We start from the raw sequence: 141,883 nt of genomic DNA, 5'->3' as shown, positions 1-141,883 counted from the left end.
TGAGAATGATGATGGCAACAAATGTACAAATGTGCTTGACACACAATGGATGTATGTATGGATTGTGATAAGAGTTGCATGAGCCCCCAATAAAATGATTTTCAAACGAGTAAATAAATAAAATTCTAAGTGATGTAAAAGTTAAGGCATTTGGAATGCATTCTAGCTATTTAGGATTACATAAATAGATGCCTAGGAAAAGGAAAGACAAAGGAAGAGGTCCTCAAGGAGATGGACCGACACAGTGGCTGCAACAGTGGGCTCAGGCACTGGGAAAACGGAGAGGATGGCGCTGGACCGGGCAGGGTTGTGTTCTGCTTGCTTAAGGTCGTGTGGGTCAGCACCAACTCCATAGTCCCTAACAGCATGTGTTGCTCTTATTCTGACTCATGGCATCTTGACATGACAGTATGATTGCCCCACGGGCTGTCCTGTCTACGGGAACAGATTGCTAGACTTTCTCTCTGGGGAGGTGCTGGGCTGGAACCCTCGACCTTTCTGTCAGCAGTCAAGCACTTAACCGCTGGCCCCCAGGAACTCCTTGCTGACTCATAGGCACCCAAACAATGACTACCTTGTGAGGACTCCCTCCAATCACTGGCAAGAGGCGGCATGTGATGAGTGGGTGGCTGGGGTTTCTGAGCCACGCGCCTGAAAGTCTCCACCAGATGGAGGCTGCTAAAGAAGCCCTGAAAATCCCAGGCTGTGACGAGCTGGTGGGTGGAGAGAAAGGGGAAGTTGAAAAATCCGGGCTGAGGTCAAACCTTGTCGTTGGGTCACATTTTTAATCAAGTCAGGTGAAAAATTAATCAGTCCCCTGTCTGATGGATGAGGATTAGCAGTCTAGTTCACGTGCACTCCTCCCCACAGAAGCAGGACCACACCCACAGGTCGCCTGTGGCTCCAGAGGACACTCCCTGTGCACACTGGTTCCCACCTGAGGACCCCGAGCCTTCCCGTTGCTGAGGAAATTAGGCAGTGTGCCCTGCTCAGTTTCTGGAGGGAGCCCAGTGTGATTGAGGTTACCAGTTGATGAAGTTACCTTCGCTGGCCTCTTCCCCTTTCCCCTCTACTTCTGGGAATCGCCTCTCAAGTACATTCAAACTCACCAAACGAGTCTGTTCTGATTCAGCAACCCTATGGGACATGGTAGAACCACCCCTGTGGGCTTCTCAGACTGTAGCTCTTTACAGGAATAAAAAGCCTCATCTGTCTCCCAAGGAGCAGCTGGTGGGTTTCAACTGCTGACCTTGCAGTCAGCAACCCAACAAGTGGCCACTCTGCCACCAGGTCTTCTCCCAAATGCTATGTGGCTCACAGCCGCCACCACCACCGCCCCACAACTGGTCCCAGCTTCTGGGTCTGCCTTTGAGAGAGCCCAATAAAGACATTCTCGGCAAATCTAGATCACTCTAGGTTTTATCCACTACTTGTCTCTCCTGATATTTCACAGACGGACGTGTCACTTCACTCTTGGTGGGGGGTTTCCAGGGGAGCTTGCAGACCAAGACAGTCGAGGGAGAAGGTCTGAGATCTACTGCTGAAAGCCAGCCATCAAACCTGTACAGCTAGAGGTCCAAAGTCAGCCTGGTTAAGCTGAAGCCGGGGAGTTACCCGGGCTGGTTCTTCCTGGAAACTCTGAGAGGAGGACCTGCGTCCTTGTCCTTCCCGGTTTCCAGAGGCTTCCTGTGCTCCTTGTTCCTGGTCCCATCGCTCCAACCTCTGGCTTCTGTCATCACATCTCCTGAGATCATCTTTGACCTTACACCAAAAATATGCCATCAAAGCGTCTGAAAAGGGAACTTCGGTTAGACTATTTAAAAAACCTCTGCCTGAGCATTATCCTCTTTTAGGAACTATCGATACGGGGTCCAATTGGCAACAGCGACTGGACAGATCAGAGAGAACTCTTAGGGGGGCAGTTAGTGTACGTTCATGGGAGAGGAATAGACCCTCATAAATGATGTCATTAAATTGCAGAGAAAGTGTTGCCTTTCCGTGTGTTTTCTCAATAACAAAGTAAATTTACAGGGGTAATTTAAAAACTTAAAAATGTAAAGTGGACATTTCTTTAAAATTTTGTCCTTTTTTGCCTTCCTGGTGGTTTCTCACACCCTCTGGTCTGCCCGTACACAGGCGGCGGGTGGCACAGGGCTCCAGAGGGCTCTGTTTCTGGCCCCAGGAGCTAAGTGACTGTTGACTTGAGCTCCACGAAGCCCCAAGGGAACCTCCTCCCACCTCCCAGGCAGCAGCTGGATGCTGAATCCAGGGTGTCTGGCAGGCCTCTGCCACCCAGTAAACAGTTCAGCTGAGTAATTATTCCCAACCTATTCATTTTCTCATCTTCCTCCGGAGTCTTTTGGGGATGAGTCATCCTGTGAAGGGCAGCCGCTTGCTGGGTTTTTCCATTGATGTCCCTTTGGGCGTGTGATGATTGTGTTCCGGATCCTTTTGTTGTTGTTGTGTTATCACCCTGGCCTGTGACTTCCGCTGGTCCTCGTGTGTGTGTGTGTGTGTGTGTACATACACACACAGGACATTCTTTATTCTACCATATAAATTATACCACGTTGATTGGAACTGGCAAGCAGGAGATACAAATACTTCGGTTGACTTGGAAAAACAAAACAAGACATACCTGCCCTAAAACATCTCAAATTCCAGGGACCCAGCAACCTGGGGAAGTTTTAGTCATGTAAGTCATGTCAGTGTGTCCCTACTCCTAAAAATGAAATAGCAAACCATGGGCTTTACACTCGTACCACTAACTGTGACACAAGACTCTTATTGGTCTCACATGCCACAGGGAAGCAGGCTGCTTCCAGTTTTTTAGTGAGTAGCCCCAACTTCCTGTTCCCTGCCAAAGAATGGATACAGATTCATAGTGACCCTGTAGGACAGGGTAGCACCGATCCTGTGAGCTTCCAAGGCTGTAACTCTTTGCCCCTCCCCATGGTTAAATCGCTTTTAAAATGAGCTATAGATACATCATCACAATCCGTTCTAGTGCTCCCTCCCCCTCCCACATTCCTTGTTTGTTCTCCAAAGCCCCTCAACCTCTGTACCCTCTACCCTCCTGTGACAGTCACCTAATCTGGTTTCAATTTAAGGATTACGAGTGTAGGGGTGGAGTCTAGGCTGTCAGGAGCGAGCCAGTGAGACAGTCTGTGTAGCATGGCCTTCTGAGAATTCTGGGAAATCTGGTACTTCCTCCTTGGAGGTGGAAGACACCTCTCTCTCTCTCTGCTACTCCCTGGGAGACACTGCAGAAGATAAGCCAGCCACGTGGACGCAACCAGACCTCGGAAGCTGGAGAAGCCACAGAGAGACCCCTGCCAGCACTGAGATGCTTACGCCACTGGACCCAAAGACTTTCTACCCACTGGCTTGTGATTGTCCTGCATTTGGCTTCATTGTGTGTGTTTTGTGAGTCTGAAGAGGACTTTATAGATTGGTATTGGACATATGGGCTAATATCAGACTTATGCCCTTGGGCTGGACTGGGTTGGGATCTTTTCTCAATGTTCAATTGCTCTTGTATATAAACCTCTCCCTTATACACATATGCGTGCTTGTGAATTTGTTTCTCTAGTCTACCTGGGCTAACCGTCCCCCCCCTCCCAAGTTCCAGTTCCAATAAACCATTGCATCAGTTATTATCTCTATGCATTGACTCCTTCTGTGCTTCACAAACTGGGAGACCCAACAGAAACAATCAAAAGCAAAAGCAACATAAAATGGCAAGAATAACATCATAATAATATGAAGATAAAAATATAAAGATGAAGAAAGAAAAGGCCATCATCAATATTTAAAGAGCCAGGGAAGGAATTTTTGTTTGGAACAAGCAAGAAACACTTGAGCCTAGATCAAATTCAGGTTGGGTCAAGGAGGGAGGTGAACTGACCAGGTGTGAAATGATACTATGTTTGATCCACCATTGTCAAGTTTACAATAATCTCTGATAGTAAAACTGTTCAATCCCTTGCCTGTGGCTCCAAAGGATCTGCCAGAAACTTAATCTGACTAGATGTTAGGCTCCCACTGTCCTCCAGAGCCTTCTAGAGATTGGTGTTCACAATTTAAACTCTGATACTTTTCCCTTCATCATATTTGGATTTTGTTATTGTCATCTTTGGATCACTCAGGTTGGTGTGCTTCTTCCATGTGGATTTAGTTGACTCCTCACTTAGAAGGCTGCTTGTTTGAATACAAGCTTTTTTAAGACCCCACACACTATTGCAATTGATAGCCAGCCACCATCTGCTTTCTTCACCACACTTTGCTGGGGCACCCTTTTCTTCCCTCAGTGATCTCTTCATGAAGGTGAGGATCAAGCAGGGCCATGTTATGAGAACTAACTGTTCTTGGATTCGGGGTAGAGTTAATGTTTTAGGGCAGGGCCATTTGGGAGCCCAGAATCCATCTGCTTGTCCACGGGCTGTGCAGGACTCTGGTTTACTTTGGTGGTCATATTAGGACAAAAACAAAACCCTATAAGACCACCACCAACAACAGCAAGCAACCAACCACCCAACACACAAAAGGCAGAAGAACAAAAACCCAAAGAAACAAAAAAGGAAACATTGTCAATCATCCCCCTGGGGTATCAGGCGATTGCATTGATGACAGCAATTTTCCCAATGGCGCAGAGTCCAGCCTTTGCGTGTGACATGAGGAGTCCAGGCGAGCACCGTTCCACCACGAGCTGAGCCCCAGAGTTGCTGCCCTGCACAGCTCCGGCTCCCATTGGATTGAGCGCTGTTTACACTGAGCACGGGGATTGGTGCCAGGGGAACTTCCTGTATCAATTCCTGCAAGTGCAGATCTCTGCGCAACGGATCAGAGCCTGCCAGATCACTACAAGGGGAGTGCGGAGGTACTAAATAGATGGTGATGCTGGGTCCCTTTCCATTGGACTCCCACCCAGCCAGGGATTGCACCCAGAGCCCGGTGGCTGCCACTTCCACAGTCCTGGGGGCAGTCACCCTCTGCTTCCTCCCCCATCAGAGTATCGCAGTCCTCAGTCCAAGGATACAGGCAGCTTTGGGGCTCAGGACTCAGTTCATTCGTCCTTGATTCATTCAGTTGGGCCTTTATGTTGAGTCCCTCTGGTATGGCCTCTGGGGGATGCCATGCTGCCTGCCAGGCCAGCGTCCAAGGTCATCACGGTGCTTAGTCCATGGCCTGGTTCACAGAGGGCTAGGTAGAAACATTCGTAGTGTCTACCGAAGAACATAAAGTCTGGTCTATCATCCCCCTAGCCTCCCTAGAATCATTGCTCAGCATCCCTTCCCCTTGGGAGGTTGGCAGAGCTGGTTTCTCTCTCAGCCCTACTGTGAACTGCCTATGCAATGGTGTGCAAGCAGCATAAGCTCGCCTAGCCTCAATGGCTATTTTTGTTAGATGCCATTGAACCGATTCTGACTCATAGTGAACCCATGTGACACTGTACAGTTGCCCCTGTAGGATTGTCTAGGCTCCCTGGCAGCACAGAGTTACATGTTGGACGGCTAACTGCAAGGTGAGCAGTTTGAAACCGCCAGCCGCTGTGAAGGAGAAAGATGGGGTTTCCTAAGGAGTCGCAGCTGTGGAAACACACAGGGGCAGTTCTTCCTGTCCTACAGGGTCGCCGGGAGTCACAATGGACTGGATGGCACTGAGTTTGGTTTTCCAATCTTTCCAGAAGACTGAAATGAAATGTCTTTCTCCTGAAGAGCCAATAGTTCACTTTAAATCATGGCTTCAAATCGGGTCTTTACAGTTCAACCTTCTGCTGAGACTCTGCCTCTCCTCCCTCCCCCCCAGCTCTACTGAATCAGTGTGCAAGGCAGAGGAGGGTTGGGCATCCTGGTGGTTATGTGGTTTTCAGTGTTTTCGCCATGGAAGAAAGACAAGGCTTTCTACTCCTGTAAATCGTTTCAGTCTCAGAAACCCACAGGAGCCATTCTCACCCAATCCTAAAGGGTCACTGTGAGTTGGAAATGAATGGAGTGAGATAGTACATTTTAACAAGATCCCTGGGTGATTCTTAGAGATTGTCTGGATGATGATTATGTATTCCTGCAGATTCTGAGTCAGTATAGTGAGCGGTGATGCAAGTTTCAGTAGAAGTTTGAACTAGAATGAACCAGTTCAAAGCTCTGGTGTGAACCACCCACCCCCAGGGCGCCTTGGCCTCCATAGACTCAGGGGTCACACAGGGCGTGGAAAGCACCAGCTGAGGCAAGGTCTGGACGGAGCATCTCCACAGTGACTGGCATGGAGTAGAGCAGATGCTCAGTACACGTGGGGTTTCATGCCCTTTCAGCTACTTGGGTTGTCATTCTGGGGTCTGCAACCCTGGCAGGATGTCGGGCGCCCACTCAAGAACCAGGGACAATGAAATCTTTAATGACCACTCCCTGTGGACCACTCAGCTCTGTGCCTTGGTAGCTGCAGCTCCTGCCCAGCACAGGCTGTGTAAGGCCTGCGGGAGATATTCAACCATGTCTGCTGGACGGATGCCTAAACGGATGCATGGGTGACCCCAGTCCTTTCTCCGGAAGAATCAAGGATTTGAGGAGGGGAAGGGATATCGGAGAATCAAGTCATCCCAATGATGTGAAACTTCTCTCCCTACATGTCCCAGGTCCCTACACTCCTGGCACTGGGGTAGAATAAAAAGTTGGCCCTGAGAGTCGTGAGACGGGTGGGTATGGAAAGAAGGTGGCAGAGACCTTGAAGAAGTCGGACTTCCCCCGGTAGATAAGCAGGTGGGCTGAGCAATCCTTCCCTAGCAGGAGTTAATTATTAGGACCATCAGGAGTTGCAGGGGAGGATCCAGAGGAGTTCCCCCATAATCACTATAATTACTATTGTTTCAGTACACACACACACACACACACACACACACACAGTATTTTTGTTTTCCTGGCAAACAAATGCTGTTTTTCTGAGTTGAAGTGCTAGGTCCTAACTTTGGCAATGTCTTTGAGGGATCGCTTCAGATGACTGAGCACACCACAGCCTGGTGTCTCCAGCTTGTCTGCTGCGGCCCACGGTGTAGAGTCTCAGCAGTGGCCTCCCCGCTGGTGTCCTGCTTCTGCAGCTGCACCGGCAAGTCCACTCCCCTCCCAACACCCTCACCCCCCCACACACACACCTTCCCAAACCCTGAATCAGACCTTAGGACTCTCCCGCTACCTCAAACGTTCCAATTCCTATTTCCAGTAGAAGAACCCTGACGCCTGTGATCTAGCCCTTGCCTACCTCTCCAGCGCCTCTGCTCGCTGTGTTCTAGCTAGCCTGGCCGCCCTGTGAGTCTGCAAACACGCCCAACCCACTCCTGCCTCTGAGAGCTGCCGTCCTCGCCTGGAGAGCTCCTCTTGTCCTCCCTCACAAGGTCGGCGCTTCTGCTCAGGTCCCTGCTGGAGTCCCAGGCGCGAGATCTCCCCTCCTCTCTCTCTCCTCTCTGCGCTGTGACTGTGAGCTGCTTGCGTCAGTCTGTCATGGCAACCCCCGTTCACAAGGGAACAAAGCGCATCCCCTGGACTTACAGAACCGAGGGGTTGTCACCTGAGATTTATCGGAAGTCGAGGACTAGCCTTTTCTTAGTGTGGAAATGGCAGCAACGCGCAAGCTTCCCCCGGCAGACAGGTGGCGTCTGCACATGAAGTACATTGGCCAGGCACCAGACGCGGGCCTCCTGCACGGAAATTCAGGAGAATTTGATCCCGGTACCATCGCCGCCTCTGAGGTCACTGAAACCACCTGGTTCGTTTCTCTGTTTGGGGCTGTGTCTGTATGTGGGCCCTCCCCAATGGAGTATATGGGCCGTGGCATCGACCTCTGGTTCTCTGCTCCATCTCCAGCACCCAAGCCCACTGCTGTCCAAGCTGACCCCTGGTGACCCTGGAGGACAGGGAGAACGATCCCATAGTGTGCTCGGGCTGTCAGCCTTCACACAAGCAGACTGCCACGCCTGTCTGCTGTGGCATGGCAGGTGAGCCACCAAACCATGAGGGCGCCCAGGGCAGGCAGTGGGCGCTCAGTAATCATTGGTTGGGTCAATAAATAACCTCGGTTCCACCAAGAATAGCGAGCCCCCACTCTGTTAGAAGATGAGGGTGGTGGATGCTGATCCTGCTACATGAATCAGGGCTGGGATGGGGGGTCCACAGGCCCCCATGTTCTTCCCCCAGGAACATCACCACGGGAGGCACAATCTGGAGACCCTGGAGACCCCCCTGGGGGCCCCAGAGGGCTGGCAAATTCAGAAGCTGTAGATGCCCGCACAGCCTTAGCGTCCGATTGCAAGACCCAGAGACTGAACCTGTGCAGTAACTGTCCTCGGAACGGATCCGCAGGTCAGCTCGGATTCCTGGACCGGTCATCCCTCTTGGTGAAGAGTGGCTGTGTTGTGTGGGGACGGGGTAGCAGAAATAAAGATTAACTATCTATGCAAAATAGGGCTTTCCTGGCTGGTAAGAGAGTCGTCGTTCCAGCTGGACGATGGGAATCATATAGCCAAGGAAGCAAGGCAATGTGGGGCCGAGCAGGTGGCCAGTGGGGGACATGAAGGCAGGCCGAGAACATCACAGGGGAGAGAAGCGCAGGCCCTCTCCCACGCACATTAGGTAGGTCCCCTGCCTTCGGCCTCCTGTTCTTTCCAAGGGTGAGAAAGGGCAGATGTGTCTGAAGTAGGGTACCCAAGGATCCAGGAAGCTGCCGTTTCCCTGCCGACTCCGCCTGGGAAGTGAGGGATGACAACCACCAAAGTGCTGACCTGGTCTAGAACGTGGGGCCCTGGACCGATGTGATGGGCGGGCACACTGCTGGCTGGCTCTCAGCCTTCTCCATTCAGACCAGGCCTGTGGCGGTTTCAGCTTTTCACCAAGACCCCAGGGGCTGTGCATGTGTTCAGATCCCAGGGGTTTTAGGAAGCCCCTGGATCCCCACGGGGCTAGAGGAGACCCTTCGTCTAAAGCCCATAGACACGCACGCACTCGCCATAGTAGCTGCACTGGCAGGATTCCCTCTGCCACTGCGACACCCAGTCCCTGGTCGCCCTCCCACACGAAGAGCAGGATTCATGTGGATGAGTTGAACATAGACCAACTGTTGAACCGGTGGATGATGGCATTTTCTCTCACCCCCCCCCAAGCAATCTCAATAAAATGTACATAACGTTGTCCTTTTTTCCACACTGTAGAACTTCACAGGACCCAGAACAGGCTGCTCAGTGGTGTTCACAATCAGCGTGGCTTCATACGTTGTAGCCAATGTACCACCTGAGAGCAGGCCGCAGGGGGAGGGGGACACGGACACTCTGTACTGACTGCACATTTTGGTAAGCCTAAAACCTGCTTTATAAAAATAAAGTCCGTTTAAAAAAAGAGAAAGACATCCCCTTCCCCCTACACACACACAAGTCAATACCGAGCCACTGGACAGGAAGCCAGGAGCCACCTGTTTCTGCCCCAAATTTGCCGCCAGAGCTGTGGGAGGCCTTGGTTAACTCACAGCCAGCCTCGCTGCTCCCAGACAAGCACCCCGCCACGATGGAGCCCACTGCTGCCTGCCATGGCTGCAGCTCATGGCATGGGAACAGGTGGAAACCACGTCTCCACGCTGCCTTGCCATCAAACTCACACAAACGCCACCCACCAGCAGGAGCTAACTGTCCACCCCCCAGCTGAAGATGTCAGTTCCAGGTGTCTAGCTCCCTGAGCTACCGAGGAGAATGTGGACAGGTAGGGATGGGGCCAAGGTATGTCTGGGTATCGCTGAGAAGCAGAGCAGGGAAGCAAGCAGATAGCACCTAAACATCGTGTTGGCATACAGACATGTACCACCAACTAAGAGTCAGCAAACCAAAACCCAAACCAAACTCCCCACCATCCAGCCGATTCCAACTCATCATGACCATGTAAGGCAAGTTAGGACCACTCCTGGGGCTTTCTGAGACGGCAGCTCTTTATGGGAGTAGAAAGTAAACCTCTTTCTCTCTCAGAACAGCAGGTGGTTTCGAACTGCTGACCTTGAGGTTGGTCGCCCGACTGGTAACCACCAGGCAACCAAAAACCACTCCAAACTTGCTGCCACTGAGTCAATGCTGACTCACAGTGACCCCCTGTGGGTTTCTGAGCCTGTAACTGTTAATGGGAGTAAAAACCCAGTCTTTCTCCCTCGGAGCTGCTGGTGGTTTTGAACTGCCGACCCTGCGAATCACAGTTAAATGAATAGTCACTGCACCACCAAGTCTCCCTATTCTACTGGAAATTCTCCTCTCCTGGTTTCAGGAGGACAACTGAGGAGCTGAGCACCCCCAAAGGAAAAGCCTCTGGTAATGCAGGAGGAATCAATCCCCTTGGAAAGCTGAGGCCCCCAATCCACTTACGCCATTGACAGGTTAGGAGCTCAGTGGATGGCTGTACATGGTGACTCGCAATTAAACAGAGCGCTATTCAGTTGTCTGCTGAGTCACAGGCCTGCCACTAGTGAAAACTCATACTCGTTTGCTTTTCTACTTAGTTATACTAAATACATGTGTTGCGGGCCAGCTGTGTCCAAGGTCAGCACTGTGCTAAGACTGGGCACCTGGATGTTGAAATCAGGCATGGGACAGACGTGCTCACAGTGCTTGGGATACCCAGGAGAGGGGCTTCCAGCTCACACTCTTGGTAAGAGGCATTGTGTGGCAAAGATGCCAGAGAAGGCTTCCTAGAGGAGGTGATCCTGGAGCCCAGTCTCCTGAAATATAAGAATTAACCAGTTGAAGAGGGGGAGTTGTTTAATCATTAAGCCTCCAGCATAGGGTCCTGATGCACCTCAACTCCTACTGCAGAGGACTTAAAGAGTTTATGGCAACTTCTGTACTTCGAGTATGATGAATGCCGGACCAGGGACAGTGGAGTCACCTGGGAATTGCTTAGAGGGAAAATACAGGCTCTCTGAGTCCATTCCAAACTTCTCAGAATCCACATTTTAACAAGACCACCACATGATTTGTGTGAACATTACAAATGTAACTGGGGAAACCAGGAGCCAGAGAGAGGAAATGAGCCTTCCAAGATGAGACAGCATTTAAAGCAACAACAAAAAGTTTCCAATCTAAGGCTCATGCTTACAAACATCCTCTTTTTTCAGAAATTGACACATCATTTTCCAGGTCACATGATGATGCTGACCTCTTCTACCCCTGGAGGACACATTCGTAGCTCTAACTCATCAGGTGACAAGCATGGCAGCCAGCCATTGACCTCTGCGGATGCAGTGCTCCTTCCTGCTTGGACTGCTTTCGGCATCCACCCTTTCCGTATGTTCCTCGGAACCCGGCATTCTCCAGGCTCTTCCTGATACCAGGACTGCTGCAGTGTACATGTCGGGGTGTCCTGCGTCTGGAGTCCCACTTACACCCAGGTGCCCCTCTCCCATATCAAATGTGTGTGTACACATGCTCACCTTTTCTTGTTTTCTTTCCCACCAATGACCTGAATCAGAGAAGCCTAGCCCATCAAGTTCGTTTAAAGTGTTATGGTTTCTCAGTGATTCAGGCAACCGATGAAAGCACATGAAAAGATCGTCTAAAGGAAGTTACCTGCAATTTACGCCTCCAATCATTCTAAAACGTAATTTTTCAAAAACAGTGTCTAGCACACAGAGAGAACACAGAAGGATGACAATGTGCAGAATGGAAACAAACAAAAAAAAAACGTTGTGATGGGTGGGTTTATTGTGCCAACCTGGCCAATAGGAACATGTCAGATTAATCAGGTCACAGTTTGATTGGAGGGTAAAGAGATAAATGGCTCGGCAAGGCCCACCTCTCCCTCTTTTGCTGTCTTGGTGATCGGAGCAGCATGCGGCTACTTTAGCTAGTTCTCTGCCTCAACCTGTGAACTACACTACCTGCGGGGCAACCAACCTGTGGATCATGTCAATAGAGCCTGAAGTTCCTTTGAGACCGGCTTTGCCACACTGTTGGTGTGTACATCGCTTGAGCTTGAGGTTGGTAGATCCTGTTGTCCTTCATTACTGGAGTTCGATATCCCATTTGGGCCTGCTTCATGAAGCTCCTGAGCTGCTGACTGTTGGTGACCCGCCCTGCTGTTTGCTGCCTGTGGGCGGACTGCCTGCATTGTCCGAGGGAAGACTCAGCCATCTGCTTCCTTGACCTCGGACCTGGCAGCCCTGGTGAGTTGAAGGACTTCCAGTATATTAACTGTTCCACAGAAGTTGAACTGAGCCCTCTGTACTATTGTGTGGACTAATTAGCTGTCAAAGTCCTTCATGCTGTATAAATGTATCCATATGTATGTATATAAAATCATAAGTGTCCTGGTTTTATTTCTCCAGAGAACCCTGCCTAACACAAAAGTTTAAAAACCAATGGAAACGGATCTGTAAAGAGTGCCGAAAATGGAATCATCAGCTGCAGACTCTTGAAACAAGTAAGTCCTTTGTTTTTTGCTTGTTTGCAGGTAAATTTGTTGCTTCCAGGAAACAGGAAACTATCCAAAGTAATGTAATCTATTTGAAACAGCACCAAATAAAACATTGGGGGAAAGATACAGTGACCAGAATACACACATACTTGCATGCATACATTCATCGATAAGTACACACCTCGCAGCCTTAATGGGTGCCTTCTAACAGCAGGTGGAATACAATAGTCAAGGGAATTCAAGAATCAGGAGATAGGCCTAAAGAATTACTCCGTTGTCGTTCCCGGAGACAGAAAGATGAAACAGACAGCAGAGGCCTGTGAAAGGTGGGAGATTCGAATACACGTTTTGTCAGATCCCAGGAAGAGGAGTGAATGGGAAGGGCACCCGCAATACCGAAGACAGTCGTCACAGTGTTGGCCGGCTGGTGTGGGCGAGGGCCTGGCTGCAAAAAAGCAGGAGTGGTGTCCATGTTTGTGCATGTGTGTGGTCCCTCTGCCTGTGGATCACAGGAGCAGAATCAAAGGGCTGCATTCCACCCCTCTACCCACCACCACCGCCACCCCCGGCCTAGCCTAGGCTACATTTCCTTCCCTTCCAGATGTCTTTGTGCTTCTTTTTCATCTATTTCTAGTAGCTTCTTATTCAATGTGTGAAAATAAAAAATCCGGTGTTTATTTTGGATTTCACACACACACTGCAGGCATGGCTTCGAGGCAAGAAACATATAACTTTGTGAACAGGAAAGCATTGTATTTTTCTGGCCCTGCTGGGGCAGGAAACAAACCCCTGTGCGGGCTACGGGGCAGGCCCACTTCCTACAATGTGTGGTGTGCGCACTGCACACAGGGGCCTTCCAAGAAGACGGGGCCTAAAAGCCAGCCCCAGTTCTACGTGTCGGTGTGTGTGTGTGTGTGTGTGTGTGTGTGTGTGTATGCAGCCATATGTTTAGCATGGATGTGAGTATCCATGCATGTGTGTGAGACTATGTGTATATGTTTGCATGCATGTATATCTGCAAAGATGCATGGCTATGTCTGCTACAGGGTGACTTTTGAACAAAGGCGTTGCACCAAGTCCCCATGCTGCACTTGACCTGTTCTGTGTTTGCTAGTAGTCATGACCCACTTTTGGGCACCTCACAAAGGACGGTCACTACTACCGGGGGTGGGGGAGGGGTGTGTGTGTGTGTGTGTGTGTGTGTGTGTGTGTGTGTGTGTGAAGTAGTGTGGTTTGGGGAGTGACCAGCTGCCTCTGTTGTCCAGATCTGAGGAGTTTCCCGTGATGCTGGCCTTTCAGGGCTAACACCGGGACAGTCCCCAGAAAACCAAGGCCGTGGGTCACCCTCTTTTGGGAACTTCCTCAAGTTGGCCAACTTTTGACTGTCACCACGTGAAGAAGTCCAATCCCGAGTATTTCCCCTTCCTCTTCCTCCATGACTCTCGCTTCTGCCTCGTGATGACCCTTACTTCTTTTTTCTCTTTTCAACATGGCGATTGGGGTGAAAGTTTACCGAGCACATTAGTTTCATCGTTAACAAGTTATGTGCCTTTTGTTAGGGGACGTGGCAAATCTCCTTCCCGGGTTGCCCATTTCCTGCCCCTTCTGGCCACCTGGGTTTCAGCTGGTACACTCCTCGTGGGCCTCACCGCTCACTTCATAGGCCTGACCACTGTGGGGCTGAAAGGAGACCCCGGGGATGAGTTCAGTTCCAAGTTTGGAGGGGTCTACAGATGATAGTCCTGGCTCCACCCGACTCTTCCCACAGTCCCGAGAGGACGGCTCATGGACAATGATTGCACCAACTGGGGATCTCCCACTTTCAACTCCTCAGATTTTTGGGGCCTACTTGGGAGGGTCACTTCTTTCCTCCTCATTCAACGCTCTCAAAGGTGCCAGCGTATCTGCTCCTCTTTCATCCTTCTGTTCACACTATTCTCTCCTTGTTTTGCTAACTCCCCCTGCCACTGTCTGCTCCGTGTCTCTGCTCTCAGGATCCCTAGATAAGGCAGACTTCTGTCCTAATTTGACTCCCGGGTCTACCTCTGAACTTATGTTGGTTTTACTAAATCATTCCCCCCCCCTCCGATGACAATAGTACATGTTGTTTTGTTGTAAGATATTTAGAGAGTACAGGTATGAAACTATTACTATTTTATGGGAATGAATTTCTTGCCAGTTCTTTTTCTATGCATCTTCTGACATAGCTCAGAACATACCGCCTGTTAAAATGTTAAAAAAGATTTTCCGAAATGCTGATATTTCCAGCAAGGTGATCAACTGAGTAGACAGGGTACCTAACCCTTCTACAACAAAGACATGAGAGACCAACAGAAGCGGATAACTGAAGCTCAGAGGAAATGATAAAGAGGGCCGAATGCTGAGTAGAAGGAAATAAAATTAGTGAACCACCCGGTGCTCCAAGATGTGAATGCAACATACCAGCATGAAGCAGGCAACCAGTGGAGAGGTCTGAAGGGCCAGCCCCAATCCCAACTACGTGAACACCTGCCCCTCCCCCCAGAAGAATTCACTTCAGAGGACAGCACTGATGCTACAGCTCAGGGAGAGGGACATGTCTGAAGAGAGCACACAGGAGCAAATGAAAGGGGAGGAAGAGAGAGTGGAGCACATCCTGGACCACCAAGCCTCGAGGACGATAGCCTGCTCCAAACAGACAATGCACAGAGAGGACCATATGGCCGACCCCACCATGAGACACGCCCTCCCTCACTGACCCATTGCCCTACAGGGGACAACACTGGAGACACAGTGTGGGAATTGTGCCCGATCTGACCCCACCACAGGGAGTACAGCAAGGGGAGCACAACAGGGAAGTCCCTGGGGAATACCAAATATAGACTTTGGGGCCAGGACGTGGCACCCCATCAGACTCAACTGGAAAACACTCCTACAGGTCAACAAACAGACCTTGAACTATTTACAGCCTTTTCTTTTGTCATTGGGTTTTTGTTGTTGTTTGGTTTGGTTTGGTTTTATTTTGTTGCTTTGTTTTGCTCTGTCCTGTTTTTGTGCATATTATTATCTCTGCAGGTCTATCTAGATAAGATAGGCGGGATAAACAATCTGGAGGAGAAAACTACAAGACCAACAGTTGGGGAGGGTGAGGGGTACATAGGAGAGGGGGAGGTGGGGGGAAGGAAGTGGTGTTAACAAACCCAGGGACAAGGGAACAATGAGTGATCCAAAAATCCGTGGTGAGGAGGGTCTAAGAGGTCTGGTAGAGATTGGTCAAAGGCAATGTAACCACGAGAGGAATTACTGAAACCCAAATGAAGGCTGAGCATGATAGTGGAGACAAGAGGAAAGTAAAGGGGACTAGAGGAAAGAAATAGGAGGCAAAGGGCATTTATAGAGGTCTAAATACAGGCATGTACACATGTAAATATATTTATATATGACAATGAGGAAATAGATCTATGTGCATATATTTATAGGTTTAGTATTAAGGTAGCAGGTGGACATTGGGCCTCCACTCAAGTACTCCCTCAATGCAAGAACACTTTGTTCTATTAGACTGGCATTCCATGATGCTCACCTTCCCGACATGATTGCTGAAGACAAAGAGGGTGCATAAGCAAATGTGGTGAAGAAAGCTGATGGTGCCCAGCTATCAAAAGATATAGCGTCTGGGGCCTTAAAAGCTTTCAGGTAAAAAAAGGTGACCATCTAGCTGAGAAGCAACAAAGCCCACATGGAAGAAGTACACCAGCTTGTGTTATCACGAGGTGTCGATGGGATCAGGTAGCAAGCATCAAAAAACAAAAAAAAACATATTGTGAAGGAGGAGGAGTGCAGTGTAGGAACCCAAAGCCCATCTGAGGCAACTGGACATCCCTTTACAGAAGGATTACGGGGAGGAGATGAGCCAGTTAGGGTGCAATATAACACTGATGAAACATTCAACTTTTCTCTAGTTCTTTAATGCTTCCTCCCACACACTATCATGATCCCAATTCTACCTTACAAATCCAGCTAGACCGGAGGATGTACAGTGGTGCATATAGGAACTGGACACACAAGGAATCTAGGACAGATGAACCCCTCAGGGCCAGTAGTGAGAGTGGAGATACTGGGAGGGTGGAGAGAAGGTGGGGTAGAAAGGGGAACCAACTATAAGGATCTACATATAACCCCTCCCTGGGGGACAGACAACAGAAAAGTGGGTGAAGGGAGACGTCGGCCAGGGAAAGATATGACACAATAATAATAATAATAATTTATAAATTATCAAGGGTTCATGAGGGAGTGGGTGCGGGGAGAGAAGAGAAAAATGTGCTGATACCAAGGGCTCAAGTAGAAAGCAAATGTTTTCAGAATGAGGTGATGACAATAAATGTGCTTGACACAATAGATGGATGTATGGATTGTGATAAGAGTTGTATGAGTTCCCAATAAAATGATTTTTTTTAATTTAGTGAAACAAGACAGGATCCCTTCTGAAGAGTTTTCTTTTTTCCTGATGCATCTGTCAGGGAGAGGTATGGGGAAGAAGTTGATCAGATGAGACGATTCAGGTGTTGACTATCAACAGGGTTAATGGTGACTATAAAAGTTATAATTGTAAAGGTATAATTAAAAGATGGGGTAGTTAATCCCTCCAGTATGAATGGGTTAATGGGTGAAAAGACCCGGGGGTGGCCTGGTATGTAGTCATTTAATATGGCCCTTCTAGATATAATTCCTTATATGTATGATGTACTCTAATTCTGGACTCAGCATATGGCTGAAGGTGTGTGTGTGTGTGTGTGTGTGTGTGTGTGTGTGTGTGTGTGTAAGAGAGAGAGAGAGAGAAAGAGAGAGAGAGAGAGAGTAATTCCCTCTTAGGAAAGAGTCCTACAACTGAAATGACTGATAAAAAAGTATGACCATTTTTAAGGCCCTTGATAAATCACCTGAGGTACATAGATCGTAGTGGTTCTTTGAAAAGCTATCTGACATGTCAACATTAGCCTTGGAGTCTGCCCACTGACATCTCTAGACTGAGCCTTTCCTTGGTTCTAAGAACACACAACCCTGAGCTGCCTGACTCTTCCAGATCCCTCACCCCTTTTATACCTAACGCTGACAATGGTGCCGGTCTATAGCCACTCAAATCTCCATCAGTTCCACGTGTTACCTTTCCCCTCCCAACCTAGTCCATTAAAGATGACAAACTGAACAGAAACGCTTATCTCGGTTCTTCTGAAAACCTCACTCATTTTCAGTAGGAAGGCTTTTTAGGACATTCCTACACCAAGAGATGATAACATGTGGGAGACAAGAAGCAGAAGGACGGACAACAGCCAATTTAGAACATTGAGAAGCTGAGTCGTAAGCCCAGAATGATGAAATACTCAACACTTGGCTCAATGTGCACGGAGAACTCCCCAAGGTCTGGCAGCGCCCGCTCTCTCTACAAGTGTTAATAGAGATGGGACTGGTTGGGAGTCTTTAAGGAGCAGGGTGGCCCCCAGATTGCCTTCCCCAGGTCCACACAGTCAGACAAGCGTATGTTCCACGCCTCAGAAGGAGGCTGGAGATGGGAAATAGGAGGTCTCTGGGTGAGGGGACTCCAGACAACACTGAGGATGGATGGGTGGTGGTGCGAGCTGCCCTCAAGCAGCTCCTGCCACAACCTGCCTGTGACCTGCAGGGTTTTCACTGGCTAATTTCCAGAAGTAGATTGCCCCGCCTTTATCTTCGTCCAGAAGCTCTGCTGGCACTGGTTCAGCATCACAGCAACACACAAACCTCCACGGAAAGACCAGTGGCCCCTTAAGAAGCAGCTTCTGACCTCTGGTCTACAGGACTGGCAGGAAAATGACTGAGCCAACTAGGTGTGATCACTCGATACGATATTGTATAGTTATATGCTATAGTATATAGGTCATGAACGTCTTCTTTAGAAGAAAATATTTTAAACATGTTCATAGAATTGCCAGCCGTTGTGCATGAGACCAAAGCAGGAAAGAAAAAAGAGGAGGAAATAGCAACGCTGTAGGAAGATTAGAAACTCATCAACGTGCCAGCACATCCTTAGAGTAGTGGTCCTTGGCCTCTTTTCCTTTTTCCATCTTTGTGCCTCTGAGGAGGACAATTAAATTAAATGGCATTTTCTTTCTCCCTAATAATAACAATTCATGATTAGAGACTAAGGTTTTGTTTTTTGTTTTTCAGATAGGGTTGAGCTTCAAGGAGCACAAATCATTGTAATATCTAATACCCCCCCCACCTCCAAGAACTAATTCTTCCCCCTGAATGGGGTAAAGTAATTCCCCCTTGGCCAATGCATACCCGAGAGAGGTAGGAGAAGACATTTCTTCCATGAATTAAGAATAGGTTTGGGGGTTTGTTTGTTTTGTTTTTTGAAAGGAATTGAAAAACTAAGAAAAGGCTCTTGGATTTTTTTTTTGAAAGCAGACATAAAAAACTCATTCAGGCATTGTAAGTCAGATCTCACTATATTACAAAATTACAGCGTCAGATCAGGAAGCCTAACAATTGAATATAAAAAGTTCAGGAGAGAGCAGAGAAAATGTGTGTGCACGCAGTGGGTGAAGGGGATGGATGAGATCACCAAATAAATAATCTTTGAGTACATTTCTCAGTAAATCTCCCACAACCTGAAGGGTGTGTATTTCTTTTCTTTTTTTAAATAACCATTCTATTTGGGGCTCTTACAGCACTTAAAAAAATAATTTTATTGGGACTCATACAACTCTTATCACAATCCATACATCCATCCATTGTGTCAAGCACATTTGTACATTTGAGCCCTTGGTATCAGCTCATTTTTTCCTCTCCCTCTGGCACCCTCCCTGACGAACCCTTGATGACTTATAAATTATTATTTTTCCATGTTTTACACTATCCGATGTCTCCCTTCACCCACTTTTCTATTGCCCACCCCCCAGTGAGGAGGTTATCTGTAGATCCTTGTAATCACTTCCCCCTTTCTCTCCCACATTCCCATTTCCCCTCCTGGTATCTCTACTCTCATTATTGGTCCTGAGGGGTTATCTGTCCTGGATTCCCTGTTTCCAGTTCCTATCTTACCAGTGTACATGTTCTGGTCTAGCCAGATTTGTAAGGTAGAATTGGGATCATGATAGTGGTGGGGGAGGAAGCATTAAAGAACTAGAGGAAAGTTGTGTGTTTCAACACTGCACCCTGACTGGCTCGTCTCCTCCCCATGATCCTTCTGTAAAGGATGTCCAGTTGCCTAGAGATTGGCTTTGAGTCTCTACTCCACACACCTCCTCATTCACAATGATATGATTTTTTGTTCTTTGATGCCTGATATCTGATTGTGTGGACACCTCATGATCACACAGGTTGTGTGCTTCATTCATGTGGGCTTTGTTGCTTCTGAGCTAGATGGCTGTTTGTTTATCTTCAAGCCTTTAAGACTCCAGATGCTATATCTTTTGATAGCCAGGCACTATCAGCTTTCTTCAGCACATTTAGTTATGCACCTGCTTTGTCTTTGGCAATCATAGAATGCCAGTTTAATAGAACAAAGCATTCTTGTATTAAGGGAGTACTTGAGTAGAGGCCCAATGGTCATCTGCTACCTTAATACTAAACCTATAAATATATGCACACAGATCTATTTCCCCATCATATATATTTACATGTGGACTTGCCTGTATTTAGACCTCTATAAATTCCCTTTGCCTCCTAATTCTTTCCTCTATTTCCTTTTACTTTCCTCTCACTATCATGCTCAGCCTTCATTTGGGTTTCAGTAATTCCTTTCAGTTACATTGCTCTTGATAAAGCCCTATCGGGCCTCCTACACCCTCCTCACCATCGATTTTGGATCACTTGTTGTTCCCTTGTCCCTGGGGTTATTAACACCCACTTCTTTCCCCCCACTTCTCCCTCTCCCATGTCCCCTCAGAACGATCGGTCCCATTTTTTTTACTCCTCCAGATTGTTTCTCCTGCCTATCTTATCTAGCTAGACCTGCAGAGATAAAGGGACGTGTATTTCTAACTTCACAGTAGCTATGGAAGAACTAACCCAACACACGTCCATGGCCCCATCTCTGGGTGGCACACTGCCAGGCATTCCAGCACAGAGAGCACATTCTCTCGTGCCCCTGAGGGGTGCTCCTGCTCCTGCCTAGTGGGCAGGAAGGCTATAGATTGAAATGGTGTTTCTAGTTGACCTAGTCCAAGGATTTGGGGTCATTTCACGCATCAGTTTCAGCAGTGGGTAGGGAAGAGCACCTAAAATGCTACAATACTGTTGTTTTTCTTTTCAATGCTTTTCTTTAATGTAAAACACATACTTGATATAGGAAAAACAGTAATTTCAGAAAAAACAACCCCACCACTACCAAAGGAAAAAAAACCCGAACAACACAAAAACCCACTGTCATCAAGTAGATGCCAACTTAGAGCATAGCAACCCTGTAGGACGGGGTAGAAATACCCCAGAGGGTTTCCAGGGCTGTAATCTTTATAGAAAGGAATCTTCCTAGCGCTGTGGGTTGGGGCAACAGGCTGCTAACAGAAAGATCAACGGTTCAAGCCCACCAACCACCCTGCAGGAGAAAAACGAGGCGGTCTGTAGAGTTACAGCTTTGGAAGCCCAAAGGGCCCGTTCTACTCTGTTCTATAGGGAGATGCTGTGCGCTGGAATCAACCCCACGGCAGTGAGTGAGGTAAATGGGGATCGACCTAATTGCGGTGAGTCTGGGTAACGCGTTACCAGGTCACGCTGGTGGTAATGGAGCTTCCAAACTCCGGCACTTATCCCCCAGGCTGAGGGCAGGTTTCTCCCTGGGGGTCTCACCTGGGTACCGCTGACCTCTCCCTTCAGCGCCTCCTGGGCAAGCTCCCCTTCCGTCGCTTCTTTTCCACCCCTGCCTCTCCAGGGCTGGACGTAAGCTATGTCCATCCGCGAGGAAAAGGTCACGACCCAGAATTGTGATTACAGAATTCTGTGGGAGATATGGACTCGCCAGCCTTGGGGCACATCAGGGGAGGAACAGACATCATGGTGGTCAGTGGAGGCTCAGCCAAGAGGATGGAGGCCCTCCTGAGGCGGATCGGGAGGAGCTGCAACGGTGGTGGACGCAAATGTGCTGTCGGGCAGGCAGGGAGATAGATGGCAGGGGCGCAGCCCCGTCTTTGTTCGGTTGGGCCCGAGCGACTCAATGTCCCCTCACGACAAAACGTTTCAGTGGACGCCTGTGCTTTAGAGAGAGACCGTCTTCCTTCACCCCCACCATCCATTTCTCGTGTCGAGCCTTACCGTTATTTTTAAAACCCCATTTTAATCGGATGGGTGACACAAGGCGCACCTCGATTTGGTTTCGCATTATGACTTCCGATTAGAATGGGCCACTCTTCCCCTTTGCTAGCCAGGTGCGCACCCCGTGGTCCCTCGTTTCCATGGTGAGAGGGGACGGCGACGCGGCGCGTGTGGAAACGAGGCGGCGTCCTTGCCACACGATGGGGTGGTGTCAGTTGCGCCACTCGGGTTTTCCGGGGCTTCCTTCCTCTTTGGCTTCCCCGGGTGCGGGCTTGGTTTCCTAGCGACGGCGCGCCCGCGGGAGGCGGCCTTCCGGGAGACGCTGGCCGCAGTGCGCATGCGCACCCTAACATTTCCCCCCCCCCCCCCCGCCGTGGGGGCCTCCCTCCCCCTGGGACGCCGACTGCTCCACGCACGCACGCCCGCGTTGGAGAAAGGTCGACCGCAGGAAAGGTGAGGGGGGCGGGGAAATCCCTAATTCTCTTTTTAATGGAAGGTGTGGTTTCAGTTGTGGGGCTTCCTAAACGTAACCCGAACTGCGTGCTTCCCCACCCAAAACAGGGTCTCGGCGCACGTTCAAGACTGTGTTCACTTCACAGCTTTCCCTTCCTTGGCTGACAGCCGTGACCCAGAACCAAATACTGTCGAGAGATGACGAATGAAGGATGCGGCCGTGGTGCGGTCTCTTCCCGTCGTCGCTTGGCCTCAGTCCCAAGCAACAGCCGAGAAAGTGAGCCGGGGTGACGTGGACCCCGCGGGTGTCGAGCACGCGTGCAGCCTCCCTAGCGTGCCGCTGACCGTCACAAGCCACCAGACAGGCCCCGCATGACATGGAAGCAAACGGCTCAGCAGGTCGAGTAGGCGGAGGGCCAGATGCAGTCACCCCTTCCCACCCCCCCCCCCCAAGGTCAACAGACCTGTGGAAATGCCGCAGGTTCCTTCCTCTACCGCGGCTCTGCACGCGCGTCACCACCGCCATTAAGCTGCAAGGCTCCTGGGACCGGCTAGCATCGAGCGCCACCTTCTGGCGCACCCGCCACACCCTGGGCCCCTGCGCAGACCTGAGGATCACAAATGAAGAAGAGACATGGGCTTGTGAGCTGTCGCCCCCGTTTGGACTTAACAACAATCACAGGAAAGGCGATTTTCATGGAAAATGCAAATGAATAAAGAATTGGCACTCGACTGCACTTTGGAGTGAACAAAGCAGGCCAATCTGAATGCCTTTATTGAATCCTGGCGGCAGTCCTGGTGCGATAGCTACTAGCATCTCAATCTTAAAAGCTGAGGGGTTAGGGAGTCCTAGCCTTGAATCCACACGTTCCTACCCTAGATCCTGAGGTGTAGTAGTATTCATATTACTGTTGCTGGGTCTCACTGAGCCAGTTCAACTTAGCGAGCCCACGGACAACAATGGGGCACCCTCGCCATGGTCACATGGGATCCCATTGCTGCAGCCGCTGTGTGTCTTGTGTGTCCTGTTGAGGGCCTTCCCTCTGTTGTGATGACCTGCCACTTTACCACGCATGATGCCCCTTTCCAGGGATGGGCCTCTGCTGATAACACGCCCAGAGGATGTGAGACCAAATAGCCCCACCTTCACTTGAAGGTGCCCTCTGACTGTAAGTGAAATGAACTAAAATCTTGGTTACAAATCTACTAGAAATACCATTTCAATCTCTAACATTCTTTCCCGGCAGGAAGCAGCAGGAGGCTCCCTCCCAGGAGTGAGATGGTGCCCGTGCCCAGGGGTGCCACAGCAACGTGCCACCACAGATGGCACCCTGTTCCTGTCTCAAGCCAGCCCTCCCATGGCTGCTAGGGATTTAGAAAAACATGTCCTTTGGCTTGTGGGAAATGTGCTCAAATCACTTAACTGGATGATACCACCCCCCATCCCCCACATTCTCTGCTCTTCCCTGGAACTTTTTATAATAAAATGTTGAGCTTCCTGAACTGATGCTATGATTTTATTATCTATTCTCGTTTTTTGAGAGGTAGAATTTAAAAATAGAAAAAACCTCCTCTGCAGTGTTAGACATCGCACAGCGCTGAGCGGGGGAAGAGAACAATGCAGGAGCCCAGGAGCTGTCTGGGGAGCTAGCTGTGTGGCTTCATTTGGACGCTGGCCACACAGATGTGTTCACTGTGTAGTCATGAACTTACAACACAGGTCTGCAGACATGTTAGACTTTAGAGAAGTGTTATAAGTAATGAGTGATAGAAGAGAATGGTGCTGTCTCTTGAGGGTCTAGTCTGTGCCACAAATTCTATTTCTATTTACTTCCTTTTAATCCTTAAAACAAGTCAGGGGTTATTGTTGCTCTACAAATGCAGAATCGGAGGTGCAACAGATGAAGGAATGAGGTCAGCGTTCCTTCCAATGGCACCTTTCTGGCAATGAAGCCAGGCTTATGCGCTTCCTCCCCACAGCTCCCATGTCTTTTTAAATACTCCGCAGTCTTTATTCAGCTCAGCCACTCAAATCCAAGCACTATGGGTCAGACCACAGGTGGGCAGGTGGGCTTCTGTGGAGGGCATCCTGTAGTGCTCTGGGGAGGAGGTTGGAGTGGGCTTCTCTGGAGGAGGGTGGAGGAAGCATCCTTGGACTGGTCCTCGCTGGCCCCTCACATGCTGCTCTGGGGCAAGGCCTGCAGGACTGCTGCTCAGTGAGGCCTATGAGGCGTCCTCTAGACCCACCTTTTCTACAGGTGCATTTCCAATAACATCTGCCAAGGGCAAACTGCTACTCAACAGTGCTGCCCTCACCTGGCGCACACAGATGCCTGCCAGCCTCCAGAGGAAGGGGGAGAACATACAAAGGCAGCCGGAGGGCTGCTCTTGCTTGGCCTGCCCAGGATAGCACAGGCGCCTGCTCCCTGGCCCCATCCCAGGGAGTGGAGGGCAGAGAGCCGAGTGAAGACACCAGGGAAGCACCATCTGTCTCTCCAGGAGCCTGCGGCAGCCTCTTTCCCACTGGGGGACCAGGACTCCTCTCCAGCAGGGGTTGTGGTTGAAGGGCCCCAGCACTCACATCCACAGACCACACATCAACGCACTCAAGCCAACATGCTCATAAACAGGAAAGCGCAAGGGCTTAGCGTACGTGGCGCTGACTGGATTTTATAACGCCCGTCGCTGTGTAGTAGGTGGGTCAGTTCAGGAAGCAGGCCAGTGGACAAGGCCAGGGGTTTCCCCACATGCCACCAGCACACCGGGCTGGTCACTTATCCCCTAGTCACGCCATCGTTTGGACAGGCAGCTAGCTGGGACAGTCCAATCTGATGGCCCTCAGCTCTGGAATTCAAATCTGGGCATCCTGTCCTGGAGACGGGCACTGACTGGACAGATGGGGGGATAGGTGGTGACCCCACCCTCCCCACCCCCCGTTATGGAAGGTGTCAGAGTGAGGCAGCACAGTGACACTGGGAAAGCAAGAAAACCCATTCTCCTTCAGGGCACAGCTCCATCTGGATCATCTGCCTCCATCCAAGTCCATCTGCCTCAGTCCTCATGGGCTTATCTGACACACTGCCTGCAGGCACTTCCGAGTCCCGCAGGGCTGGCTTCCATTCCTTCGTGGAATCTCACAGGCCAACGGCATGGCTGCATGATGTTATACCAGGGTTTTACTCCTAGGCCTTGGAGTCTTATGTACACACACTTTTTAATGCAAAAAATTAGACACACTCAAATATAAAAATATGCAAAGTTAAAAAAAAGATTTTAAACTTTCCCCTGTGTCAGGCTGTGTGCCCAGGGGGTCAGGGTCATGGGAAGAGGGTGCTGGGCTCTTGGGAGGCTTCCGGAATTTGCTCTGGAGGAAAACTCTGGGTACACACAGGCCTTCTTTTTTATTCACAGTCTCCCGGAACACGTACTCGTTCACCACTTCTTCATAGCCGGTGTCCGCAAAGAGTCGGGCCAGGAATTCTGCAGGACACAGGTCAACAGTGTTCATGGCTTAATCATGGCCTGACATCTATGTCGAGAGGAGGGGCAGGGGCCGCACCTACTCTGCCCTCTGGCCTCCCACCTTCCCCCTTCATCCAGCGCAGGTCTCAGCAAGGCAGGGCCTGCCCCTCCCCCCCCCCCCCCCCCCCCCCGACGCCCTGACATTGTCACAAGTGGGGGCTTGTGAGCGCACCAGTGCAGGGCTCATGTCTGTTGCCCCAGAGGCTCAGCTGGAGAACTGGCTCCAGGGACTCAGGCACGGGAGCTCCAGGACAGCTGCCAACACCAGCAGTGGCAGTTTAAAGAGCTGGAGAGACAGCAGACAGAATTTTAAGGCGAGGTTCCATTCATCTTACCATCAGTGAAAAAGTATGACCTGGTTCCATCCTGTCTGACGTAAAAGTTTTCTCCAAGCTTGCTGCCGGCTTTAAACCTCAGCATAGCATGATCGTACAGCCCATAGTCACGGAACAAGACGCATTTGCCTGGTTTTAGTACCTACAAGACAAAAGCAGGCTGCTGGTTACCATGGAGAGCTTGAGTCTAATAGAGCTTATTGCATCTTTTAAAAATCTGATGAACTTAGAGATTACAGTAACCTAGAAATTGTGAGAATTATGAACGGGGCGACTGAAACGCAGGCAGTCGCTGGGTCATGAGCATCCGGTGCCACAACCTACAGTTACAAGCTACGGCATTGAGGGGAAGTGAATGGCTCGTAATGACACACGGGTCCTACTCTGTGCCGTGCCTCGGGGCAGCAGCATCACCCCGATTATTACTGTGCTGCTTTTCTCATCGTTCCTGCCACTGTGGAATGTTGGCTATGCACAGAAACGTACACGACCCACTTGAGACTCGGAGAAACATGTGAGGTTAGATGGGAACGGTGGGGAACTACCGATTCAAGTGTAAAAACAGCCTCAGGAGCAGGGTCCATCCACAGCCCGGGGGCTGTCTGTGCCCATGCCCACGTACACGGGAAGGACCTCATGGGGCATCACTCGGTTCTGTTTCACAGCAGTCAGCTCAACTTGGAGGCCAGCAGCACAAACACACGGGCAGGAACTCAGTAACCACACAGGATACCTTCTAGGCATCTTCAGAGGAGCAGTGTCACAGCTAAATGAGAACGTAGCGACCTTGCTCAAGGACATCTCAGGACCTCTATGTGGCAAAATGTTCCTCCAGCCCTTTACGACCTTCCCCTGGCCTATGATACCATACCAAACCACCTCTTTTAAAAAGCTATCAGAAAGTCTGCTTTTCGCTGATTTGGGCTGCCGTTCCTCAGTCTGAATCTCGGGTCTGGTTTCCCTGTTTGCTTAGCTCTTCACGGTGCTAGCAGCTGATGCACGCCTAGCACTCCACAGTTCACCAGACATGTGTCCCCGAATCTTCGCAAGCAGGCAGGAAGAAGCATTATTGATATCTTCCTGTGCGACAAGGAAAGGGACACGCTAAGAAGCTGCATGATTTGCTTGAGGATCATCAGGTAGCTACTGAGTTGGAGATTCAGGACTCACAACAACTATGGGCAAAACATCTCACTCTGCAGCAGGGGCGGCCCCTTCACACCACTGACGAGAGGCAGGCTCACAAGGGAGGGGGACCTGGGTATGAAGATGGCAGTGGTTTAGCAAAGGGGTCTGTGAGAGCACCAAGTGGTGCCTCCCCAGCTGAGCCTTTCCAAGTTCCCTGTCAGAAGAGACGAGTCTCCAAGGCTCCAAGGCAAGATTAGCAGTACACAGTATTTAACAGCTCTGATCTTACACAGCCAAATACACCCTGTGAGCTTTTCAAAATGAAAAGTAGTAGACAAAGTGGCACTTATTTGTGATAGGAAAATTCTTTCAAATTGTGTGACCTATCAATGACAGGGAACTTCAAAGGAGGGACTGATCTGAAATCTTCTCATTCTGACCCATCTCATCCACAAGATGATTTTTAAAATATTTACTTTCAGATGGACACATGCCAGTTATTGTCATCACCCCCTAGACAAACCAATGTGGCTCCCATTTCAGTCAAATAATGGGGAGGCTTTCACACAAGGAGGGTCTCACTTCCTCGGAATAACCAATCCTTTGAGACACTCAAAGACCAAGTTCAGGAGGCCGGCAGGGTGAGGAAAGAAGGCAGGATGGAAAGAGGAAACCCGGGCAGAAGTGTGGCACACTGTGGGGACTGCAACCAATGACATGAAATCAAGGACAAAGACATGTATGCACGGTTGAGTGGAAAACTGATTTGTTTTGTAGCCCAATTCAAAACAGAATGTTAAAAAAAGTATCTTATATACTCGAGTATAAGCCAACTCAATTATCAGCTGAGGCACCTAATTTTACCACAAAAACTGCTTTAAAATGTGCTAAAAAACTCGGCTTCGACACGAGTACACATGGCAGGTGCTGTGCTATCAGTGCTACTGCATCGTTTGCTGCACACTCCAACTTTCCAAACAGATCATGAACTCATCCACAAAACTTGCCAGCGGGCATTTTAACGGTACTCAGTGAAGAGTCTCATGAGGAAAAAAACATTTTACTTTGCTCAGAAATCTAAGTTTTAAAAACGTGACTTATGGAGAAGAGAACATTCTGAAATCTTCTTAGAAGCCTTCCTTTAGAAGAAGGGCAAGGTGGCATGGACGGGAGACAGAACACTCACTCCGGAATTTGGAAGTCTTGAGTCAACTCTGTTCTCCCACTAACGAGCTGAGCGACCAGAAGTAATGTCGTCCCTCTGAGTTAGCTTCCTGGTCTGTAAAACAGTAAGCGGGAGACTAGTGCCTCTGACCATGGTGCTGCATCATTTACCAGCATTTTCCAATGTGACGTTCCTTCATGTCTGCACCTCGAGTCGAGAGGAGATTGATTATACCTACTTTACAATAACAAAGAATCTTAAGGACTTGCCTGAGGTCTCAAGGCAGACAAGGTGCATCAGGGAAGAGTGAAGTCTAGGTCGTCCGACGGTAAATGCGGTTTATTTTCAGTTCACCATTCTATTCCAGAAGAAGCCCTGGTGGGGTAGTGGGTTACAAGTTGGGCTGCTAACCACAGACCAGCAGTTTAAAACCACCAGCTCTGGAGGCTCTGTGAGGAAGCTGTGGATTGCTAACCGCAAGGTCAGTGATTCAAACCCACCAGCCACTCCTTGGGAGAGAGCTGAAGCTATCTGCCCAGTAAGGATTTGCTGCCTTGGGAACCCTACCGGGTTGCTAAGAGACTGGATCAACTGACAGCAGCTGTGTGTGAACTTAGGTAGAAAAATAGTTACACCTTTAACTTCACAACCTTTAGCATGCCTTCATTTATAAGTATTAACAACAAAGCATTTTCTCACTAAGTCACAGATATTTCCAGACTGTGGTATAGCTCTAGATGATTAGCATTCACCACTACTTCAAAAGCATGGTATTTGTTTGACTTACCACTAGATCTTAATAGTGTATTAGTAAAGGTATACTTATTTCTCATATTATAGATCAGTCTTACAACAAATTTTCTAACTGACTCCAATAGTGTTTGCCCGTGTAATGCTAGTTTTTCTTTTGGCCTTTAAAGAAATTTGGAGAAGGGGTTCAACGGACCAGAATGGGGGTGAACAGACAGGAGTAGCTCAAAGCCCTGCCCTCGAGATGCGCCAACCTGGACTGTGCTATCAGTTCACTGTCCACTGTCTTTTGGGGAGAGCAGGGTGGGGGCGGGGTCACACTGCCTTCAGCAGTTTCTTTCAAAATGCAGCCCATGTCCTTGCACTTAGCTGAGCGCATGCTCCTTCAGCGTGGCAGCGGCTGCAGTGGGAACGCAGCGCCCTCTCAGTAGCCCCACCCTCATCTGTCAGGACTGGGCCGTCAGACAGGTTGATTTTGTTCCTCGCGGGGTCTCACTGTGGTTCCTTTTGTGTTTCCCAGACTACCGAGGCTGTCGCCTCCGATGTTACTGCACCACACCTGGGCTTCGGCTGTGACTAGTCACATCAGCCCATTCCTAATGATACACAGGAATGCTTTATATATTCAGGGTATCAATCATCTTTTGTTAGTGCTGTATGGACTGTAAATTCTTTCCCATCTTGCCTTTTCAGTTTCTTTAGAAGATTTGAAACTCAATTAATCACTTTTATGTTTAGAACGCTTTGAGTCTTTGAGAGAATGTTTTCCCATAAAATGAGCTCACAGAGTTTCTCCTACATTTTCTTCTAAAAGTTTTAAGTTTTTTGCCTTTAATTTGCCTGAAAAGAAACTTTCTACTCAAACCACCTGCCATGGAGGCGAAGCTGACTCACAGCCGCCGCCGAGGGCAGGCAAGAACTGTCCCTGTGGGTTTCCGAGACTGTCACTCTTCACGGGAGTAGAAAGATTAATCAGACGCCCACAGAGGGGCTGGTGGTTTCAAACTGCCGACCTTGCGGTTAGCAGCTCAAATTGTAACCCGCTACGTCACCATGGATCCTTTATTTTTCTACAGCATTTGCACTTTGAATCAAACTTATTTCCCCACATGGATAACCAGTGGCTCCAGCTCTTCCTTTCCCAGCTGTCCTCAGTGCCATCTCCACAGTACAAGTTGCAGTGTGTGTGTGTGTGTGTGTGTGTATGGAGTAGGAAAACTCCCCTTGTACTCCACTGGTCACTTGGTACCCTCTGCCAGCTCATTCTTTTACAGGAGTGTTTTGGCTATTCTTGGGCCTGTGTTCTTTTCTGACTTTAGAAGCCACTTGCCATGCGTCTCAACACCTATCGGAATACGCATTGCAATTGTACTGCTCAAATAAAAGAGCATCGATGTCGGGCTATAGGTGGCATTTCTGTCCAGATACATTTTGTTTACTGTCCTTCAACCAAACCACACAGTCTAGTACAGGTCTGGCACAACAGATTCTTTTAGAGGTCCGCTACCACTGAGTCGATTTTGACGCATATTGACTCTTTATAAGGTTTCATGATTTCAGCTACAACCTGTCTGGTAATGTGTGTATTTCCACAGGAAAAAATTAATTATCTAATGGGTTTCTGGTGCCTTAAAACTTCTACCACACTATTTACTTTACAATAACTAAGGCCAGGGTTGTATTTTGAATATATAGCTCTGAGTACAATAAAGCACTTTGAACCAGCACCTCACCTTTTCGACCTTGTGGAATGTTCTGCTCTCCCCCCGAAAGGCAGAGGCCTCAAGCCCAGGAACTCACTGAACCTTCAAGGTCCTGTCTTTCTAGATCATGCACCTGCACACAGCAGGACCACCTCCCCACTCCTGAGGACTGCACCCTCACCAGGCATCACTTGGGTTTGGTCCCAAGCTTGTTTGTGCCAGGTGTGCGTGGCTTTATAATCACATACATCATAAAGTTTGGAATGTGACTAGAAAGCACTTTATTTTCTACAAAAAGGAAGCTGAGTTATCGCCCTGATAACACAGTACTGAACAACGCGCTGTTTCATGAGGGGCATGGGAACCCACCTGGGAGAAAACACAAAAGACATTTCCCAGCTGTCTGCAAACGTTTGCTCCGCATTGCGCGTGTGGCGCTGCACGAAAGGGAGCCGCTGCTCGGCCACACAAAGAAAGGCCTTGGCCTTCAGTCAGCGTGATGAAGCAACAGCGGTGTACATCAGGGTTCCTGGATGCTTACTTTTGACATACAGTGACAGTTGCCGACTGTTAATGTACACGAGAACACTTATTTCTGTGGCTGTTCAAACACCCTTACACACGTATCACCTCACCTGCATCGCACCGTGACTTTGTGGGAGGAGCTCCCACGTGACAGACAAGGACACTGAGTCTCAGAGACGGAGCTGAGGGGGCGGCTCCCTAGACTATGTGCGAAGCTTGATTTCGGGCCTGCTACAGCAGCCACCTGGTGGCCACCAGTTTCTCCCTCCTCCAAGAGCAACGCGGTGGGAGTGACAACAGCCACACAAGCATGACTGACTTTTCAAGGCACGCACCATGTTCTTGGTGTTGGGCCCGCACTTTATACGCGTCTCAGAAATCTCTGATGTGGGCACTATCCTCTCAATAATGAACTGGCCATGCTTGTCAGAGCAGCACGGCCACTGCACAAGGCAGATGTTGGGGGGGGGCGCGTTTCATGCTCTTTCCGGGCACTGATGGCACAGCCTACCTGGTGAGAATGGCGGGAAGCCGTGGCTCTAACGGGGCAGGAAGACCGATACAGCCGGTGATCACGTGCACCCCCCAGCTGGCTCACCTGGTACACGTTGTGTAAGACGCGGTGCATCTTGTCAGGGTGAATAGCTGAGAGGACAAAGATCAACAGGACAGCGTCCACAGACTCGGCGGGCACGTGCTCCAGAAGGTCATCGGCAGTCAGATCACACTGGAACACCTTGCATCGTTCTGAGTCATAGGAAGGGTTTTTCTAGAGAGGGAACAGGACACGCCGTTTTAACCCGGCAGCCACGTCCATGTAGAAAAAGGCAGCATCAAAAGGAGGGGCCATCCTCCCCCGTGTGCCGCTGCACGGGCCTGCGCACTCACTCTGTTCCTGGGAGCGCCGAGGACCACACCACTCTTCTAGACCAAACGGGCCATATTTACCAGGGGCCTCAAAAGGGTGGAAAATTCCATCATCTTATAATGCCATCTTACCAAAAACGTTTTCAACCCCCCCCCCCCCATATGACAAGAGGTAAGGGTTCCGTTCAGTAAATCACTTCACCCATCTATCAAACCTGAACCATTTAGAAGCATATCATTTTGGAGGCGATGACCCACAAGTGGTCGCGTCCTTACTCCTCTTTTGAACCACTGCCCAGCATGAGCCCCAATCTTCTGAGAAGTGCTTCTGACTTTCTCTCACTGAGATGTGCCCGTAACAAGGATATGTCAAAAAGTATTGCTATGGAACCACAGACAGCTTTACTAAAACACACTCAAACATGAGGCTACTGTTTCTCGACCTACCCTTCATCTCCGTCGTTACACTTCTGACGGGTGCTTGCACCTCCCTCATGCTGCCCTGCAGGAGCCCTGGCGTCATGGCTACACGTGGTTGTGGGTGGCTATGCCATCACAAGGGCAGTTTGAAACCACCAAGCCACTCCTTGGGAGAACGAGGCTTTCCATTCCCATACAGTGAGTCTTGGAAGCCTACAGGGCAGGACTACTGTGTTGCTACGAGTCGGAATTGACTCAATGGCAGTAAGTTTGAACATTTCCCCCCATAGAATTATGGACTGTTTTGATTTACCCCATGCCCGAGCATCCTCAAGGGATTAAAATAATGTTCTTTGAAAATGTTGAGTTTGACAAACAAAAAGACGTCTGACAAAAAGTGCCAGGTATATCAAAATACAAGAAAAACCCAATCTGAAGCGAAAAAAAACAGGACTCAGATCCGACAGAGATGTTAGAACTATGAAAACTCACCGCCATGGAGGTGGTTCCGACTCAGCAGAGTAGAAGTGGCCCTGAGGGTGTCCGAGGCCGTACATCTTTATGGGAACAGAAAGCCTCAACTCTCCCCTGAACTATCACACTAGACACGTAAAAAGCAGTGATTCAGATATTTAAAGGCTCTAAGAAAAGTAGACAACATGCACGATTAGATCATTTCAGCAGACACACAGGCAATAGGAAATAGGTGGAAATGACAGGCATAATAAAAACAAAATATATAGTTACAGAAATAAAGAATGTTTTTAATGAGTTAATTAGCAGATCAACAGAGTCTAGGTAATAATCACTGAGCTTGAAGACAGAGCAACAGAAATTATACAAACTGAAAATGCAAGAGGAAAAAGTAAAAACAAAAATTAAGCAGCCAAGAGCTATGGGGCAGTATCAGATGATAACACATAAATGAATTCAAATGTCACAAAGAAAACTAAGAATGCGAGAGAGAGCGAGAGAGCGAGAGCAAGAGCAAGAGCAAGAGCGAGAGCGAGAGAGAGCGAGAGAGAGAGAGAGAGAGAGAGAATGAGAACATGAATAGGGGACCAGAAAAATATTTGGAGAAATGAGATCTGAACTTTCTCAGATTAAAAATAGAATAACCCAAATAATAGAAACATCCAGTTCTCACTTCTCACTGCCACGATGTCAATGCCGACTCAAAAGGACCTATCCCGTGTGAGTTTTTAGGAGGCAGAAAGCCTGCTCTTCCTCCCACAGAGTAGCTGGACCTTATAGTTAGCAGCCCCCTTGTAAGCACTCTGCCACCAGGGTTCTGATAGATAGGTGATTAGGTCTCAGTGCTTGGAGTAAAACACTCTGAAACAATGTTGGAGACAAAAACCTTAGCTCCTCAAAAGAAAAATATTAATGAGTGTGGCATTCCAACATTATAATTGGAGAGAAACCACATAGCACAATGGGAAAGGGTACTCCTATAATATAAGCTCCACGTGGGTGGGGATGTGTTTCTGTTTGCTGCTTAATCTTGGTGTTTACAACTGTGACTGGCAGATATTAGGCTCTCAATATTGGTTGAACTTGTTAAATACTGAGATTCACGTAGGAGGTAAAACTAATGCTTCTTTGTATATGACAGGAGTCTTCAACCGCCCTGGTAAGCAGAGAAGAACAAGTTAAAATATGAAGACATAACTTTTTCCCATGAAATTGGGAAAAATAAGACCGAGAATAACACATATTGTGGCAATGAAAAAGGTACTTCTATTTTATTGGTAAAAATATTACAAATTGGTAAGACCTTTTCAAAGGCAATTCAGCATTAGCTATTAAAATCCCAATGTGCTTTTTGTTGGTGGGTTTGTTTTTAATCCAAGGAACTGCACTCTTACATCATTCACCACAGAGAAACACATGTGTTTGGGGAACATGTGTTCATCATATAACAGATAGTCACTTTAGCGCCATTGAAAGTGTGGAATAGAGCATGACGTGCCCAGTATACAGAATACAACAGGGAAACAAAAGTGTGGTCAATCAATATGTACCAACATGAAGAACTGTGCAAGACATAATCGAGATAGAAGGAAAGCAAGTTTTAGTACAATATTAACTTTTATTTTAAAAAGTCCAACCAGTACTAAAACCATCTAAGGTTGATGTTTACCTGTTGCTAACTTTTTTGCTAAGAGCACAAGGCTGATATTTTGTAATGAATGAATCAGACAGTTATCAAAACTAGCTTACTAACAGTGAAATTACCAGACTTTACTGCCTCCTAAGTAAAGCGGCGTGGCTGTCTATGTACATATAACGTACAGACACGGGAAACTTAACACCGCTTCAAACCCAGGGACAAGGGAGTAACAAGTGATCCAAAATCGGTGGCAAGAAGAGTGTAAGAGGCCTGGTAGGGCTTGATCAGGGGCAATGTAACCAAGAGGAATTACTGAAACTGAAATGAAGGCTGAGCATGATAGTGGGACAAGAGGAAAGTAAAAGGAAATAGAGGAAAGAACTAGGCATGTACATATGTAAATATATTTATATATGACGGGGAAATAGTCTATGTGCATATATTTATAGGCTTAGTGTTAAGGCAGCAGATGGACATTAGGCCTCTACTCAAGTACTCCCTCAATGCAAGAACACTTTGTTCTATTAAACCGGCATTCCATGATGCTCACCTTCCCGACATGATTGGTGAATAAGCAAATGTGGGGAAGAAAGCTGATGGTGCCCGGCTACTGCAAGATACAGCATCTGGGGTCTTAAAGGCTTGAAGTTAAACAAGTGGCCATCTAGCTCAGAAGCAACAAAGTCCACATGGAAGAAGCATACCAGCCTATATGATCATGAGGTGTTGATGGGATCACGTAGCAGGTACCAAAGAACAAAAACTTATCATTGTGAATGAGGAGGGTGTGGAGTGGCGACCCAAAGTCCATCTATAGGCAACTAGATACCCCCTTACAGAAGGGTCTCAGGGAAGAGAAGACTCAGTCAGGGTGCAGTGTTGCAACATATACAACTATCCTCTAGTTCTTTAATGCTTCCCACGCACACCCACCCCCCACTATCATGATCCTGATTCTACCTTACAAATCTGGCTAGACCAGAGGATGGACACCGGTACAGAGAGGAACTGGAAACACAGGGAATCCAGGGCAGATGATCCCTTCAGGACCAGTGCTGAGAGTGGCGATGCTGGGAGGGTAGAGGGAAGGTAGGGGAGAAGAGGGAACTGATTACAAGGATCTACACATAACCCTCTCCCTGGGGGATAGACAACAGAAAAGTGGGTGAAGGGAGATGTCGGACAATGTAAAATATGACAAAATAATAATAATTTATAAATTATCAAGGATTCATGAGGGAGGGAGTCGGGGAGGGAGGGGAGAAAATGAAGAGCTGATGCCAAGGGCTCAACAAGAACGCAGATGTTTTGAAAATGAGGACGGCAACTATGTGGAGTATATGGCAATCACACTCGTTTTTAAAAAGAAAAGAAGAGAAAATCCCACCAGGCCAACAGCTGGCTCACTCTGGAGCAGCAGGACGGGTAGCGAGGGGACAGGCACGTCTACCGAAGCAGAAGCGAGACAGAAGACGGGGCTGGGGCACCAACCTTCACGTGCTCCACCGCTCTGGGAGAAAAATCGCAGGCATAGGCAAATATATTCAGATCGTCTTCTAAAAGTGGGAATAAGCAGTTCCCAACCCCACAACCAGCTTCAAGCACTGCCAACTTTTGCTCTGCAAACTGGGGAAGAGAACTCAGTTACAACACAACTCCATCTGCAGGGTGAGGAAACAAGCCAAACTAGCAGGGCTGGGACATGAGTGGACAAGGTTACACCTGGAAGCTCACTTGCCCTCTAACTACTCAAACACTGGACAGTTGGGGGGGGGGGGGAGCAAACACTGCGATTGCACGATGGCCAGCAGAACACACTCTGGGGCTAACGTGCTGCCAGTGAGACCCGTTTCTCCATTTGCCACCCCCTCCATGGCTCTGCCCCAGCCCCATCCTCGGGAAATCCTTGAATTAGCATGGTGTCCCAACTTCACCTGCAAATGGGGATAGTCGTACCTACGTTAGTGATATGATTATAGGGTTTAAATGAGAGAACACATGTAGAGTTCTTAGAAAAGGGCATGATTAAGTGTTCATTAGCACCAACTATTATTCTTCTTAATTTGCCACTAAAGCCAACTCAGTGTGGATACAATGCTTCTAATTTTAAGGAAATAAGAAACGCTCATTAAAGTTCCCTCTCCTGTGAATTAGAAACAACTTGAGACCAAACAATATGCTTCTCTCCCTGGGTCCAAGGCATTTTAATAGGCTTCCCCTCCCACACAGGAATGAAACCTTGTCCATCCACTCTAAATGGAGAACGGCTCAGATAAGGTTGTAAGGTTGGCTTACATCCCGGCATGATCTCAGCTCTTCAAACTCTCTGGTGGTCCAGTGCCTGTCTTTGAAGAAATTCGTACTGTTTCTTTTGTAAAACAGGTCCCAGTTCTTCTGGGCTTCTTTTTCTAGTTTCTGTTGTTTAAAGTCAGACACCAAGGCCTGGTCTCTTTGCAGCTTCTCCTCTTCCTCAGAGCTGAGAATCCTTGCCTGCAGCCTTGTCCTTGGTCCAGATGCCATTTCAGAAGTTGACAGTCACACACTTGGCACTGCTGGGGCGTCTCCACCTCTTCCCTGCCTGAGAACTGCACGCCAACACTGCGGACACACACCTTTTTGGATATGTCTCCCCACATAAGGCTCCAGCTCGGGCAGAATGGGGTGCGTCTGTAAGGAGGGTGGGGGGGAGATGAGATTCTGGTGAAGAGTCCTTTAAAGAGTCAGGTCCTATCCACCAAACACAACATTCTGTCTCTGTAGGTGAGGTCACAAAGAAGTCTTTGCAAGACATTATCTCCCCCAGCCTGGTCTATCTCCTGCCAGCTCCTCAGGATTCAGCAGAAGAGATTAGATTTAGGATATGCTTACCCTGGTATGGCCTCATGAACAGTAACTAAGAAGACCCTCTTCCAAAATGGACATTCACAGGCAAAAACCTCACTGCCATCAATACACTCAACTGTGATCGAGTCAATTCTGACCCACAGTGACCCTGGAGGACAGGGTAGAACTCCCCGTGTGGGTTTCCAAGACCCTCAGTCTCTACGGGGAGCAACTGGTGCTTTCAAATGGCTGATTTTGCGGTTAGCAGCCCAACATATAACCACTGCACCACTAGGGCGCAGAGCCCACTGCCAGAGACCCTAGAGCCACGGTTCTCAACCTGTGGGTCGCGACCCAGGGATTGGGGGGTAGAAGGTCAAACGACCCTTTACAGGGGTCACCCGATTCAAAATGGTAGCAAAATGACAGTGATGAAGTAGCAAAAAAAATAATTTTATGGTTGGCGGGGGTGGGGGGGTAGGGGTGGGGGTGTGACCACAACACGAACTGGATTAAAGGGTCTCGGCATTAGGAAGGTTGAGAACCACTGCCCTAGAGCACAGGAGCCGCTGATGGGGTCTGTCCTGAGCACTCTAGTGCTCTGGCGGCCACTGTGCCAGCAGGGCGCTCCCACGGGCACAGGAGTTAGGATTGCAACACGCATCCTGGGAGGGACGAGATGCCATTCAAAACAGACACACAACAGCCCCTAACTTCCAGACGCTTACATTCAGTGGCCAGGGCTGTCTCATGCCCGAACTCCTCATTGGAAGCACAATGCGTCAACTCTTAGCGCGAATCTTTAGAGTTTATTGGAACTCCCTCTCCCCTCTAAATGACCGAGGAACCTTGGGCGGAGAAATGCTCATTAATTTTCATCGTCCGTAAAGGGCGTGATGTGAAAAACAATCCTAAGAGCCAACGCGGCACGGACTGGAGGCGAATGCTCAATAGGTGGCCGGAAAGGTGGTCCAGTTTCCCGGAGGCTCCGTTTGGTCAGGAGTTCGGTCGAGGTCCCTGCACAGTCAAGGGGCGGTAGTCTACGGGGTGGGGGCGTCGCTTCCCACTGTTTCTCCGTCCCCCCTTGATGGGGGGGGGGTCCTTAGTATGCCTCTAATGATTTTTTTTTCCTGCGAACGAGTCACATTCTCACTCGGCGACCCTACAGAACGCGGGAAGAAAGCCCCAGGGAGTTCCCGAGACGGTAACCCTTTCTGGGAGTAGAAAGCCCTGTCTGTCTCCCAAGGGCGCCTGGTGGTTTCAAACGGCTGACCACAAGGTCCAACGCATGACCACTACGCCACCAGGGCTCCGCCTCTGCAGCGACTCCCTCCGTATAAACTAGGCCCCCGCGGGCCCACCCCGGCTGTCCGATCGGGGATCTACCTTTCTCGGTTCCGGGGTTCGCCCGGCAGCGCTGGGGAGCAGCCGCCAGAACGCGAGCTCGGCCCGGGCGGGCGGATTCCCGGAACGGGCTTCCGTTGCCATGGCACCGCCCCCACGGCTTCCGCCACGAGCCCAGAAGTCCCCCCGCGACGCCGGAAGTCTCGCGGCCTTACTTCCTCAGAGTCGGCCCCCTCCCCGCCGCGGAGCAGGCGACTTGGTTCCGGCCCCGGGCGGGCGCCGGCCGCGTTCTCCGAGTGCCCCGGAGCGCTGTCGCGGGGGCACTGCTCTCCCGGACGCCGGCGCCGGAAGCTCGGGCGGCGATTGCTCCCGCCGGGCGCCGGGCTGGGCGCGAGGCCCGCGCGGGGCCATGAACGGCACCGTGAACCCGCTGCTGGACCGCGAGGAGCACTGCCTGCGGCTCGGGGAGAGCTTCGAGAAGCGGCCGCGGGCCTCTTTCCACACCATTCGCTGTAAGTCCGCTCCCGCGGCTTCCCCTGCGCCCTCTCCCCGGCCGGCCGCGACTTCATTCGTTCCTCGGGCTCCCCAAGTCCAAGGACACCCCACCCCCACCTTCTCTCGCTCCCCGAAGCCCTCCGGAGCTTCGGCTTTTTCCTTCTCGCCGCTCTTTGCAAGTCAAACTCTTCCTCACTTCCAACTTCTTTTGCCCCCCCGAACCCCAAACTCTTTTCGGAACGCCTTTGACCTTTTTTTAAAAAAGAAAAAATAATTTTTCTCTAACCAGCTTTTAAGCCATTCCCCACCACTCTCGGTCCGTTCCGTAAAGGACGTGACCCCACTTAGGATCCCCCCCCCCCGAGTTCTTCCCCATCCCCCGCAGCTCCTTTAAGACCCCCTCCCCCATCCACACCCCGCATCCTCTTCGCCCCCGTTCTTCCTTCAGCCTTTGCTCCTTGCCATCTCGGTTCTGCCCCCACCCCACCCCGCGCCTGCCTTTCACCCCCTCTCCTCCCCGCGCCCTGGGGCGCCCGCCTCTTTCGTCGACTTGGTGGGCGAAAGCGGAATCTGTGATCCTGGCATAAAACTAAAGCTCGGTCCACGTTTGGAATCGACAGGGAGCCCCGGGCGTCAGGAAGGCCCCAAGAGTCGTCACGCTGGACCCTTTCCCTGCGTGATTATAGACTCTGGAGGGAGGAGACGGCCACGCCACGTCCTGGTATAGATTGGCGAAGAAACCGGCTGACTGGGCGCCCCTTTGTGATTCACACCAGCAGCTCCTGGCTTCCTGTCTTGGTGATGCTAACGCTGGTCAGGACTTGTTTTTGTCAGAGGAGCGAGGGCCGAGGGCGTGTTCCATAAAGAAGTTCCTTCTGAGCGTGGTCACTTGCCGGCCATTACTTGACTTCCTGGCCGCACGCGCCCTGCTCTCAGAGAGGAGAGGAGGGTGTGAACCCAACAGCCTTTCCTGACCACTTACCTTGGTTGATGTTTCATGGGGGGCGGGGAGGGCCACGTGGGATTTAAGTGAGACGACTGGCTTATGCACCTGCCCTGAAGATGTTTCTGCAGGTGTGAGTTAAAAATGGAGGAAGATTTTTCACGTCGTCCATAGAATTGCTGCAATAATTACGACATTAATTTCCATCTGCCACTTAGGAGAACAAAGTATCTCTGCTCAATAAAATGTCGTGTGAATTCTAGCTTCCCCCTGTCCTTGAATTAGTCATTTACGAAATCTTGTGTGATTGTCCATAGGGGCTCACTGTTACACTCTGCATGTGTTGTCAAGTTTGTATTTGTTGCTAGCTGAGTAGAAATGGAAGGTCCTTCAATCCGAATGTGCTGGAAGCCCTTGGCATAAGTAACTTAGTAGTGGGTAAATGCTTTCTCCTTTCCCTTTAGATGATTTTAAGCCAGCATCTATAGACACTTCCTGTGAAGGAGAGCTTCAGGTGGGCAAAGGAGATGAAGTCACAATTACATTGCCACACATCCCTGTAAGTTTACTGCGTTGTTGTTTTACTAGAGCATCATCGTGAACCCTTGTATTTCGTTACTGTAACTAAGCTTTCCAACTGTGAAAACATTTGAGATTTCTCAAGTGCCAATGCAAGAGGAAAGGAGTTTGGGAGGGTGGCGATGAGATTCAAGCTTCCAGATGCTGGGTTATAAATGGTTCTTTGGCACCTTGCTCCTCCTCCCACCAGTCGGCTGCCGAGTACCCAGGGTTCCTCTGGATTGCTAATCTTCCTTTTCCACAGACATCTCTTCCTTCCAAGCCTTTCTGAAGAGAAAGAAGCCCTTGGCCCATGCCTGCTGAGAGGGAGCAATGGCCCTCCAGGTGGACAGGGTAGTCATGCTGGGGGTCGGGCTGATGGTCTCAGCTATGCACCTGGGGACCACTGACCTAGAGATAAAGAGCCCACATAATAGGTGGGTGGAGAACCGTCACAGAGAAAGCCCTTTGTGAACCCCTGCCTGAAGGGTGAGGCAGAACACTCAATGAGTATGCGTCCCTGCCCTGGTATGTAGGGTCCTGAAGGCGGAGGTAGGATGAGAAGAATGGCTCTGCACCTGAGACCTGGAGTGCTTTCTGCTGGGGGGGAATAATTCCCCGCCTCGTTGCCTGGGGCAGATGACATCACCTCCCTTTGGCCCTTAGGTTCCCAAGTGTAAAATGCAAAGGCTGGAAAATGGTCCCCAAGGCCCCATCCAACTCTAAATTGTTTACCGGAGTCAAGCTGATCTTGATTATAAGCAAAGGAGTATCGGCTGTGTTCCCTTTTAAACAAAGACTGGACACCTACTGTGTGCTGGCTCACTCCGAGGTACTGAGAACTGAACTGCAAACAGACAGTTCTCACCCTATGAATAAGAGTTGAAATAAATCCGAAGGGGGAAAAGCACTTTGTTGTAACCAGTTGAGGAAGGCATCCCTAAGGAAGTGACCTTTGAGTAGATCTGAAGGCTGAGAAATTACAGGGAGGAAAGGCAGGAAGATGAGAGGCCAGCTCTCTTAAGTTCTGGATCCGAAAAGCCAAGGGGTGAGCCGGACAGGGGCGATAGCTGGGGCAGGGCAAGGAGGCTGCTGTGAGGTTTTGGGTTTGGGCCCTTGGGAGATCCGCAAATTGCTCCAGAGCCATAAGCGGCTCTTTGGGTACGTACATGTGGCTCAGAAATAAAATGGAAAAGATTTAAAGGACATCATTCAGATCATGGTGATTCCGTGGGTTTATAAGAATCTATTTGTGGCTCTTGAATAGTTGTTAAATTGTTGTGAAGGACAGGATTGGCTCTTCTTAAAGTGTGCTGACCCCTGACCCTGAGCAGTTAGACGGGAGAGACGGGGCACATGCACGCATTAGTCATCCGTGCCCTCTGGGCTGTTAGGGAAGCCTTGGGCTGCTAACTGCAAGGCTATGGCTCACACCCCTCAGCCACTCTTTGGGAGAAAGAAGAGGCAATCTATTCCTATAAAGATCTGTAGCCTCGGGAACCTATGTAAGGGTCACTGAGTTGGAATGAGCTTGGTGGCGGTGGGTTTGGTTTGGGGCTTACTCTTCTACGCAGATAGCCTGGGATGATGGCCCCTTGGCTAACTGACTGAATGAGAGCCATCGATAGATAGGCCCATTCCAAAGAAAACTGATCCCACAGAAAATGGAAAAATCATCCAGCGATATCGTTAATATCTCACGCAAGTAGCATGTTGGTGGGGGAGTGAGGGCAGAGCACCGCTCTTAGTGATCCTGTGTGACGGAGTAGAAATGCCCCTGGGGTTTCTGAGCCTATAAAGCTTTACAGTAGTAAAGAGCCACAGGAGGTTACAGCCCGGCCTGTAATCCACTCCACTGCCAGGGCTTCTTGACCGAATGCTGAAGATAACTCAGAAAACCATGGCAGCAGTGCATGGACCGGAGCTGCCAGAAATTCCAGCTGGATTCAGAAGAGGACACAGAACAAGGCATGTCGTTGTTGATAATCAGATGGATCTGGGTTGCAGGCAGAGAACACCAAAAACATGTTTACCTGTGTTTCATTGACTATGCAAAGGCGCCCGACTGTGTGGACCATAGCAAGTGGATAGCACTGTGTGAAATGAGAATTCAGAACACCCGGTTGTGAGCATGCAGAACCTGCACGCAGACCAAGAGGCAGTTGCTCAAACATTGGGGATACTGCCTGGTTTTCAACCAGGAACACGGTGTCAGGCGCGTGTTCTTTAGCGCTCCTCTTCAAAGTGTATGCTGAGCAAATAATCTGAGAAGCTAGGCTGTGTGAAGAAGGCTGCAGCGTCAGTGTTGGAAGAAAACCTAACCCGATGCAGGTGACATAACTTGCTTCCAGAAAAAGCAAAGGGCGGAAGCATTCACTGGTGAAAATCGAACACTCAGTGTAGAGTTCACCTCAACAGAGAACGCAAAAACCATCATGACGGAACCAGTAAGCGAGTCCATGATAGATGGAGAGAAGCTTGAAGTTGCCGGCACTTTCGTTTAACACACCACAGTCAACGCCTGCAGCAGCAGCTGTCAGAAAATCGTGACTTACTGTATTAAGTACAGTGATGGTGACGGACATTGACGGCACCATGGACTGCTGGAACACAAATAAGCCTGCCTTGGAGAAAGACTGCTAGAACTCGCCTTAGAAATGAGTGTGGTGGGACACGTTATCAGGAGGTGTGAAGAACACTGGAGTAGCAGGTCGGCGAACAAGAGGAAGACTCGGAGCTAGACTGACACAGTGGCTATAATAATGGGCTCTCACGGAGCGGTTATGAGGATGGCGAGGATGGACAATCATTGTTTTATTCTGTTGTACACACAGTCACCGAGTTGAAACTGACCCAGTAGCACCCAGCACAAATCTCTCAGGGTCATCCCTTGTCCTTGGAGAATGTGGCTTTGGTTACTTAGCATGAGGGGGCAACACTGGACTACAGATTACAAGGGAATACAGACTGGCTTTGTAGTTTCTGGACAAAATCTCTTCCCCGTCAATTCCGTTTTCCATGAACGTTTTGTGAGCCCTCACATAGTGACAGCCTCCTCAGGTGTACTCCAAATATGGCTAATTTATTTTTCTTGGTTCACGTGTTTCCAGGATGTGTAACATTTTCCCAATCGATAGAAAAGCGTTAATTCAAAACACTCATGTGACTTCCTTGCTGCGATAGAACCAGTAGCGCAGCATGGATTCTTGCTCTGCTGTAATTCGCCTGGCCAGGAGCTGAGCGAGAACCCCGTTCGCTGTGCATGTTTGAGTAGCTCTGGTGAAAGGTGTGTTGTGTAGCTGTGCTCTCTCTCGCTGGCGTGCTTTTCGTATGTTTTGGTTGATCACCTCCTTTTGTGGTAAACAGGGATCCACACCACCCATGACTGTGTTCAAGGGGAACAAGCGGCCTTACCAGAAAGACTGTGTGCTCATTATTAACCACGACACGGGCGAGTATGTGCTGGAGAAGCTCAGTAGCAGCATCCAGGTCAAGAAAACGAGGTATGGGACGAACTGCACACGCAATCTCTGTAGCTCTGTTGTAAGACTGTGATGATCTACTTCACATGTTCGATCACCGTTTATCTGTGTAATCTAAGATGAGTCGGTAAAATGTATCTTTTCTTTGAATGCAAGAAAACTGCTGGGGAAATGGAAAGTACTTTATAATTAAACCAGTCATGGTTGTTGATGAGCTTATCACCCCAAGGGTAAGAGTTCACGTCGAAGGATGTGTTCCTTACTTGGTGCAGTTGCACTTAGCTGCGAACTGCGAAGTGGGCAGTTTGAACCCACCCGGCAACCCTGAGCAACAGGGCCAGCCATCCACACCCGAGACCAAGCCTGCCGCCGGCGCATGCCTCCGACTCACGGCGGCCTCGTTCGTGGGTGAAAGAGCAGAACTAACTGCTCCTGAGGACTGATCTCAGCTTTACGGAAGAAGACCGCCAGCCCTTTCTCTCCGTGCGTGGCTTAAACCCTCCACCTTTAGGCTGTTAGTTCGCTGTGAACTGCCTGTGCTGCCATGCAGCCCCGTGAGCTGCAGCTCTGACCCGACGCTCTGGTTTAAATTTGTGGGCTTCAAGCATAGAATAGTCCTTGAAGGGTACATTCCCAGGGTGAAAACGTGAGTGTTTAACAAGATATGTTTGAGATCACTGTAATCCCCAAACAAAGCTTTGCCTGTTTTCTTGAATAGTGAACTCAATCCAATGGGCAGTTTGTCTGGTTTGAGACCAGTTAGCTTTTGTTGGACAGTCAGAATTTCGCCTGCAATTAGAAGGAACCAACTGGGTCTAAGGTAGTGAAGTCTGAAGCCTTATTCTTGTCTATGTTCAAAGGGAGTCAGTCCTAGAGATTCTGTGGGAGGCGTGCTGGGCTGTTACCCCCCAAGGTGGCGGTTCAAACCCACCAGCTGCCCCTCAGGAGGATGAAGATCTGTCTGCGTAGGGTTTGAGTTAGGAGTCAGGGCTGAGTCAGTGGCAGTGGGCGTGGTTGTTGGTTTTGGATTTTCCTGTATTGCTCATTGCACAAAAAATAAGCATAGCCTCCATGAGTCGAGCAGGTAAGTACCCGGTGCTGTGCCTCTACAGGTTGCTATTAGGAAGGTGCTGCTGTTCCCCACTCCCTTTTCCTTAAAGCCATCTCCAAGCACTTTTCATTATCGCACGATGTACCTTCTAACTTTGTCTTCAAAACAGCGTGCCAGATTGAATATAAAAGAAATACAAATGCAATCGCTTAGACACAATTAAGATTGATACTTTATGAGGAATTAATGAAATGCACATTCATCTTTAATTTTTAAATTTAGGTTTTAACATGTCTTAAACATCTAGTCGATGCCGACTCATAGCGACCCTACAGGATGGGGTAGAATTAGCCCTGCGAGTTCCCGGGGCTGTAACTCTATAGGAGTAGAAAGTCCTGTCTTTCCTACTCAAGGGAACTGGTGGTTTCAAACGGCAGACCTTGCGGATCGCAGCCCGGGGCATAACCACCATGCCACCAGAGCCTCTGTTGAAAGAGGAGATGGACTCCATGGCAGTTAGTTTGGTTTGGGGCACCATATGTCCTTATGTGTAGTCATAGTTAGTCTCCGCTCAGTTTTAAACGAAACATGGAAAACACGATATTTGGCTCTTTTAACATTTTGAGGGGTTGTAATGCAGTCATCTTAGACACGACTGAGGGTGACTAGTCCTCTCACAGGCTTGCAGTGATGCACGCAGTTCAGGAGGTGGTGAAGATGGGGCCTCAGCCAGGTGCCCTGGCCTGTCCAGCAGAGCCCTGACCTCCTTGCCGCTCCGGCAGTCCCAGCCTGTGGGGGGTCTGGGGCCTGTTAGTCCTTCACCTTCTGGTCACGTGGTCGGTTCTCTTGCTCCTTCGCGGGGTGGGGCTAGCAATACCCCTTCCCCCCCTCACCTGGCAGCCTGTGACACAGGGCAGTCACTCACCTGCCAGTTCAGAGCCGCTGTGTTCATCGCACACATTTGAGAAGTGTGGGACTGGTCCATGTGCAAGCACAGTTTTTCAGGGATAGGATTTTCTGAATTTGGAACGGACTACTTGAGCTGGTGCGTGACAGAAAAGCAAGTGATAAGTAATGGGTGGTTTGAAAGTGAGCCTTTGATCAGGAGGTGGTTGTATTTGGTGCTGTTAGTAAAGTGGGTTCTCTTCCTCCACTGCATCCTGTAGGCCTGTCTGAACCTCACTATAAAACGTCAGCTCCACGGGGAAGCCAGTGTGTTTTCGTCTGGACTCCCTGGGGGTGATGTGTGGTCCCTTCTGCGTTCAGTGAGTGCTTTGTGAAGTTCTCATATGAGATGGTAAATTGCAGGTCTGGAGAGCACAGGGTTCCACAGAGACCGCCAGCTCCTCTGCTGCCAGACATTGGTGAACCCACCGACGTTTTCAGTCTTCCAACTTACTCTCTGTTTCCTGCTTTCAGAGCTGAGGGCAGCAGTAAAATCCAGGCCCGAATGGAGCAGCAGCTCACCCGGGCCCCACCACTGCCACCACCCCCGCCGCCACCCCCGCCACCACCACCTATGCCGTTCAGAGCTCCCATGAAGCCTCCAGCTGGGCCCAAGACTTCTCCCTTGAAGGATAACCCCTCACCTGAGCCTCAGCTGGATGACATCAAAAGAGGTAGAATGTTTGCAAGCTTCTATAAAACAAAATCAAATCCAAAACAGCCGTGGGTCGGGGACTAGTAGCATGCTGTGGCGTGATCAAGGATGTGTGCGCAGAGCAGCACCGTCAGTGAGTATCTCGAGGTTTCTCAGCTTCCCAGTGCATACAACAGTGACAGTCCCACCATGGTCGACGCCAGGGGTCCTCAGACAAGGACATTTATCCGGCCTGCGGGGTGTTTTTGCCCCGACTTTTTTTTACTTCAAAATAAGATATGTGCAGTGTGCATAGGAATTTGTTCATGGTTGTTTTTAAAGTAGAGTCCGGCCCTCCATCAGGTCTGAGTGACAGTGTTTAAAAGGTCTGAGCACCCCTGGTCTGTATGCAGTGTACAGCAGCGTTAGGAGACAGTTTGCACTAGCACGCAGAATGAGCACGGGCTCCTGGGACCGGCGCCCTCCACGCCAAGCCCACCCCACGCCCCGGGCTTGCTGCGCCTTCCTGTGCTTGCGAAAGCAGCAGTGCCAGTGAAGCCCAGTGAGTCAGGGCTCCGGGCAAGACCTCGCCCGCCTCTGGGGCCGCACATTCAGCAGGGGCAGTTGTGTCCGGGAAGGAGCGCCGAGCCTGCATCCGACCTCCCCACCCCCAGGGCTGCTTCTGCAAGGGCCTTGGAATCCGTCTGTTGGCACGGAACTTTTCCTGTGTGCCAGGGCCGTGGGGAACCCCCGGCTTGTACCCCACCTATCACTGCTCATTTGAGGTGGGTTCAAAACAGGCACCAAGACCTAGCTCCTGAGCGAATATTGTTTTCAATGTTTGACCATCATTTTTCTCTTACTTGGGTTTAATCTCACAATCTGGGATTGTGCAAAGGGACTGGGGACAGGGATCTTGTCTTGCTTTTTAAGTAGATAGAGGGATCAAACCGCCTACATTGGGTTTCAGAGGCTGTACATCTTTATGGGAGCAGACAGCCTTATTTTTCTCTCTTAGAGTGGCTGGTGGGTTTGAACTACTGATCTTGCCATTAGCAGCTCGGTGCTTAACAGGACTCCGAGGGCTCCTTACAACAAGGGAAACTAAGCTGACTTCTACAGAACTGTCAGTGTCGAGTGGGCCGCTTTGTGGTTCTCTTGAGGGGGTGTCATGTTCTCCGTGCCCCTTTGGGGAGAGGAGGTTACGTTTTTCTTTCATTGGCTCGGGTGTGTGTGTCCTTTTAAGGGTGGGAGGGTCCGTGCTCCTTCTTGCTGTTGGAGCTGACGTGTGTTTCTCCCCAGAGCTGAGGGCCGAGGTGGACATCATCGAGCAGATGAGCAGCAGTGGTGGCAGCAGCTCCTCGGACTCAGAGAGCTCCTCGGGCAGCGACGAGGACAGCTCCAGTAGCGGCGGGGAGGAGCACGGCCCGGCGTCCCCTGCTCAGCCGTCACACCAGCAGCCCTACAGCGGCAGGCCCGCCGTGGCCAACGGCACCAGCCGGCCCCAGGGCAGCAACCAGCTCATCAACACCCTCAGTACGTGGCCGCTCCCTCACCACAGTGCTCCTTTCTTAGCGTGCAGCCTGTAAGCCTGCAGGCAGTTGAGGCATAAGGAGGGTCTTGGCCGAAAGGAGCTGGCTGAGAAGGAAGCAAGCCCACACTATGGATTCGTTCCTTGTCTTCTCCACTCGCCCTGTCCTCAGTTGGGTTTTATGACTTCTGCAGAATGCTGAGACATGGCAAAGGCTCTTTGATGCTGATTTACCAGCTGGCTCTGGGGGCAGGAACTACCAGCCTTTACAGACCAGCTCCTAGAACGAGGCTCCACAGAGCCCGCAGCCTTGGGAGCTTGTGCCCGTAGGCTTTGTTTGGAGACTGAGCAGCCTCTGGTGAGGGGAAAGCCTGATAATACTGTGCTAGCCTTTCAAGCAGAAAAGAGTGAAAAACCCAATGTCTTTGGGAGGGGCTGGCTTCTTGGGGTGGCTTCCTTTCAGGAAGATGGACGGTGATGGTAGGGAAGCTGACCCAGGTGGGCTGAGCCTCTGAGCCTTGCCCACACGGGACAGGACATTTCTTTCTTGTCCTGTGCATTGTCAGGTGCCTACGATTATGCCTGGCCTATGCCCACCCAAAGTGAGTCATCCTCCTCCCATGTGTTTCAACCCAAAATGTCTCCAGATATGGCGAGATGTCCTGAGGGGTCAAAGTCACCCCAAGGAGAGACCACCACTTCAGGCTCCAGTCTCTGTTCTTCTACCTGGTCCCAGAGTCCAGGAGTCCTGCTCTGCTGTTGGCTGGGAACCCACACCTAGCTTTGCACGGGGAGTTGGGTGTTTGCAGGGGGAAAAGCCAAGTCTCTGGTGGCTTGAACCCAGTTCTTGGAGACAGTTGGAAGGGAAGGATGCAAGGGGCCTCTGGGCAGTCAGGGCTCAATCAACACCTTTGTGGAGGATGGAAGATTGGGGTCGGGTGGGGCTGGGACATCTGACAGGCCTCAGCTGTGCACCTGGAGACACTGCAACTCACACTGAAGTCCACACATTTGCGAAGCCCTGGGGTGAAGGGAAGAGTGAAGTTGGTGTGGGTTCTTTTCCTGGAAGAGGGCACCTGGATCAGAAGCAGATCTCCCTCAAAACAAATGGATCCATTTGAATCTGGATCCAATAGATATTCCTAAGGGATTTAACACCAGGGCTTTGGACCAGTTCGTTCCAGACTGGGTCAGAGTCTCCCATTTTAACCAGCTCTCCAGGTGCTTTGGGGATGTGCATTGTGATTGTGCCCCTTCTCAGGGCTGGTACCAGAGCCACCACCGCTATGACCACCACCTGAAGAGGAGGTGGGAAGCCTGTGACTTGGGTTTGACTGGTGTTTTTTTTGTTCTTTTCTAGGAAATGACTTGCAGTTGAGTGAATCTGGCAGTGACAGCGATGACTAGAGCCGCGCCTTTCGGGATCTACTTTCTGGTGCACAAACATGCTACAGGACGGGGCTGCTTTTGCTTGGAGGCCACTGCCCCGAGGCAGCCACTGTGGCAGTGACTGAGGCCGTAGTGTGGGGTCCTGCGGCCCACAGACACTCAAGTCCTGAACTTAGAGGTGGCGGGTGATTTCCTCATGTACCCTGTGAGCAAGCTCGTGTTTCGGAGTTTAACTAGATCTGTAGAAGAACTAGCAGTTCTATTTCCAACCGGTGAACCTTGGTCATGAACCACACAGACAACTCTGCAGTGGTCTCGGTTACTCAGCCTGGGACCTGCCACACCAGCCACTTGGTTCCCAGCCTCACCAGCCACCACTGGGTCTGCCCAGTGAAGTGAAACAGCCTTGGGTGTGGGGGCGGGCAGGGAGGGAGCGAGGAAGGGAAGCTCAGGCGGCAACATGCAAATACGTTAGAACCACTTTGTTGACGCCGACAGTCCTGTGTAGGGCTAGACTGAGACCCTGAGGAGAGGTCAGCTGGGGAGAGTCCAGAAACCTGCTGGCAGCCTCCCGCGTGGGAGAGCTGGGCTCTCACGGGTCTCCTGGCCTTTCCCCGCCTCCCCTGGAGTTTCACTTGCTGGCACCAGAGGTTCATCTACATTTGGAGCTTTTTCTGATTTCCAAAAGGCAAAAGGGTTGGATCCTTCTAGCTTGAACTTAGATTGAGACAGTCCCTACAGGTGTTAGCTGAGCGAACGAATTAGACCAGCAGCCTTCGGTCTGGTTTGTGTGGCCTGGTTGGCTTGGGGCTGCCTCTCTGGATAGGTCTTTTCTCAGGGCCCTTCCTCCAGTGGCCTCGAGGGAGGGTGGCCAGAGGGAGCGTAAGCAAGGTGCAGGGAAGAAGCCTGCGAGCAGGTGGACCAACGCTGGTTTCCGAAAACGAGGCTAGTTGGGAGTTGTGCGAAAGGAAGCGAGCACGCTCCCTGACAAGGTGGTGTTTCTGGTGGTGCCTCTCTGTCCCTGTGCCCTGACCCCCAGGCAGGTGGTGGGTGTCTGGACAACTAGAACACCGTCACAGGCTTGCCTTTTGCTGCGTGTAGTTTTAGGCTGAGTGTGGTTGCTCGTGAACCTTCCATGTTGGATGACTGTGTGCTAAATCGTTAGTAGAGAGTGGCCCGGATCAGTAGTCTGAACGGCTGTGTCCTGAGCAATTTCTGTCCACTTTGGTTGAGTGCCCTTCGAGACATTAAAACAAGATGCTTCTTCCTCTGCTCCCTCCCTCCCCACCTGTGAGGAGGGAAGCTAGTGGCTTGCGACAGGGACTTGGTTGGACTTACACCTTACAGCATCCACTCTGGTTTCATTCACATGGTGACTGACCCCAGGGGCTGGACCCATGGTGAGGCCCAGAGACCCATTGTCCAGCTCCCCGCTCACAGCACTCACCGCTAGTGGAGGTCAGCGGCCCCTCTCTGGTGGGGTGGTGGATTTCATAGGCTGTAGGAAGTGACTTATGAAGAATGGGTCATTGATTCCTAATTCCTTGGTAATGACGAGCCCTGGGGAAGTGGCGGGCGACTTGAATTGTTACGGATGGGGGAATTGTCTTGCTGCGTATAACTTGCTCAAGCTTGGGCAGGTTCTAGGAACTTGAACTAAAAATAATCTTATTTAAGCCTCCCTCTCTCTTTTGTTTTTTTTCCTTTTTTCCCCAAGCCCCTGGTGGATGTAGACAGAACTGTGGACTTGGGCCTGTGGGGTCATGATGGCTTGTAGAGGCCACGCTGGCCTGGGACCAGGGCCCCCGCTCTATTCTCTGGCCCTGCACGCCTCGCTCCACAGCTGCAGAGCTCCCTGCACAGGGCACTCACGGTTCCCTCTGCGCCCACCAAGGAAGGGATCTCTTCCCGAGTTCAAGAACTGGGCTTCGAAAGCTGCTTTTCACCAGGACCCTTGGGCCAGCCACACTGGCCTCCTTGTTCTTGCCGCCCTGGGCCACCCACTTTTCAGGGGCTCCATCAGCCTGCGGGAACTCCCGCTTGGTGCTCCCCTTCCTCTGCCCCCAGACTCCATAGGTGCCGTTCTCATGGCTTCTTCCTAGTTCCCTCACCCACGTCGAGTGGCCGGGAGCACGTCCTCTTGAGCGAATGCCTGGAACGCAGGGCTGTCTTTCTCAGCTCGTCCAGACCTAGAGTGCTGGGGTGAACATGAGGTGCCTGTGGCCTGGAGGAGAGGCGGGGCAGCACATACTCTCGCTCACTCACGGCACAAAGCACAGGCAGAGCTGAGACCAGGCCCAGTGTTTGGAGACAGCTGAAATGCATCCCAGCTAAAGATACGCCCTGAATCTTGTGACTTAGTAAAATTGTACACCACTTCTCCCCCCCCCCCCCCTTTATTGTCTGCCATTCTGTGGGTTGTGGAGACTTACAACTGGTTTTCCCAGGGGGCCATGGTAAACGTTCTGCGAATTACCAAAATCAGTAACAGTGCCACTCTGACTCGTTTCTCTAGCAGACGCATTTCCTGTGTGTATCCTGTGAATTTCTGCGTGCTTTGGTGGTGGGAAAACTTGGGAATTCCGTATGAGAAGAGGCTGGCTCAGTAGGATGTGTGTGTGTGAGGTATTTATTGCACTGTTTTGAAAGAGAAGTAGTCTATTCTGTGGACTGGTATTAGGTACAGCCAACTTGATTTTCCCTCTGGCAAGGAAGGTCGGGTTCCCAAAACTCGGGCCTGACCCAGTAGGCTGGGAGACATGACCAAGTGAAGCTTCAAGATTTAAGTGTTTTTGTTGCTCATGTCTTGGTTTTACTGTCTTCTTTAACAATCTTTTAAGGTCTTCTGCCTAAAACTTCTGTTTTGCTTAATTATGAAGTAGGCATGCATGTTTACATTTATGTAAAATATTTTTGCTGTGTAAAATTTGGGGTGTTTTGGTTCTCTTAAAGAAGATCACCATATTTAAATAAAAATGAAGGTCAGCAATACACTTACGTCTTGGTAGCTTTCTTACTTTCTTTTTACATTAAAAAATCTTAAAAGACTCCCTTGTCCAGAGCTGGATTAACTACTAAGCTGACTTCCTTGTGGTGTGATGTCTACAAACGAGGCACAAGACGGGATTCTGAAGGTGACTCCAGCAAGATGCACGGCAGGCTTAATGGGATCTGAGAACCTGCTAGGGTTGGGCCGTGTCCTTAGAAAATGCCCTGACGCTACCTTCTTGCTGTTGTCATCAGTGGAGTGCCTACTCAGGGCCCGCCTGTGTGCAGAACAGTGCACACCGGAGGGCCTTCAAGACCTTGACGGGTCACCAGACCTGTCTTCCAAGATGCCTCTGGGTGTGACAAGTGCCAACCTAATGGCCAATAGGCCAGTGTCTGATGCCATCCCCTCAGCTCACCCAGCTCCACCCACCTGGGAGGCCATGTGCGTACACCCCGTCCGCCCGTGGTAGTCCCGATGGACCTGATATCACTCTCCCATGCTTCCGTCACAGCCCCGACAGCATGTGCTCTCGGTAAGCGGAGGTGCCCGCGTGACGGACATAATGGAAGTGCTTCTCAGCAACTGCTGAGATCCCATCGACCCCGAGTCGGGGATAGACTCATGGCAGACTGCACAGTTCCCTTGGAAAGGGGGGTTCCAGGGGCCATGAGGAATTGGCCCTATCGATGTGATCAATCCACATCTCCCTCACAGCTAAGGATGCCTTAGAAGGCATCTCCAGGCTCTGACTAGTTAAAGAAGTCCCAGGAGGAGGTGTGCATAGTACCTGCAGGGGCTACCAAAGTCATGCTGGCTGCTCTGGGTTTGGCCCAAAGGAGCGAACCAAAGCTGTGGCATTGGCCGTGCCTCTGGGCGCACAGTGGCCCCTCGGGCCCGGTTGGGAGGTTTTCCAGCACTGCAGTCTTCACAGAAGCCGGCTGCCACATCTTCCTCCCAGGGAGTAGCCAACCTTTTGGTTCCCGGCCGAGTGCTGGCCCTCTACACCCCCAGCACCCCAGGCCTCTTGAACAACTGGTTTGATTGCCAGTGACCAGTTCTTAGCCGAAGCAAAAAGTCACACAACTGCCCCAAACCTTAGTGAATTAAAAGAACAACCATTTTATTTGATCTTACAGGGCCTGTCTCAGGCATCTGGGCAGAGCTTGGGTGGCCACTGCTGTTCCTTGTGTGAGAGCATTCACGGTCATTACTCGGCTGGGAGGTGGGCTGGACTTCAGGGCCCATGCTGTCTTCACACATGGGTGAGCGCTTGTCACCCAGGTACCTCCCAGTACCTCCAGCACGGCAGCGGCAGCGTGGGGTAGCTGGCCTTGCTTGTTGGCCGGTCCCCCTAGAACAAGTTCTGAGAGCTGGTGGCCTATGACCTAGCTGGGCAAGGCAAATAGCATCATAGCCCCTAGGGCAGTTCTCCAGCTTCCTCACGCTGCAACCCTTTCACACGTTCCTCACGTGGGGGTGACCCCAACCGTAACATTATTTTCATTGCTACTTCATCACTCACTCCACTACTGTGATGAATTATCATGTAAATATATAATAGGCAGGATGTATTTTCATTGTTACACATTGAACATAAATGAAAGCATGATGAATCACAAAAACAGTCAGTATAGTGAAATATTTCTAATGACAAATGTCTTGAAGCATGGTGCAGCATGGGTAACAGTCTTCACGCCGGGTACTTGTAGGCAGACGTATCTGCTTATGAGTGGTTTTCCGGTGGTCTTAGGCGAGCCCTGTGAAAGGGTCGTTTGACCCCCAAAGGAGTCGCGACCCACAGGTTGAGAAGTGCTGCCTTAGTTTCTGTAGCTCACAACAGTCAACAGCCCACTTAGACTTAGAGGGGCCGTAGTCCCTTAACCTCTTTAGTAGAAGAGTATTAAAAAGCCATCCACCTTTTCTCCGTGGACCCCCTGTTAACGGTTCTCCGATGAGACATTTCCCCAGACTAGCAATGTGAGTCACCCTGTGGATAGTGGTTACGTGTTGGGCTGCTAACCACAAGGTCAGCAGTTCAAAACCACTAGCCACTCCTCAGGAGAAAGACGGGGCTTTCTACTCCAGCAAAGAGTTATAGTCTCGGAAACTCACAGGGACCGTTCTACTGGCCCTATAGGCTCGCTGAGTCGGCATCAACTTGACGGCAGTGAGTTAAACAACTCTCAGGCCTTCCCAGACCCTCCTGAGTCAAACCTGGAGTGAGCCCAGGCATCCTTTTGACAAGCCTTTCAGGGGCGTCAGGACCGCTGCCGCAGGGCACAGGGTCTCCCTCGGAGGGCCTCAGTGAGGATCCCTGCCCACCATGTCTTCAACATCTCATCCCCGGCATGCATTGGAGTGTGGTACTGTTTGTAGTTAGAATACCAGAGACCCAACTATATCAGGGCTGTGGGGAAGCAAGCGGGTCTTCACATTGTCTTTGAAGAAATCGAGGGGCCAAAATAACCCCAGGTGAAGTTCTGTTGAGATTGTAGAATCCCCCCGTTCTCCTATGTGGCCCCAGGTCATTTCTGTAGAGGGCGCAGTTGGTGGGCATAGGAAACAACCCCTTCTGAGCCATTCCCGTTCCCAGCTGTCCTGGAGAGCAGAGTAGACCTGCCCCCCTGGGGTTCCCAGGCTGCTGTCCTTAGGGAAGCAGACTGACACCTTGCTCAGCTTCCCAGGACAAGCTGGGCAGTGAACCATCTTGCTCCTTCAAAGGAAGCAGCCAGTTGCTTTTCAGTTTCCTTTTGGTCTCTGCCCCGCCCCCCCCCCCCCGCCTCATTTAATAAAGTGGTTTCTTATAGACCAGTCCTCAACCTTCCTCATGCTGCAACCCTTTAATACAGTTCCTCATGTGGTGGTGACCGCCGTCCCCCTCCCCCCCGCCAACCATAAGTTATTTTCGTTGCGACTTCATCACTGTCATTTTGCTACTGTTATGAATCGGGTGACCCCTGTGAAAACATCTTTCGGCCCCCCAAAGGGTCGCCCACAGGTTGAGAACCGCTGTTCTAGCATCTGCTTCTAAAAGGCAATAATAGGATTGGGGGCTGACAAGAACTGAGGGTGAGCCTCAGAGGAAGCCGATGGTGGTTGACTCTCTCTCTCTCTCTCTCTCTCTCTCTCTCTCTCTCTCTCTCTCTCTCTCTCTCTCTCTCTTTTTCTCATGAGTACAAGGAGGTGGGCCGTCTTTAGCCAGCACCGTTGGGAAACTCGCAGCTCCCTCCCAGAATAGTTCCAGATGGAGGGGGGCAGATAACCCCACACTCCGGGAGCCTCTCCACTCTTGGATGGTAACTGAGTAGCTCAAGTTGGAGGAGGATCCCCCTGGTGAGGCGATCCCTGAGGAGGCCCTGGATCTGTGATCTCATGGTGACGACACGCATGGCAGGACTGAGCTTCGTGTGCAATGGAAACTGGCTCGCTCAAAGACCGGGCTCTCAGCTCCCGTCGACAGTGACCATCCAGAAGCCCACAGAGGGCACACTCTGAGTCGGCACTGACTCGGTGGCAGTGGGAAAGGAGTCCTGGTAGCAGCGTGGGCTGTGCATTGAGTTGCAAGGTCAGTGGTTCAAGCCCACCGGTTGCTCCACAGGAAAAAGTCGAGGCTGTCTGCTCCCCAAAGCTTTAAAGTCTCGGCAGCCCACAGGGGTCAGTCTGCCCTGTCCTATAGGGTGACAGTGAATCGGAATGGACTCAGTGGCAGCGAGTGTTTGGCTGGGTCACCATGGGAGGGATGGGGCAGGGCAACTCCAGGAAGGCTGTCAGCGGCAGAGGCTGGCTCATTCATCTCAGTGAGGTCTGGAAGTTCCTCCGGAATTAACTCACATGCGCCCCACGTGCCCATCTGGGTCTGGTGTGTGCCCCATGTGTCTGTCCCCAGCGGCGCTCAGAAACCTGGTCTTCCTAGTCACGGGCGTCTTCAGAGGACTTGCTTTACTTACAAATGTGTCACTCAAATAGCTTTGCGGGTGGAGAGAAAAAGAGGCTCGGGCTCCCGTGGGTGCTTCGGGGCTGTCTGAGACACTCCCAGCAGCAGGCTGCACCCAGGAAAGAGTCTAAAGGCAGCCCAGGACTGCCGTGGGGAGAGACAGAGCTGGGCCCTGCCCTCCGAACTTTAAAGTTCTCTGCAGAGCTACCAGGCAATGGGACGGGCGGGTTCCTTTCCAGGCCCTGGCGATCACCAGGAGAAGAGGGCAACGCAGCAAGGCCGGTGGCTTTGGGGCATTTTGGGGTGCCGATCAAAGCTCTGTCTGCAGCATGCCGTAGTTTAGCAAGACCGCAAGGGCATTCTGGAGGATGAAACGGTGTGAGCATCAACCCCTTCGACAGGGTTACAGTCTCGGAAACCCATGGGGGGAGAGGGGGACAATTCTACCCTGCCCTATAGGGTCGAGATGAGTCGGCGTCGACGCAAGGGCAGTGAGTTTGGCTTGGACTTTTTGGTCTGCTTCCCTCACTCAGCAATCACACTTTCTTAAGACCTGGAAGGCCAGGCCTGGACTGGAGTTCTCAGATTCTTCAGAGTTCTGCAGCTGCCTGTGAGGGCGTGAGGACAGTGGCTCCAGCCCCTTTTCTTTTTAGCCCAGGCCCACCCCACAGAGGGCAGCGCCCTCATATGTACGTGCACAGAAACGTAGCCTGCCCATCCAGGCTCCAAGCGCAGTTCCACAGACGGCTTCCTGTGGGCAGTTTCCAGAGGACTGCGTGAGAAAAAGACCTGCGTAGACCTTGGACGCAGGCTCGGGCTGCTGGGTAAGGATCTGAGGGTCCCACCGGGCTGCTACCCACAAGGTCGGTGGCACCCCATGGGAGAAAGAGGAAGTTGTCTGCTCCCGTGACGATGTAGTCTCCAAAACCCTGTATCGGGTCTCTATGAGTCAGAAGGGATTCGGTGGCAGTTTGGTTGGTTTGGTATTGGGGTACCTGGAAGGAGCTATGTCAGGCACTGGGCGGCCAACTCAAAGGTCAGTGGTTTGGACACAGGGGCCATTCCATAAATGGGGAACGATAGAGCAGTTGTCTGTGGAGAGGCACAGCTGTGGGGACCCGATGGAGCAGTTCTGCTCGGTCCTGTAGAGTCACTAGGAGCTGGAATTGACTTGACAGCAGTGGGCTTGGTTTGGTTTGGGTTGGGGTGTCTGGTCCATGGCTTAGGAGGGCAGTGGGCAAGCTCTAAGTGGACCCATTCCCTTGGCCCCCCAGCACCTTGCCCTGTGGGGAGGGTCACAGCCAGAGGAAGGCAGGACGGTGTCCTCTAAGGTCCAAGGACAGCACGGCCTGCATAGAGAAGCCTGGAAAGCAATCAACTCCCAGGCACGGCACGCCCTGCATGGCCGAGAACCCTAGGACTTTCAAGGGCTGACTTTTCAGTGGAAGACCTCCAGGTCTTTCTTCTTAGGTGCTTCTGGGAAGATCTGGATTGCTCATCTTTCAAGCGCTCACTCTTTCTTACTGTTGTGTTTGTGTCTCCCAGGGATTCCCACGAGACTATACAAGGTCTCAGCGCCAGGCTGGGGAACAACCAGACCCGGTGGACAAGACCACATTCTGTTACCTTGGGCCAGAGCCTCCACCCCGCCAGACCTCAGCTCACTCCCTTTTCCCTAAGGAAGAGGAACTGCTTCCACATTCTAGAACCTTCCGCAGGGCCCAGGAAGCTGACTCGACTTCAGCCCCGGAGCCCCATTCAGGAGTGCTAGGACATTGGGCCTTGACCTTCAGGAAAGAGAGTGCCTCTGTGAGGAAAGGAACTGCCTTTATTATGATTATTTTTCAATTTCCCACCGGCACCCCCAGCAAGGCGGCGGTGGCTGTGCTGCTGGGACGTAGCCTCTCCCAGACGCACAGCCACGGGGTGCCTGCCTCTGAGCCACCCCTTTCGGGGAAGACACGGTCCACTAAGGACCAAATCACCAACGCAGGGGCCCGCACAGCCAGGTGTCCTGTCTGCCGAGTCCCCGAGGCCTCACAAAGCTTGGGCATATCCAACAACGGCAGATGTCCCTACATCTGGTGACAAAAGGCACATCTGTCTGCATCACAGGCACATAGGAGGCATCTTTCCAAAGCTGCACTATCCCCACTCAGGAGAGGTGGGGGTGACAGACACCTCATAAGCAGAACTGCGGCCCGGCAGCTTGGGGACAGACACACACGTGCACGTGGACAAGGCTCTGCAAGTACAAGACATAACCAGAGGCCACAGTCTCTCGGGGGAGTCAGCAGGAAGCAGAGAAGGTCCATGCCCTCATGACCAAAGAGGCTCTGCCCTTGTTGCATATTCAGTTGGGGCAAGACAGGGAAGTCGGGCATGGGTGCCAGGAGGGGTGGCGGGTGGGTCAAACCCAGACAAGGACATCCTGGGGGTGGGGGGGCTGAAACCCAGGCATGGGCGCTGGAGGAGGGCACCTTCTGCTAAGGGTCTTCTCAACAGGAAAGGGGCAGGAGGGGCTTTCACCATGGGTCCAAGGGAGGTGCCCGGCATGGTAACCCCAGGAGAAACATCCAGAACAGGAAGACCGCAGCTCTGCCGTTGTGTGTAAGGCCAGCTGTCCAGGCTGAGCCCTGGCCCTCCTCCGCAGGGGCGTGGTGGCCTGCTCAGTGCCTCTTCACAGTTGAGACTTTCGGGGGGAGCCACGTCCTCATGCGTTGAGCTGGACTGGGCTCAGGGTCCCTCCCCAGGTTTGACTGCAGCCTGGTCATGGGCCCAATCAGCCCCTTTAGCTCCTCGGCATCCATAGACCTTCTCCTACCCCTATTGGAAGTTCCAGGAATCGGCTCCACAGCCCCATGTTTCTACCTAAGAAGCTGAGTCAGCGCCATGAGCTGCACCAGGGAGAACCTGCCATTCCCCCTTGGTCTTTCTGTGGCATCAGAGGGAAATTCAGCATTTTCAGAGGGCAAAGAGGCCTCACACCAAGTCCCTGACAAGATGAGAACAAATTAAAACAGGCCTTCAAGGCCGTGTGTGTGTGTGTGTGTGTGTGTGTGTGTGTGTGTGTGTGTGTGTAACAGTGCTAAGCCAAGGCCACTGCCGGCCAGGTCAGCAGCACTCAGGAAGAGAGAGGGCTTTGTCGCTGGCTCTCTGGCTGCATGGTAGCAATGGGGGATGTTGCCAGGTTGGGCATGTCGCCAGCTTCCCAGTACTTCGGATTAAGACAAGATGCAGTGCTCCTGGGTTCATCCAACCAGACCGATTGTACAGTGCATCTTAGCAGAAAGAGTCGTCCTTGTTTCAGTTGCACGAAGGTCGGTGGAAACCGGACCGGGACAGCCGGAGGTCTGACGAGGTGAACGAGCCGCTGCTGTGCCACCTGCTCCCCGCGCCCCTCATGTGAAATAGCGGCAGGGCGTGGAGTCGATGTAGCAGTATGGGGTACACTGCAGGTCTCCGTAGGACCTGAGAAAAGGTAGAAACACCATCAGGGAGGAGCACCTGCCCGCCTCCTAGGACAACGTCGGGTTCTGAAAGCCCACCTCTGTTGACTTGTGGCCAACCTCCGACAGCGGCCACTGCTGCCACCTTACCAAACGCCAGGGAATCCAGAGGGACTATAGTCACTCTCGCGGTAAAGAGTTTGGGGGAATGACCTCTTGGCCTCTGGGGTTCTAGTTCTTAAGCACCAGCTGAGGCCTCTGGGCAGAAAAGGAACAAGCCCTACCAATAACAGCTGTCATTACAAGAGCATCCACAAGAGTTGTAACACTGTCCCACAGAACTTTCCATGAAGGCGCAGATGCTCCATCTCTGCGTTCGACATGGCGGCCATTGCCCGCACACGACCACTGGACCTTTGAAATCTGGTTAATCCTGGAGACCTAGGATTTCTATTTTACTTCGTTTGGATTCATTCCCTCCAATAACCGCACCATGAAATGAACAGTCCCACGGCTACTCCACCACGCGTCTGTCAGTTTGTGGGGATGTGGTGGCTTACGCATTGCTGGGGTGGTGGAAGCTGTATCACCGGCATTTTAAATGCCAGCTGGGTCACTCATGGAGAACAGGTTCCAGCAGAGATTCCAGCCTAAGAGGAGAAGACGAAGAAGGAACAGGCGATCTGCTTCTGAGAGATTAGCCACGGAAGCCCTGGTGGATGCCAGACTACCGTGAGACAGAGAGCTGGACGTTGAGCACTCAGACCGGACAGAAATTCCACATACAAAGCGGGGAGAGCTGTTTTCTCGAACGTAGAGCTGACCACAAGGACATGGATGGAGCACAGCTCCTCTCTGGGCCTTCATTTGCTGGTGGGGCATGGATGAAAATGAGAAGAAACAGCTGCAAGCATCCATCAATAACTGGAAGGTGTGCACCGTAGAAGTATAGATCTAGGGAAGGAAGGGTCAAAACTGAAAGGAGCGCCGGCGGGTTGAGATTCTAGGTATTAGGGAGGTGACATGATGGATATTGGCCATCTTGACTCAGAGAATCACGTGGTGGCTCTGCCAGGAAGGACAGACTCAAGAGGGACAGCATCCCAGCCACCATCCCAAAGAACACCTCAAGATCGAACCTGCAGTACAATCCTGTCTGTAATCGGAGAGGATCTGTACCTCTGTAAGGAACCCAAATCGACACACCAACCACTAAAGTTAGGGATGATGAAATTAAGGCATTCTACCAACTTTTGCAGTCTGAAATTGATCAAGCATGCGATTAAGATGCATTGATAATTATTGGTGGTTGGAATGTAAAAAGTGGAAACAAAGAGGAAGGGATGGTAGTTGGAAAATATGTCCTCTGGTGACAGAAGCAAAGCTGGAGGCTACATGACAACACTTCACCAGATCAAAGGCTTCTTCATTGAAAAGATCTTTTTTCAACAGCACAAAAGGAGACTTCTCCAGGTGGAACACACAATAATCAAGCTGACCACATCTGTGGGATGAGATGATGGAGATGCTCAATATCAGCCACCCAAACGAGGCCAGAACTTGACTGTGGAACAGACCATCAATTGCTCATGTGTGAGTTCAGATGAAGCTGAATAAAACTAAAAGAAACTCATGAAAGCCCAAATATGACCTACTCTGAGTCTATCCCACCTGATTTTGAGAATACCTCAAGAACAAATTTGACACACGGAATGCTAATGACTGAACACCTGATGAGGGTGAAGAAAGCAAATGGTCATTAAAAAGACAAGAAAGAAAGAAAGAAAGAAAGAAAGAAAGAAAGAAAGAAAGAAAGAAAGAAAGAAAGAAAGAAAGAAAACATCAAAGTGGATGCTGGAAGAGACTCTGAAGTTTGCTCTTGAACATAGACTAGCTAAAGCAAACTGAAGAAATGATGAAGTCAGAGAGCTAAATGTAGCATGTCAAAGGGCAGCTCCAGAAGACAAAGTGAAGTATTATGATGGAATGTGGAAAGACCTGGAGTTAGAAAACCAAAGAGAAAGAACATACTCAGCATGTCTCAAGCAAAGATATCCCTTTGAGGGTAAGATGTGCCTGACCCAAGCGATGGCATGTTCAATGGTCTCATATGCCTATGAAAGTTGGACAGTGATGAAGGAAGACCAGGAAGAATCGATGTATTTGAATTGTGTTGGTGAAAAATATTGACAGTACTGTGGACTACCAGAACCAACAAATCTACCTTTGATGGAGAAACGTGTTGTTGTTATTGTAGTTGTTCTGACCCATAGTTCTGACCCTGTGCACAACAGAAGGAAACTCGGCATGGTCCTGCGCCATCTTTACAATGGTTCCTATGGCCGAGCTCATGGCTGCAGCCACTGTGTCCATCCATCTCCTTGAGGACCTTCCTCTTTCCACTGCTCCTCCACTTCACCAAGCATAATATCCTTCGCCAGGGACTGGCCTAACATCTAAGACGAAGTTTTGCTATCCTTGCCTCTAAGGAGCTCTCTGGCCTCACTTCTTCGCAGACAGATTGGTGTGTCCTTTTAACAGTCCATGGCCCTTTCAATCTTCTTCTCCAGCACCACCATTCAAACGCATCGATTCTTCTTCAGTCTTCCTTATTCAATGTCCACCTTTCACATGCATATGAGGCAATGGAAAATACCATGGCTTGGGTGAGTCCTTAAAATAGCATCCTTGCTTTCCAACACTCTAAAGAGGTCTTGTGCAGCAGATTTACCTGAAGCAGCATGTCTTTTGATCTCTTGACTGCTTCTTCTATGACTCTTCATTGCAGATCCAAGCAAGACAAAATCCTTAGCAACGTCAATCTTTTTTCCATTTATCATGTTACCTATTGGTTCAGTTGTGAGGATTTATATTGAGTTGTAATCCAGACTGAAGGTTACAATCCTTGATCATCATCAGCAAGTGCTTCAAGTCCTCCTCTCTTTCAGTAAGCAAGGTTGTGGCATCTGCATATCACAGGTTGTTAATAAGTCTTCCTCCAGTCCTGATGCCGCCCTCTGCTTCATATAAGCCAGCTTCTCGGATGGTTTTCCCAGCATGCAGATGGAACAAGTATGGTGAGAGGATGCACCCTTGATGCACCCATTTCCTGATTTTAAACCATGCAGTATTTTCTTGTTTTGTTCACACAACCACCTGTTGAACGATAACAGTTTCCTCATGAGCACAATCAAGTGTCCCGGAATTCCCATTCTTCTTAAGATTTCCATAGTTTATTCCATAGTCAGTCAACTGCCTTGGCACAGTCAATAAAACACAAGTAAACATCTTTCTGGTATTCTCTGCTTGAGCCAATATCCATCTGACATCAGCAAACACATCCCTTGCTCAACATCCTCTTCTGAGTTCAACCTAACTTCTATTCCTTGTCAATGTATTACTGCAACCATTTTTTGAATGATCTTTAGCAAAATTTTACTTGCATGTGACACTAATGATATTGTTCTATAGTTTGAGCATGCTGTTGGGTCACCTTTCTTTGGAATGGGCACAAATACAGATCTCTTGCAGTCAGTTGGCCAAGTAGCTATCTTCCAAATTTCCTGGCATTGCTTCATCAGCTTGCTGAATCCTTTCGATTGGTATTCCATCACTTCCTGGAGCCTTGCTTTTGGCTAATCCATTCAGCGCAGCTTGAATTTCTTCCTTCAGTGCCATTAGATCTTGCTCATATGCTGCCTCCTGAACCTGGACTCTCGACTCGTTCTTTTTGGTGCAGTGACTGCATATTCTTTCCATCTTCTCTTAAGGCTTCCCGCATCATTCAGTATTTTGCCCGTGGAATCTTTCAAGATTGCAACTCAAGGTTTGAACAAGAGTTTTTGAGTCCTTTCTGTTCCAGATATGCTATCATGCTATTCCCCTTTGGTTTTCTAATTCTAGGTCTTTGCATGCTTCCTTATCATATTTAGTTTTGTCTTCTTGAGCTGCCCTTTGACATTTCCTAATCAACTCTTTGCCTTCATCCTTTCTTCCGTTTGTTTTAGCTTCTCTACAATTAGGAGCAAGTTTCAGAATCTCTTCTGGCATCCACTTTTATCTTTTCTTTCTTCCTTTCTTGTCTTTTTAATGACTTTTTGCTTATTCACAAAGGATGTTCTTGATGTCATCCCATAGCTCATCAAGTCCTCTGTCGTCATTAGCGTTCACCATGTCAAACTTGTTCTTCAGATGTTCTCCAAGTTCAGTTGGGATAGACTCAAGGTCGTCTTTTGGTTCTTGTGGACTTGTTTTAATTTTCTTCAGTTTTATCCTGAACTTACATATGAGCAATTGATGGTCTGTGTCCACGGTCAGGCCCCGGTCTGGCTTTAGCTGCTGATATTGAGCTTCTCCATCGTGCCTTCCCACAGATTCAGTCCATTTGATTTCTGTGTGTTCTAGCTGGGGAATCCGCGTGCATCGTCCATGTGGAGAGACGTAGTCTCTTGTATGTCGGATGTGTTGTCAGGAGAGACCAGTCCTTGGGAAAGGATGCCGTGTTTGCTCAGGTAGAGGGTCAGTGAAAAAGAGGAAGGTGGTCAAGGAGATGCATTAACAAGGCAGCAACCATGGGCTCAACCCAAACAGCAGAACCAGGTGGTGCTCTGCTGTGCACAGAGTTGCTCTGACTCTAAACCAACCTGCCGGCACTTTACAACAGCCAGCATGGCTATTGGTTATCACTGGACCACGGCTCTGGGTTAAGCATTAAACCCACACTCAAAGGCATATCCCTCTGAGGCTTCTCTCTATCGGGTGGGTAACCACGTGAGCCAGGAGTCAGGTCCGACTCAGCCCTGCACTCCACATCTGATTAACTCCGCAGAACCACAAGTCAGCTTGGTCCTTCTGCCTAATAGGATCCTTCCCTGCTTCATGTGAGGGGCAATGGACAAGTCAGGTGCTAGTTGCGGGGTGGGGAGTGGGGGGTGGGAGTGGTCCTGACCAAGCCCAGAGGGACTTGGAGAGTGTAGGGGCGCCAACAGGTTTATAGTCCCACCAGCCTGGTTAGGATCCATTGACACGCTTGGAGGGGCGGGTGGGCTTGAGGAGACCCCCTTGGAAGGAGGTGGGCAGTAGCGAGACAGGCATAGTGTCCCAGCCTACAAGAGGATAAGTGACCGAAGCAGCAGTTGACATAATTGGATTCTCAAGGGACTTAGGAGACCAGAGGCAACAGCAGATCCACTCTGGACACGGAGTGGGGAGGAGAGGGCAGCCTCCTTCCAGAAATCAGGAAGTGGGGGCAGTGCCACTATGCCCTTTGGAAGAAGCCCAGGTGGCCACATTTATTTGGGCCTGGAATCAGCACCTCATGGGGACCAGTCGCTCTTCACTGTCCTGGGAGCTGTGTCAGGATGGAAACCAGGGCACTAGACTACTCATCCTGACCCCTGGGAGCCCTCCGCCGAAGGTGCTCGGGGAGAACTGAAGGGACTTTTGTGGGAGGTACCAAGTTCTTGGGGTTCCTGGAGGGCCATGGGCCTGAAAAATTAGATACGAATGCTGGGGTGGTCTCATGTGTGCCTGATGGGTGGGTGGGTGTTTTCTGGAGACTTCTGGCCACACAGGCTTTCAGCTTCTTGGCAATGCCCCGTTGTGCCTGCCCCCACGAGGCTCCCCTCCCCGGCCAACAGCCCACGGCCCACAAGACTCATGGGTCATTCAGAGTAACCCCTGGGACCAGGCTGCCCATCCAGGGTAAACAGTTGCCCCTCCCTCTGCCCCAGGCAGAACTGCCCCAGCCCTGTAGTACCAGCCCCTTGGGACATGTGATGATCATGTACATACTGTCTTCTTTCTCCACTGAGCAGGAAAGTGAGCAGGCTCGACACATGGAATTCAGGACAGATAAGCCCCTCAGGAACAGTAGTGGGAGTAGAAATATCATGAGGGGAGGGGTAGGGAGATAGCTTGGGAGGGAAGGGGGATAAAGAGGGAACCCATTACAAGATTGGATATAGAGCCCCCCAAGGGGACAAATAACCAAAGTGTAGGTGAAGGGAGACAACAGACAGTTTAAGATACAAAATAATAACAATAATATATAATTGATCAAGGATTCACAAGGTGGGAGGAAGGAAAAAGAGGAGGTGATACCAAGGACTCAAGTAGAAAATATTTTGGAAATGATGATGGCAACATATGTACAAACGTGCTTGATCTAATTGATGTCTGGAATGTTCTAAGAGCTGTGGGAGCCCCCAGCAACATAATAGTTTTTTTTAAAAAAAGGAAGAAAGAAAAGTGAGCAGGGACCATGTCTTGGTCATCACCACACCCCAGCAGCATGAGACACCTTCCCCTTTGTGAAGGACAAGGGGGAGGCAGGAGTGAGAGAGTCAGCCGGGAGCAGAGGGTCAGGGGGGGCTCTGGTCACAGCAACAGGGCGTGGGGTGGGGGTCCTACCCAGGGAGATAGGTCTCGCAGGTCAGGTGGCCAAAGTCAGAGCCGTCACAGTCCTCCACGCCCGCCTGCCGGTGGCCGTCTCCACAGTAGGCCCGGTGACAGCCTGAGAGGACACAGGGAAGTGCAGCTGAGAATGGGGACAAGGCATCAGGTGTGCCTCAGCCTGCAAGGACTTGGTGACCAGAGGGGCCCCACGGGAAGAGTGCCATCCACAAAGCTCAGCCAGACTCCCGACTGCAGCGGCCTGCAGACCCCAGACCCTGCACTGATAGGCAGTGGAAGGGGAAGGAGACTCCATGCCTTCCTGCCATGCCAGACGCCGAGGGGCAGGAGCTAGGTCTCTCTTAGCCCCGATGCCCCCTCCACACCCAGTGAGGGAAAGGTCCAGAGGGTGCTGGGTGCTGGCTGCGATTTCTGTCTGGAAAACTAGAGCTTCCAGACTGAGTTACCCAGCTGGCTGGCCCCAGCCTGTTTCAGGGAGAGCAGGGATACTCAGCAGGGGGTGTGGCAGTTACATAATCTGGTGTCAATGTGAGAGGATTAAGAGTGAAGGGGTGGGGTCTAGGCTAGCCTGTCAATCAGGTCGCAGCTTGATGACCTCATTTGGAGGCACTAAGGAAATAAAGAGCTCTCTGGAGGCAGGACACACACTCACTCTCCCTGTGAGACATTCTTGTTGACAAGCCACATGGAGCCACATTGAGAGAGCCAGAGGCCTGGAGCTGGAGGAGCCAAGTGGAGACCCACGCCAGATCTGAGAGGCTTCCACCACCACTGGATCCACAAGGCTTCCCCTTTACACTGGCCTGTGATCTTCCTGCATTTGGCATCATTGCATGTATTTCGTGAGTCTGAAGAGGACTTTATAGATTGGTATTGGACATATGGGCTAATATCAGACTTATGGACTTGATCTGGACTGTTGGACTTGATCTGGATGTTTTCTTAATATACAGTGACTCTTCATATACAGCTCTTTCTTATACACACATATAAGTGTCTCTGGATTTGTTTCTCTAGTCTACCCAGACTAACACAGGTGGTCCTCTGGTCTCACACAAAGGGAGGGTCGGGGTGTGAGCCCCATCTCCAATGTCACGGGACACAGAGAAGCCATCAGTTCTTTCCTACGGTGACCAAAGACAGATGGGACTCCAGGCCCCAACAGTGCCCCAGGGATCAGAGGGTCAGCAGCAGCTGCCCCTGCTCCACGTACTGTATCTTCATCCTGCCCTGAACCCACTGGGGGTTGGGAGGAGGACCTCGTCCGTATGTCTACACACCCCCTTCCCTGAGTCCAAGCCTGGCTCCCGTAGTAGGGGCCTAAAGAGTAAGTCTTGGATGAATTCGGCCAGTGGGTCCCAAGCACTACACGCGAGAAACACTCCCCTTCTACATTCCTGGCTCTTCTTGTGGTTAGAGATGACGGCATCTCGGAAGACCCGGAGCAGTTCAGAGGGACACACCAGCTTACAGTCGAGGCAGTTGGTGTCTCCCTCCGTCATCCCACGCACGGGCAGTGCTTCCTGGCTGAGCCCAAGGCTGAGTTGGCGGCCAGCAGGGCCAGCCCTCCGGCTCTGACTCTCAGGCCCGTGCTTTCTGCCTCCGCCTGTCACTTGACTGAAAACACAGACACGTGCCAGCCCGCTGTCCGTCCTGTAAGATCCCATGAGGCCGGAGGCAGGTCTGGCTGGGCCAGCTGCTTTCCTCAAAAGACTTTGCTGCTGGAACCCCGACGGATAAAACCGAGTTCTGAGTCCAATTCCAGGCATTTGCAGACAGCAGGCACCCCTTTCCCCCCTGTCTGGACATCAAAGCCACAGCCTTTGGGGCCTGGGTTTTGCTACAAAAAGAAGCCACAGGGAAGGCCTGGGGGTGGGGGTGGGGTGCATTCCTCCTTAGAACAAGACAGTCTTTTCCAGGCCAAGATCCTTGACACCAAGCCCCACCGATGAGTTTAGGTGATGGAAGGAGAAACCATTTGGCCAGATGGAAGGAGAAACCATTTGGGACCCCCACAGCAGCCCAAGTCTACTCCCTCTTGCTCTAGCGTCATATCAAACCACCACAACCAGTGTCCAGGGCCCCCGTGTCCTCCCCCCAAGACTGGGCCCACTCACCGATGCAGCCGTCACCCATGTCGCCATTACCATCATCACATTCCTCCCCAGGCTGCAGGACCCCATCGCCGCAGATGCCACGGTGGCCTACAGGCTCCTCCACAGGGTAGAAGGGGGTCAGCTGGCCAAAGAAACACAATCGTTACTGGGAGGCAGACGGGGTGTCCAAGCAGCTGCTAAGCAGGGCCAGGCACAAGCTCCAGGAGATAGATGCTCTGGTTCCAGGGACCCCCCTCAGTGGCATCTCCTGGTTTGCTGGGGCCTCTTCAGAGCTTCCTCCACCAGATTAAGAGAGGCAATTCTTTCCTGTTGCCCAGAGCTCTGTAGGGGACAGGAAGGCTGGACCAGAATGAGATGGCAGCCGGCAGGTTGGGGATGTAGACAGGTGCATCCTGACTTATGGGCCTTGTGTACCCAGAGGCTCAGAAAGGAGGCTCCTCTGGGAGAGTCGCTCAGAAAAGATGTGAAGGAGGATGCTTAGATCTTCCAGGCAGCAATAGCTTGGCCCGAGACTCAACTGTTTGGCCTTCCCTTTACATGAATGTGGAGAAAGACGGGGAGTCTCACAAATCCACAGGGGCAGTTCTCCCCTGCCCTGGGTCGGCATCGACTCGAGGACCGTGAGTTCTGAGAGTGGTTTGAATGGGTGTGTTCCTTTCCCAAGCGGAGTAGGGTGAGGCAGGTCCTGAAGTGTCCTCCGCGGAGTACCTACCTGGATGGGGAGCCAGCCAAGATGGTCCTTGAAGTACAGCGACCGCTGGTCTCTGCGGAAGGCGATGGCGTTCTGGGTGTTCAGCTTCTCAAGCTCCTTTTGGTTGTTGACCACAAAAATCTGCCAAGGAACACACTGGTGAGGATGGTCAGGAGCACTCCTGGGGAGCGCAGCAGCAGATGGAACCTCCATCCTCAGAGAAAGGGATTTTCACCCTCCCCCCCAGGGCTCCTCCTGAAGTCGGGGGATGCGTCTTGATGCTCACACCTTCCAGTCCCTCATGACTGTGTCTGAGGTTTCTGCATCTGTACTGCCAGGGGCTTGGTGGGTGGGTAACACTTTGGGTTGCTAACCTCAAGGTCAACGGTTCAAAAGCAGTAGCTGCTCCTCGGGAGGAGGCTTTCCAGGAAACCGACTAGGAACCCCATGTGGGCACTTCTCCTCTGCCCTATAGGGATTCTACTCTTCCCTATAGGGATTCTACTCTGTCCTATAGGGATTCTACTCTTCCATATAGGGATTCCACTCTGCCCTATAGGGAGTCTACTCTTCCTTATAGGGACTCTACTCTTCCCTATAGGGATTCCACTCTGCCCTAGAGGGATTCCACTGTGTCCTATAAAGATTCCACTCTGTCCTATAGGGAGTCTACTCTGTCCTATATGGATTCCACTCTGCCCTATAGGGATTCCACTCTGTCCTATAGGGAGTCTACTCTGTCCTATATGGATTCCACTCTGCCCTATAGGGCCACTATGTGTCCAAATCGACTCACCGGCAGTGAGGGGTTTGTTTTGTTACATCTGTACTTAGGGGTGAGAGGAGCCCTGGTGACACAGTGGTGGTGGAAACCACCAGCCACTGCAGGGGAGAACGACGGTACTATCAACCCCTCTAAAGAGTTAGAGTCTTGGAAACCCACAGGCACAGTAGTACCCTGTCCTATAGGGTTGAATCAGCACTAACTTGATGGCAGTGAGTTAAAATAAAAAATTGGAGAGGGGGAATTGGATATTTACAGATAGATAAAGATATAAAATGTTTTCTGCGATTAAAAAAATTAAATATTTTCAATGTTTCCAAGACAAGAAATAAAAAGATGATGTCATCTAATCAAGTTATCCAATTTATTTGGCACCCTCGCCCTCGGGAATTTAGTGGGTGCATGACTTGGGAAATTCTTAATAGCTTCACAGTTTCCTATTCTCTGACATCTTAAATATCTGTGGCCCACACCTGGGCAGTTCATGTTTTCTTTCCTCTGGTTTTCTTTTTTTTTTTTCAACAATTTATTAGGGGATCATACAACTCTTATCACAGTCCATACATCAATTGTATAAAGCACATCCATACATTCCCTACCCCAATCATTCTCAATTTGCTCTCCACTTAAGCCCTTTGCATCAGGTCCTCTTTATTTTCCCCCTCCCTCCCCACTCCCCCCTCCCTCATGTGCCCTTGGTAATTTATACATCGTTATTTTGTCATATCTTGCCCTATCCGGAGTCTCCCTTCCCCCCCCTTCTCTGCTGTCCCTCTCCCAGGGAGGAGGTCACATGTGGATCCTTGTAATCAGTTGCCCCTTTCCAACCCACTCACCCTCCACTCTCCCAGCATCCTCTGGTTTTCTAACTGCATAGTGACACTGTCCTTACATACACTTGAAATGGCTGCTTTGTATTTTTAAAATTTAAATACCCCCTGCATGGTTTGGCTTAAACTATGGTGCTGTACTTTCAGCACTATGGGATGGATGGGTTTTTACTCAGAAATTCAACTTACCTAACGTTGGGGTTATACATGTCTTATACTCAAAGATGTTCATCACGGTATTATGTACATTGAAGCTAACCTTGGGAGACACTGTAAACAGCCAACACCCAGCCCTGGTTATCCAAATCATAGCACAGCAGGACCACAGATAGACGACTGTGCATCCCTTCAAGTGATGCTTATGCTGGATGGATGGCCAGTGCTCACGTCCAACTAGTCCAAGGAGAGGAGGGCGTAGTGAGCACACGTGAAGGGACCAAAGGGTGGAAGATGAACGAGCCAGGAGCTGATGGCTATGAGGTGGCGGGTAAACAGGAGATCGTTACACTATTTGATCTATTGGGGTTTGTTTTGTTTTTAATTGGAAATTTTCTTTAGGAACAAGCGTAAAATGATACTTTAAAAGAAGGTTGAAATATGACTGGATTTCAACAGAGACAACTAGGACACATCACTTTCATACAGTCATCTCAACAAGGTTAAAAAAAAATCTTCTTTGAAAATACCAAGAAAATACTCCCTAAAAGGAACCACACCCAAATGGACAATTCCGTTTTCCTCGTTTGATTTTCCGATTTCCGATCATGAGGTGTACCTAGAGTCATGAGGGAAAATTAACGTACTGAAAAGGATTTGCAAAGGCCCGAGAAGGTCAAGTGGATGGCCTTATTGATAACTGTGGTCATTACATAACGTCATGTCAACTTCTTGAAGATCTAGTGATGAAGGAGTGGAGTTCAGCCTGTCAAGGAGGTCACAGCCTGATGGTGCCTCCTGGTGGATGTGGCCTTCTCACAAGGTCACCTCCCTGTTGATACCACACAGAGACCCACAGGAGCCCCGGAGATGTGTCCACCGCCATTGGATCCACATGACCTTGCACCACCGGCCGGTGATGTTCCTGCACTCTGCACCATTGCATGTGGCTTCCTGGGTCTGAGGGGGACTTATGGACTAGTATCAGACTCGTGGACTTGAGTTGGACTGGACTGGGATGTTTTATTGATGCATAATTACTGCTTGATAGGAAGCTCGCTCTTACCCATCTATGAGAGTGCCCTTGGGTGTGTTTCTCTAGCCAAGCCTGCCTAACACAATAACCATCCTGGATTTTGCCCCCCGAGCCTTACCACAGGGACTTGTGAGGAACTGGATCCATGCAGCGATTCCCCATGGGAAGGGTTATTCACAGTCACAGGAGGCCCACACTGACATCTTCCTGGAGGCCCCGGAAATCCTCGTTCCCCTTTGGGCCCCATCCGAAGTTGTCCTAGAAAGGAAAAGATGGCTGCGTTACTGGAGCCGAGGCAGAGACGTGAGCAACCTTCCCAACAGGAAAGGCTTGGTCCAAGTTCAGAGCATTTCAGGAGAGAGGTTCAAAGGGACGTGTTTGATCTAAGAGAGAACAAATTCTCTCTGCATCCCTTCGAGACTCTGGGTGCATTGCAGGGTTACCCCCAGGTCTCGTTTTCTCTCCCCTCTGTTGTAGAGATGACACTGGTGGATAATTCCCCCTTTGACTCCCTTGCAGCTGGAGCGGACCAGGTCTGACAGTTCCGGCCGAGGTGCAGTCTGAGAGAAGGCTGGTAACCCAAGAATGTTTTTCCTGATAAGGAGAGAAACATGGCTTATGGGAAACGCAGCTTCCTACTCCTCTGAGCTTCGAGACAGGCAACAGGTATCTGTCACAGCAGCAGCCACATGGCGCCCGGAAGCCACAAATTCAAGGAAAGTCTTGAGTAAGCAGGCAAGACAAGGGGGCCTGAGAGACATTTAAAGGCCGAATCAAAGTTTACAGAGACATCTCTGGGTGCGGATTTCTTTGGTTTGTTCTTGGGGGGAGGGGGAGAACGTTGCTTGCTCCTGGTCCTAAGAAGGGTCAGGCAAGTCGGCAAGGTGGGACACCCTCGAGACGTCCGGTCTCACGTGGGCTTTAAAACCACGGGCCAGACCAATTCCGTTAGGATTTGGGGGTCGAGGTCCAGGCAGCGCTATCATTTTAAAGCTCTCAAGATGACCCCAATGCACCCCACGGTCGAGAAGCAATGGCCGGGGGAAGCGTCTCTTCATAAGCCGGCGCTCGCCCTCAGATTTTCCTTCAGTTCACGCTCCCCGTCTCCCCCACAGGGGCCTCTCAGCTCCCTTCCCCCCAGGTTCAGACATCACTGCCTCGGGGAAGACTTCGTGGGTTTTCCACACTCATGCTCGCCTTGGGAACAAGGTCATCATGCCTGTCCCTTGTCTCCCCAGCACTTGACTGTGAGCCTGCACAGTGAGGCCGGTCTCCTCTGGTCACATGTAAGCTGCACGAGGGCCGTGCTGGTGCTGCTCCGCACGCCTGCCACACGGGAGCGCTGGGCGGTGTCCCGGGTACTCTCTGGGCTGCTTGGCGAGCAGCCCCAAACCACCAGCTGCTCTGCAGGAGACAGACGGGCTGCCTACTCCCACGAAGAGCTACAGGCTCAGAAACGCCGAGCCTGCTCTACAGGGCTGCTACGAGTTGGCATCAACTCGGTGGCAGTGAGGGTGTGCGTGCGTTGGCTCGACACGTAGTAGGGGCACAATACTCGTATGTGTCTGACGACTGAATGCATGGAGGAGGACTCACTGCAAGGACTACATCTGTGGGAAAGTTTAGATCAGTAGAAACGTCTAGAGCGGGGATCACTCAGCAGAAAGAGAGGAAAAGGGAAAGACCCAGAGACTGCAAACGGAAACAAAGAGCAGTTACATCACAAGGAGGGGGTGCAGGGGTGCAGCCGTACTGGGTGGCACTGCCCTGCACAAGGAGGTAACACACACAAATATATATATAATGACAGCTTAAAAATATCCCTGTGGATATGTCTGATCAGAGCACATGGGAGCAAGTGAAGGGAGAGGGAGAATGGAGCACATCCTGGCCCACCAAACCCTGAGGACGATATTCCTGCTCAGAGCAGCCAAAGCACAGAGAGGACCAAAGAGCCAGACCCACTATGAGACACGATCTCTCTCTCTGACCCATAGTGCTCCCGGGGACAATACTGGAGACTCAGCGCGGGAATTGCACGTGACCTGACCCCACCACACTGAGGCGAAACACTAAGGGCGTGCAACAGAACAGCAAGGGGAACAGAGCAAGGAAGTCCCCAGGGAATACCAAAAATAGACTGTGGGGCCAGGAAAACACTCCTAAAGGTCAACAAACAGACCTTGAAGTCTTTACAGTCTTTTGTTTTTGTTGTTGTTTGTTTTCTTTTGTTGCTTTGTTTTGCTGTCTTATTTTTTGTGCATATTATTATCTCTGCAGGTCTATCTAGATAAGATAGGTGGGATAAACAATCTGGAGGAGAAAACAACAGAACCTATGGTACTGGGGGGACATGGGAGAAAGGGAAGCAGGGGAAAGGAAGTGGGTGTTAACAAACCCAGGGGCAAGGGAACAACAAGTGATCCAAAATTGATGGCGAGGAGGCTGTAAGAGGCCTGATAGGGTTTGATCAAGGGCAATGTAACCGAGAGGAATTACTGAAACCCAAATGAAGGCTGAACATGATAGTGGGACAAAAGGAAAGTAAAAGGAACTAGAGGAAAGAACTAAGAGGCATTTATAGAGATCTAAATACAGGAATGTACATATGTAAATATATTTGTATATGACGATGGGGAAATAGATCTATGTGCATATATTTATAGGTTTAATATTAAGGTAGCAGATGGACATTGGGCCTCCACTCAAGTACTCCCTCAATGCAAGAATACTTTGTTCTATTAAACTGGCATTCCATGATGCTCACCTTCCTGACACGATTGCTGAAGACAAAGCAGGTGCATAAGCAAATGTGGTGAAGAAAGTTGATGATACCCGGCTATCAAAAGATATCGTGTCTGGGGTCTTAAAGTCTTGAAGATAAACAAGCAGCCATCTAGCTGAGAAACAACAAAGCCCACATGGAAGAAGCACACCAGCCTGTGTGATTATGAGGTGTCGATAGGATTAGGTATTAGAAATCAAAGAACAAAAAAATCATATCATTGTGAATGAGGGGGAGTGCAGAGTGGGGAACCAAAGCCCATCTGTAGGCAACTAGACATCCCCTTACCGTAGGTTGTGGTGAGGAGACAAATAAGTCTGGGTGCAATATAGCACCGATGAAACATACAACTTTCCTCTAGTTTTTGAATGCTTCCTCCCCCTCCCCACACTATCATGATCTCAATTCTACCTTACAAATCTGGCTAGACCAGAGGATGTACACTGGTACAAATAAGATCTGGAAACACAGGAAATCCATGACAGAGAAACCCCCAGGACTAATAATGAGAGTAGTTATACCAGGAGAGTGAGGGGAATGTGGGGGAGAAAGGGGGAACTGATCACAATGATCTACATATAACTTCCTCCCAGGGGGATGGACAGCAGAAAGGCTTCTGCTCAATAACCAACCAACCAACCAACCAACTAACCAAATAGTGTAGTTCAATGTAGAAAGGTTACACAAAGTAGTTTTGTTGTTAATATTCCTATCGCAGGATGAATACATTCAATTAACAGCCATATTTGTCACATATTAGTCTATGATGCAAATGGATAATACTGACAATTACTAAGGTAACTAGTAGATAATCACCATTGCTAAGGACTCTGTGCGGTCTGGTACCAGAGGAGGTCATGGGGCCGGGGGAGGCTAGGTTTGACATCTTGAGCTGCTGTACCAGATGGCCCTACTTCTTCACAGAAGGACCCTTCTCTGGGGAAAGTACTAGGATTTTGAAGACCAGTCACTGGTTTCAGAAAAGCCAGGCAGGTCATCTGGGCCATCCAGCGACTGAGGTCCTGGTGTGGGAATGCTGGACAGGCAGGGAGTGCTTGGCATCTAGCAGGGAGCTAGAACACACCTGCAGGCAGAGTTACCCAGGCAGGAAGCTGATGTCCCCTCCAAGGGCCTAGTGTGGGTCAGATCCTGTCTGGAGAGCGTCCCTGAGTGAGAGGGGCAGAGGGGTCGGGAAAGAGGCAGAACTGGACAGAACTTGCTCCTTGGAGAGGTTTCGGAGCAGGGGAGGGTGTTGAAGGGCAAAGGGAAAGGAATGCTCTGCTCCATGGAGGGAAATATTTCTAGACCTACTCCCAAGATCCTCTCCCAGAGGGAACGCACTCCGGCTGCTTGCTATCTGAAAGGTTGCAAGTTTGAGCCCACTCAGAGGAGCCTCAGGAGCTCATGCTGGACCTCTGCTCCTGGGAACCCAGGCCCTGAGCCCTGAGGAGGGAGCCTGTTCCTCCTCCTCCGGCCCACACAGAGGTGCTGAGAGGCAGTGGTGGCTGGACAGCCACTGCCCGGGCTTACTAGACCCTGCAGCCTTTTCCACGGAATTCTGGAGCCTAGTCTCAAGTTCATCTTGGTGGCATCTGGGGACTGTCACGCACAAGTGAGACTCTCCTGGTCAGGCCCAACTCTTCGTTAATGGGTAAGCGGAGTTGAGCAGAAGTAGGGGCTGATGGGAGAGGGGTTCCGGAGTTCCTCTGCCTCCTCTCCCCACTGCCACCCCTTGTAGCCAAGGGCATAGTGGGAGAGACTCAGGGGCTACAGGGCAGGGAAGGGGCCACACCTGTGGGACCATCTCAGAGGACTGGATGGGGAAGGTCACTGGCAGTACCCTGCAGTACAGCCTGGCAGGAAGCAGGCCTGGGTCCCAGGAGGAGGCCAGTCCTTTGAGAGGCCCCTTATTGACACGGAATGCCATTCTAGGCCTAAGGTACAGCTAGGACAGCCATATGAACCAGAGACTCTTCCAGCTTGGCGACCTTCCGGGTGGCCGCTAGAGGGCAGTGGGTGGCTTGGTTGGAACACGGCAGGGGACAGAGCCGGAGGGAGAGCTGAGAATAGAGGGAGGGAGGGGGAGCTGGGAAGAGATAGAGAGGGTGGTAAAGGGGCTGTGAGGGAGGGGAGGGGTGGGGGCGGGGAAGGCCGATGCACTGGGTTACGGGAGCACTCAGTAGGCCAAGGAGAGAAACAGGATTGCGCTGAGCCTGCTAAACCAATGAGGTTCAATCTTCAGGAGGCGGGCTCAGGCATCATCCAATTCCGGCTCCTGGTCAGACGAGGACATCAGGGCAGCCTTGACAAATACGCCCGGGGACACAGGAAGACCTTCATCTACCCCATCCTGGGTTCTCAGCTGTGTGAGCCCCTATGCTCAGGGCCACAGAGCATACCCCAGGCCACCATCTCAGGGGGGCCCTGGAAACGCTGCATTTGTCAGAGCCTAGGAGGGCAAGGACCATGGAAGGACCCCCATCACAGAATGTGAGCTGGTGTCATCACTCTATTTCCCTGGGCTTCCTGTACCACCGCAGTCTGTTTGCACAGGGTTCCCCGCTCAGTCTCAAAGGGGCAGCCTGGCTTGTGCTTTCCTGTCCTTACAAAGACAGGTACCATCTGAAGGTGGCTTTGCCTTCCTGCCTTCTCTACTCAATGGGACTAAGGGGAGAGGGGTGTCTGAGGAACACAGGGCTGGAGGATGGGCTAAGGAGGTATTTCCCCCCATGTGGCGAAGAGCTCTTCCAGGAACAGGGCCCCTCTATTGTGGGGAAGGAACAAGGTTTCAGAGGAATGGCTGTGGGATGCTCCCGGGAAGATCAAATCATGGGAACCGGGATTCCTAATCTTGGAAATGCTCTGGGATCCTGGCCCCTCTCAGGCTGGCGGCTCAGAGGCAGCTATGGTCTGGTTTCAAGGACCTAAAACAAAGACCTTTGTGCCCACCCCGTGGCCTGGTTACAAATAGATTCCTATAAACCTAGGTTGGGGTGGGAGAGGGGAAGCGCACTGTGGGATTTTAAAAAGGTCTTCATTTTTAAAAGCCGGGATAAAAATAGTTTTTGACTTCTTTTGCATGACTGAAAACAAAACCCAGAAGTCCTGACAGCGGGGAAAATAGACTTCTTTAACCTAGAACTAGGAGTCCTGGTGCTGCTGCGGTCCGCATGGTTGGCAGTTCAAAACTACCAGCAGCTCCGCGGGAGGAAGGCCGGACCTTCTTTTCCTTTTACGTGTCTAAAATGAACACGTCTGAACAGTTTTATTGGCCCTTCATCCACATGTCATAGACTGGGCTTCCTACTCCCGTACACAGTTACGGTCTCAGAACCCCAGTGCTCCCTGGGAGTCAGCATTGGCCCGATGGCGGGAGTGAGAGTCAGGGATCCAGCACCACTGTGCTCACTCAGGGGTCACAGAAAGGCCTTCCTCTGAGCTCACAAGGAAACTCGCTAAACAAAGGGCTTAGAGCCACCCTGGCGGCCCAGAGTCCCTGTGCGTGCCCCAGCAGAACTGTGACCCTCAGGTTTTCAGACAGTCAGGTCTAACTACGCGCTCTCTACACATGGTAGACTCGCTTGCTGATTTCCTTTTACACTTCTTTTTATGTCTGATTTCTTTCCATAATCAATGCAAATAAATACTTGCATAATACGTTGTTATAAAATAAAAACTCACTGCCATCCAAACGAACTCAATGCCACCTGACTCAGCAACCCTGTAGGGCAGGATAGAGCTGTCCCCGTGGGTTCCCGAGACTGTAACTCTCTACGGGAGTAGAAAGCCTTGTCTATCTCCCATGGAGTGGCTGGTGGTTTCAAACTGCTGACCTTGCAGTTAGCAGCCCAACATGTAACCACTACGCCACCAGGGCTCCCTAAAATACAGATAGATAGATAAAAATCTGCAATGTCATCTTTGGGTCTAGGTTTAGGAAAATTACTAGAACCATAGGACAATGTTGTTGTTATTTTCTAGAAAAAGTTGTCAGCTGACGAAACTTGCCTATTTTTTTCCCCTTAAACTATAAATGACATCACAGAGGCAATCTTTGTCTGTTACCCTCTCCGATTTGTTCTCCAGAATGAGAAAACAGAGTCAGAATGGTGTTTATCTCTCTTGTGTAAAAGTTGAGTCAAACTGCAGAGAAATTGTGCTCTGTTGTCATCGCCTAGTGCCCCCTCTGGGGACACTGGCTAGATGGTGACGCTGGAGGCCAAATGAAGCAGAGACGCTCTTACCTGCAGCGGGGGGGCCAAGAGGTCCTGGGGGGCCTGGAGGACCAGGTGAACCAGAAGGCCCAGGCTTGCCTGGAGGGCCCATAACTCCACTGTCTCCCTTCTGCCCCTGGTGGAGAGACAGGCAGAGCCTGTTACAATAGTCGGTTGCATGGTTGGCACCCTAGGGCAAACTTCCTGCTCCTCTTGTCTTTAAATCAGGGCCGCTTCGCCCCTTGGAGCAAGAGCCCAGGCCAGGACACAAGCCTGAGGTCTCGGCCACCAACCTCCTAAAAAGATCAGGGGAACGATATTTGTGATTGTGATGGCTGATGGCAAGTTTGCACTGGGACATCCTGCTCAGTCCTCAGCACAGACAGCAGAAAGGAGCCAAGCCCCTTGGCTGGCCTGCAGCAGGGGAGGACACAGGCTCAGAGAGACCTGAGGATTGACTCAGGGCACCGAGCATCGAGGCGGCAGAGGAGGGAGGGACTGGCACCCAGGCCTTCTGACTGTCCCTCAAGTCATTCATGAATCTTAGGGACCTCGTAGGACAGAGGAGAAGGGTAAATCTTCAGGGGAGCAGAAAGCTTCATCTTTCTCCTATCAAGTGTCTGGTAAATTCAGACCTTTGAGGCTGGTAGGAGTCCAACCCTTCACCAACTACACCCCGGGGGGGAGGGGGGCTTCTACTTTCTGCCCAGTCAGCACCATTTCTTTTTGCCCATTTCCTGTGCACCGGCCTCTCCTTGCTCCCAGGATAGACAGACAGACAGGCCCTGAGTTCAGGCCACAAAGGCCCGCCTGGCTGAGCTTTCCAGTTTTGCAGCCACATCCTTTCTGGGTCTCTAAGAACACAGAGCTCCGCTATTTCTCCAGGCTCTTCCAGTCTGTTAGCCCCCATCCTTCTTTCAGCACTCCACTCCAACCTCACTGCCTCCACGAAGCCTTCCCTGACTTCTCCACACGGACTCCACCCTCCCCTGCCATAGGCTTCCTTAACTCGGCCTTTTTCTATCACCTGACCCAGACCCAACTTTGTGATGAGTTGTGCGGTCATTTCATCCACTTCTCCCCAGAGGCACCAGCTCTGTGCCGGCCCAAATCCGCCCTGCTCACCTCCCTTCCCCTAACGCACGGCAACTCACGCACAAAGCAGCGAAGCGCTGTGCCCTGGCAGATCAAATGGTTGTGCTCCACAGACTCTTCTTTATCTTTTTGCTTATTTTTAAAATTTATTTTTTTAATTGCTTTATTGGGGGGCTCATACAGCTCGTATCACAATCCATGCACACATCCATTGTGTCAAGCACATTTGTATTATTTGTTGCCATCATCATTTTCAAAACATTTTCTTTCTACTTGAGCTCTCGGTAATCCGCAGACTTTGCGTTGCCTTGTTTTGGGCAGTGCACTGCCAGGACTTTCTTCCTAGTCTTTCTTAGCCAGCTCTGTCGAAACCTCTTCAGCGTCCACTGACCAATTAGTGGTGCTGAGCTTCAGGTGCCCTGCTCAGGAACCGAACCCAGGTCTCCTGTACGGAAAGTGAAACCACTGCCCTCAGACAGATCCCCAAGAGCACCTGATCCAATCCCCTTGGCCTAAGAAGGTGGACCGGCTTCTGCCCAAGCCCTCCGCCAAGTCAGCTTCAAAGGCAGGGCATTAGAGGCCAGGGAATCGAGACTGGCTCTGCCCCACAGCATGCCTCTCCTCTGCAGTCCCCTTCCCGCTGGGGAACTTTTCGCCAGGCAAGTCCAGGCTCGCAGGGATCGACTATTATAAAGGCCCCTCGTGAAGGGACCTAGTCAGCCCCCTCAAAAGAGATGCCCTCGTTGGGGGTAATAAAGGATGAGGGAGGCCGTTCCTGGAGAATGTCTACCCAGGGAGCGGGCATCCTGCTGATAGAGACATCGGAGCGGATGACCGCCAAGGCGCTGCTGCGTGTCAGAACGAAGGCGCGCTTCCTGAGCTGAAAGCCAGCTCAGATGGTGGTAGAACAAGCCTTCCCGTGGCTATATTAAGACGTGTGACTTCCCCTGCCTTTCTGGGGCCCAGCTTGGTCAGCTCGTGGCCTGCTTCCACGTGGCCCAAGGCTTAGAGGCTCTCTGCCCCGGGGTGGAATTTGAGACAGACTCTGTCCTTACCTGCGCCATATTAAGAGTTTCATGGCTCCTTGGACACGGCCCAGGGGGGCCTTCTGGGCCATGTTGACAAGGTGGCAGGTCGAATGTCACCGCCAGGAGTTCCCAGTGCACCTGCTTCCCAGACTCTCGGGAGATTGGATTTCACCAGGTGGGCAAGCCTGCCCGAGCACAAGTGCCGTAAGGGCCACCCCCCCACCCCTGGCCAAAGATGTCAGCATCAATCACGCTCCCACTTAGACTGGGGACGAGGGTGGACACTTAGCTTAGCGCTCGGGGGAAGAAGCGACCGGGGGCACGTGCCTCGAGGTTGCTAGGCCCACTCCCACTGGCCGCCCGGAGGAGAAAGCCAAGAGTCTGCTCGTTCTTGATGTCGCCAGGAGGACAGGCATGCTGGACGGCTGTACCTCTGGCTGTGTCTCTTTACCAATCCAGACCTTCTTGGAGCACGCGGAGGGGAAATGGAACAGAGCCTGTGGCTGGGAAAATCTGCTGGCTCCACAGGAGCTCTAGTGGCATGAGAAGCACTTCTTCATCTCTGGGGTGGTCCTCAGCCTCTCCACACCCGTCGGAGGAACGTCTGCCTGCAAGTCCCTTTGTACTGACGAGAACCCTGCAGCACAGGGGGATCCTGCCCTTCCCAGAGCCATGAGGCCAGAGGGAGGAGTCCCATCTCTTGAAGGACAGCCGACCACACAGCCTCCCCGGGTGCTGGGCTTGTTTGGTTTTCATTTGTCCATGATACTTGAGGACATTCCCCACTCTTCAGCACTGTGTTTCCTTTTGTGTTTAAAACATGGAAGCTCCCACTGTATTATTTTTAAAACCCTGTATCATCCGGATCATAAAGCTCATATGGATCAGTTAGATCAGGGGTTCTCAACCTTCTGCGTGCTGCGACCCTTTCATACTGTTCCTCATGCGGTGGTGACCCCCCAACCATAAATTATTTTTGTTGCTACTTCATCACTGTCAGTTTGCTACTGTTGTGAATCGGGCCACCCCTGTGAAAGGGTCGTTCGACCCCCAAAGAGGTCTCAACCCACAGGTTGAGAACCACTGAGTTAGATGCTTAGGAGCTCCCAAAGTGCTTTAGGGGGATCCTGGGTTTTGAGTCTGCAGAGGAAGAATGACCGAAATCCAAACATATCGTCCATTCAACTCTGACTACCGACTGGTGAGAATGTTGAACTGGGAAAATGACCAGAATGCTCCAAAACAGCCAGCATGGTTTCGTAGGTGAACCAGTCAGCCCAACTAAAATCGTCTCAGTAGCAACTGGCCGTGGCTTGGCACACGGACACATTGGGTGATGGCAGAGAGAAAACGGGAAATTCTGGCTTCTTGGGGTTCCTCTGCTTTTCTTCGGCTTCCAGGCTTTGGACTGATGGACAATGACCTCCAGGAACTCTTATCGCCACTGGTCCGACAAAACCACTCCGTATGTGAGCCTCTGTTCTCATCTGGGGCAGCCGGGAAAGCGCAGAGGCATGCTGACTGGAATGGGGCGGAGTGTGGGGAGGCACACGTGGCTTCTTGTAACAGCTCATTTCCTGAACATCTGAGACATGGACCCAATGGACCTTCCCAGCAGGCTTGAGATATGGCCTCGTGGGCTTTGGCGCTCGCTGGGAAAGGGCAAAGGCAGCCCAAGCAGAGAGCTGGAGGACAGTAGCCCGTGCCCTTCTGGAGTCAAAGGCACACTCATTCTGGCTGGAAATTCAGAGATGAGAAAATGTTTTATTTTTTTCTCTAAATCTTTTTTTTTTCTTCTTTCTGACCCTAGGTTTCAGAAATTGGAGCTCACTGTGAAGTCATGGCCATTGTAAAGCTTTGCGCTGGACTGGGCTATAATGACTTTGAACGTTCACGTGGCGTCTGAGTGAGATCAGGCCTTTGCAGTTTCTCAGTGCCTTTGCTAAAGGGCAGCCTTGACTTCAAGGTGCTCCCAGGATTCTGAATCCTGGCTGCACAGGAGAATTATGCAGAGTGCTTTCGGAAAACACAGCAATCTGCTGAGGCTCCATGACCGGTGATGATCTCGGAATCTTTAGGGAATCAGGCCTAAGGCATTTCAAATGAGGAGAGCTGGACCTGAACTACAACTGCCTCACATGGAGGGAGGAAGCCATGTTGAACCGGCCTGCCAAGGCCTTCTGATGTAAGTAAGCCAAGGCTAAAGCTCTGCTGCTGCTGTGGGGTCAGTATTGGGCTGCTAACTCATTGCAAGGTCAGTGGTTCAAATCCACCAGCCCCTCCTTGGGAGAGAAAGGAGGTTGTCTGCTCCCATAACCATTTACAACCTCAAAAAACCCTAGGGAGCAATTCTACTCTGTCCTATAGAGCCACTAAGAGTTGGAATTGGCTGTGGCAAGGAGCACTTGTCTAAGACAATCATTAAAAGACTTGGGAAAAGATCGGGGCCCAAAGATGCTCACATCTTACTAGTAATACAATTTGGTGACGCCTTTCTTATCCAAGCAATCCATTGCTCGCCCCCTTATTAAACTATGACGTAGACATTTAAGACGTTTGAAAATGCTTACTGAATCTCTGTAGTGCGTGTTCAGAAGTGTATGCTGTGGTGTGAAGTGGGAAATTTAAGATGCACTAGCTCTAGAGTGGAGAGAAAATAAACCACCAGAATGGACGCCAACGAAGGAGCACTGCAAAGAAATAGAGCCACACACCTCCGGTGGCTGTGCCGGAGTGTTAAGGCTCTAGAGGATGCCCTCTCTGTTTTCTGAGTCTCCCAAGTTGTCTGTGCTGTGGGTCCTCGTATAACAGAAAGAGTTGCGGACAAAAATAAACAACCTAAGAACTACAACAGCCCCCCTCCCCCCATTAAAAGTCAAGGGACACGTCTTCCTTCAGGAATGCCCATGCATGAAGGCCCAAAGGGGCCTCCAGCACAGTTCTCAAGGCAGATGAACCCCCTCTTTCCTCTCCTCTCCCCACCAACAAGAGCCTAACTTAAAAAGCGGGGGCTTACGCGGCAGCAATTCAGCCATCCTACTGTGGAAACCCAGAAGACCCTCCAACGTCAAGTCTCTTCTCCCAAACCCCATTTGTATTTCGGTCTTTGAGGCTCTAGCAGATTTTCTGAGTAAATGACCAGAACTGGATTCCATTCTCAGTTAGTTGCTTTGCTTCAAATAGACCTTGTTCTTCTAAACCCGGAGCACACTCATGTTCTGACCTCAGACGCAGTTTCAACAGAGAGTCATATCCCATCGGCCTGAGACTGGGGCTGCTCTGGAGAAGCTAGCAGGTGCCGGCAAGGGTGAGGCTCTGCCCACCAGATCCCCTGGGGTTTGGGTCCGTGGACTGTCTCAGATTAACCCCACTGACCTACCTCTCTGCACCCCCTGAGTCAGGAGGCCCTGTTCTCAGGGAGGAGGTAAGCTGTGGAGTCCTTACCTGCTTGCCTCTTTTCCCTGGTCTTCCTGTGGGGCCCCGGTGTCCTGCTATGCCAGCCTCACCCTTTGGACCCATTTCACCCTGGAAAGAAAGAGAGAAATTAAGACGTGTGTGTGTATGTGTATGGGGTGGGGTGGTGGGAATAGGGGTCCACATCCATTCAGGTCTGAATAGTCATTGGTCTACTTGATTGTTCTAAATCTTTTCCAAAAGGGCAGCTCTAGGTAATGGAGAACTCGATGAAGCAAATTATGTGCAGAAGAGCGAGGCTCCGAGAAGGCGTCCTGGGTTGGTTAGTGTTTACCCGAGAGAGACGGCTAGTGGGCAGCACGCATGTGGGTGGTCAGAATTGGATAGACAGATCACATCTGGACGCGCCAAGGTGGGAGGTTTTATATTTTGACCTTATATGTGCCGGCGACATGACCAGCCACTCTGGTGGGGGGGTGGGGGGGAGAAGGCTTTCTCCTTTAGTTGAAATGGGATGGTTCTTCATTTTGTTTCCGGTGGGTCTTTGAATGATTCGCCATGATTTTGACAAATTTTCACCACGCCACGTTCCCTCTCCTCTAATGACCTTTACTTAGGAGGACATGTTTCTACATCCTTCCGTCAAAATCAGTCTGAGTGCCAGCTCTGAATGAGATTAAAACTCTTCTGCGGTGAGCGATTGCTCCGTCAGATGTACAGATACGCAGGATAATTTTTGTCAAAGGCACTGAAAGCAACGTCAGTACGATTCTTCATCGAGTAACCCTGTTCTGGAACCATGAGAACCGAATCCACTCACTGCAGAATTCCATAACACAAGGCAGACCCTTCACAAAATCTAAATTTTCACTTGAGAGGTTCTCTCCAACTTCCCCCACCTTCGCCTAGGATTCCAGGTCCGCTTGCTCTTCCTTTGGACCGCTGAGCATCCCCCCAAGACCCAGCATGCACTGCCAGCAATATCAGGTGAGGGCACAAACAACTGTGCAGGTAGCTGTCAGTCAGTGGCAAGGCACAAGAAAGCCTGCTTCAGACACAGTGAGATCAATAAAGCCCCAACCGGCTTTCCACACCAAGTCCAGAGGTGATGGAACACGGTGGAAAGTTTCAGAGAACCCCAAGCCAAAAGCTCTGAGATCTTCTGTTGCCCCAGCCAATGGCTTTGCCCTTAACCAAACCATCAATGCCTTGCTTCACCAAGAATGGCCCCCAAACCAACGATATCTTTCCACCTTGCCACATCCTTCATCCTGCTAGACAGTGAGAGAGAGAAGACAGAGCGGAGTCTACATGGCCTTGCAGATAATGAGCTCCGTTTTCCCTTGGCTGTTTGGAGCAGGAGCAGAGAGGAAAGGGTCTTATTTGGTTGGGAGAAAACAGAATGAACAACATCAATTAAAAGGAAGGAAGAAAAAAGACTGTCAGGAGGAAGTGTGGCACTTCTCTTAATCAACTAGAAGCAACCGGTAATTTCTTGATCTAATTTCTCTCCTAAGACCTAATTATGGGGGGAGGGGAGACCTAATTATGGTGATCAGACCAACTCTGTCTCAAAACAGCTTCCCATGAATAGCAAGTCCAATAACTGGTGCAGAGCCCAGAGAAGTTGTCATGTTTAATTTCATCATCATTTTTAATGCTTTGGTGCTTATTGTCACACCAAATGAAAATCCAGTCTAAGCATTTTGAAATAAAATACATATTCTCTTTTAAGGTTTTCTTGAATTTGCTTATATGATTAAATTTTTTTAACCCCGCACTCCAATGGAGGTAGCAGGAATCACGCTCTCCACAGATTAAGGTAGTAATAAACTGTGGAAAATGAATGGAGGAGGGGAGTTATTTAAATATGTTCTGCCCGGCAAGGATCAGGCAAAATTATCCAAGTTTGGGAAACAAAATTTTAAGGTGAAGTTAAAGAAAAGTATTTAAGTACCAAGAAAGTGTCCCACGTGCATGCTTGAAGGAACTTACATTCGGACGCCTCGAGGAAAAGAGGACTTATCAATGTTCATGCTTTATAGCACGAGGAACCAACCTTAGGATGCTGAATTTGTTGTTCTAATTCTCATGTATGCAACTCCGTCTCTCTTTGTCCCCTGACCCTTCCCTCTCTATCTCCCCCCCGCCCTGCATCCTTCCAGCTCAGACCCTGATTGCAAGTCTCCAAAGATCTGTCAGACATTTGTCACCTTCACAATGGATGACGTCTTATCTGCCCACCCTCCTGTTGGCGGTTGCTCCATAGCTGGTCTCGCCGTCACTGCAACGGTTCCCTTTTTCACTTGGCCTCATCTCAAGTTAGTTGTCCATGCGGCCCCATGAAATATTTAATTATTTAAATGGGAAAAGTTATCTTTTAAAATGCTAGCTGAAATGCCATGGTGTGTAACCCTCGGGGACATGCTCCGTTGGGCTGCTTCCCGCTTGTGAGTGGTACAGCCAGTGGCCGTGGAGGTGACAGCCATAGGCAGCAGCCCGTGGGCACGGAATGGGACTGTCGCCTGCTCTGTCGGGTGTTCAAGGCCCTTTGCAAGCAGATCGCTCATCTCCCTTCCAAGGTGCCTGGGGTTGGGCTTGAGCCGTCAATTGCTTTTGTCTGTGGCCGAGGACTTCATGGTTTGCCCCGGCCAGATACTCCAGGAGAAGGAAAAACCCAGAAGGGTACTCAGATGGAGCAGGGTTTCCTCTCTGGTGAGCTGACGGGCATGTGCGTGCGGACGGAAGGTCTATTCCACGTGCAAGGCCACTCGCTCCCATCCCAAACCGGGACCTCTCACAGAAAGTGCGGTTATTGTTTGACGGACAAATGGCAGCATTCCTTTCTTTGTGCTTCAAGGGCAGAGAATCCACCGAGGCCCATGCCACACGCGACCTCTAGGTACTTACTTTCTGTCCCAACATGCCAGGGAATCCCGGGAAACCCTGTGAAGAGAATAACAAATACAGTAGCCACCTCTGCCATAGTGTGGAAACTTGGTCAGACATGTTAACATGAAGCCATGCCAGGCAGGCAGGCAGACAGGGCACAGGATGGAGGTGGATACAGGGGGCCTAAGTCCAGGTACCCCTTCTGAGAATGACCATTACCTTTTCTCCTTTGGGCCCCAAGTCACCCTTTTCACCTCTGGATCCCTATGAGGAAACCACAGGACAGAATCAATTTGGGGTGGGGGGGGGTGAATGGCGGGGCGGTGGTAGGGAGATTGGAGCATCTCCAAACTGACAAGCTCACCCAGCCAACACCTGCATCATGGCCAGCGAGCAAGCCCAGAGATGTCAGAGACATCTGTTGCCCGGAGGAAAAGACAACTGAGAATTTTCTAGGTCTCAGGTTCTTGCTCATTCTGTTGAAAACATGTCCCTGGTTCTGGCAGCTAGTTTTGTTTCAAATGATGGAAGCTTGAAGCTTGGGTTGAAGGCACACACCCGCCATCTTCCTCTAGCATGCAAACGGTGGCCCTACTCCCCCCAACCCTCCCCCCCACACACCCCGGCAACACAGTCATTCGCTCATCTGCTCTGTGAAGGAAAAGCTCCACCACCCCTCTCACCCACCTTTCCTTCCCACGTGAGGGCCCTTGCTACTCCCTCTGCCTGCTAACAAAGGGCGGGAGGATAACTGGACATGGATGCTGCGGTCACTAGTTAAATGGAAACCTGGACCCAACTGCTGCTCATCGCTGCCCACAGAACCCAGACCCTGGGAAGCCACTAGGGCCAGACACTGACCTTCTCCCCTCTGGATCCAGGGTAACCCTGAAAGAAGAAGAAGAAAAAGGCATTAAAAAAGAAGAAGAAGAAGGAGGAGGAGGAGGAGGCGGCAGGGCCTATGGCCTTGGTGCAAGCGTGGAAAGCATTTCTTAACACGGTAGAAAGAGGTTACTCCTATAAACACACCCATGAAGACGGTGCTGACATCAGGCCTGAAAGAGCGTTGCTTTTGCACATCCTGAAAACTCGACCCACTGTCCCCAAGCCGATGCCGGCTCCGTGACTCCACCGGGCCTGGATGAAGGGTCAACCTTCTGGGAGTTCCAACAAGGCCATTTGGGCCAGCCCCGCACCGAGCACTTCATCACTGTGCGCCAAAGGCAGCCACACTGACACCAACCCACCGACCTCCGCCTCCTTCCCGAGCCCTGCTCGTCCCCATCCTTTAGGCAACAGCTGCGACTGAGGCTTAGTGCGAGCCCCAAGGATGGTCTAGACGCACACACTGACCTTGGAGCCCATTGGTCCTCTTGACCCTGGCAAGCCCATCACACCCAGATCTCCTTTTTCACCCTACAGGATTAGGAGGAGACAAGAAAGACCAGCAGTGACATCAGTATAGGAGAAGCTGAACCCAAAGGGGTCTTGACAAGATCCAGACGGAACAGGGACCACCAGGGCTCCCTTGTGACTCAGAGGCCCCTCAGCTCACCCACCCCTTGCTCCTTCCCTGAGCCCAAGACTCAACAGCCCACGTTTTATTCTTCTATTGAAGATGAAATAAAGAAGTCAGCTACCCAAAGGCGGAGCAGCTCTGTGCACACCCTCAGCGCTCGCTGCTGCTGTTTGTGCTGCCCGTCGGATTCCGACTCATAGTGACCCTGTCGCACTGAGCGGAACGGACCCATTGGGGTGTCCTAGGCCATCATCGTTACTGGAGCACGTGGCCAGGCCTCTTTCCCCAGGGCACCTCTGGTGGTTCAAGCCTTCCCACTATGGTCGTCAGTCAACCTCTTAACCAGTGTGCCGCCCCGAGCTCTACAGTGCTCCCCAGAGCTCACTGCCACTGAGACAGTCTGACTCCGTGGCCCTCCACGGAGTGGCTGGGGGAGGGGGGTGTTCCCACCTTGTAGTCAGCAGCAGACCCCTTAATCGCCATGCCAGCAGGGCTCGGGAAGCGCTCACAAAGTTGATCTAAACGTTCGCATGCTTGATCTTTTTCCAAGGGAGGGCTGGGGCTGGGAAGCAGCCGAGCACCCTGGGGCCTCGGTTCATATCAGAACCGACACTCCTCTGCCCTGCTCTGCTCCTGGGGTGGGACTTCCCGGCCATGCCCGGATGCCTTCCACTCTAGGTTTGCAGCCAAGTGGCGCGACCATCAGCCTCGGGGTGTCTACTGCAGAGACTGGGGCGAGGATGCCCGGGGGGGGGGGCTCTTCTGCTGCTCAGGGGGTTCGAGGTTGGGGCGTTCAGCATCTGCTGAGCTGAAAAATGCTGCCCTAGCCCGCTCCTCTGGAAACATAGGGTGAGATGTACTAAATTTAGAACACGGGTTTTAGAAGCCGTCATGAGAAAAAGCAAAAAGAAACAGGGAACCTAACTCTTCATCGTCTATTTTAGTTGATCCGACCATAAAATTAAAACAAAAAACGATCATTTCAACATCTAAGATTAAAAAAAAAAGTGATTACTGAGATGCTGCGTGGTCTCTGTCACACGAGTCTTTGAGCTCTGGTCTGTCTGTGACAGTCGACAGGAGGGGGGTGGGCAGCAACCTGGAAAGCACCACAGGATGACACGCTGTGGTGGCATGGTGGAAGCTGCCCCATAGGTTTGGCAAAGGCTGTGATCCTGAGAGTTGGCTCAGGTGTGGCAAGGAGCAGCAAGGTCACCCTGGGTGCACAGGTTTCAGCAGAGCTTCCAGATTAAGGCCGACTGGGAAGCAGGGCCTAGTGCCAACTTCTGAAAATGTTGTTGGCCAGTGGAAACCTACTGACTAGCCGCAGAACATTTTCAAGAGGAGAGGAGCCCCCCGGTTGGGAGGCAATTAAAACACGCTGGGGAAGAGTGGCCTCCTCTGTGCAGAGTCCACAATACGGCATAGTTAAATGTGAAGGTTCAGGTATGAGAGGAGATGGATCAAAGTGAGAGAAAATAGCTGCAAATCACCGGAACATAGATGGTACAAAGTATGAACCAGGGGACCGGGAAGCTGTCCAAGGCATAAGTGAGCTGCCATGGACATTTGAATGGGACAGTCAAGGTCCACTATGCTGGGAATGGCAAATGGCCATTTGAGATGGGACACCTATAGGAAAGGACCACTAACGAGGCTATGATTCAAATCGATGTGCCAAGCACTAACGCCAAAGATAAAGAAAATGAGATTAAAAACATTTTTTTTACCAACTTTGGCAGTCAGAAGTTGGTCTAGCACACAATTGAAATGCATGGATAATTACTGGGGATAGGAGCCAAAAGATGGAAACAGAGGAGGCTCATCCACCGTTGGAAACTTAGAACTCTGTGACAGAAACTCCGTGGATGGGAGAATGGATGCTCCATTTTTGCAAGACCAACAACTGAGTCATGGCAAGTGTCTTTTTTGCAAAAGCCGAAAAGGCAGCTGTCGGCAAGACTGGGCTTTGGATCGGGTCTCTATGAGTCAAAACCGGCAGCTGCAACAGCGATGATTGTCCGTTTAAAGGCAACTTCACTCAGAGGCTCAATTTCCATCGGAGGCGTGTCTGGGAATCTAGACTTCATAACATTTAAGGCCGAAAACGCAGAGTCTGGCACGCAAGTTATTACAAACATCCTTCATGGTTTCAAATAATTCAGTGATTTAAAACGGAGTCAGATATCAGTTTCAAATCACTGAATGAGTTAAAATAAAAACTGAGTCCTATAGTCTCACTGGACATGTCTCAAGAGCTCCACAGCCGAGTGCTGACCAGCAGCTGCCCTATCAGGCAGCTGAGCTCTCTAGAATGATTTTTTGGGGGACAAACTTTAATCAATCATTTTATTGGGGGCTATTATAGCTCTTATCAAAATCCATACATCCACTGTGTCCAGCACATTTGTACATGTGTTGCCATCATCCTTTTCAAAACGCGTTCTTTCTACTTGAGCCTCGGTATCAGCTCATTTTTCCCTCCCTCCCTCATGAACCCTTGATCAATTATAAATTATTATTATTTTCACATCTGACACCATCCACTGTCTCCCTTCACCCACCTTTCTGTTTTAAGAGAAACGCCCTTGGAATTTTTCCTAAGACTTTCCCAGGCCTAAGCCTTTCTTGGGTCATAGCAGCTGAAACACAAGAGTTGAGTTTTAAGTCTCAGGCACAGGGAACCAGGATGCCTACGACAGAAGGAAGCAGGCCACCTCCTTTCCTCTCGCAGGAGCAGAGCTGCTGAACCAGCCAAGGAGGTAAGGTTAAGGGACCTGGGCCCAGAGCATCCACCTTGAAGACAACCTGCCTGTGGGCCCAGCCAGTGGGCAACCAGCCCTGCTTTCTCCCTCCCTTCATGAGGAAAAGGTTACACTGATCATGCCAGGGGAGTCACCCCCACCCCCACGTTCGGACACCCCATGAACCCCAAGTGTGTCAACTTACCCTAGGTCCTTCAGGGCCTGGCCAGCCGACGGGCCCAGGCATGCCCGGAACACCTGGGGGGCCAGGTCTACCCTTCAAAGACCAAGAATAAGTGTCAGGACAACTGGGTTTATTTTCTTCCTTCCAGGGAATAAGATTGATCTCTGGGACCCAAAAGGGAGTGTAAGGACTCTAGGCACAGCGTCCAAATCCCCTGTCCCCGCCCTCCAGTAACAAAGCCAAAGGACCGGTGTTCACCCCGACTCACACCTGACTCACGGTCATCAAGTAGATGCTGACTCATGGCGACCCTGTGTTAAGCTCTGGCACTGTGGCAGTTAGATGACTTTATGTCAACCAGACACTCCTAGCTAAGAGTTGAGCCTGTCCATCAGGTCACAGCCTGGGGGTGCAGCCTTCTCTAACGGAGGACTCTGGGAACCTCCTCCTCTCTCAGCCACTCTGTCTTCCTGCATGCTGGGACTCTGCTGGCCACCCTGAGAGCTTGTTGGAGCCCCCACCCCACCCCCATGTTTCCCTGGACCTTGGATCCACAAGACTCTGCACCCACCAGCCTGCGATCTCTTTGCATTTTGAATTATTGTATGTGGTGGCGTGAGTCTGGAGAGGGACTCACGGACTATTGTTGGGCTTAGGGACTTGAGTTGGACTGGGCTGGGGCGCTCCCTTGATCTGTAATGACTTCTTGATGTAAAACTCTTTCTTATACATACATAAGAGTCGTTGGAGGTGGTGATTCTGTAATCGTTTGTCAATTTGAGGATTAAGAGTGTAGGGGTGGAGTCTAGCCTGCCAGTCAGATCATAGCCAACGAGGCCTTTGTGTGGGCATGGCCTTCTCCTGAGGATTCTGGGAAATCCTGGTTTTTCCTCCTTAGAGGCGGGAGACACACTCTCTCTCTGCTGACTCCCTGGGAGACACTGCAGTGAGTCAAGACACATGGAACTACCTAGTACCCTGAGCTGGAGAAGCCACATGGACCTACCCTGATGCAACCAGACCGCAGAAGCTGGAGAAGCCACATAAAGATCCCTGCCAGCGCTGGGATGCTTACAACACCACTCGATCCAAAGACTTTTGGCATCACTGCATGCGTTTCATGAGTCTGAAGAGGACTTTAAAGATTGGTATCCGACATATGGGTTAATATCGGATGAATGGACTTGGACTGGACTAGGTTGGGATGCTTTCTTAATGTATATTACCCTTTATATAAAATCCCTAATGCCCTTACGCTAAGAAAGCCAAAGGATTCCCTCTCTGGAACTTCCCCAGGGCTCACACTGAGGTTGGCTTCACCAGACACCACATCCTTCCCCTGTCACATCCGGCTTCTTATTGTCCCCCATGGGCCTCTCTCAAGCGTGGTCCCTTAATAATCAATCCCCTTGCACATGGTATAGACCATCTCTGCCTTCACTTCTTGAAAACTCAACCTCAACCAGGGGCTGTGGAAGAGCAAGTCCCGCAAGAGAGCGTGGACGCAGGTGCTGTGGTCTACGTTACATTCAGCTCAGCTAGAGACGTGGAGGGCTCAGGTCCCTAAACCAGAGACGGAACATGCTGGCACTGTGTCCTGGTTTCTATCTGTGCCCTCCACACCCATGGACGGCATCACTAATCAATCAGGGGCCCTGTTAGGTCTGAACCATCCCAGAATCCTTTTCAGACCAGCCGTTGGGAGAGGCGTAGTCCTCGGTGCCATGAAGCGTTCAGTGTGCCTTTGCATTGCAAGAGGCTGTAGGGGGCCCTTGTCAACAGTGAGACCGCTTGAGCAAGGCATTTAGCCAGAAATAACAAAATTAGCAAAGCCATAATTTATATTTTGAGCCACAAGCATCTTTCCTGGCCAAGATGTTCACTTCCCTCTCTCACTGAGACCTAGACTTTGGGTGCCCAGAGCCCTTGACCGTCCTGGCAAGGATGAGTCTCGGTCCCACGTGTTTGGTTCACTCAGTCGCCGTGACCTGAGGTGACTTCCATGGGTTTTTACAGGGACCCAAAGCAAACGTCATTTGCCCCTGTCATTTAGACCGAGTGAACCCTTTCTGCGCTGGGGCCTTGCGGGTTCCTGGGTGGCAGAAGAGACAGAGTCTATGGAGAATGGGGCAGGATAGGCTGGCCTTTGAAAGACGTCCAAACAGCCCTTGGTAGAAGGCCCCTGCAGAAAGGCCAAGGCTGCCACCGTGAGCCTCGGGACTGCGGTGTTGTGGTCTGAGGCCACGAGGTGCCTCTGCACCGCGGGTTCTCTCGCCCCTGGGAGCACACACCCACCTGCCCACCTGCCCACCCAGGGGCCACATTGGCAGAGTGCTGCTGACCCCACGCTGTCCTACCTTCCTTCCTGGACGGCCAAACTCCCCCTGCAGATGGAGAAGACAGTTAAGTAGAGCTTGCTTCGAAGAAGATGTTTTGGAAGCAGAAGGTGGGGTTCTGGCAGCAGGTACTGAATACTGGCATGCCCACGTGGCTGGCAGGGTCTGCCCGGCTGCTCACAGGACCCCTGACCCCTGCCAGTGGGTCGAGTCGAAGCACACAGGGGGAATCCCACCTGCTGCGGCATCCCTGTCACCATGGAGCCCGTCCTCATGCACTGAGACGGAAGTGGCACAGCCTTTGAAATCTCAATTCAGGGAACCTTCGGACCAGAAACGTCTCAGTGGTATATCCCCAGCAAACGGATGGACTGACCAAGGATGGGCGGGTGGAAGAAGTACTAGATCATACCTTTTCTCCCTTCGGTCCTGTGTGGCCAGGAAGACCCGGGGGACCCTAGACAGTCACAAGAAGAAGCAGAGATAGTACAGATCAGACCGATGCAGGGGGCGGGGGGAAGGGTGCAGGGAGCAGCAAGGGAGACCCTTGGGGCGCTGGGCTTGCTCTCTCTATAAGACTCTGGCACCAAACTCCAGGACCCTGTGAAGGCCCCCCTGGTGTCCCTTACTCCTGCTCCCCCCCCCCCACCCCAGCGCTATGCGCTCCTCTGGTTTTACTGGTCTTAGAGCTGTGGTTCCAGCGCTTGCACCTGCTCTTTGCGATTTTCACCTCCTCCCTGCAGCCCTGCTGGGCGGACACAACTAGAATGTGTGAAGCAGTTCCCTTTGCTGGAAACCTCGCCGGCTCCCTTATCGCTCCAGTTACTCCGACTGAGCCTCCCTGGGACACTCCCACCCACCTCCCCGACACACACACGGAGGTGCGTGGGTGAGAAACAGGGGGCTGGCCAGGCAGGCTGGTTCACATCAGCCCCCGTGTGTCGGGGGAGACCTGTGTCCCAGGGTCTCCCAGGGTGGGTTCTGTGAAAGCAGCGCTCTAGATCTGTCCCCCAGGCACTCTGGGGGACGCCGGCTCAGAGGAGGATGGGCCTTTGGGGTGGCAGGCGACCACGTTCACCATTTGAACCACCCATCAGGGACTCTGGTCTTTGAGCTGCTGCGTTGTTGGTTGGACTCTGGTAGCCTTCTTCCCTCGCTGATCAACCAAGGTGCTGGAAATCCATGGCTCCCACGCCTCGTCACCGCCAGACCCAGAAAGCAGCGACTGTCTGCTTCTTCTCCTGTGGACTGTGCAGAGGAGTGTCTTTCAGACTGTCCGGAATAGCCAGGCGGAAATCCATCCAAATCCCCTGGGCTTCAATTCATTCCCCGAAACCTGCACCCCAGCACGCACCATGAAGATCCTGCTTACATGGCTATGAGGCCGATTCAGATGACTGGGAACTCCTCAGGCAGTGGCTCCCCAGCCCATCTTGCACACGAGAATCCCTGGATCTCGGACCCCAATCACAGCATCACTGTCTCTGGGGTCCAGGCAGCGGGTCCAGCAGCTGGGCCTTCACCCAGCGTGTGGGCATGTTTGGGACACTGGGTTTGCTCTAGGCCAGTGGTTCTCAACCTTCCTCATGCCGCACCCCTTTCATTCAGTTTCTCATGTTGTAGTGACCCCCGCCCCAACCATAAAATTATTTTCGTTGCTACTTCATCACTGTCATTTTGCTACTGTTATGAATCGGGCGGCCCCTGTGAAGCTGTCGTTCAATTCTCAAAGGGGTCGTGACCCACAGGTTGAGAACCGCTGGTCTAGTCTCTGTTTTGCAAAAGGCAGGAAGAAGCGTTCGTTTTGTCTCTTCTTCCGTCCAAGCCTCGGTTCTTTTTCCACTCTGGGACCTGTGGCCAGAAGGATCTGCCAAGGAAGTGGGTGTCTCCCTCATTGCTGCTTGGACTCTGCTGGGCAGTCAGCTCCCCCTGGAGCTTGTAAAACGCAGGTTCTGTTGGAGGAGACAGATGAGAGTCTGCCTTTCTCACAAGCTCCCAGAAGATGCCCGCATTGTTAGCCCTCGGGCGGCACTCCTGAGTAGTGACAGCCTCAGCACAGTGTCCTAAGAAGATGAAGTCAGGTGGGACTGAAAGAGGCTTGTGGGGACACGTGCAAGTCCAGAACTGTGCTCCGCAGATGGCCCGTTCCATCCCAGGCCCCGTGGGTTCTCCAATTCTTTGGGCTTTTTATCAGGAGGGCCAGGCCACCTGGTAGCTCTATTTGGGGTCCAATGATAATTGAGGGTCACAAATTCCTTTCTGCCTCCACTTGCCTATTCTGAAGGCAGCCACCACCACGTCCACGGATGGGGTATGGAGTGAAGTTGAGTATGGAGTGAACCTGACTGTCATCTAGTGTTTGATGATGGCTTTCATAATAACCACCCCTCACTGGATTTCCACCCAAATCCGGTACAGCTGGGCCAGACATCGCCCCCATTACACAGGTGAGGCTATCAGGGCTGGGAGCTAAGCATTCACCCCGAGACCAAGCCGTGTTCTTTCCATGGGGTCCTGGAGCTGAAGGTGAGCCAGAGCAGATGAACAGCCCTCTTCTCGTGTTCAAGGGGCCAGACTAGGAGGTTTGCCTTGTGCACTTGATTGCTTCGAACAAAAGACCAGAAGTGGAGGGGGGTGGATTCTAATGGAGTGCACCCACCTGGGGGCCAGGAGGCCCGGGGGAGCCGAGTGAGCCTTGCACACATGGGGACTGGGTGGTCTCTAGCTCCAGGATGAGGTTCTTCAAGTCTGAGGAAAGGGTCTACGAAACCAAGCAACACAAGGATTATGGGTCAGACCTGGGACACAGAGGAAAGTCACTACCTGCTCTGGGGTCCAGTCCCAAAGGCTGGTGGCTTCTTGATACCTCAGTGAAATCCCAAGGAGAGAGCTTTCTGTCCTATCAGGGTCTCATCTCCCATTTGCCCTTGGCTTAAGTGGGTGACAGAGATATAAGGGTCGCTGCAGATGGAGCCAGGAAGCTCACTGCAAGGTCTAAGACAGCACGGTCCAACAGAAATAGCATGCAAAGCACAGAGGCAGTTGGAAAGTTCCTTGTAGGCACATTAAAAGTTTAGGAGAAGCCAAGGAAATAATTTTGAGTAGTCTATTGCATTGAACCCAAAAACCCCTCCATTTTTTCACTGCAACCCAGACTACATATTTTTTTCAAATAGTCACTGAGAGACTTTAGCCTCTTTTAGCTGTACTTAATCTTCAAAACCTAGTGTGTCGGGCACACTTCCTGCATATTAAAGCTCACATGAGCCACATTCTAAGGTCTGAGAACCACAGCCCTAGCAGGCCCTGGCCCGTTCTCATCCAGGTCCACTTCCTGAACCTGCCCCTCTCCTCTTGTCCCACACCCTACTCCTGCTGACACCTCGGCATGTCCATGGGAGGGCCGTCTCCCTGACACTGCCTCCACCAGACACAGGCTGGGGGAGAGAAGAGAACAATAGGGTGAATCCCATGTCTGAGCAGCTGATGGAGACTCAGAAAGTTATAAATTCACCTCTGGGGAGCTGGGTCACAGTGCCCAACTGAATCCCCTTCCGAGCAGAAGCCCTCTCCCTGACGTATGTCCACATGGTGGGAGGATCGACACCTGCCAGGAACTACCCCAGTGTCCGGTCTGGGGTCTAGATGCTGCCTGGGAGTCCAGGGCTAAGCCTCTTGGGACAAATTCTGGTAGAAAGGTGGGGCACAGAGCGGGCTGGGCTCTGGGGACCCTGAGTGTCTCTTCATGGGCAGGTCTGAGGCTACTCACGGGATTGCGCTCCCCTCTGAAGAACGGGGGCAGGAACAGCGGGGGCGGAGGAGGCATCAGCGGGCAGCATGTTCGGTGGCCTCCGCGCTTCTTCTGATCCAGGCCGGGAAGGGCTGTGTGGAGAAGACTGCAGCTGGTTAACGTGGGCCAGTGCTGGGCTCTTTCTGTCCCTGGGGCCCAGGGACACAAGGTCCACCACCGCACACTCCCGCATCAATGGGACCTCTGGTGCAGATGACTTGTGTTGGAGGGCTCCCCTAAAGATTGGCAGGTTCATGCTCTGAAAGGGATTCTGTTAGAGCAGTGGGCCTCAACCTTCCTCATGCTGTGACCCTTTCATACAGTTCCACATGGTGTGCTGACACCCCCCCCCACCAACCAAATTTATTTTCGTTGCTACCTCATCACTGCCATTTTGCTACTGTGATAAATTAGGCAACCCCTGTGAAAGGGTCTTTCTATCCCCAAAGAGGTCACAACCCACAGGTTGAGAACCGCTGCCCTAGAAGGTCTTGGGTAGAGTGATAGGAACACGTGGAATGACATCATGAAAAAGATGAGCTTACTGGTCAGAAGGAGACTGGAGGAACCCTCACGACTATGGCCCTCCATCACCCTTCATCTCTGAAACCGAATTCACACCCCACCCCAGCCCCTGGGTCACTGTTGAGCCCAACAACACAGGTCTGTAAGGAGAGCAATAACACCAGTGACTGACGCACACGCGAGACTTAGGGGCTGGGGGGGGGGCGTTGAGACGTAGGGGGCAGCGTTTGCCCAAGGATAAAGTTCAGAAGGACTAGCAAAGAAGGAGAACCCCAAACCGGGAACACAGGGAGGACGCGAGGGCCGTGAAAGGATGTTGAGGGGATGGCAGTGGATGAGTTGAAACCAGACGCGCACGAACTGTGGACCATCAAACGGATGATCTGCCCGGAACACCTTCGCCCAGATTGTAATGCCAAACACCAAAATCCAAACAAAGGTTGGTGAGTGGAGCCCAGCCAGCGGTGCCACGGACGAAAAGGTCTGGCTCTCTGCTTCCTGGTGATCTGTCATCTTGAAGGTCCCCAAGGTTGGACTCCATCACACAGCAACCAATAACAACAACAATCACTGAGCAGAGGGGCCTCACTGCAGGGACCCGCCTCTCTTCTTCCAGACACAGCCCAGTGGGCTTCTAAAATGTGAATATAGCTAAGGGACTAGCACCCAGGTCAAGAACCAGAAGCCACCAGCACCCAGAAGAACCTCCTCTCCAATGTCTACCTCCCTGTCTGTGAACTTGACATTGGGATCATGCAACGTGAGCTCTTTGTATTTGGCTTCTTCTTTGTGCTGGTGGGAGTCAACTGAGTTGATGATGGCTGTGGTAGTTCATTCATGGCTAGTACTGAACAGTGTTGCAGTGTGTGAGCCTACCACAGTGTAGGCACCCAATTTTTATTGGCACCCAATCCACACATCACACAATTCAATAGTTGTTCAATCATATCAAGAAGAATCGTACAATCATTACCACAATCAATTTGAGAGCATTCCCCACCTCCACCCCATGTCTACCACAGTATCTATTTCGGCTCTGCTGTTGCTGGACATTTGCGTTGATACCAACACACACCTCTCAGGATGGCTAAAATGGAAAAGATGGAAGATGATGAGTGTTGGTGAGGAGGTGAAACCACCGAGCTGTCCTGTCATGACCGGGAGGAGTAGCAGTTGGTTTGACTGCCTTAGGACATGGTTTGGCTTTTCTTGTTATATTATGATTAAGGCCGGACATGGGCCTACGGCACACCATAGCCCTGCTACTTCACTCTGAAGCATTTACCAACAGAAAGGTGGGCGAATGCTCGCCAAAACACATATACTAGAATGTTTATGACAGTCATATCCTCAACCACCAAACGCTACTGCTTTTTTAAAATTTATTTTTAATAATTAAATCATTTTATTGGGGGCTTGTACAACTCTTATCACAATTCACACATACATCTATTGTGTCAAGCACTTTTGTACATTTGTTTCCCTCATCATTCTCAAAACATTTGCTTTCTACTTGAGTCCTTGATATCGGTTCCTCATTTCCCCCTCCCTCTCTGCTTCCCCCTCCCCCATGAACCCTTGATAATTTATAAATCATTATTATTTTGTCATATCTTACACCGTCCGACATCTCCCTTCACCCACTTCTCTGCTGTCTGTCCCCCAGGGAGGAGGTTATATGTAGATCCTTGTAATTGGTTCCCCCTTTCTATACCATCTTCCCTCCCACCTCCCAGTATCACCACTCTCACCACTGGTCCTGAGGGGTTCATCTGTTCTGGATTCCCTGTGTTTCCAGTTCCTATCTGTACCAGTGCACATCCTCTGGTCTGGCCAGATTTGTAAAGTAGAATTGGGATCATGATATTAGGGGGGAGGAAGCATTTAAGAACTAAAGGAAAATTGTATGTTTCATCATTGCTACACTGGACCCTGACTGGCTCGTCTTCTCCCCGCGACTCTTCTGCAAGGGGATGTCCAATTGCCCACAGATGGACCCTGGGTCCCCACTCTGCACTCCCCCTCATTCACAATGTTATGATTTTTGGGGGTCTTTGATGCCTGATACCTGACTCCTTCGACGTCTCATGATCTCACAGGCTGGTGTGCTTCCTCCATGTGGGCTTTGTTGTTTCTCCTGCCTTTAAATTCCTGTGTTGGTCTCCTACGAGGGGGCTTTAAACCGTTTGTGGAAAATTCCACTGTTTGTTAATTCCACGTTTCCACAAATGTCAGGAAGCCCTTTCGTATCATAACCCTCTCCTCTACCCCTTTACTGACCCTCCTGCCCCACAGAGCTGGGCCCAGCACCTGTGTCCAACCCCTGGACCCAGCTCTCAGCCTTATTCCCAGGGACCAACGCCCACCTACAGTGTCCACCCTGTCTTCCAGGACCTGCCTTCAGACATAAGGCAAGTGGTGGACGCCCCAGAGGCTCCCAGGCTCTGCAGGCTGCCTGTGTCTGCTCCAATCTCCGGAACCTTCTCCCCAATGCACACTCCCCACCTCGCTGCCTCATGGGGCGCATCCACACACCTGTGACAATAGAACTCAGCCCTCTCATACCCCCTTTAAAATATTTTTAAAGTCAGCGTTATTGTACTAAAATTAAACTCATAGATAGTCCACAACTTCCAACATCAACAGTGCCCTAACTATTCTACACAAATAGAGGAGCCCTGATTTTGGATGCTACTCCCATGTCAGAAAGCATGATGATTGAGTAGAGCATACAACATGGAGTCACCACGGACAATAAAGGAGGCCACCAAGAATAAAGACGTCAACAACAACATGGCTGACAAGAAGGAAATCAAACTGGCCAGAATCCAAGGCTATCAGACTAAACACTTGAGGCCGCACCCCTTATTGTACTGAACACCCATGACCACACCTATGGCTACATCCCCTTCCCCCAAAAAACAATTGTATAAAAATCCAGCTAAGGGCCCAGAGGGGAGAACTTCTGACTGATGTAATGGAGCAGAACTCTCCCTCCCTCCATCCCTCTCTCTTGCGGGTCAGTCTTGCCTGTTTTTTCTTGACTTGGTATTGATATGTGTGAATGCCCATTGGAGTAAACTGGTCAGAAGACTGCTTGGCACACAGAGTGTGTTTTGCTCATGCAAGAACCTGGCCTAGTCACTGTGTGAAGCTTAGAGACTACAAGGTTGCTGCCCTGGTGCATGAGCCGGCCGATCCCCAAGCTCTGTCTTTGGCCCTGTCATAAGGTGCTCAAGACATGATGTAATGAGATGCTTGACCTGGAGCTGAAGTCACCGTGATTGCCACAGCCAGGGAGACAAGTTGTGGAATCAACCGCTCAAATGCTACCCTTGACTCGGCTTTCCAAAACATGCCCGACGTGTGGCAGAATTCCCAGCCAAACCCAGCTCGATGCTCAAGGGCGGAGTCATGCAGGCAATCACGAGCAATGGAGGACTTGGTTTGAGGGTGTGCTGCTACCTGCACATCTGAACGACCCACAAGACCTTCAAAATCAGCTAGGGCCTGAAGCAATTGGGTTTTTGTTTGTTTTGTTTAAAAAATATTTTTGGAGCAGTTTTATTGGTGTATAATTTGCATACAATTCAATGGTTCTATCACATCAAGAGTTGTACAATCATCACCTCCATCTGCTTTAGAACATTTTCTTTGTTTTTGACTCATTCTTAGCTCCCCAGCCCCACACCCCCAAACTCCCATGCCACATCATACGCAAGGACCCTTAATCCAATTCCTGTCTTTATAGATTTACCTCTCCTGGATCTCCTATGCAGAAATACATTTTAAAAATCAACAGCAAAAATAACAGTATGAAACAGATAAAGACCCATTGAAAAGAAGGCAGAGCATATTAAAGCCTAGAACAAATGCACAACGTATCAAAAGAGAGATCAAATAATAAGGTGTAGGATGGATGGCCACCTAACCTCATGGACAGAAATCCACTTGGGCATAGAACAATGGCTGTTTGTGACTGTGGCCCTCTCTGTGCAGGGTCTTTCCCTGTCCCCACTTCAGTCAAGGCTACCCTGTGCAGTTTCTGAAAGGGCCCCTCTGCCACATCCACGGGGAAGGGCTTGGGCACCAACAGAGTCACAAGAGCTGGCAGCCCAACCCCGAAGCAGCGCCCACTCCCAGCCTCAGAAAAGTGCCGAAAAGGAAGCCCAGAGAATCAGAGGACCGAGGACCAGAGTCCACCACCAGCTGGAATGGACGGAGGCCTTTCAGGAGAAGCTAACCTTCTTGCTGATTCTGGAAGATCAAGGAAGGTTCAAATGGGAAGCCTCCCACACCAAGGTGTTACCTGGGAGGGCCAGGTGTGCTTTGAATAAGCTTGAAGGGCTGGGTAGGGGTGAGTAGTGATGCAAGGAGGGAAAGCTCCAGGGGAGAGAGAAGGATGCAGGGGAGAGGCCACCTTCCATTCAGGACTACTTGGTTTGCAAGAAGCAGCAAGCAACCCACTCACCTGACGCAGAGTGTGAGGTAGTTAGTTTATTGTGCCAACCTGGCTGATAAACACATGTGAGGTTAATTGAAGGGCAGAAGGATAAATGGCTTGGTGAGCCTCACCTTTCTAGTTCTCCGGTCTCTTGCTTTCTGATGGTTGGACCAGGGTGCAGCTGCCTTAGCCAGTTCCCTGCTTTAGCTTGCAAGACTGACTTCCTGCAAGACACCCCCAAGGAGAAGCCGCATGGACCTACCCTGATGCAGCCCTGGGTGCTGGAGCAGCCATGTGGAGACTCCTGCCAGCTCTGAGATGTTTACACATTCACTGAATCAGCTTTCCTCCTGCAGGCGGCATCACTGCGTGTGTTTTGTGAGATGGAGGAGGACTTTGTGGATTGGTGTCAGACATATGGGTTAATGTTGGACTTGTGGGCTTGAGCAGCACTGGGTTGGGATGTTTTCTTGATATGCACTTAACCTTTATATAAAACTCTCTCTTATACATGAGTTTCTGTGGATTGGTTTCTCTAAATTTCTGAGACTAACACAGAGGGGCAGAGAGATTTGTTGTAGTCCACAAATGGACGTGGTAGACTCCTTGTGAGTGTCTCTCTCCCTGTCTCCCTCCCTCTTTATGCTCCCTTAGGCCCACATCACTCTGCCCTCTACAGCCGCCCACCCCCACCCAGAACAGCTGTCCTGGTCTGGCCTCAGCTCTACCTTTTACCTCAACCACCTATCTTGCTGGAAGAGCCCTCTCTGGCCCTGACCTCCAAACCTCGGTGCAGAGCCCGGGCAGGCCCCAGGTGGCCCACAGCAGAGGGTGTTGGAGGAGATGCCAGCAGAAGTGAGCAGGGCAGGCAGATAGCCGCTATAGAGCGCAGAGGCCAGAAGGTGCCCGGTGTTGGGCTAGTTGGAGGGGGACCTTTACAGAACAGTGGGTGGGGAGGAGGCTGGAAAGAACGGGGCACCGTTGTGCTGAGTGTGGAGGTCGCTATTGGGGAAGGAGTATGGAGCCACAGAAGGCTCTGAGGAGAGGAGCGAGGCTGAGCAGCGGGAAGGGTCAAGGGCATGGGAAGTGGGGCCTGACCAGTGTGACACCTGACTCCCTGGGGGGAGAGAACTGGGGGGCAGAGTGGCTGTAGGAGTGAGTTCTAAGCTGCAGGAGACCCAGGTGACAAAGGTCAGCAGCAGGCGCGAGAGAAAAACCAGAGGATGAAAGGAACTAATGACAATACTGTATCATTGATCAAAGGTTCATGAGGGGGTACAGGGGTGGAAATAAGAGGAACTGATACCAAGTGTGCTTTTTAAAAAAAGAATAAATCTGCAGTTAAACCAAACTAGGTTTATTGGCAGAACACACACCAGGGAGGGCTTTGTCCATAACAGACCGTTGCTGTTGCTCTTAGGTACTGTTGACTCGGTTCCGATTCATGGTGGCCCTCTGGACACCAGAGCAAAACACGCCCAATCCTGTGCCAGTCTCACAGTCATTGCTAGGTTTGAGCCCGTTGCTGCAGCCACCGTGTCCGTCCACCGCCTTGACAGCCTTCCTCTCTTCCACTGCCCTTCTGTTGCACCAAACCTGATGGTCTTTTCCAGAGACTCCTAAAAACCTATCCAAGGTAGGTGAGATGAAGTTCCCTGATCTTGCTTCTTCTAAGGAGCATTCTGGCTGGACTTCTTCCAAGACAGCTTTGTGTTCCCGCCGAGGACATTTATCCGGCCTGCCAGGTGCTTTTGCCCCATTTGTTTTTTTACTTCAAAATAAGATATGTGCAGTGTGCATAGGAATTTGTTCATAGTATTTTTTTAAACTATCGTCTGGCCCTCCAACGGGTCTGAGGGACAGTTAACTGTCCCCCTGTTTAAAAAGTTTGAGGGCCCCTGCTCTAAAGTAACTTTGCACAGCAGATATGCCCAAGGCAAGTTGTCATTTGATGTCTTGACCGCTGCATCCAAGAGTATTGATTGTGGATCCAAGCAAGATGAAATCATTGACAACATCAATCTCTTCTCTCTTTCCTATGATGCTATTTATTAATCCGGATGTGAGGATTTTGGTTTTCGTTACATTGAGTTGCAATCCACATGGAAGGCTACAGTCATTGATCTTCACCAACAAGTTCCTCCTCTTCTTTCTTTCTTTCTTTCTTTCTTTCTTTCTTTCTTTCTTTCTTTCTTTCTTTCTTTCTTTCTTTCTTTCTTTCTTAGCAAGCAAGGCTTTTTGTCTGCATGTCACAGGTTGTTAAGAAGCCTTGAGTCCTGATGCTGGGTTCTCCTTTATATAGTCCAGCTTCTCAATTTATTTTCTCGGGTTGATTGAGTATAGTGAGAGGATACAACCCAGCTGCACACCTCTCCTGATTTTCAACATGCAGTTGACCCTTGTACAGGTTCTACATGAGCACAACTAGGCGTTCTGGATTCCCATTCTGCTCAATATTATCCATGGGTGGTTGTGGTCCCCACATATTGGATGCCTTTTCACAGTCGATAAAACACAAGCGTGCATATTTCTGGTGTCTTCTGCACTGAGCAGAGATCCATCTGACAGCAACAGTGACAGGCTCTGTTCCACACCCTCTGTGTTCAGACCTGATTAAGGAGGGGTCCACCTTAGTCACACGGGGACTTTGCCTGCTGCTCTTCTGAGACACGGTTTGCCTTAAATAGGAGAACGTGTTGGCTCAGCTCTGGGTGTCAGGTCAGCCGCAGGGGCCATGGCTGCTGCTCTCTTTCTCGGCAGTCAAGCAAAACGGCCCCGTGGTGACCGAAGGTGTCCCTGGATGGGGCCACCAGTTAAACACTTGGTCACTAACCTCAGGGTTGGTGATTCTAATCCACCCAGAGGTGTCTCAAAAAGGCCAGGTGATTACCTGGGAAAGGCCACAGCCATTAAACCTCAAGGGAGCAGTTTCGCTCAGCACCTCTGGGGTCACCATGAATCAGCATCAACTCAGCGAGAAGCTGAACTGATTCATAAGACCCCAAGGTGCATGTCAACAGGATTTTTCTAAAAGCCTCCCCAGATGTTAAGCAAGTAAGGTAACAGTGAGCAGCAAGGGACTAGCAGATGTGCAACAGGACCCCTTCAAAGCCCCCAGACAGTCTTCCCTGGGCCTCTCTCTTCCGCAGCAGGCTGCTAAGGGCTCAGGCTGCAGTTTCCCACAAAGCCTCTTCCGCCAGGAGCACCAGGGAGGCTGGCAGGTACACACAGCTCATCGACAATCATCACCATTGATTTTTTTCCAGACCTTATATGGCCTCCAGTGCCCCCCACCCACCCTGTGAAAGGCAACCCCTCTGCCCCGCCCCTCTTCTTGAATTTCGCCCGGGGAAACTGGAGACCGCTTCAGTGGACATAAATTGATCAGCTGCGTTTCCTCCTGAGGAATCTGCCTTGTACCCCACCCTGTCTTCCTCACCCTTCTCCCCTTGACCTACTTTATCTCAGGAGGTGAAGACCAGCGATTTCCTCTCCGTGCCCCGCACCCTGGGGCGGTTTGTTTTTAGCACGGTCTAGTTTATTTACGGCCCATTCCAGCTCCGAATATTTCCATCAGGTGGACGTGGCTGGGAACAGCTTCCCACCCGGTCAGCTAAGCCGGGACTTTACATGTCTATTTTGGTGTCGTCTGAGTGGCCTGTGGGTCTCTCTCAGGAGTGTGCTGCCCCCACAGGGCAGGGGGTGAGCTCAGGGTTCCGCCTGGAAAAGCCCCGCAGGCTGCAGGAATGGAAATAACCCCGTGTACACAGAGCCTGCTCAGCTATGGAGCGGGTGGAGGGCGGACATGGCCCGGGCCCGGCAGCTGCCTTGGAAATACCAGCTCGAATGGAACATCAGGCTCACTGGCCCGGGCTTAGAGACACTCAAGCCAGAGGGTGGGTGGCCACCGCCTTGCCAAATGCCAGCTACAAATGATACCCTGGGCATACAGGCAATCAGCACAGGTGTGGGAGTCTTTGCTAATGCCATTACTGGGTTTATCCGTTGGACCCAATCAATACCTGCTCTTCCGAAGGAGACGTCCATGCATCCTTTCAAGAAGCAAGCGCATGCCTAGAAAGGATCCACTCCAACTTAGCAGTAGAAACAGAATGACTTGGAGCAAAGGCTTTTAGAACGGGCTGCGTGGCCACGTGACCAGCGCAGCAGGGTCTCAAAGGCTCCGTTTCCTTGGGGTTTAAACAAGGGTTTGCTTTCTGAAAGCTCACTTTATTGGCTTTTAGGAAAGGCCTATGTTGTGCCTGTTCTCGCCAGCTGAAGACATTCGAATGGAGACACTTGATTTTATGAAAAAGGATTAAAAACAAACTAGTGGTCAGTATTTTTTTTAGCAGTTGACCTGTTAATGGCAGCAAACCTCCTGGAGTCGCGAGCGCGGCGCCACCTGTCGCCTTCACCGGGAACTACACCCGGCGTCTCTGCATCCCTGGGCTGTGGCTTGGAACGGAGAACAAACACTGTTCGGGTTAGTTTAGGCTTTGTGCGCGGTTGGGCATGGTTGAGCACCGGGAATTTTCCCCAGATAAATGAATGATGCTCGAGACTTCGCCTTACCCCGTTCTGGCTGAGGAAAGGTTTCACAGCAGGGAAAGGGAACCCGTAAGAGGTTTGGCAGAAAGCACCTTCGAAGCCTTTATCATACATGTGATACGGGGGACCACCACTTGCATCTGGACCAGCCCACCAGGAGGTGGCTCGAGACCTCCTTTTCATCTCTGCCTTGGGCATCTGCACCCAGCACCCCCTTGCACCGAGCAAAGGGGCTTTGAGAAGCCACCAGAGGAAGATGGGACCCAACAGGCTGGCTCGCCCGACTGGGAAGATGACCAAGACTAAGGTGAGCTAACGGTGCACCCAGGCTGCGGACTCCAGAATTTGACATCCTCCGCCTTGGGCTTTTGGGGTCTTTCCCTGAACTTCTCAGGACACCACTGGCAGAGATGGAGGGGAGGAGGATGTGATGAGCATGCTCATGGGGGAGGGAGGACTGTGGAAGTCCTGGGACCCGGTGCTGTCAGCTGACAATGAAGGTCTGAATGTCCAAAGTTTTCCCCAAAAGGCTGGCCTGCACGGTTTTCCTTCAGACCAGCACCCACCCCCACCCACCCCCCACACTATGCCTTGAGAAAGATTTGGATAAAGAATATAGTCATCTAAGCTTGTCTGACAGGCCCTGATGGAACCTTACCACACTGGCCTTCACCTCCAAGCCTTGTCCCATGACCCAATAAGCAAGGTAAGCATGCTGTGATGTGTGCTTACGTACTGATCGGTAGTAAACAATTTTTCTCTTTCTTTTTTACCACATCAGAGATTTTGCTCCCAGCCATGCCGGCACCTGTCTCTTGAGCACTCAGTAAGCAAGGTAAGCGCGGGCTTATGGGCGCTTACTGACTGATCTGTAGGCAACAGTGCCACATGGGCTTGGGCACATCTTTGGCACACTGGTGCTCCTGGGTCAGAGCAGGCGAGACTCTGTAAGGAGGGGCTATGAGGTCCAGAGAGTGACACACACTGGCCACACTTAGAAACACAATTTGACACGGGGGGAGAAAACAACGTGAAAATTTTCACTACACATTAGTAAGTAAGCACAAAGAAGCCCATGCTTACCTGGCCTACTGGCTAATCCAGTGATGACTTTGTCCCTGCCTGGGAGTGGGCCCGAGGGGCAGATGAGGGCATGACCTCCAAAGACAGCCATCTAGCGGGACAATGTAGGGAGCTGCATCATCCAAGCGATTCAGCCTGGGCGTGAGCAGAGCGGCTTGGTCGCCCAGGCCCCTCACCACCACTTTATTTCAAAGAGCCTTCACCAAGTGAACAGCAGCTGCCAGCCGGTCACGTCAAAGTCAAGGGCACAGGAGGGGTACACACACACACACATACACACACACACACACACACAACCAAGTGTGTTTGCCCACGTCCCCATCAACTCCACTAGCAAATTCTCCTTACTTTGCCATCTCAGAGTAGAGGAGAAATTGCAAATGCAATGACTGCTGAAGCTTCCTGAACAAATCTGTTTCCCAAGTCCTTTTTGCTTTCATTAAAAAAATTAAAACATTATACATACACACACACAACTCACCCCAGCAGCGCGCTGAGTAACAGAGCAGTCCTGAGATGGTGAGTAGATGCCAGAGGCTGCTGCGGGTCATAGCGGGGGCCAGGCCCAGGCCAACTGGCCCAGAACGCAGGCTGGAGGCAGGCTGAGCGTCGTCACACCCCCGACTGCTCCTACCGCCTAGCCTGCTTGGCATTTGGGGTGGGATCCAGCCAATCCCTGCTTTGATGCTGCTTCTGGCTCAGAGGCCAGGGGTCCAGAGGGCAGGCCTGACCTCCCGGAAGCACCCTGCTCTGGCCTCCCAGGGGAGCTGCACAAGGAGGAGTCTTGGAGAGGGAAGTGTGCCCTGGGCCCTAGGGTGGAGGGGAGGCTGGCAGCCCAGGGACACCAATAGGTGTTGTCAGCTGAGATGGAGCACAATCCGTCCAACAGGCTGCTTTCCATTCAACTCTAATGCTGACATGTCAATCCTGCCCTGGCAAGCCTCAGATCCACCCCCACCATGCCGCCCAGCGGGCAGCCACCTTCCTGTTTCAGGGAAGACCTTGGCTGGCAAGGGGTATGCACTCCCACCATGTCTGTAGAAAGACGCTGCAAGGTGCAGGGCTAACTGATGGAAATGCCCATCCAAAGGCACATGGAACAAAGCAGGGAGTGCCTAACTTTGAGATGAAAACCACCCATTCAATAACAAGGCAGCATCCTGCCAGACACACATGGAAGCTCTCTGGTACTTTATCGCTAGACCCAATGAGATGGCATATGCACATGTGGGCTAGTGTGCGCTCACGCACACACACACACATTTAGATCAGAGATGACATGACTAGCCCATCTCATTGCCATCTGGTCTATTCCAACCCACAGTGACCCTCCAGGGCAGGGTAGGACTGCCCCTGTGGGTTTCTGAGACTGTCAACTCTTTACAGGAATAGAAAGCTTCCTCTTCTTCCCGTGGAACAGCTGGTGGCTTCAAACTGCTGGCCTGTGGTTGGCAGCCCAGGGCTTGACCACTGCACCACCAGGGATCCGGACAAGATGGTTAGGAGCTGGAAATAAGCACTGATGCTGAAACCACCTAGTAAAGACCACGTGGCATTCACAGATCAAGGGCAAGCTTGTCACCGTCCACAGAGGAGGGGGGTAAGGGGGCATGCCTCACCAGTGCACCACTCGAGCAGCCAGACAGCTCCTGCCTGCCAGTAGAGGTCTGATGTCACTCGGCTGCATCCAGACGAAGATGGCCTTGGAAGGAAAGGCCTGTCAGTCTACTTCGCCGGGTCTGCGACTTACCGTGGGGACGACCTGGGGCCAGCCGGTGTTTCAGGCATTGCGCCCAGGATCACCATGCATTGGGGTTCAGCTTGACTGCAGATGGTAAGGACCAGCCTGCAGCAGGAGACACGAAACGTTGTCTGTAGAGCCAGAGAGCCCACACGTTCAGCTTTGTGGGCCATGTGGTCTTTGTCACCACTTCTCAGCGCTTCTTTTGTAAGCAGGAAAGCAGCCACAGAGAAGCCAGGGTATGTGTCTGTGTTCTAATAAATCTTTATTAACACAAACGGAGGATGACCGGATCTGGCCGGGCTCTGAGCTCTCACCTTGGCAAGCCATGACCACTTCTGATGTTCACTCCTTCATTTAGCCATCTCATTCATTCAGAAAAACATAAAGCAGGCAAGACACAACAGCTGGAGAGAATTCCTGCCTTCAGAATTTGTCATTCAAGGGTGTGGGAAAGGTCTACAGTCTGGAGTCTGGCAAACTTGGGCTAAAGTCCTGGCTTTGCTCCTGACTGGCTGTGTGACCTTGAGGAAATTTCCCCCCTCTCTGGTCTCAGCTTTCATATCTTCCAAATGGGAGAGGTGAAATCCACCTCACTGGTTTATTATGGAGATTAGCGCTCAGGCATCCGGAGCTCTGGGCCCAGACCCTAGTGAACTACAGTGTGAGGTGGGAAATGCACATGGTTCTGGGAGGGGCTCCCAGGAGGAAGAGATAGATACCAGTGGAATATGAAAGCAGGGAAGGCTTCCTGGAAGAGGTGGCATTTGAGCTCTGCCTTGAGAGCAAAGAAGATCTGCTGGTACCTGGGTGAGAGCAGAGCAGGGAGGTAGGAAAGACAGTCTCAGGTCCTTCTCGGGGATCCCTGCCCTCCATTCTTCTAAGAGACAGAGTCTTCTCTGAGCCCCGGGCCCCACCCCTCCGTGTACGCTCACACATGCGTGCACACACAGGAGCTGCCCTGAGACCACCCCGTGCTCAGCGCTGAGTCACAGCACAAGCACCTGGGGCACCTTGTCCCAACGGCCCCTGAACTGGCTCACATGCCTGCAGCTCTTCCTGCGGCAAACCTCTCTCCTGTGCAAACGGAAGGCCTGCCCCTTTCAACACCACACGTATTTGTATTTGCACCCCCTTGGTGCAGCTCGTGTTGTTCTAAAACACGTGCCAAGCCCCCAGTCGGACTTCATATCATGCTTTATCCGCCCACCGCCTGACAGTTTCATTGGCACACAGTCTACCCCTCATACAATGCATTTGCTCAGTCATATCAAGGAGAATTGTACAATTGTTACATCCATTTTAGAGCATCCCCCTCACCCCCTCCCACACCTGGTTAAATCGCTTTTAAAATGAGTGGTGTAATCACGATCTTTCTAGTGCTCCCTCCCCCCTCCCAACTTCATTATTTACTCCCAAAATCCCTTTTCCCTCCCTATCACCCTCCCCCCTCCCCCAGGCATTCCCTATAACCCCTTGGATCAGTTGTTATCATGATGCTCACGGGTTGATGGCTGAGGTCCCATTTGGCTCTGAGGGTGCTCAAATCTCTCGTGGGAACCTGGTGGCCCTGCTCATGAAGCGCATCAGACGGCTGCCCAGCCCTTTCCCTCTCACGCTCCCTCGTATCATCTCCAATTTCTCACAATAGCCACGCCATTAAAACTTCAAGCTCATTGCCGTCCTGGTGGGTTTCCCAGGCTGCGGATCTTCACATGAGTAACAAGCCTCGTCTTTCCCTTACAGAGCAGCTGGTGGCTTCAAACTCCTGACCTTGAGATTAGCAGCCCCACAAGTCACCCGCTGTTACCACAGGGGTCCAGGCGGGGCATGGAGCTTGGGGCAGTCCCTCTGCAGGTCCGGCAGCTAGTCTGCTGGCTGATTTGACTTTCAACCCGGATTCTCAGTCCCATAACTCCCTGACTTACTGCACCCTTGGCAGTGTTTCTTGTGCTCCCCTTCTCCCCCGCCACACACACACTAAATGGACCCAGAGCCTGTGTTTTGGGGGGTCCATTGTGATTTCTATTTACTCTCTACCTCCTCCTTGCAAGCCAGTGGCCCTTCTCCCTCCCTGCTTTCCAGCTTCTACACCTTCTGAGGCTGGCAGGGCCATGCCACAGGGTTAGAACGGGTGTGTCCACAGCAGGAAGATGGGGCGGGTGCTCAGCTCGGTGCCCCTGCAGGCTTTCTGATAGGTTACAAACCAACCTCTTTCTTCAGAGCATCTCAGCTGTCTTCCTCACTGAGGTGGCTGCTGGGTAACGCTCCCTCCCCACTCCCTGCTGCTGTCCTTACACCCCACCAGGAGCCCTGGTGTTGCAGTGGTTAAAGGTCCAGCTGCTGAATGACAGGTGAGCGGTTTGAACCTGGCCAAAGGGCAGTCTGCTCCCGTGAGATCGGCCATCTTCTAAACCATGGAGGGCAGTCAGAACTGGCTCCTGGGCAGCAGCTGATTGGGTTTTGTATTTGGCCGGCACCTGGAGACGAACCGGCTCAGAGAAGGCCCCTCTCGGGGTCCATTCTAGTCCCACAGCCTTGGATTCTGTGCTCCAGAGACAGTCAGGTTGCTTCTCTAACTGTAATGGGCGCACAGATTCGCTGGGGGTGGTAACCGGGAGTCTTGTTCAAACGCAGGCACTGATTTGGTCGACCTGGGGTATGGCAGTCAGTTTGGAAAACAACCCCCCAAACTGACTGCCATGGGGTCAGTTCCGTCTCACAGCCACCTCAGACACAGAGAACTATCTGGGCTGATTTTGTTCAGCCCTTCTTTGTGCCCCCTCTGCCCCCCGCTATTCAGCGCACAGGTAAGCTATGGAAAGTTCGACCCAGTGATGGAAGCAACACTGACTGTCCTATTCAATTCCCATAGGGCAGAGCAGAACTGCCCTTGTGGGTTTCTGAGACTATGACCAGAGTAGAAAGCCTCATCTTAGCTTTGACTTTGATCTTGGTTTCCTTCTGGTGGTTGACAGCTCGGCTCATCGCTCACTCTGCCACCAGGGTTCCTCGGGTCTCAGGTTGTACCTGAGATGCTGCCTTTCCTATTAGCTCCCAAGGGATGCCAGTCTGGGGACCATACTGTGAGCCGCAGGCTCTGGATTCCAGTCCCGAGTATCAGCAACTATCGTAGGCTCTTATCACCGTAGGAGTCCCACCTCCCCAGCTGTCCCTCACCTCCCTCGCCAGCCTCCACCTGGGTGGGGCTGGAGTGTCAGGTTCATGGGGCTGTACCAGCACTGCAGAGAACCCTGGACAATAGTGCATCTCCCTCACATGCAGCCTCATGAGGGAAGTGGAGAAAGAGGTGGGCAGCACCCTTGAATCTGGGCAAAGAGAGCCTCTCCTACTGTGGTCGTTACATAATCTGGTGTCAACTTGAGGGTATTAAGAGTGAAGGGGTGTGGAGTCTAGCCTGTCAATTAAGTCACAGCCTGATGCCTCCTTGTGGGCGTGGCCCATGAGCATTCTGGGAACTTCCTCTCTCTTCCTCTCTCTCTCTCTCTCTCTCTCTCTTCATCTCACTGTTGACAAGCCACTTGGAGACTTGCTGAAACTCTGCTTCACCTTCCTGTTGAAGAGCCACACTCGGAGAGCTGGAGGAGCCACGTGGAGACCCATACCAGCGCCGAGATGCTTCCACCACCACTGGATCCACAAGACTTTTCACCCACCTGCATTTTGCATCAGTGCATGTGGCTGCGTGAGTCTAAAGAGAAATGAATGAACTAATATTGGACTTAAGGACTAACATTGGATTTATGGACTTGATCTGGAAGGGGCTGGGATGTGCTCTCAATATGTAAAATGCCCTGTGATAGAAAGCTCTCTCTTACACATACATGAGTGTCCATGGATTTGTTTCTCTGGTCAACCTCACCTAACACACCCACCTCGGTGGTGCCCACATGGCTGGCCTGCATAGCAGACTGCTTCACAAATGCTGGGCCTCACTGCTCAAGCTGTCCGTCCTCCCCCCAAAACACCAGCCTTGGCTCTGTAGCTATGCATAAGCCTTCCGACTCCTGCTGTAGCATCCAGGCATCCAGCACATTTCTGGTTATTAGCGGCTACGGAGCCACTGCCCTTTCTGCTGACCCATTTGTATGGCCCACAGGCTCCCACCCAAGCTGGCTGTCATCTCTCTGCTTCTTTCTCAGACACATCTCCTCCGCAGCGGCCACTTGTCCTGCCAGTGTTTCTTAGTCCCCAACAAGCTCAGAGGAGCCGAATACCCTGGCATTCACTCCCAATGTCAATGGAGATGGAAAAAAATTGGTGCTGGACAAAATTACCCCAGAGAGACTCATCACTCTCCCTTCCTGGTGCTCCCCTCCATGCCTCGAAGCCCCGCCCTCCCAGTTCAGCACACAGGTAAGCTCTGGAAAGTCTAGCCCAGTGATGGAGGGGAACACTGTGTGTTCCATTCAGTTCCTGGCAGGGCCAATGCTGGAGAACCGCCCGCCCAGGACAAGGCTCTATGAGGGGGGCATGCACGGGGTGAAGGTGGAAAGGCCAACACGGGACTGCTCCTGGGTCTGGTGCCAGGGCTCACAGGGAGGCAGGCAGACTGTCTGCCTTGCTCCGACCACACTCCTCACTTCTCTTTCTGCCTCTCGGTCTCTACGGCTCTCCTTGCTGTCTCTCTCGGTCTGTCTGTCTGTCTCAGTAGTCTCCTTCACTGACTTGCTCTGTTTTTCTGTTTGTCTCTCTCTTACTCCCTCTCTGTCTTTTTCTGTCTCGCTCTCTCATTCTCAGGACCAACAAATGCCTGTGTGTATGCTCTGACTCCTTGTGACCGTCCTTCAGCTGGGCAAGACAGCCTGAAAGTTAGGATCTCTGGTGTCCAGCCCCAACATGGCCCATAACACGCAGTGTGACCCTGGGAAGCTCCGTTCTCCTCTCTGAGCCTCAGTTCCCGAGAGTAATCTGTGTAAAATGGAAGCATGGATCCAGAAGGACCCACAGCCCTTTCCAGCTCTGACCCCCAACAAGGACTGTGACTCCTGAGATGTCAGTGGTCCCTGGTAGGGGCCGCTTCCCCGCTCCTCCACAAGCCTGCAGCCCTGGTCCTCCAGGCAGCTGGCCAGCGGAGTTCCCTTAGGTGCCTGTGCCAGCTCTCCACAGCAGAGCGGCCTGCACAAATCTAATTCATGATAAACATTTCCAGGGCCTCCTGGAGCTGACAGCGGGTGTCAGATTCACAGTCTTCTGCCTTAATCGTGGCTCTGGGATCCATCAGCCGGGTTATTAGACCACTCCTGGCCTATCGCGTCCCTGGGCGCTGCCCCACCAGCCCCTGTCGCCTAAGGATCCTGGCTTAAGCCAGGCTGCCTGCAGCTCCCTCCACCGCTGTGCAGACAGTTGTGGGGGCCTAGCTAACTCGGGCTCCCTGGGTAATGCAAAGACATATTCACATTTGGGGGTGACCCAAGCCTCTCACCAGCCCTGGGGCACCCCAAGTCTGCTGTCAGATCCCAAAGCCTGGGTGGGGAGACGAGCAGGCTTGGGAGGAAACTGGTTCCACCTTCTCACCTCTGGGAGTTAGTGTTTTGCTTGCTCAGGAGAACCCTATGCTAGAGCCCGAGTACTGCCGCCCACTACCCGCCAGCGCACAGAGAGATGCACGGACCTCCGTGGTCTCGCCGCCGGACAGCAGGGCGGCCACCCAGCTGCTATTGCTTGCTGGTGGGTGCAGGTGGCCGGGAACACCCTGCTAAGCAAGGCGCAGGCATGAGGACTGTGATGTATTAGACTGTCCTCCTTGGGTTGAGAGGTTGGAGGTGCGGGCGTGGAGGTGTGTGGCGTCTCTGCCACAGACTTCTGTAGACAAAATAATCTTTGGAAGACAAGTCCCACGCTGGGCACAGGATTTAACCCTTACAGCCAGGCTCTCCCTCCATTTGACAGAGGGGAAACTGGCTCATGGGGAAGCCCAGTCACTCGGGTCACAGGGCTCACACCTGGGTAGGGTCCAAGTTCAAGTTGAATCCTGCACACAGCCCTGTAAGAACGCGGCCCCTTTCCAGCAGCCGCCTTACCCTGGCTCTGGGGGACACTCCACCGGGTCCCCTCGGGTGCTCACACTGCTCCAGAGCCAGGCAGTCTCCCTCTGTCGTGGCTACCTCCACTCTGACCTCCTGGGAGTCAAGGCTGTGCAGAAAAGGGCTGCATCCCCCAAGTGTGTGCACCCCTTTCACAGTCCAGAGGCAGCACTGAGAATCGGCTGCGCTTCCCAGCCTCCTGCACTTGGCGTGGCCTGGCGGGGCCGTGTGGCTGCAGGAGGAAGGGGCCTGCATCACTGACACCAGAATGGAGGGGCTTCCCTGAAACTAAACCCACTGCTGTGGGGTCTATTCCACACCCAACATAGGGTTTCTGTGACTAAGTCTTTATGGGAGCAGACAGCCTCATCTTTCTCCAGCAGAGCTGCTGGTGGGGTTGAACCATGGAATTTTCAGCCTCTATGGCTTCTCAGAACTATTAAGTAAGCACACAAAAAAAAGTTTTTACCATAGTAGGCCACTAAGATGTTAATGCTTATTTGTTATAGAGGTTGGTAGTATTCTAACAACAACAACAACAAAACCCCTCCAAACTCACTCCATAGAGTCAGGCCTGCCTCATCATCAACTCCTGTAGGACTGAGCAGAACTACCCACTGTGGGCTTCTGAGGCTGTAAATCTTCACAGGAGCAGAAAGCCTCATCTCTCTCTTGAGTAGCTGCTGGTGGGTTCAGACTCTTGACCTTGCAGCCCAACCTGTAGCCCATTGCACCACCAGGACTCCCGCGAGAAGCCAGTGGATCTCAAAGGCTGAGCCCTGGGAGCTGTCAGAAACGCCGAGACTCCGTCTCACCTCTGACCTACTGAATCAGACACGTCAAGGGAGGAGGTTCTGGCATGAGTTTTGGGTGATGGTTCAAAGCCACCCACGAGTGTGCCTCGGAAAAAAGGCGCAGCCATGGAATACACTGCACAGCACTGGCTTGGATTTTGTTTGGGTGGGGCCAGAAATCTGTGTTCTCACGCTGTCAGCGATTCTGATGATGTGAAGGCCACATCCCTACCAGCCCAGGTGTCAGTCACAACTTGAACTTGGGTGAACCAGCCTTCTCCTGGGACTGAAGTCTGCTGAGGGGTGGCACCACCCACCCCACCCCTCACAGCTCCCGGATGGGAGCTCACACTGTGGCCCCTCCTCAGCCACAGCCCTACTGCTGGCTTCATTAGCAAGGCCTGCGGTCCCAGGATTGTCCGATTGGATGGAGACTGATATTTCCCCAGTTTTGTCTCAGGAGCCCTGGTGGATTGCCTGGTCGGATTGCTAACCTCATGGTTGGTGGTTCAAACCCATTAGCCACTCCTCGGGACAAATATGAGGCTGTGTGCTCCCACGAAGACTTAAATCCTCTAGAGCAGCAGTTCTCAACCTTCCTAACGCCGCAACCCTTTCATACAGTTCCTCGTGTTGTGTGACCTCCAACCGTAACATTATTTTCATTGCTACTTCATAACTGTAATTTTGCTACTGTTATGAATCGTCACGTAAATATCTGATATGCAGGATGTATTTTCATTGTTATAAATTGAACATATTTAAAGCATAGTTATTCATTGCATAAAACAATATGTGATTATATATTGTGAAATATTTATTTCTAATGACAAGTAAATGAAATTTTGTCTTGAAGCATGGTGTGACATGGGTAAGAGTCTTCACATGGGGTACTCATATGTGGGCGTATCTGCATGTGGGCAGACCCACCTGGAGACGGATGGAGGAGCAGTCTTGGTTCATAAGACCATCAGAAATATCAGAGACAGGTGTTTTCTGATGGTCGTAGGCGACTCCTGTGGAAGGGTCGTTCGACTCCCACGGGTTAAGAACTGCTGCTCTGTAGGATCGCCATGAGGCAGTCTGGACTCGATGGCAGTGGGTTTGGGTTTGAAGAGAGAACTGGCATTCTGATGTCAGAAGAGGGTATTTGGAAATGGGAACTCTCCCCAGAAAGGGCAGGGCACAGAATGCCCACATCCCTTTACCACAATCAATCCTATGAGGAAGCAGCCTGGTTTATCTGATAGAAACCAAAGCCACAACAATTAAATTATAGCAATATCATCAAGCACTGCCTCTAAATAAATCCAAGCCCCTGAGTTTCACTAGGTTTTTTGTCTCTTTTCGAGAGGCCTGCTGCTGAGGTGGGGAAGGTGGCGGCGGGGGTGGGGTAGACGGGGATGGATAGGAAGAATGGCCAGAGAGGGTTGATGGTGGGGAAGGTAGTGGTGGTGGGGGCGGCCATGGATAGGAAGAATGGCCAGAGAGGGTTGATGGTGGGGGGTGGGGGGCGGGCATGGATAGGAAGAATGGCCAGAGAGGGTTGATGGTGGGGAAGGGGGAAGGGGAGGGGGGGCATCATGGATAGGAAGAATGGCCAGAGAGGGTTGATGGTGGGGAAGGTGGTGGTGGGGGGGCGGGCATCATGGATAGGAAGAATGGCCAGAGAGGGTTGATGGTGGGGAAGGTGGTGGGGGGTAGGGGGCGGGCATCATGGATAGGAAGAATGGCCAGAGAGGGTTGATGGTGGGGAAGGAGACAGAGATGGTAAACCATTCACCAAATCAGAGAAGCTGGAAAGGATTGGGTCAAGATCCCTCCACTACCCACCTAAATCCCTCAGGTGCATTTTGGCCTCTTCCTCAACCCTTGCTGTACGAAGTAGAGGGGAGAGCAAAGACTTGTTGGGCCCTGGAAATTTCCAGAAGCTGTGCTGCCTCCTTGCAACCCCGTGGAGGTGATCTCTCCTCCCCCTTAGAAGCCGAGGAAGCTCTCAGAGAAGCAGGGGTGGGGTGGGGAGCTCTTATTCAGCAAGACCCAGCTATTGAATCAACAAAACCAGCCGGAATCAACTGTGTTTCCACAAACAGAGCACTGGCCTAGACGTGCTGCCAACCCCTTGTGCTGTTGAAAACCCCTGCTGCTTAGGCTCGGCTGCTCTGGCCAGAGCGCTTTCCCCTGGGGAGGACAGTCACAATGGGATTTTCCCAGGAGACTGGCAGTGAACACTCAGCAGCCTCAGTGGGTCCCCCGGGTACCTCCCTAAGGTGTGGAATTTAGAGTCTAGCACCCTCCTTTACAGACAAGGGTCAGAGAGATTAAGGGGGGCACCTAAGGTCACATATAACCAATAGGAAGTAGAGCCAAGACTGAACACAGATGTCTGACCCTGGAGACTGCAGGGAAATTCTCCTCCCAGCCCAGAGTAGTCTCCACCCTGCCATCCAGAAAGAATGAGCCTCAAACCCCAGGAAAACAATGGATCCAGGCCGTCCCCAGGGACGCACATGGTTAGCAAGATTGGCAGCTGAACAACAGGCTGCAGGTGCCTCAGAGGCAAGTCCTGGTGATCTACTGCCGAAAAGCCAGCCATGGAAAGCACAGTCCTCCTCTCTGAGCGGTGCCTCCTTGGGTCTCCGTCTCCTGCTTTGTGAACACACCCATGGACCATCCCGGCTGCCTTGTGGAAACTTATGAGCACCGACCCCTGGCCTGGAGCCCAGTTCTTCCTCCTGTACACCCAAGCTCACGGTCTCCAGGAAAGACCAGGCTGCTCCAGAAGCCCTCGTTTCAGCACGTCCTTGGGGTCTGCTACCCTCCCGCCCGCTGACCTGAGACCACCCCAGCACAGAAAGGGGTGCTGTCAGCAGGACTCACTCAAACGCACATGTATCTTTGAATCATTTTGCTCCCCAAGGGCAGGGGCGGGGAGCAGGCACAGGCCTGCAGCACACTCTGAAATCCAGCCAGAAGAAGTAAGACGCACGGAGGGTTCCGGAAGAGTAGAGGCGACAGAGCCGGTGTCCATTTCTGTAGACCCAGGTCAGTGAGTGAAGCCTGGACAATGCCTTCTACTCTTTGCAACATTTGAAAATATTCAAATGGACAGCAAACAACCAGAGACACACCTCCACAAAGATTATGATTGGCTGTGTGTCGGGGGCGGGGTGAGGGGTGGGGGATGGGTGGAGTTCCAAATCCTTGTTGGCAGCATTGGGGCATCAATGTGGCACAGAGGCAGGACCCAGCACTGGAGGGGGCACAGGGGACACCTGAACTTCCCAAACACCTGAGGAGGACAATCACTTTCTGCATCCCATAAGCATGTCTTGAGGAGGGAGAGTCTGCCCTAACAAGGAGGACAGAGGAGAACCATCTCACACTGGTCCTGATTCCCTACTTAAATGATGTGTCTCCTTTGTGCTTAAGATCCAAGGAGACAAATCCAGCCTCCCTGGATTCACAGGGAGAATTTTGTTGGACCTTCTCTAAAGGAAGACATCTGTTTTCTGAGTTCAAATTTTAATTTAACCAAATGGCATATGGCAAATAGAGAGGAAGGAGGAGACAATGTTATTAGGAGCCTGGGGAAGATCAAGAAACCACCCCGTGGTCTGCTGGCCTTGGCTCCCAATTGGATTACAGCAACCAGCATAACTCAGCGAGCCCTCTTAAATCTCCTGCTGGGGCTTGACAGAGGAGGCCGCGTTAGCAGGAGGATTCGTAGAGCTGGCCGAGGGTCAGAGGCAAAGCCCTCCAGCTGCATTGGCCTGAAGCGAGGGCTATTTCCAACCCCCATTGATATCTGGGCTGAGTAGGAAGACCCTGTGTTTGCTGCAGCGACGGTTTCACACCTTCCTCTCTAGAGGCACGTCTTAAAACAGGAGCCATCTTCATGAGGCATGAGCTAAGTCCACACTGAAGAAACGTACCAGCCTATGTGATCCCAGGATTGTAAAAAATGCAATCCAAATCTGGAGGAGGGAATGGTATTGCAGCTTTAATTCTGAACACCTCGTTTCCGATGACAGTGAAAGTCCAAACCCTATTTTCAGGGGTTCCCCATGTGGATTAGGCCTCCAGTGAACCCCCGATAACTGTGGACCAAGGATGGGAATGGCCTTGATGCAAGGCAGGGGGCATTGGAGGGTGAATTACTGCAGTTGGAGTTAATGACACTTTGTCATTCAATCTCCCTTTTGATACAATGTATGTTTGTCTCACTTTTTAATAGTTTCTACTTTCTTTAAAAACAAAAAAGCACACAAGGTCCACTTAAGCCTTTCCCCCTGAATCTCCCATCTCTGCCCCCACCACTGTGGGCATGTGTTGTTCAAGGCTCCACAGCAGGCGGGAATCTCAGTCCTTGAGTCCCTAGCTGCTCACTAGCACAGATGGGCGTCTCCTTGTTAATCTCGAGGAATCACTCCAACCCCTGGACTCTACATACTGGGGGAATCTCCGAAAAGTCCCCTGGCCCTTTTGAAAGGTGTGAAGCCAGAGAGCTTCCCAATGGAGCAAGCTGGCTTTTCATAATGCCATCCCGGCGTGGTCCCACCATTCTGGAGGGTGCTGCAAATGGTGAAAGGCTTGACTGGGGTTTGAGTCTATTCAGAGAGTTGTGTCAGAAGAAAGGCCTGGCGATCTACCTCTAAATAACCAGTCACTGAATATCCTGGGAGCACAGCTGTACCCCGACACACACGGGGTCACCACAGTCACCATGAATTGGAGTCAACTGCACAGCAACTGGTTACTAGCCCTTCCGGGGATCCTCTGATGTGTCACTTCCCATGGCTGTTGGGTTTTTATTGTTCTTTTGCTTTTTTGGCAGATCTTTAAAGTCAGAGAAACCCTGGCCTACACTCCAGATGGGAGACTCAACTATGCAGGCTGCTCCATTGAATATGTTAGTCTAGGACTCAGTGGTTTTCAACCTTCCTAATTCCGTGACCCTTTCATACAGTTCCTCATGTTGTGGTGACTCCCCAACTATAACATTATTTATAGTGTTACTTCATCACTGTCATTTTGCTACTGTGATGGATTGGGCAACCCCGGTGAAAGGGTCGTTCTATCCCCAAGGGGGTCACGACCCACAGGTTGAGAACCTCTGGCCTACATAATATCGTTGCACAATTCCAAGTTTAAGAAGTAATCTGAGTAGATGCATGAAGACCCTTCTCTGTCATCAGGATGCCCAGCCATGCAGGCCCTGCCATCCTCCCGAGGAACACTGGAGGTGTTTGCAAGCCAAGGCGAAGCTGTGCTCCTTTTACTTTGCTCAAAGGGCTGCGCACTTTCTCCTGAGTCTCGCCAAGGCAGCCTTTCGAGGAGATCAGTCTGCATAACTACAAAACGCGTCCACGTTCCTTCCCGTGGCTTTGGCACGGCCCCTCCTTGGGATGAACCACGCTTTGTTCAGGCTGGCCGCTCCCGATGGACATCGGGGTGGTCCCTACACCATTGCTGGTGCAGCTACTGGTGGAACAGAACCCTTTGCATACCGCCGGATCAATTCCTAGAAGCAGCATGCAGTAGTCAGAGAGCAGTGCGTTTGTCACATGGACCATGCCGCCCAGCCCAGCTGCGCAGAGCCTCCATCCATCCATGCTCCCCCAGCGAATGAAGCTGGGTGGCTTCCCTTGACTTAGAATTGCTTTTCTTTTCCATTGCATTGTTTTAATTTTTTTCCTTATAATATTCTCTTTTATGTGAGCGGCAAATACCTTAACCTGTGTGTTTTAGCCTCTTAACTATGTTTGTTTGTTTTTAATTGGTTCTGCCAGGCACTATATTTTTAATGTGCTGAGATTTGTTGTACGCGCCCTTGTTTGTCTGGCGTCTGAAGGGACCGGCTTCCCACATCGGGAACATTACGACCACAGTAACTCATCTCCTAGGAAAACTCGAGTACTTGTATAATCTTATCTTTTATCTTTAAATCTCACTCCGTTTGGAATGTATCCATGGTAAACAGAAGTACGGTCGTGTGTCGTGTTTTCTGGAAGACAGTTTTGCTGGGTCTAATGCAGGAAGAGAGAACCTGTTCCTTCGACGGCCTTTCTATGACCTACAAGGTCCCCAGGTGGTGCCCATGGCTTCTAGTTAACCGCTAACTCCAGGGTTGCAGTCTGGACCCACCCAGGGACCATGGAAGAGACCCTGGTCACCTGCTCCCATGGAGAGGACAGTGGAGAAGATCCTACAAAGAAGCTCTGCTGTGTATGCAACATGAAGCACCTCCGTGAGCTGGCATCACCCTGACAGCAGCTAGCCACAGCACGCAACCTCCAAAGATCAGCTGCCACCACACTCGGGACGTGTATGGAGCAGCTACTGAAGGCTAAGCCCTGAGATTCACATGCACGTCTGGGGAAGAAGTGTACCCCGATGGCTCCTTAGAAGCTAGGATGGTGAGCAGTACATTGACACGGAGCTGCCAGCGGCTCAGGATGGATCCAGAAGAGGACGTGGAACAAGGGGCCTCGTAAAGCAGAGAATACCAGAAAGACGTCTACTTGCATTTGATTGACTCTGCCAAGGCATGCGGCTGTGTGAATGATAACAAACGATGGACAGCTTTGAGAAGAATGGGAGTTCCAGAGCTTTTCCAACAGAATAAAGCAGCACTGCACAGTTTAAAGAAGCCCTGGGAATGTCGGGGCTGTAACCACCAGTCACTTCTTGGGAGACGTTGGGTGGGGGTTAGGGGGTGGGTTGGGCTTTCTACTCCCATGAAGAGTTACCGTCTCTGACACACACAGGGACAGTTCTTCCCTGTCCTAGAAGGTCTCTATGAGTCAGAATTGACTCAATGGCAGTGAGTTTGCTTTTTGTTTGTTGCATGGTTTAAAATCAGGAAAGGCTGTACCTTCTCATCATGCTTGCTCAGTCTGTACGGCGAGCCAATCACCAGAGAAGCTGGGTTATGTGAAGACGACGAATGCGGCATCAGGACTGGAGGAAGGCTTACCAACAATCTGCGATATGCAGACGACACAACCTTGTTCGCTGACAGTGAGGAGGACTTGACTTGCTGATGAAGGTCAAGGATGGCAGCCTTCAGTGTGGATTACAACTCAGTGTCTAAAAAACCCAAGTCCTCTAAATTGGACCAAAGGACGTCATGATCAATGGAGAAAAGATTGACGTTGACAAGGATTTCTTCTCAGTTGGATCCACGATCAATACCAGTCATGGGATCAAAGGACACATCACAAGGGGGGAACCTGCAGCACAAGACCTCTTTAGAGTGTTGAAAAGCAGCGAGTTTACTTTGAGGACCTGACAGGGCCATGGTGCTTTCAATGGCCTCAGCTGCATATGAAAGTTGGGCATTCAATAAGGAAGCTCAAAGAAGCATCCTTGGGTTTGAAAGATAGTGCTGATGAAGAGGGCTGAACGCCCTGTGGATTTCCTTGGAAGAACTCCATCCAGAATGCTCCCCATGTCGAGGCAAGAATGGTGTGATTTCTCCTCACATACTTTGGGCCTGTTGTCTGGGGAGACCAGTCCCTGGAGAAGGACATGATGCTGGGAAAGTAGGGAGGCAGCGACAAGGAGGAAGACCCTCAGCAAGCTGGATCGACACCGTGGCTGCAACGGTGGGCTCAGCGCAAACATAGGGGTAAGTGTGCGGACGGGGCAGGACTGGGTGGTGCTACGTTCTGTTGTACAGATTGGCTCTATGAGTTGGAGCTGCCTTGATGGCACCTAACAACAACAACAACAACAACAACCACAATAACAACAGCAGCAGCAATCACCATGGCCCGGCCCCATGCAGCTCTCATAAAGATGACAGTAGGAAAGGGGGGCATTGATTTCGCTTGGCACTGCCCTGAATCCTGAACATGGTTGAGAACGCCCAGTGATTGAGAATGTGGGTCCTGGGTGACCCTGGTGAATGGTCCAGCAACCTGGCAGGTCCAGGAAAGATGGACTTAAAAGATGAGCACACACCTGTCTGACACAATTGCTCAAGACAAAATGGATGCATAAGCTAATGTGGTGAAGAAAGCTGATGGTGCCCAGCTATCAAATGATATAGTGAGGTAGTTAGTTTATTGTGCCAACCTGGCCGATAAACACGTGGGATTAATTGAAAGGCGAAGAGATAAATGGCTCAGTGAGCCTAGCATTTCTTGTCTCTTTCTTGCTTTTTGATCATCGGACCAATGAGCGGCTGCCTTGCTTGTTCTTTGCCTCAATTTGCAAGCTACGATACCTGTAGGACACCTGACCCATGGACTGTGTTGCTGTAATTTGAGGCCCCTTTAAGACCTGCCTCTCCAGAGAATTGGAATGTACATCTCTTGAGCTGGGGACTGTCGGATCCTGTCATCTGGCTGACTATTGGTGACCTGCCTTGCTGTTTCCTGCATGTGCCCAGATAGCCTGAATTGTTCTACAGAGGACTGATGACTCAGTGGCCCTCAAGACTTGAAGGACTGCCAGTGTCTCACAACTGTTTCATGGGAGTGAGTTGCACTGAGCCATTTGTACTGCTTTATAATTTAATTAACTAGTTCTTATGTTATATATCTATCTGTATGTATAAATAAATATATATATATATATAATTTTTAGCATTCTGATTTTGTTTCTCTAGAGAACCCTGTCTAACACATATAGTATCTGGGGTCTTAAAGGCTTGAAATTAACCAAGCGGCCATCTAACAGGTAAGCAACAATGAAGAAGCACACCAGCCTGTGTGATCACGAGGAATCAATGGGATCAGGTATCAGGCATCAGAAGACCCACAACAAACAACCATTTTGATGTGAATGAGGGGGCTCTGAATAGAGACCCAAAGCCCATCTGTAGACAACTGCACATCCCCTCACAGTAGGGTCACAAGGCAGGGATGAGCCAGCCAGGGTGCAGTGTAGCACTGACAAAACACACAACATTCCTCTAGTTCTTTAATGCTTCCTTCACCCCCACTATCATGACCCCAGTTCTATCTTACAAATCTGGCTAGACCAGAGCATGTACACTGTTACAGATAAGAGCTCTTGACACACAGAATCCAGGATCAATAATGAGAGTAGCGATACCATGGGGGTAGGGGGAAGGTGGGAGGAAAAGGGGCAGAAAGGGGGAATCGATCACAATGATCGATGTACAGCCCCCCTCCCCACACCAAGGGGACAAACAACAGAAACATGGGTGAAGGAAGACAGCGAATGGTGTAAAATATGAAAATAAAAATAATTGATCAATTATCAAGGGTGGGAGGGAGGGGAAAAAGAGGAGCTGGTACCAAGGGGTCAAATAGAAAGAAAATGTTTTGGAAATGATGATGGTAGCATATGTACACATAGGCTGATACAGTGGATGGATGGATGGATGGATGGATGGATGGATGGATGGATGGATGGATGGATGGTGATAAGAGCTATAAGAGCCCTCAATAAAATGATTTTTTAAAATAAAAAATTAAATTAAATTTTTAATAAGATGAGCACAAAGGAGGAAGCCAGCTTCAGACTCCCATGATAAGGACCCCCTGCAGGGCTCTCACATAGGGAAGAATTTCCAATGTCCAAACAGACCTGGAGTCACAGCAGGGTGAAAGGAGCCCATTTGGGCGTTAGGATGAGCATTGGGCCCCTGTCCTTCTCGGTCCACCAGGAGCCCCCAGACGGGGCCTGAACCCCCTGGAGGGTCCCTCCTGGAGCAAGAGTCCCAGGAAAGAAGCCTTCTAAGGCTTTTGTTCAAACTCCTCAAAAGGTACCATCGAGGCCGGGTGAGCAGAGCAGGGTGGGCAGGAACAGAGTGGGAACCAGGAGGGGAGACACCTGTTCAGCTTAGAGTCCTGCGTCCTTCTGGTCTCTGTTTGTTTGTTTCAGCTGCTGTTCAATGTGTGGGGCAAGGCCTGCAGTGGCCCTGGGCCTCCCTGCAGCTGTTGCAGCTCCCGAACGTGTCTCGTGTGCCTGTTTATGGAGGTTGCAGTGCAGAGGTAAGTGCCAGCTTGAATGGAGCTAAATCTGCCAGGGCTGGGAGATGGACCGGGGCCAGGTGTATTTTTAATGCCAAGGGCTCTTTCCCTGGTCAGCGGGCTCCTTCCCAGGGGCTGGTTTACAAATGCTGGGTGGAGAAAAGCGAAGTCTCCCCCAGCTTGTCAGGTGTTTTCAGCAAAAGGCGATATACTTGGGTTTTATTTTGGATTTCTGCCTTTGAACACAAATTGCTAGGAATAGTGTCACCTCTCCACCAGTGGACGTTCTGGAACAGAGGATGTGTATATGTCCTGCATCATGTGCCTGAGTCCTATTTTACGTTTATAGTGAACCATTTCATTTTCTTTTTTGTTTTTTCTTGTGATTATTACTAGATAACTCTTTTTTATTTTATTTTATTTAGTTTTTTAAACATTTTATTGGGGGCTCATACAACTCTTATCATGAGCCCTTGATCATTTATAAATTATTATTTTGTCATATCTTGCCCTATCTGATGTCTCCCTTCACCCCCTTTTCTGTTGTCCCTCCCCCCAGGGAGGAGGTCACATGTAGATCCTTGTCATCGGTTCCCTCTTTCCAACCCACTATTCCTCTACCCTCCCAATATCGCCACTCACACCCCTGGTCCTGAAGGTATCATCCACCCTGGATTCCCTGTGTTTCCAGTTCCTATCTGCACCATTGTACATCCTCTGGTCTATCCAGACTTGCAAGGTAGAATTCAGATCATGATAGTGCGGGGGGTGGGGAAGGGGGGAGGAAGCACTCAGGAACTAAAGGAAAGTTGTATTTTTCATTGGTGCTACGTTGTACCCTGATTGACTCATCTCCTCCCCTAGACCCCTCTGCAAGGGGATGTTCAGTGGCCGACAAATGGGCTTTGGGTCTCCACTCTGCACTTCCCCCTTCATTCACTATGGTAAGACTTTTTTGTTCTGATGATGCCTTATATCTAATCCCTTCGACACCTTGTGATCGCACAGGCTGGTGTGCTTCTTCCATGTGGGCTTTGTTGCTTCTGAGCTAGATGGCCACTTGTTTACCTTCAAGCCTTTAAGACCCCAAACACTATACTTTTTGATAGCCAGCTTCCTTCACCACATTTGCTTATGCACCCATTTGTCCTCAGTGATCGTATCATGGAGGTGCGCACCCAATGATATGATTTTTTGTTCTTTGATGCACCTGGGCAAGGCCAGGCTGGGCCCCGTGAGCAGCGTTTCCTGCTCACTATCCACAGAGTCCAGTTCAGTTGCTAGCCCTGGGGAAATGTTGACATCGCCAAGCAAGGTGTCTGATCCACACCCCAGAGGTTCTGATACAGTTGCCCTAGCATGCAAGCTGGACAATGGGACCCCAGGGGAGACTTTTCTAGTCGGGGTGGGGGAAGGGGTGGAGGTGAGGGTGTGTTATGGCAGCCACTGCTCTAGAATGTCCGTTTTTCTGATGGAGCGTCCTACATCCTGGGACTTCTGGAAAGATGTCTAAAGAAGGAGAAGGCAGAGGCCAAGCCAACGGAGCTCCTGGCCCAGGGGGTGAAAAAAATGTCACAAAAAATTTTTAAATAACCAAACCCACTGCTGAAGAATTGAATTCAACTCAACGTGTGGGACAGCTACAACTGCCCCATCAGTTTCTGCCTGTGTGCATCCTTACAGAAGCAGACTGCTGCTGCAGTTTTCTCCCACCGCACGGTGGGCACGTTCACCCCAAATCTGTAAGTTCGTAGCTGAGCATTTTAACTGCGGCGCTCTTCCACACATCTGATTAGAAACAGCAAATGCAGGGGTTCCTCCCTCTGATCCATGGGGTACAAGCAAAGGCCTGGGGACCAGGGTTTGTAAAGATTACCAAACTCACTGCCACCTCGCTGATGCCGACTCTCCAGGACAGGGTAGAACTGCCCCTGTGGGTTTCTGAGACAGTAACCCTTTACTTGCGTAGCAAGTTCCATCTTTCTTCCGCAGGGTGGCTGGGGTTTCAAACCGCTGGCCTTGCGGATCACAGCCCAGGACACAACCACTACACCACCAGGGCTCCTCCATACAGATGGCAGCCTATTAAAAACCCTATAGAGCAGCTCTCCTCCGACCCACAGGGGAGCTCCGTGATTTCGCGGCAGTGGATTTTGCTTGGTTGTTGGATGCTGAAACTCATCAGCTTAATACTGACAATAATACTGCAGGGCCCCTAGGAAGCTCTCCACCTAGTCCTTACGCTTCCTCCTTGCATTCACTCACAAGTCCATGTTAAAGAGGGGAAACGTAGGAGAACTGGTTAACTTGATAAGGTGGCCTACTAGTGCAGTGGTTAAGGGCTTGGTTACAGACCAATAGTCGGCCGTTCGAACCCACCTGTCAGCCCATGGGAGACCCATGCCACGGACTGCTTTCTTAATGATTACAGCCTGGGGGCCCCGTGGGCAGCCCCACCCTGTCCTATAGGGTCACTATGAGTCAGAATCGATGACTGCTGTGAGTGTTTATACTCCCTTTGCCTTCAGTTTATTGGGAGTGAAGATTTTTTTAAAAGCACGACATATTATTTATTTGTGTGGTCTTACATCTCCTCTCTGATCTTTGCTATTTAGAAATGAAATTAGAAACCCAAAGACGACTGAAGTTATATTTGGCATGTTTTCAAATGTCAGAACAGTCATATTTCAACTGTTTTGAGATATCTGCTCTGTCCCCAAAGCAATATTAAATTTCATTAAAAAATTTATGGACTTGCAATTTTAAAAGTTCACTACATAGTGACTTACAGGAATTAAAGAGTGTTGTCAACTTACTAAGTAAGGAAAAGCTGGCATTGGATAATATAGACAAAATTAAGATTGTTTTAAAACTAATTTTATAATAAGATATTTGGGAATATATTAATTTACCTCGGCTTTTAATCACTTAGTCATGGCATGCCGACCATATTGAAAGTGACCAACACTTTTTTCTTTCTAAATTTTAAGGAAGATGACAAAGATTAATGATTCAAAAAATTAGGGAAAGCTTTGTCACCTGTCCAGAAGCCTGACTCCCACCCACCAGACCCCTTCTGTGGCCGAGTGATCGGTAAGTGAGGTCTGGGAGCCCGGGGGCGGGGACCCTGCAGATGGATTTTGAGCTTCCACTGTCATTCACAGCGTTCTGCAAACCAGGTGTTCACAATTTAACCTGGGATGCCCTTCCTTCCTTCAGATTTGGAGTTTGACTGTTTATAATCCTCGGCTCACACAGGCTGGTGTGTTTCTTCCACGTGGACTTGGCTGACATCTCACTTAGACGGCTGCTTGTTTGACTGCAAGCCTTCAAGATCCCAGCCTCTCTCCATTCTGAGAGCCGGGCACCATCTGGTTTCTTCACCGCACTTTGCTATGGCGCTCATCTCTCCAGGGATCTCTTCATGAGGGGAGTATCGATTAGGACCACACGAGGCTGTAACTCTTTACAGGAATAGAAAGCCTCATCTTTCTCCTGAAGACCAACTGGTGATTTTGAACTACTGACCTTGTGGTTAACAGCCCAAAATGCAACCCACGAAGCCACCGGGCTAATGATGGTACCCCTGGGTGGACTCACACCGCCACACTTTCAGTTAGTGGTCAGTCACAAACCCTTTGCCCCACACAAGGACCTTTCTTTATCAAACCTAAAGATACTAAACTCTAAAGAATTCTTAGAACTCCCTGACGGGTTTTATTGCGACGTCCATGTACTTCATAAGAGTTTTAGTCATGTTCGTCATCTTGTAATATCCACTCATATATGTAATAATATTTTTTTGCCAGAGTTTACTTCTTGTTTCCCTGGCAGTTCCTGACCCCATGATTTAGGCCCAAGTGTTAGTAGCTGCACTAACGCTGCAGGAAGAGGCAGGAAGGCAAGCCGGTCCCCACCACCCTCCACGGGTGTACACAGAGCCTCTTCCCTCTCCTGGGGCCGTGGCCAGTGTTACTGCCCTTTCTATTGCTGCCGCTGCCTCCCCCAGCCTGGGCCCCGCAGCACCTGGGCTGGCCCCTATGTGCACAGAGGGACAGCTGCTGGGTGCCAGGGCCCCCCACTGTGTCCTCAGACACCAACCCACCCTGTGTCCACATGTCTCCTCTGCTCACACCATGGGCTCCACTGGCCCTTCGTTCTGCCCTCCCACACCCACATTCAAACATGTCACGATTACGGATTTCAAGATGGTGACAGCCGAGCATTTGACCACACGTGGTCATTTCCTTGCCATGGGTCCCAGGCGATGGCCCAGGTCCCCAGAGCACCGTCAGACCTATGGGAGTCTGGTTGGGGCCCTCAACGAGCTTGTGGGGACCACTAGGAGAAAGATCATGCAAGTTTCCCACGGACTTTATTTCTTTACTTAAAACAACAGAGACGCATTCTCTCGGAGGTCAGGCGGATAGAAGTCCAAACTCAAGGTGCTGGGAGATCACATTTTCTCCGCGGGGTCTCACGCAGAAGCCCCCCTTGCCTGCCGTGATTCTGGTGGTTGATTCCTTGGCTTGTTGCCTGAGGATTTGGAAGCCCCCTGGTGGTCTGTATAGCCCCACACCAGCCCCCCCCCCTAGAAAGTGCACTGTGGGGGGCATAGCTTTGTCATCTGCATCCTGGTCCCAGTGAGCGCTGCCGAATGAAGCACAGCAACCCGGGAGACAGAGGCCCTGATACCCATTTCACAGATGGGAAACTTGGGGCTCACTCATAACCAATAGGGTTAGGATTCAAACCCAGCGCCTACTCTGTATCGGTAGGGGTGGCTGTGCAGAAAAATGACAACCCTACCTGTGCAAAGCGCTTTGCCCCTCTGGGGTCTTAAAGACTTGCAGGTAAACAAGCAGCCATCTACCTGAGAAGCAGCAAGCCCACATGGAAGAAGCACACCAGCCTGTGTGATCACGAGGTGTCAAGGGATTAGGTATCAGGCATCAAAGAACAAAAAATCAAATCATTGTGAATGAGGGGGAGTGCAGATTGGGGACCCAAAGCCCATCTGTAGGCAACTGGACATCCCCTTACAGAAGGGTCACAGGGAGGAGACAAGCCAGTCAGGGCGCAGTGTACCACCAATGAAACATACAAATTTCCTCTAGTTCCTAAATGCTTCCTTCCCCCCACCCCCACTATCATGATCCCAATTCTACCTTACAAATCTGGCTAGACCAGGGGATGTACACTGGTACAGATAGGAACTGGAAACACAGGGAATACAGGGTGGATGATTGCTTCAGGACCAGGGGTGAGAGTGGTGATACGGGGAGGGTGGGGTGGAAAGGGGGACCAATTACAAGGATTTACATATAACCTTCTCCCTGGGGAATGAACAACAGAAAAGTGGGTGAAGGAAGACGTAGGACAGTGTAAGGTATGACAAAATAATAATTTATAAATGATCAAGGGTTCATGAGGGAGCAGGGAGCAGAGAGGGAGGGGGGAAATGAGGAGCTGATGCCAGGGGCTTGGGTGGAGAACAAATGTTTTGAGAATGATGAGGGCAACAAATGTACAGATGTGCTTTACACAGTTGATGTATGTATGGATTGTGATAAGAGTTGTATGGGCCCCCAATAAAATAATTTTTTTTTAAAAGTGCTTTTCCGAATGAAAGACTTGGGGATCGTGGACACCAGTCATCGGAGCAGTGGTGTGGCTGTCCTTAGTGGAGGCTGAGTCTGTTTTCACTTTCTTGGACCCCACGTGTACAGAGTAGAACGAGGCTATTGGGTTTTCAAGGCTGTGTCCTTTCGAAAGCAAATGGCCAGCCCTTTCTGCTGAGGCACCTCTGAATGGGTTGGAACCACCAACCTTTCAGCGCAAGAGTCTAGTACTTGGCTGTTCGCCCCAGTCAGGGGCTCCTGACAAGAGAACTGTGAAGTAGTGATGAAGATGGCCGGTTGCATTTTAAAGAAGGTGGCTCATCAACTGATTTGGTGCCTCACTGAAGCCAGGAGGCTTGTTCATTCGGGAGGTGGGTGGTTGTGGGCCTGGGGTAGCCTGGTGGAGACCTCAGCATGTCCCACACCCTCCCCTCTGTGTGGCTGAGCCAAAGATGAGCCCCATGCTTAATCCAGAGGCTCCAAGAGGGGTGAGACGGGAAAGCTGGAAGCTCCAGAGGACCTCTGAGTTGAAAACCCTGTCTGATTTTATTATCCAGAGGAAATAGGGGGAGCTAAATGAGAGGAGATGGGCATTACTGTGCATTACAGAACATTAAACAATAACTGATCAGCATCTGACACAAATAAATGGCCTATCATCTACTGCCAAACACATGGATGGTTATTTGCCTGGCTTCCAGGCAGGGGAGCATGGGGCTGGATATAGAACGCCAGTCCAGGGACGTATCCCAGAAGACTCCAGCATCCACACAGAAGTCACATCCTTCCACAGGGTCTCACGCCCCAGAACCAGACGGGGTCTTCCCACTGTGTGGTCACCGAAAGGAAGCTGTTTTCTCTACCCTGAGCCCAAAGTGCCTGCTTGCCTTGGGAGATCCTGGATCCCAAAAGGGAAGCCACGTGTGTCTATTTGAGCTTACGGCCTGAGGAGTAATGTCTGTGATGTGAGATTCTTTGGCCCCAGCCCCCGGAGAACTCACACCCCCACCCCCACATCCCACCCTCACCCCCCAAAATTATCTGGTTGAAGCTCGTCTTACGAGAGCATCCTTTATCCTAGGTCCACCCTCTGTTAAAAGACAAATACCTTCAAAGGAGAGATAAGCCAGTCACATTGTAGAATGACGTAATCCCCGGGCACCTGCTACAAGCTTTTGGTACTGACCTCCTGAGAAAAAGATGAGCTAAGAAGCAATGTAGAAGACATCGTTGAGAAGGGCATAGAAAGGGGAGCCTGCAGAACCTTAAACAGTGTGCTTGGCTGCTGGCGGAAACGTTGGAGGTTGGGGGTCCGCCCAGAGGCATCTCGGAAGAGCATCCTGGAGCTCCACTTCCAAGAAGCAGCCAATGCAAGTCCCGCAGGGACATCCATGTGGCCACCGTGCACCAAAGGCTACCCAACGGCAGCTGGTAAGCAGATCTGAGCCCTGGACGTACAGTCAGAAATGGAATTCCAAACGTCCCAGCCTCCACGTCCTCATGTGGAAAGGGCCAGGGATGCTACACCCATCCCAGGGTGCTGTGAGGATACAAGGGGAGGTGGGGGAGGCCTGTCCACCCAGACCACTGGTGTCTGAGCCTCTGAAAACTGCACAGCCACGGAGCGGCATCGCACATGGTGCCCTCTGGTCTCTACAACAGCTTCCGGTCTAGTCTTCTCACCCCCAAACACGTCTTCTCTGCGCTGACCAATGACCTCTCTGTTTCCTGTCTGGAGATGGGCAATGGTGGAAGCTCTCCTGCACCCATACAAGACCCCCCCACACACACACCTTAGAGGAAGAGGCAAGAGGGAGTTAAAATGGGAGGCCCTGGGGTGAGATCTCAGAAACCCTGAGCATGCGCACAAGCTGTCGGGAAGGCCGCTGTCCCCACCAGGAGATGGAGTCTCAGGGGCCCTGATACCATCAGCCTCATCAACACACATTGCCACCTTTCACTGCGGAGAGTCAGAAAATCCCTAGGAGCAGATCCCACCACTACCTCCTCCACCCCCAGTCCCATAACCAGGGAACTGAAAGCAGATTGATTGACTGCATTGGTGATCGCCATGCTTCACCCTCCCCTGTGCCCACAGCCTTGTCACGTGACTCTGCAGCTCCTCCCCTCGAGAGGCAGAGTCACCCCTGGATTCTGAATGGCCATGTGACAGGCTAGGACCAATGGGGTGTTGGCAGACCTGAAAGGCTGCAAGCCGAGATGCCCACTGCCAGCTCTGGAGCAGGCCCAGGAGGTGAAGGACGGACACATGGAGCAGAGGGGTCACCACAGCAGTGCCCATCTGGACCCCTGCCTGCAGCCAAATCGACCATAAACTCAGGCTAGACCAGCCAACGTCGCCTTAACCCACACATGTATGAACTTCAGTCATGAACAATTGCTATTTTGGTTTATGCCGAGCGATAGAGTGATAGTTACATTACTCCTAAGATGTCTTCATAGCTGCCGTGTTTCGTAGGAATCATTCTACACGGTATCTGGCACCTATCTATCTCCTTACTTTGCGCTCAGGCCATCCAGTCGATGCTGATTCACAGCGACCCACTGGGGGTTCCGAGACTGTAATTGTTGACGGGAGTAGAAAGTCCAGTCTTTTTCCCGAGGAGCTGCTGCTGGTTTTGAACTATAGACCATGCGGATTACAGCCCATAGCCCAAACCACTACACCACCAGGGTGCCTGTCTACCTTCTTAAGCAAGATGAAAAACAAACACAAAACTCTCAGTGCCATCGAGTCAATGTCAACGCCTATCAACCCTCTAGGACAGGACAGAACTGTCCGTGAGTTTCTGTAACTCACTGTTTACAGGAGTGGACAGCCCTGTCTTTCTCCCTCAGACAGCGGATGCTACATAAAGTGAATGCAATTCACCCTCCACAGGCTCAGTCATGCTCACAGTAGTAAAAAGCAGTTGATGTGGGACACGCCAAGAAGGCCCTGTGACATACAGAACAGAGGCTGGAGACAGAATTCCAGCCTGCTGTTCTCTCTGACATCTCTGAGCCAGTCCCTGGTTCTTTGTCATTTGTCTTGCAACCCACCTGACCGGCTGTAAGGTTTGTGCAGTTGCCACTGTGTCTAAATTGCCTCCTTCTCAATCAAACGTGCTGCCCCCATCTCACCCCTCCAGGGGCCTGCTAGGAAGGTTACCACGGAGAGGAAAGGAAGAGGCAACAGGCCTCTGGTTTCAGGGTACGAAATGTGTGTGCTTTCATGCTGAGGGCCCTGTCCTCAAGCCCGGCTTCTCTGACGCTTCCCCTCTTTTCCTGGGTCTCTGGGAGCTGTCGGGGAGTACTTGTGGTGGTGGAGTGGACCACAGAGAACCCCAAGGTCAGTAGTTCAAACTCACCAGCCACTCCACAAGAGAAAATGAGGCCATCTGCTCTTGTAAAGATCTAAAGGCTCAGGAACCCAAAGCGGAGTTCTGCGCTATCGTATGGGGTCGCAGTGAGTCAGAAGTGACTCTGTGGCAGTGAGGGGATTGGGGGTTTTGTTTGAGTTCTGCGAACTGATTCTATAGGACAGGGTAGACTGCCCCTGTGAGTCTCCAAGACTGTAACTCTTTATGGGAGTAGAAAGCTGGTGGTTTGAACTCCCAACCTTGTGAACAGCAGATCCATGCATAAATATCCTGGTGGCACAGTGGCGACATGTTGGATTGCTAACTGCAAGGTCAGCATTTTGAACCCACCTGCTACTCCTCTGGAGAAAAATGGGGCTTTCTATTCCTGTAAAGAGTTACAGTCTCAGAAAGGCACAGAGGTAATTCCATCCCATCCTATACGACTCCATGGTAATGAGTTTGTTTGTTTGTTTGTCTGTCTGTCTGTTTTGGGGGGCAGGGGGGCATGAAAGCTGACAGTGAAGGTTGCCAACTAAGGGACATCTGACCCAGGCAGGTGGCACTGTGCCTGTCACTCCGTCGTTGAAACCGGCTTTGCTCAGGAGAGAGAGCTGACTCGGAGCTAAGATGCTATGGAGCTAAGTATTGGCCGACAGGCCAGGGGCAGGGCAGTGTCATCCACCGGGTCCCTTCCTCCATCACAGTCGCCCTCTGCTCACACTGCCTTGTGAGGACATGGGCTACTCCAGAGCAGAGGCGGCCTCCTATCTGTCTGTCTGTCCGTGTAGCACTGGGGGCAGAGCCGGGCACACAGTAGGCACTTGCCAAGTGTGTGATGGGTGGAAGGGAAAGACATGCCTGTCTCAAAGGCTTTAAGGTAAGCCAGCGGCCATCTAGCAGGGAAGCCACAAAACGCACATGAAAGAAGCACACCAGCCTGTGTGATCGCAAGGTGTCGACGGGAGCAGGTATCAGGCATCAGAAGACCCGAAACAAACAAATATATCGATGCAAACGAGGGGGTCAGAGTGGAGACTCAAAGCCCGTCTGTAGACAATTGTGTATTCGCTCACAGAAGGGTCACAAGGAAAGAGCAAGGCAGCCAGGGTGCAGCACAGCACCGACGAAACACAACATTCCTCTAGTGCTTTAATGCTTCCTCCCCCCAACCCACTATCATGACCCCTTACAAATCCAGCTAGACCAGAGCGCGTACACTGGTACAGGTAAGAGCTCTCGACACACAGACTCCAGCACACATAAACCCCTCAGGACTAGTAATGAGAGTAGCAATACCATGAGGGTAGGGGGAAGGTGGGGGAGAAGGGAGAGAAAGGGGGCACTGATCACAATGATCGACATACAACCCCACCCCACCCCCAAGGGGGACAAACAGCAGAGATGTGAGTGAAGGTAGATGGCAGGTGATGTAAAATATGAAAATAAAAAATAATTTATAAATTATCAAGGGTTCACGAGGGTGGGGGAGGGTGGGGTGAAATAGAAGAGCTGATACCAAAGGCTCAAGTAGGAAGAAAATATTTTGGAAATGATGATGGCAACATATGTACAAATGTATTTGACACAACTGATGTGTGGCATGTTATAAGAGCTGTCAGAGCCCCCAATAAGAGGATTTCTTTTAAAAATTAATAAATCAAGAAGACGTGTCTGGCAACCCTTGCCCTACATGCACAGAAGAACAAGGATCTATGCAGAGCTGCCGAAATAGTTTGCCTCAAATGGTTGGAAACTATTTTCAAAGGGGTGAAGCTGCCCCGTGCGGAGAGACAGATCCGGTCACTTTCTGAGCTGTGTCCTCGGGACGTCATGTGGCCAGACACTGGACAGAAGCCAGGATCAGTTGTTGCAATCTGTTGGCCTTCTGGGATTTCCCATAGGTCTGAGCAGTTACTGTTTGTTTGTTTGTTAAGCAAATGTCTAAAATTGTCCAACCAGAACTTCCGACTTAGTAGTTCACCAGCTCTGCCTGGGGCTGGCCCGGCTGGTTAGTCTAGGTCCCCTCTTCTCCTTTGCTCTCAGAGGCCGACCCTCTGGACTCTCCCCTCCCCCCTCCCCCCTCCACCGCCCTCTCACTTTATAATTAGCTCACATCTTCCGCTCAGCCCTCACAGGCACTGGCAGCCACGCACACACGCCGTTTTTATGAATGGGCAGTGGCTGGGGCCGCACGGGGACCTGCCCTCGCACAGCGCCCGGAGTTCCCAGAGCTCCCAGCCTCACTGGCCAAGGGTGTAAGAAGGGGGTTCTGTTTCGGGGAGAGTATCTGTGAGGTTGGAATTGGAGCACATGACAAAAGCGGGCTCTGCTGGGGGAAACCCCGGGGGCAGCCGGGGTGAAAGGGGTTGGAGCTGGGGCTCATGTGAGGGAGCAGGCCGCGCCCCTGGGGTCAGCCTGCCACCTTCAAGTCCTCCGGATGCGTTGGAGTCTCCTCAGGGAGGTGCAAACTGGCCTCTCCAGTAACCCAATACTTCCCTGCTCGGGGGTCAGGCCGGACAAGGGCAGTAGCCTGGTGTCCTGAGAACAAGGTTGTCAGCCTGGCAGTAGGAGCCCATTCCCGAAACCCCCGCCCCACTGTGCCACTGAGCCCTGGCACACAGTCAGCCACAGGCCCCGCTGTCCCTCTGGCGGCCCTGCATGCCCCCCTGGCAAAGCCCACTGTCCACAGGCCCTTCCAGCTCTGCCTCCTTGTTGTGGGGACAGAGAGGAAGTCTGGCCCCCCGGGAGAAATCACTGCCACACAGGAGACCTGGGGAGGCTTCATCCGGAGGAGACAAGGGGGCCCTTGCCTCCTGGAGGAGCCCCTGCATCAAGGTGTCTGTGAGGGAGCCGTCCTGGTGCTGTGCCACTGCCTGGGCTTGGGCAGGGCATGCCACGACTCCCCCATGGCATGGAGCCCCCGACCTCTTCCAAGAGGTCTGGGACTCACTCTCCTCTGTCTCCGTGGACGCCCCAAGTTCCTCACCAAAAGGAAAGCATGCGACCAATTGCAAGCAGTGAGAAAGGCAGACACTTCTCTCTCTCTCTATCTATCTATCTATCTATCTATCATCTATCTATCTATCTATCTCTCTAAGAACCCCCAGGTAGGGGGTAGTGGGCAGGACAGAGGGACTTCCATGCAAAGTGTAGGGGGGCAGGAAGCCAGCTTCCTTCCAGGCTCCCCCCATCTCCCCTAAGGAGGAGAGATTGGGCAGCAAAGCAATCTTCCCCCCTCCTTTTCCCCTATGCGCTGACTGACCGAAGAGAGGAAGACTGTGGTCCCCCTTTACCTGCGGAAATTGGCAGGACCCTGTTGATAAAAGTGGGCTGTGCCACCGTAGAGCAGAGGAGAAGCTGAAGATAAATCCCCACCGTCATCGGGTTCAGAGCCACCATGCTGGCTGCCTTCCGGCCAGCATCAAGTTCAGAGGCAACTGCTCCTCCAGCTCCTCCTGCAGGGCTTCACTTATCTCTGCTTTTGTCTTCCTGGCTCGGCTAGTTCTCTCTCTCTCTCTCTCTCTCTCTCTCTCTCTCTCTCTCTCTCTCTCTCTCTCTCTCTCTCTCTCTCTCCTTTCCTCAAGCCTTTCCAAAGAAAGAATGCCAACCATTTCCATTAAACTGCCTCCGTACTACACACGGGGTTATATTTATCTCAAGCACGGGATCAAATGCCCACGGTAAAATTAAGATGTCAGAATTTTTCTTTTCTGGAGACCAAGATAAGTGGCTACTGGAAGAGGTGATGAAAACGCAGCCAAGTCTCAAATGCTCAAGAGGAGCAGTCAGGTCTCAAGGACAGACGGATCCTCTCATCGATTCTCCCCCATCCTCCCCAGGCTCGGAGCTGGGGTGGGTAGGGGGTAGGGGGGCTGCAGCAGTGGCGGCAGCAGCAAGGGCACAGAATCAACTCCTGTTCAAACTGAATTTCCATGGTGCTAAGCCCCTCTGTGGTCAGCTAGCACATTCTTACCCACTGAGTGGCAGGTGTAAAACCAACGTTGAATTTTTAAAAATTATTTTATCAGTCACTAAAATGCTGGAAAGTTTATGTGTATCTTTATGTTTTAAAATAGCTCTCCCTGTTGTTGTTTTTTTAATTAAAAAGAATATCTTCAGAAGCTGCGATCTTTTAATCCAATGCAAAACAGAAGATGGGTGGAGAGTGAGTGTTTACTTACCGAACGATAACTGGAGGGGTTGCACACATGGCTTGTCCTTTGGCTAGACACACTTCTTCGCATACAGGTGACTGCATGTTTGAACGATTTTTTTTAATGCCTTTACTAAACCTGTTACAGAGATCCTTGGCTTATCAAAATAATTAAAATAATAATCCCCATGGCTGTTTGCTTTGTTTAGTTTACACAGCATACTCCCAGTGCCTCCTGGGAGTTAATTCAGAAACACTCTGCTAGCTACTGGATTCTTTGAGGAAGACTGCTGGTCCTCATTCTGGGGGGGAGGTGGGGTGCTGAGCCTTACTAGAGCATGACAGTCTACAGCAGCGGTGCTCAACCTGTGGGTCGCGACCGCTTTCGGGGTCAAACGACCCTTTCACAGGGGTCGCCTGATTCATGACAGTAGCAAAATGACAGTTTTGAAGTAGCAACGAAAATAATGTTATGGTTGGGGGTCACCACAACATGAGGAACTGTGCGAAAGGGTCACGGCATTAGGAAGGTTGAAACCACTGGTCTACAGCAAGGGACTACTGCATGGCTTAAAATCAAGAAAGGTTTGCATCAAGGTCATATCCTCTCACTATACTTATTCAACCTGTATCCTGAGCAAATAATCAGAGAAACTGGATTATATGAAGAAGAATGCAGTATCAGGATTGGAGGAATGCTTATTAATAGCCTGTCGTGCGTAGATGATACAATCTTGCTTGCTGAAGGTGAGGAGGACTTGAAGCCCTTGCGGATGAAGATAAAGGATCGCAGTCTTCAGCAGGGATTCCAGCTCAGTGTAAGAAGACCAAAATCCTCACAGCTGGATCGACAAGTGATATCGTGATAAATGGAGAAAAGATCGAAGTCATCAATGACTTCATTTTGCTTAGGTCCACAATCAGTGCTCATGGAAGCAGCAGTCAAGACAGCAAACGACACACTGCAGTGAGTGTATCTTCTACACAAGACCTCTTCACAGTATTGAAAGACAAAACTCGGAAGACCAACATGCATCTTTCCCAAGCCGTGGTATTTCCAATCGCCTCGTATCCATGCAAAAGTTGGATGCTGAATAAGGAAGACTGAAGAAGAATCTTCCCATCTGAACCACGGTGCTGCAGAAGAATCTTGAAAGTACCACAGACTGCCAAAAGGACCGACAGAGATGTCTTGGAAGAAAGAAGTACAACCCGAATGCTCCCTAGAGGCAAGGATGGTGAAAGCTCATCTCACGTACTTTGGACATATTGTCAGGGGCGAAAGGCCAGTCCCAGGAAAAGGGCATCCTGCTGGAGGGGCAGGAAAAGAGGAA

The 141,883-nt window shown here is 51.0% G+C and overlaps 3 protein-coding genes across 7 annotated transcripts; 1 reads left to right on the top strand and 2 right to left on the bottom strand.

The window, feature by feature from the left end:
* Positions 1–25,349: 25,349 nt before the first annotated feature.
* METTL6 (methyltransferase 6, tRNA N3-cytidine) lies at positions 25,350–38,988 on the bottom strand. Of its 5 annotated transcripts, none has more exons than XM_075547195.1 (7): positions 38,886–38,978; positions 38,228–38,347; positions 36,972–37,343; positions 36,168–36,302; positions 31,875–32,045; positions 26,006–26,147; positions 25,350–25,628 (listed from the first exon to the last, which is right to left on the bottom strand). In XM_075547195.1, exons 3-7 carry the CDS (start codon positions 37,194–37,196, stop codon positions 25,408–25,410), a joined length of 894 nt encoding a protein of 297 aa, XP_075403310.1. In that variant the 5' UTR covers positions 37,197–37,343; positions 38,228–38,347; positions 38,886–38,978; the 3' UTR covers positions 25,350–25,407. The 5 variants fall into 5 exon arrangements, 4 of the variants coding, with proteins under 4 accessions (XP_075403310.1, XP_075403309.1, XP_075403311.1 ...); XR_012784019.1 differs by lacking the exons at positions 25,350–25,628; positions 38,228–38,347 and adding exons at positions 27,028–27,085; positions 28,320–28,412 and having other exon boundaries at positions 26,082–26,147; positions 38,886–38,988; XM_075547194.1 differs by lacking the exon at positions 38,228–38,347 and having other exon boundaries at positions 38,886–38,988.
* On the top strand, positions 38,971–52,864 carry EAF1 (ELL associated factor 1). The gene is made up of 6 exons (XM_075547193.1): positions 38,971–39,355; positions 40,746–40,840; positions 44,206–44,342; positions 46,792–46,991; positions 48,254–48,487; positions 49,843–52,864. Exons 1-6 carry the CDS (start codon positions 38,986–38,988, stop codon positions 49,887–49,889), a joined length of 1,083 nt encoding a protein of 360 aa, XP_075403308.1. The 5' UTR covers positions 38,971–38,985; the 3' UTR covers positions 49,890–52,864.
* A 5,771-nt stretch (positions 52,865–58,635) lies between these two features.
* COLQ (collagen like tail subunit of asymmetric acetylcholinesterase) lies at positions 58,636–139,822 on the bottom strand. Its single transcript, XM_075548956.1, has 17 exons — positions 139,690–139,822; positions 98,255–98,367; positions 97,145–97,246; positions 94,898–94,942; positions 94,507–94,533; positions 92,171–92,242; positions 89,056–89,118; positions 88,564–88,590; positions 87,922–87,966; positions 87,721–87,756; positions 84,841–84,921; positions 79,304–79,409; positions 72,393–72,532; positions 69,490–69,609; positions 68,778–68,898; positions 66,658–66,760; positions 58,636–60,268 (listed from the first exon to the last, which is right to left on the bottom strand). The coding sequence occupies exons 1-17, from the start codon at positions 139,793–139,795 to the stop codon at positions 60,199–60,201; spliced, it is 1,377 nt and encodes a 458-aa protein (XP_075405071.1). The 5' UTR covers positions 139,796–139,822; the 3' UTR covers positions 58,636–60,198.
* Between the last annotated feature and the right edge of the window lie 2,061 nt (positions 139,823–141,883).

This window comes from Tenrec ecaudatus, chromosome 4, assembly GCF_050624435.1.
Source record: "Tenrec ecaudatus isolate mTenEca1 chromosome 4, mTenEca1.hap1, whole genome shotgun sequence".
Lineage (NCBI taxonomy): Eukaryota > Metazoa > Chordata > Mammalia > Afrosoricida > Tenrecidae > Tenrec > Tenrec ecaudatus.
This window is presented reverse-complemented; position numbering and strand designations above follow the sequence as displayed.

What these genes read in the sequence shown, in the direction of transcription:
- METTL6 (XM_075547194.1), bottom strand. Translation starts at nt 37,196, where the DNA reads ATGGCATCTGGACCAAGGACAAGGCTGCAGGCAAGGATTCTCAGCTCT. An exon ending in AGCTGAGATCATGCCGGGAT is followed by an intron (nt 36,303 to 36,971) that starts GTAAGCCAACCT and finishes TCTCTTCCCCAG; the next exon opens with TTTGCAGAGCAAAAGTTGGC. An exon ending in GAGCGGTGGAGCACGTGAAG is followed by an intron (nt 32,046 to 36,167) that starts GTTGGTGCCCCA and finishes TTCCCTCTCTAG; the next exon opens with AAAAACCCTTCCTATGACTC.
- EAF1 (XM_075547193.1), top strand. Translation starts at nt 38,986, where the DNA reads ATGGCACCGCCCCCACGGCTTCCGCCACGAGCCCAGAAGTCCCCCCGC. An exon ending in ATCCAGGTCAAGAAAACGAG is followed by an intron (nt 44,343 to 46,791) that starts GTATGGGACGAA and finishes TCCTGCTTTCAG; the next exon opens with AGCTGAGGGCAGCAGTAAAA. An exon ending in GCTGGATGACATCAAAAGAG is followed by an intron (nt 46,992 to 48,253) that starts GTAGAATGTTTG and finishes GTTTCTCCCCAG; the next exon opens with AGCTGAGGGCCGAGGTGGAC.
- COLQ (XM_075548956.1), bottom strand. Translation starts at nt 139,795, where the DNA reads ATGGTGGCTCTGAACCCGATGACGGTGGGGATTTATCTTCAGCTTCTC. An exon ending in TCAGAGGGGAGCGCAATCCC is followed by an intron (nt 97,247 to 98,254) that starts GTGAGTAGCCTC and finishes TTGGTTTCGTAG; the next exon opens with ACCCTTTCCTCAGACTTGAA. An exon ending in TTGGCTGGCTCCCCATCCAG is followed by an intron (nt 68,899 to 69,489) that starts GTAGGTACTCCG and finishes TTCTTTGGCCAG; the next exon opens with CTGACCCCCTTCTACCCTGT.